We start from the raw sequence: 136,782 nt of genomic DNA, 5'->3' as shown, positions 1-136,782 counted from the left end.
TCGTCACTTTGCCTTGAGTTACTACCTATAAGAGCAAATTACAACATAATTAGTCGATAAAACACTTAGCAGTGAATAAACCCAAGGGGATAAAGACCATGAAAAATGTGATTCATATCAAGCTTCTCTCTAATTTTCACAAGAAAAATATGTACACAAACTTTCCACTTTTTTCCTTCCAAAATTTTCAAACATTTATTTGATGGCTCTTGAGTGCCAATTTGATATATTCATGAAAGGTAAAAAAAAAAGATAATGAGTTCAAAACTTCTAAGATATTAATTCTCTTTTTATGAAGCTTGTTGAAGCAAGATTAATGTTACTTATTACATGTTTTTTTCTTATCAATTTGATTTTGATTCTTATGATGTGTACTGCAAGTAGAGAAGAAATGTTTTCAGAAAAGACAATAATAAAGAATAAGTTGCAAAATAACTAAGTGATCAATTTTTGGATGATTGTTTGCCCACTTCATTGAGTAAGAAATTTTTCTATAAGTTTCCAATGACATAGTTGTCAATCATTTTGAAAAAAAAAAAAAACTCGTTGAAAAGTAAATGAGATGTTGTTACGTAGTTTCCCTTTGTATTTTGAAATGTACGACTTTAAATTTAACAATTATTAACATATAATTGTACCCATATATGAAGCCACCTATTATGATTCTCTTTCCATTATTCCAACGAATAAAAAACTTTGAGCACTTCATTCATCCAACTCAATTGAAGTTGTTGCTTTGCTAAGTTTTGGATGTGTGTATATTCTTCCATGTACACGCCTGATTCTTCCACAATTTTAAATCTACAAAATACCTTTAGTAGCTATTAAAATCGCAGCATCTTTATCGCTTCCTACCTTTAGGAATATTCAGAATTTTTTTAGAAAAAAGGTGAGAAAAATGATGAAGGGTCAAGCATTTGCAGATTTAATCATTATATGACCAATTCTTAAGGCTAGCTTTAAAGTTGAATAAATATGCGTCGATCTCTAAGTTTCTTGCAAAGATTAATCAAACAAAAAAAGAATTGCAGTAAATAAAGGTAAAATGATAATATATATATATATATAGGGGAGCGTTATTCTCCTTTTCACATCTTAAATCTTTTTTCCTTCTTAATATTACGCGTTAGATCTAAGGCATCAACGGATCAGATTGATTCTATAAAACTGGTTCCGTGTTGCATTATAGAAGGTGTTTGTATGCATTACAGGGTTATTATTGACATTTGACGGAAAAGTAACTGCCACATTTTGGTATCTGCGAATAATGCACCACATGGTCACGAGTAATGCATATAATTGACTATATAATGCACAATATGTGAACTGCAATGCATACGAATAAGATGTACCATGTTATGATGTTTGGACACACGTTTCTTGTTTCCCCTAAGGGTTTAATAAGCTTAGGGGCTAGGGTATAGTACGTAGACACGTATGTAATCTTCACATGGTAACGAGTAATGGATATAATTGACTATATAATGCACAATTTGTGAACTGCAATGCATACGAACAAGATGTGCTGTGTTATGATGTTTGACACACGTTTCTTGTTTCCCCTAAGGGTTTAATAAGCTTAGGGGCTAGGGTATAGTACGTACGCATTAATAACAAATTATAAAACGATACGAATAATTCACCAAATTGTCACGAGTAATGGATGTTATTAACTATATAATGCACAATATGTGAACTGCAATGCATACGAATAAGATGTACCATGTTATGATGTTTGACACACGTTTCTTGTTTCCCCTAAGGGTTTAATAAGCTTAGGGGCTAGGGTATAGTACGTAGACATTACTAACAAATTGTTGTTATTGGAATATACGTATGTGCATTATTTGGTTTAGGTAGTGCATTATGTAGCTGTTAATTGTCATTATCTCAGTATATTATGCATTATTAGAGGTATTGTGTATATGGGTTAATCAACGGATTGAAGATTACATACATGCATTTAGTAATGTCTACGTACTATACCCTAGCCCCTAAGCTTATTAAACCCTTAGGGGAAACAAGAAACGTGTGTCAAACATCATAACATGGTACATCTTATTCGTATGCATTGCAGTTCACATATTGTGCATTATATAGTTAATAACATCCATTACTCGTGACAATTTGGTGAATTATTCGTATCGTTTTATAATTTGTTATTAATGCGTACGTACTATACCCTAGCCCCTAAGCTTATTAAACCCTTAGGGGAAACAAGAAACGTGTGTCAAACATCATAACACATCACATCTTGTTCGTATGCATTGCAGTTCACAAATTGTGCATTATATAGTCAATTATATCTATTACTCGTTACCATGTGAAGATTACATACATGTCTACGTACTATACCCTAGCCCCTAAGCTTATTAAACCCTTAGGGGAAACAAGAAACGTGTGTCAAACATCATAACACAGCACATCTTGTTCGTATGCATTGCAGTTCACATATTGTGCATTATATAGCCAATTATATGCATTACTCGTGACCATGTGGTGCATTATTCGTAGCTGTTTCCAGTCATTATTAGATTACTATTGTACCCTCATAATGCACAAAATAGGACAAATAATGCAACACGGGATTAATTACTCAATGTTGATCTTGACCGTCCATTTCTCTAATCTAATGGCTGATATTAAGAAGGAAAAAGGAGGAAATATAGGAAAAGGAAATGAATACATCCCTATATATATATATATATATATATATATATATATATATATAGGGGAGCGTTATTCTCCTTTTCACATCTTAGATCCTTTTTCCTTCTTAATATTACGCGTTAGATCTAAGGCATCAACGGATCAGATTGATTCTATAAAACTGGTTCCGTGTTGCATTATAGAAGGTGGTTGTATGCATTACAGGGTTATTATTGACATTTGACGGAAAAGTAACTGCCACATTTTGGTATCTGCGAATAATGCATCACATGGTCACGAGTAATGCATATAATTGACTATATAATGCACAATATGTGAACTGCAATGCATACGAATAAGATGTACCATGTTATGATGTTTGGACACACGTTTCTTGTTTCCCCTAAGGGTTTAATAAGCTTAGGGGCTAGGGTATAGTACGTAGACACGTATGTAATCTTCACATGGTAACGAGTAATGGATATAATTGACTATATAATGCACAATTTGTGAACTGCAATGCATACGAACAAGATGTGCTGTGTTATGATGTCTGACACACGTTTCTTGTTTCCCCTAAGGGTTTAATAAGCTTAGAGGCTAGGGTATAGTACGTACGCATTAATAACAAATTATAAAACGATACGAATAATTCATCAAATTGTCACGAGTAATGGATGTTATTAACTATATAATGCACAATATGTGAACTGCAATGCATACGAATAAGATGTACCATGTTATGATGCTTGACACACGTTTCTTGTTTCCCCTAAGGGTTTAATAAGCTTAGGGGCTAGGGTATAGTACGTAGACATTACTAACAAATTGTTGTTATTGGAATATACGTATGTGCATTATTTGGTTTAGGTAGTGCATTATGTAGCTGTTAATTGTCATTATCTCAGTATATTATGCATTATTAGAGGTATTGTGTATATGGGTTAATCAACGGATTGAAGATTACATACGTGCATTTAGTAATGTCTACGTACTATACCCTAGCCCCTAAGCTTATTAAACCCTTACGGGAAACAAGAAACGTGTGTCAAACATCATAACATGGTACATCTTATTCGTATGCATTGCAGTTCACATATTGTGCATTATATAGTTAATAACATCCATTACTTGTGACAATTTGGTGAATTATTCGTATCGTTTTATAATTTGTTATTAATGCGTACGTACTATACCCTAGCCCCTAAGCTTTTTAAACCCTTAAGGGAAACAAGAAACGTGTGTCAAACATAATAACACAGCACATCTTGTTCGTATGCATTGCAGTTCACAAATTGTGCGTTATATAGTCAATTATATGCATTACTCGTTACCATGTGAAGATTACATACATGTCTACGTACTATACCCTAGCCCCTAAGCTTATTAAACCCTTAGGGGAAACAAGAAACGTGTGTCAAACATCATAACACAGCACATCTTGTTCGTATGCATTGCAGTTCATATATTGTGCATTATATAGGCAATTATATGCATTACTCGTGACCATGTGGTGCATTATTCGTAGCAGTTTTCAGCCATTATTAGATTACTATTGTACCCTCATAATGCACAAAATAGGACAAATAATGCAACACGGGCTTAATTACCCAATGTTGATCTGGACCGTCCATTTCTCTAATCTAATGGCTGATATTAAGAAGGAAAAAGGAGGAAATATAGGAAAAGGAAATGAATACATCCCTATATATATATATATATATATATATATATATATATATATATATATATATATATATATATATATATAGGGTTGTGATCAATTGAGATTTTTTAGCCTAATTGAGAATTGAGATGCATTATAAGCCACTCATTTTTATTAAATGAGTGGTCCAGAATTTGCCACATGGAAAATATTTTTACATTAATTAATTGTGAAAGGGCATATTTGTAATTTCATCATATATTTTATTTAATAAATATTTTTTTATTTTTTTTAAAAAAATTATTTTTTTTTCGATTTTTTATTTTTTTATTTATTTTATTTATTTATTTTTTTTTGTCAACTACATATACAATTCATGTCAACTACACACATGTAATGTCAACTACATATACAATTCATGTCAACTACACACATATAATGTCAACTACATATACAATTCATGTCAACTACACATATATAATGTCAATTATAAGCTGTTGACATTTGATGTGCAGAGCTATTGACATTTGATGTGCAGACTACACATCGTAGTTGACATAATGTCTCAGTAGTTGACATCGCGCGAAAATTTAAAAAAAATTTAAAAAAAATTAAAAAAAATTAAAAAAAATTAAAAAAATTAATTTTTTTTTAGTTGTTGACATTTTAATACGAGTTGTTGACATTTGATATTCTGGCTATTGAAATGAAATGACGATAATACCCCTTAGTTGACATAATCTACTTGCAGTTGACATTTCAAAATGAGTGGCTGAAAATGCATCTCAATTCTCAATTAAGCTAAAAAATCTCAACCTAACAAGACCATATATATATATATATATCCGCACGGAAACTTAATGAAAATGAGGACAATAATAGGTTAATAATCAACCAACTACCAAATTTGACAAGCAATAATGAGAATAATAATAAGTGCCAATGATGTACAGCACACGTTTCTTGTTGTTTTTGGATATTGCGAAGTCTTTTCCGCTTTAATTTTCGATAAATTTAGTGTCTCACTTTTTGTGCTAAAATTATCTTGCTTCTATATAAATTGATTATTTAATAGTATAAAATAATATACTTATACTTTCTTCATTGCATAGAAATATTACTACTTTTGAAATATATAATTTTTTAAAATATTATGATTTTTAATGTGTAATTAGTAAAATAATAGAGATTAATTAATAAAGTAAGAAAAATAAAAAAAAGAAGAACAGAAAAAATAGTGGAAGTAATATAAACGGATTATGAGGTTCAATTCCTTAAATAAAAATTTTAGTTTTTATTTGTAAGGGATGAACCAAAATAGAATTAAGTAGTTTAAATTTTTAAGGGATGGATGTAGTATTTGGTTATGACATATGTTTTTAATATATAATTGATAAAGTAAGAGAAAATAAGAAAACATAGTTGAAACTTATAGTAGATGGTGGGAATCATAAATGATAAAGTAAAAAAGAATGAGAAAAGATTTTCAAAAATTGACTATCAACGCCAGTTTAGATTTTTTTTAAATCAAAGACACCCAGTGTGGACGATATAAGGTTCCATAACATGTAAATAGAATCAAAATATAACGTTCCATAACATGATATTTGTATTTTTCAAACATTTACTATTTTTCAAAAATAATATAATTGGTATTTGAAAAAGCAAATTAAAAAGAAAAAAACATCTTTAAAAATTGAAAATGCAAGTTTCGTTCTTCTTCTTCTTTATCGTTTCATATTTCAAGAATCCTAAGTATCTGCAATAGCCCTACTTCGTCAACTATGGATCGATCGAACTACATCAGATGGTTTAGCGAGAGCGATAGCAGACGTGACCTCCGATTCCGGTACGATATTTATTATTGCAACAAATTGGCTTCACTCTGAATCATCAATAACCATGGAAAACCGATAAGGGGAAGCTATACTTTGTTTGTGAGAGAAAAGAGTGCCATTTTTTCAAGTGGTGCGAGCCAATCGACGAAGACAACGTCGTGACTTCATCGTTGTCACTGCCCGAGACTGAAGGGGATACTTTTGATTTTGTCATCAATCAAGGAGAATAATCAGGCCATAGAGAAATTAGGTAGTGTTGTGATGTATGGATTTTGTTTCTTTGTTATTTTAATGCTTGTTTATATATTTAAGTTGAAGTAATTAAATTTGAAATGGTGAACAATCTGAAATTCAACTGCTTTCGTTTATGTTTTCTTTGAAATGGTGAATTTGAGCTAAATCGCTGGTTGTATTTTGTCGGCGAGAACTAGGGTTTGATTTGGATGTCGTTTAAATTTTTTCCTGGTGTGCAGAGTAAGAGAGATAGACGACGATTCAGAATTAACGAGATGAGGGAAGTGAGACTAAAATTTTAGTTTTATACTCCTTACGTCCCAACTAAGTTCAGTCAAAACTTTTGGGCACGGAAATTAAGAAATTGCGTTGAAAAATATGATTGAGGAATAAAGTAGGAAAGATAAAGAGAGTCAAGTAGGTGATGAAATAAAGTAAGAGTGATTGAATGTTTTGTTTTTTTGTCAAAAAAGGAAACGACTCAACTTGGTTGGGACATCCCAAAAAGGAGTATGACTTAAGTTAGTTTGGACAGATGGAGTATTTGATTTTCCTGCACTAATTTATACTTCATCTGTTTCTTGATAATACACGAGTTTTAATACATAATGTTTAAAATAAGAGAATAAGTGGAAAAATATTGGACATAATGTTAGTGGGGTTATATTAATATTTAGTTGAACTGATTAAGAAAGTTCTTAATTTCAAAAAGAGTACATTGTAGCTTTTGAATTTAAATTATATTCTTACAAAAGGTGTGCAGGCATGGAGCACGCTTTAGAGCATCTGCAACGGTAGACGGACGGCGTCCGTCCGTCCGTGCCAGCGGCACGGAAGACCTCGTCTGCCGCTGCGCTCGCGCCGCTGGCACGGAGCTGCTCGATGCATCGAGCACGTCCGTGCCAGCGAGCAGGTGACGTGTCGTGATGTGATTGGGCAACGGCTATTTGAATTATTTTTTAAAAAATCGGTTTTTAATTAAAAAAATAGATTAAAAATAAAACAAATATTTTTCCACTTCCCAAAAAAAATATATCCGTTTTTTACCGTTTTCTACCCACTTTTTTTATTTTTTCCCCCAAAAATACACATTTTCATCTATAAATACCCCACTTTCACACCTAAAAATTCACACCACACTACACAATTCTCATCTACATTCTCTTATTTCTATTCTCATCTACATTCTCTCATCTCCATTCTCAATCTTTCTTCCACACATACAACATAACAATGTTCGCCGCCGCCTCGCTGCTGTTAGCGCTTGCAGATCGCCGCTGCTATCGTGCAGCTGCGTCGCTGCTCTCGCTGCACCTGCTGTGCCGCGTCGCACAAACTGCCCAGCCCACAGGCTTGGGCATCCGACGCAGCCTGCCCCTTGAAGCCTGACGGAGAACTCCGCGATTTGATTCAAATCGCGCACATCCATTACGAATTGTAAATCAAATCACATAATGAATGCATAATCACGTATAAGATAATCAAGTTTGAATCCATGTAATGATTACCCATTCATTGAATTTAAACCAACACATTATCGCACAAGAAATATACGCACGCGCAACTTTGTCTTCTTCCTATTTAGTGTTTTTCAAGTTCGATAAAAACAAAAACACAAACCAAACGAAGAAATTCATGCAATCACACAACATGAAATTAATCCACATAATCAGAGCCAAAAATTGGCTCTGATACCAATTGTTGGGGTTTGGTGCCCCTTGCACAGCGGAAGTCATGCAAAAACAAATAAATCAGATCTACTGATCTATTTGACCGATTATGGGATTAATTATATACATGTTAAACAATCAATTGCATACAAGAACGCACACAATTCATGTAAAAGGAATTAAAACCTAGTTCATGAATTTCCTACTGTTTAGAATTACCGATTTGATTCTCCAAAGAATCGACGATTGCTTGCGCCTTCTCCACATGAAGATCTTCGTACTCAACCACGAATCTTCTAATCTGTATCCCGAACTCAAAATCTGACCTTTGGGTGGGCAAAGGTTATCAGAATCGAAAATGGCTTGATTAGAAAGAAGACAGAATATCAGTTTTCTCAAAAACTGATTTTTCGTCCACTCCCAGAGGGGAGCACGAAAATTAATGTGTTAATTCCCACTTAATCTTCTTTCTAATCTCCTTTTATATAGAGTTATTATGGGCCAGATTAGGGATCCATGGAGGTTGGACTTGGGCCAAACCTGTTGGGCTTTTACTAATTAAATTGAGCCCCAATTTAATACAAGTCCAATAGAATATTATTATCATCCATTATAGTATAATAATATTGACTACCAGTCTACTATGTAGAAGAATTAGACTTATTTGCTTCTTATACATTTAAATGTTTGAGAAACATCTTATAAATGCATAAGCAAACACCAATGCGATAAAATTAATTCTTCTTGCCTTGGGTTAAAAGTGGATTGTAGAGTTTATTGTATACAAGCAATTCTATCCGTGCAACATGCTCGAAATATGCTTTTCAGTATACCAATCCTAACAATCTCCCACTTATACTCAAAATCATGCTTTTGAGTATACCCACTGCCAAAACTCTCCCACTTATACTCTAAGCAGGTCTCGGACCATGATACATCGAACTACCATACTTTTCACCTCATGTGTAAAACATGTTGCCATATAGGCATTTTGTGAAAAATTCTGTCAGGTTGTTCTCTGATGATATCTTGGAAACCATAACGTCTTGCTGCGCACTTAATCCTTAATTAATTTCATACTTCATCTCTATGTGATTGCTTAGCTTTATCAGATCGTGTTTCCCTCGAGTTAGACACTTCGCTAGAGTAATCATAACAAAATATAATACTCATAGGCATACTCGGATTCACGGTCAAAGCTATCAGGAAATTACTGAGATGAACAACTACCTTAGCAGTTTCCGAAGAAACTACACTTGTAATTTTCATGATAGAGTCTGTGATGTAATCACACTCCTTCATGACTCAGTTTTCAACTCCTAATTTTAACACATAGTCAGAGGATAACTCGATCATCAATCAATTATAAAATCGAGTCGATGTAACCTAAAGGACATAACATGGATGTCTGGTAAACTAGAGCATACCGTTTAGTCTTTTTCAAGCTCTATAGTATATTCTTTACCAATCCAATGTCCTTGGTCATGGTTAATATGATATCAAGCTTCTATGCCAAAAGCAAAGCTAATATCTAACTTAATACACATCATAGCATAATCGAGACTTCCAATTACAGAACTTGTCTCATTCCTCTTGATTTCATTCAGTGTCGTAAAACACTTACTAGAGACAAGATAATTCCATCTAGAAAAGTAAAATATTTTCTAGGAATTTTCAGTGCTAAAGTGTCTAAGTATTGTGTAGATATAGGATTCTTTAAGAAACATAACTTTCTTTTTCTAGCAATCTAATGACATAGATGCTTAGAATGTAACTAGATTATCTTAAATCCATCATCCTTAAACTGGGTAGACGACCAGTTTCCTACGCTAGATAACCCTCTTAGTTGTTTATCAACTTTTATAGATGTCATCATCGTAGAGTACCAAGAATACCAAATATAGTGCACTTTCAACTTTCTTGCCCTGTATTACATAACCATTAAGATGTTCCATGCAGATGATCTCCTCAAGACTTCTACTTAAAGAAAACTGTCTTGACAATCATAGTACATACATCCTAATTTATGTAGGCTACAATAGACAATATACAGATCGACTTAGGCAAAAATGGCAGGCGAGAATATAATTATCTCTAGGTATAACCCTTTGCCATTATTCTAGCCTTTTGAGATCCATGCTTACACTTGCAGGTCCACTAGCTCCCACTGACTGAAATAGTCTATGGGTAGTATCGCAAGTCTTGCAAACATTCTTGTCTATTTAAGATTGTTATTCAGAATCTATCATATTATCAAGAATGATTATCTGAATAAGTCATTGCGTCCTTGTAGTTACAGGGATTATGTTCAAGTTGATCTAAGACTGAGTTTTAAGACTCTTTTAGACCCATGAACTTATTATGTTCGCAAAGAACGCTCCCACTACGACACGACTCTTACAATCTTAGGTATAAACGTTGATTTTCTTAGTGCATAAATTTCTAATAGTATGACTTCTTGGTTAAGATGGAAAATAGATATTCTCATTATATTGAGAATTATCATGTTTGTTAGGCTTGTAGTTCTCCTCATAATCTTCATCAAAGAATCTAGTATTCGTGTAAACAAACACATATCTTGCCGTGAAGATTATAGAACCTGTACCTTTTCTATCATTTGGGACAACCTTAAAACATACCTCAGTACACAACTCCAATTACTTGGATACCTTTTCCAAAACATGTGTTGGAATAACTCCACACCTTGAGATGTGCTGGACTAAACTTGCCTCTAGTCCACAACTCGTGTATTGTAGAAGGTATTGATGTTATGGTAGTTTCTTTAAGGTATAACTCGTAGTTTCCAACGTATATCCCATCAATGATAAGGTGTTATTGAGTAAAACTGTTCACTTATCGAACTTGTCTTCAAGAGACTTCGATATCTTCTTATATGACTATCCCATTCTTTAGAAGAATGCTTGGAGTAGTCAACTAGGATTTAGCTCCCACTACTGATCTTAACTCATTGCTCGTCTCCTATGGTATAAACCATAAAGACTTGCTAGTCTTTCTATGTCGCACCTCTATAAGTATTCTGAATCTCTTGAACCACCAAAAGATTCTAACTTATTGTGCATCAACCAGACTTACCTGACTTTCAAGCTATTTAACAAGTAAGCTGTTAAAATCTCGATAGTCACTTGAGTTAGACAAAATCAGTTTGAACAATTACTAAGTACTTTCTTGGCCTTATGATTAAGTACCATAAATACTTTATCATTCATTGTTTAAGAAGTTGAACTGTGGTGTTATACTCAATCTTTTGCAATTATATTGTTTAGATACTATGATGTATAATTTGTTTTTCTATGGTACTATGATAGATATTCGATCCACATTTCTCAATAATGCAAGCATTATAAAATGAAATTGAACATCGTAGAATCATAAATGAGTTTATAAACTGAATATAAATTCATTCTAAACAAGATTGTACCAATAAAACAAAATCTCTAACATCAAAACAAAACAATAAAGTGAGCATAAATAAATAGCTCCCACTGCAACAACTGCCCAGCTGGATTTAGATCTCTCTTTAGAAGTTGCATTGTTATCTAAGTCATTGTCCTTTATATAAGAGGTCAATCCGACTTACAATGTATCTTCTCTTTGCCTTTTCACCAAATATTTCTTGCCTTTATAGCTTTCGTTGATGACAATTCAGCTCTTCCCTCTTTCCATTGCTAGTCTTCTGTTCGATTGAACTAAGACATAGGAAAGATGCAGCCTTAATGAATTCGTCAACTATCATGTTATCTTCCTCCAAAAGTAATAAAGTGAATACAATGTTGAAGGTTTCCAACTTTTCAGTAACAACCTTCTTGTACTCACTTCCTATTACATTTGGCGATGAACTGAGTGTAGAAACTATTTGAGTAACTGAATCAGAAGATTCATCAAAACTTTCTATCTCTTTTGGATGTTCCAATAGAATCTGGACAACGTCCTCATTGGATATTCCTTTATCATCGGTATAAACCAAGTCGTGTCTTACAACTTAAAAGAAAGTAGTTTGACCTTCTATCTCAAAGAACTTGTCAAGTACATGCATGAAATGCATTCTTGGATTTTCTTTATAGAATTTTGTCGAGGAAATGGAGGACATGAACTGGTGAGTACAAACTTTAAGTTTTAAGCAATGAGAATCTTATCCATTTAATATTTTCAGTCTACATAATTTTGGCATTCGAGTTTGATTTCTTTAAGGTTCACAGACATTATTAAGAATTTGGCTGAGAAGAAATAAAACTATTTATCACATACTATGCTTGATACATAATAGCAAACAACCACAAAACAATTTATGTATCTCACAACTGTGAAAACCAAAATAAGTACGCCTCTAGGGAGGTCATACAAATTAGGATTCCAACAATTTCCTAGTCACAATACCGACGAATAGTCCAGAGACCACTAAGGTGGCATGGCCGCCAAATATTGCCTAAGCTTTTACCATAAATATTTGTATCTAGGAATTTCGTTTCTGTTTTGATACTCCTTCTAGGGAAGGTCGTACGCCACTAACAAAATTTCATAGCTATCTTATAAATATGTTTTAAACATATGAACTTGCAATTTCACAAGATTATGGCTCCCACTAGGGTGGGTCGCGATAATATTAGAAACATGCTTCTAGTTTAAACAATTTACTATTAAGAAATCTAATATTATGAACTTGCTATTTCGTAGGATTATTGCTCCCACTAAGGTGGGTCGCGATAATATTAGAAACTGCTTCATAAATAGACCAATTTATGGAGACCATATACAACGCATTGTTATAATTATCGCTTAGTAATTTTAAACATGGTTTTTACATAATTATCACATAAGTAGATAAGACAGATAACCCACTTAAAATAGATTAACACCAAATAAACAGATAAATCTATTTAATTCATGGTGAGTAATCATTGGATAATTATTTAAATTATTTAATAAATCTAGGAAGATTTAATTAAATAATTAATTGCTTATCTTATCCAAAATAGGAATCTCGGATTTGATAAGATTTATCTGGATAATGACTATCCAAATTAATTTAGAATTTATCTAGATAGAGTGGAATCTATCTAAATCCTCTTATGATTATTCTAGATTTTACAGGGATAAAATCAAATCCTAAAATTCAAGATAAGACTAACCTTGGATTATCATTATCTAAATCATACTAGGATATTTTCAAGATAGAAACAAATCTATCCAAATCCATAAGTTAAAGATAAAATCCAATCACTCCAAGATTTAAGAAAATCTTAGATTATTTAGAATAAGAAACTAGAATATATCATATCTATTAGGATTTAATCTAGATAAAATTAATTTTATCAAAATCCAATTAGATAAGGATTATCTTGTATTATCTTTATCCAAATTTATCTAGGATATTTTCTAAATAGAAATAAATCTATTTATATCCATAAAATTAGGATAAACTAGAATTAATATTAATTAATTCAACTAGGATTTAACTAGATAGAACTAAATCTATCTTAAATCCAAAAATAATTACAATACAGGATTAACAATTATCTAAATATTCTAAGATATATTCTAGATAGATATATATCTATCAATATCTATAAGATAGAGATACATTTAATTATCTAAATCTACTAGGATATTTTCTAAATAGAACTAATTTTATAAATATCCACAAGATAAAGATAAACATGGATTTTATTCACATAGTATAGATATAAATCTATCAATATCTACAAGATACGGATAAACTTAATTAAAATTTATCTTAGTCTATCTAGGATTTATTCACATAGTATTAAATCTATATAAATCCATAAGACAAAATAAAATTAATTATTATCCAAATTTATCTAGGATTTATCTAGAGAGAATCAAATCTATCCAAATCCATAAAATAAGGATAAAATCCAAACATAATTAATTATTTATCTAGTCTATCTAGGATTCATTTTCATAAAATTAATTTATATAAATCCATAAGACAAAAGAAAATAAATTAATTGTTATTATTCAAGTTTATCTTTATCAGGATATCTATCCAAATCCATAAAATAAAGATAAATTCCAACTAATCCATAATTTAATTAAAATTAAATTTTAGATAATCCATTTAAGATATGTCAAATCTTATTCTAAATTATATCTTAAAATAAATTCAAAATTAATTCCTAGGGTTTGGGAACCCTAACTAATTTAGAACGCGAAGTCACGAGACGAGGCGATGCGACGTCGCGCGGGTTCCACTCGTGCGAGCGTTGCGCATAGGGAAATATACCCTAATTCAGCGCCGCTGCACTCCCACTGAGCCCGCAGCCACTGCTGCTCATCTCCGTCGCTATCGAGTCCGGGATCTGCCCACGAAGGGCTCCCACTCGATTCACGAACAGCTGTTGTTCTGCGTGACAACAGCTTCCTCCGATCCCGGGAACTGACCAAGAAGGGCTCCCACTCGAAAAACTGACGCCGCTGTTCTGCGTCGTTGCTATCGAAGCTGCTGTTGAGTCGTCGTCGCTGCTGCGACGTTGAATTCGCCGCCGCCTCGCTGCTGTTAGCGCTTGCAGATCGCCGCTGCTATCGTGCAGCTGCGTCGCTGCTCTCGCTGCACCTGCTGTGCCGCGTCGCACAAACTGCCCAGCCCACAGGCTTGGGCATCCGACGCAGCCTGCCCCTTGAAGCCTGACGGAGAACTCCGCGATTTGATTCAAATCGCGCACATCCATTACGAATTGTAAATCAAATCACATAATGAATGCATAATCACGTATAAGATAATCAAGTTTGAATCCATGTAATGATTACCCATTCATTGAATTTAAACCAACACATTATCGCACAAGAAATATACGCACGCGCAACTTTGTCTTCTTCCTATTTAGTGTTTTTCAAGTTCGATAAAAACAAAAACACAAACCAAACGAAGAAATTCATGCAATCACACAACATGAAATTAATCCACATAATCAGAGCCAAAAATTGGCTCTGATACCAATTGTTGGGGTTTGGTGCCCCTTGCACAGCGGAAGTCATGCAAAAACAAATAAATCAGATCTACTGATCTATTTGACCGATTATGGGATTAATTATATACATGTTAAACAATCAATTGCATACAAGAACGCACACAATTCATGTAAAAGGAATTAAAACCTAGTTCATGAATTTCCTACGGTTTAGAATTACCGATTTGATTCTCCAAAGAATCGACGATTGCTTGCGCCTTCTCCACATGAAGATCTTCGTACTCAACCACGAATCTTCTAATCTGTATCCCGAACTCAAAATCTGACCTTTGGGTGGGCAAAGGTTATCAGAATCGAAAATGGCTTGATTAGAAAGAAGACAGAATATCAGTTTTCTCAAAAACTGATTTTTCGTCCACTCCCAGAGGGGAGCACGAAAATTAATGTGTTAATTCCCACTTAATCTTCTTTCTAATCTCCTTTTATATAGAGTTATTATGGGCCAGATTAGGGATCCATGGAGGTTGGACTTGGGCCAAACCTGTTGGGCTTTTACTAATTAAATTGAGCCCCAATTTAATACAAGTCCAATAGAATATTATTATCATCCATTATAGTATAATAATATTGACTACCAGTCTACTATGTAGAAGAATTAGACTTATTTGCTTCTTATACATTTAAATGTTTGAGAAACATCTTATAAATGCATAAGCAAACACCAATGCGATAAAATTAATTCTTCTTGCCTTGGGTTAAAAGTGGATTGTAGAGTTTATTGTATACAAGCAATTCTATCCGTGCAACATGCTCGAAATATGCTTTTCAGTATACCAATCCTAACAATCTCCCACTTATACTCAAAATCATGCTTTTGAGTATACCCACTGCCAAAACTCTCCCACTTATACTCTAAGCAGGTCTCGGACCATGATACATCGAACTACCATACTTTTCACCTCATGTGTAAAACATGTTGCCATATAGGCATTTTGTGAAAAATTCTGTCAGGTTGTTCTCTGATGATATCTTGGAAACCATAACGTCTTGCTGCGCACTTAATCCTTAATTAATTTCATACTTCATCTCTATGTGATTGCTTAGCTTTATCAGATCGTGTTTCCCTCGAGTTAGACACTTCGCTAGAGTAATCATAACAAAATATAATACTCATAGGCATACTCGGATTCACGGTCAAAGCTATCAGGAAATTACTGAGATGAACAACTACCTTAGCAGTTTCCGAAGAAACTACACTTGTAATTTTCATGATAGAGTCTGTGATGTAATCACACTCCTTCATGACTCAGTTTTCAACTCCTAATTTTAACACATAGTCAGAGGATAACTCGATCATCAATCAATTATAAAATCGAGTCGATGTAACCTAAAGGACATAACATGGATGTCTGGTAAACTAGAGCATACCGTTTAGTCTTTTTCAAGCTCTATAGTATATTCTTTACCAATCCAATGTCCTTGGTCATGGTTAATATGATATCAAGCTTCTATGCCAAAAGCAAAGCTAATATCTAACTTAATACACATCATAGCATAATCGAGACTTCCAATTACAGAACTTGTCTCATTCCTCTTGATTTCATTCAGTGTCGTAAAACACTTACTAGAGACAAGATAATTCCATCTAGAAAAGTAAAATATTTTCTAGGAATTTTCAGTGCTAAAGTGTCTAAGTATTGTGTAGATATAGGATTCTTTAAGAAACATAACTTTCTTTTTCTAGCAATCTAATGACATAGATGCTTAGAATGTAACTAGATTATCTTAAATCCATCATCCTTAAACTGGGTAGACGACCAGTTTCCTACGCTAGATAACCCTCTTAGTTGTTTATCAACTTTTATAGATGTCATCATCGTAGAGTACCAAGAATACCAAATATAGTGCACTTTCAACTTTCTTGCCCTGTATTACATAACCATTAAGATGTTCCATGCAGATGATCTCCTCAAGACTTCTACTTAAAGAAAACTGTCTTGACAATCATAGTACATACATCCTAATTTATGTAGGCTACAATAGACAATATACAGATCGACTTAGGCAAAAATGGCAGGCGAGAATATAATTATCTCTAGGTATAACCCTTTGCCATTATTCTAGCCTTTTGAGATCCATGCTTACACTTGCAGGTCCACTAGCTCCCACTGACTGAAATAGTCTATGGGTAGTATCGCAAGTCTTGCAAACATTCTTGTCTATTTAAGATTGTTATTCAGAATCTATCATATTATCAAGAATGATTATCTGAATAAGTCATTGCGTCCTTGTAGTTACAGGGATTATGTTCAAGTTGATCTAAGACTGAGTTTTAAGACTCTTTTAGACCCATGAACTTATTATGTTCGCAAAGAACGCTCCCACTACGACACGACTCTTACAATCTTAGGTATAAACGTTGATTTTCTTAGTGCATAAATTTCTAATAGTATGACTTCTTGGTTAAGATGGAAAATAGATATTCTCATTATATTGAGAATTATCATGTTTGTTAGGCTTGTAGTTCTCCTCATAATCTTCATCAAAGAATCTAGTATTCGTGTAAACAAACACATATCTTGCCGTGAAGATTATAGAACCTGTACCTTTTCTATCATTTGGGACAACCTTAAAACATACCTCAGTACACAACTCCAATTACTTGGATACCTTTTCCAAAACATGTGTTGGAATAACTCCACACCTTGAGATGTGCTGGACTAAACTTGCCTCTAGTCCACAACTCGTGTATTGTAGAAGGTATTGATGTTATGGTAGTTTCTTTAAGGTATAACTCGTAGTTTCCAACGTATATCCCATCAATGATAAGGTGTTATTGAGTAAAACTGTTCACTTATCGAACTTGTCTTCAAGAGACTTCGATATCTTCTTATATGACTATCCCATTCTTTAGAAGAATGCTTGGAGTAGTCAACTAGGATTTAGCTCCCACTACTGATCTTAACTCATTGCTCGTCTCCTATGGTATAAACCATAAAGACTTGCTAGTCTTTCTATGTCGCACCTCTATAAGTATTCTGAATCTCTTGAACCACCAAAAGATTCTAACTTATTGTGCATCAACCAGACTTACCTGACTTTCAAGCTATTTAACAAGTAAGCTGTTAAAATCTCGATAGTCACTTGAGTTAGACAAAATCAGTTTGAACAATTACTAAGTACTTTCTTGGCCTTATGATTAAGTACCATAAATACTTTATCATTCATTGTTTAAGAAGTTGAACTGTGGTGTTATACTCAATCTTTTGCAATTATATTGTTTAGATACTATGATGTATAATTTGTTTTTCTATGGTACTATGATAGATATTCGATCCACATTTCTCAATAATGCAAGCATTATAAAATGAAATTGAACATCGTAGAATCATAAATGAGTTTATAAACTGAATATAAATTCATTCTAAACAAGATTGTACCAATAAAACAAAATCTCTAACATCAAAACAAAACAATAAAGTGAGCATAAATAAATAGCTCCCACTGCAACAACTGCCCAGCTGGATTTAGATCTCTCTTTAGAAGTTGCATTGTTATCTAAGTCATTGTCCTTTATATAAGAGGTCAATCCGACTTACAATGTATCTTCTCTTTGCCTTTTCACCAAATATTTCTTGCCTTTATAGCTTTCGTTGATGACAATTCAGCTCTTCCCTCTTTCCATTGCTAGTCTTCTGTTCGATTGAACTAAGACATAGGAAAGATGCAGCCTTAATGAATTCGTCAACTATCATGTTATCTTCCTCCAAAAGTAATAAAGTGAATACAATGTTGAAGGTTTCCAACTTTTCAGTAACAACCTTCTTGTACTCACTTCCTATTACATTTGGCGATGAACTGAGTGTAGAAACTATTTGAGTAACTGAATCAGAAGATTCATCAAAACTTTCTATCTCTTTTGGATGTTCCAATAGAATCTGGACAACGTCCTCATTGGATATTCCTTTATCATCGGTATAAACCAAGTCGTGTCTTACAACTTAAAAGAAAGTAGTTTGACCTTCTATCTCAAAGAACTTGTCAAGTACATGCATGAAATGCATTCTTGGATTTTCTTTATAGAATTTTGTCGAGGAAATGGAGGACATGAACTGGTGAGTACAAACTTTAAGTTTTAAGCAATGAGAATCTTATCCATTTAATATTTTCAGTCTACATAATTTTGGCATTCGAGTTTGATTTCTTTAAGGTTCACAGACATTATTAAGAATTTGGCTGAGAAGAAATAAAACTATTTATCACATACTATGCTTGATACATAATCGCAAACAACCACAAAACAATTTATGTATCTCACAACTGTGAAAACCAAAATAAGTACGCCTCTAGGGAGGTCATACAAATTAGGATTCCAACAATTTCCTAGTCACAATACCGACGAATAGTCCAGAGACCACTAAGGTGGCATGGCCGCCAAATATTGCCTAAGCTTTTACCATAAATATTTGTATCTAGGATTTCGTTTCTGTTTTGATACTCCTTCTAGGGAAGGTCGTACGCCACTAACAAAATTTCATAGCTATCTTATAAATATGTTTTAAACATATGAACTTGCAATTTCACAAGATTATGGCTCCCACTAGGGTGGGTCGCGATAATATTAGAAACATGCTTCTAGTTTAAACAATTTACTATTAAGAAATCTAATATTATGAACTTGCTATTTCGTAGGATTATTGCTCCCACTAAGGTGGGTCGCGATAATATTAGAAACTGCTTCATAAATAGACCAATTTATGGAGACCATATACAACGCATTGTTATAATTATCGCTTAGTAATTTTAAACATGGTTTTTACATAATTATCACATAAGTAGATAAGACAGATAACCCACTTAAAATAGATTAACACCAAATAAACAGATAAATCTATTTAATTCATGGTGAGTAATCATTGGATAATTATTTAAATTATTTAATAAATCTAGGAAGATTTAATTAAATAATTAATTGCTTATCTTATCCAAAATAGGAATCTCGGATTTGATAAGATTTATCTGGATAATGACTATCCAAATTAATTTAGAATTTATCTAGATAGAGTGGAATCTATCTAAATCCTCTTATGATTATTCTAGATTTTACAGGGATAAAATCAAATCCTAAAATTCAAGATAAGACTAACCTTGGATTATCATTATCTAAATCATACTAGGATATTTTCAAGATAGAAACAAATCTATCCAAATCCATAAGTTAAAGATAAAATCCAATCACTCCAAGATTTAAGAAAATCTTAGATTATTTAGAATAAGAAACTAGAATATATCATATCTATTAGGATTTAATCTAGATAAAATTAATTTTATCAAAATCCAATTAGATAAGGATTATCTTGTATTATCTTTATCCAAATTTATCTAGGATATTTTCTAAATAGAAATAAATCTATTTATATCCATAAAATTAGGATAAACTAGAATTAATATTAATTAATTCAACTAGGATTTAACTAGATAGAACTAAATCTATCTTAAATCCAAAAATAATTACAATACAGGATTAACAATTATCTAAATATTCTAAGATATATTCTAGATAGATATATATCTATCAATATCTATAAGATAGAGATACATTTAATTATCTAAATCTACTAGGATATTTTCTAAATAGAACTAATTTTATAAATATCCACAAGATAAAGATAAACATGGATTTTATTCACATAGTATAGATATAAATCTATCAATATCTACAAGATACGGATAAACTTAATTAAAATTTATCTTAGTCTATCTAGGATTTATTCACATAGTATTAAATCTATATAAATCCATAAGACAAAATAAAATTAATTATTATCCAAATTTATCTAGGATTTATCTAGAGAGAATCAAATCTATCCAAATCCATAAAATAAGGATAAAATCCAAACATAATTAATTATTTATCTAGTCTATCTAGGATTCATTTTCATAAAATTAATTTATATAAATCCATAAGACAAAAGAAAATAAATTAATTGTTATTATTCAAGTTTATCTTTATCAGGATATCTATCCAAATCCATAAAATAAAGATAAATTCCAACTAATCCATAATTTAATTAAAATTAAATTTTAGATAATCCATTTAAGATATGTCAAATCTTATTCTAAATTATATCTTAAAATAAATTCAAAATTAATTCCTAGGGTTTGGGAACCCTAACTAATTTAGAACGCGAAGTCACGAGACGAGGCGATGCGACGTCGCGCGGGTTCCACTCGTGCGAGCGTTGCGCATAGGGAAATATACCCTAATTCAGCGCCGCTGCACTCCCACTGAGCCCGCAGCCACTGCTGCTCATCTCCGTCGCTATCGAGTCCGGGATCTGCCCACGAAGGGCTCCCACTCGATTCACGAACAGCTGTTGTTCTGCGTGACAACAGCTTCCTCCGATCCCGGGAACTGACCAAGAAGGGCTCCCACTCGAAAAACTGACGCCGCTGTTCTGCGTCGTTGCTATCGAAGCTGCTGTTGAGTCGTCGTCGCTGCTGCGACGTTGAATTCGCCGCCGCCTCGCTGCTGTTAGCGCTTGCAGATCGCCGCTGCTATCGTGCAGCTGCGTCGCTGCTCTCGCTGCACCTGCTGTGCCGCGTCGCACAAACTGCCCAGCCCACAGGCTTGGGCATCCGACGCAGCCTGCCCCTTGAAGCCTGACGGAGAACTCCGCGATTTGATTCAAATCGCGCACATCCATTACGAATTGTAAATCAAATCACATAATGAATGCATAATCACGTATAAGATAATCAAGTTTGAATCCATGTAATGATTACCCATTCATTGAATTTAAACCAACACATTATCGCACAAGAAATATACGCACGCGCAACTTTGTCTTCTTCCTATTTAGTGTTTTTCAAGTTCGATAAAAACAAAAACACAAACCAAACGAAGAAATTCATGCAATCACACAACATGAAATTAATCCACATAATCAGAGCCAAAAATTGGCTCTGATACCAATTGTTGGGGTTTGGTGCCCCTTGCACAGCGGAAGTCATGCAAAAACAAATAAATCAGATCTACTGATCTATTTGACCGATTATGAGATTAATTATATACATGTTAAACAATCAATTGCATACAAGAACGCACACAATTCATGTAAAAGGAATTAAAACCTAGTTCATGAATTTCCTACGGTTTAGAATTACCGATTTGATTCTCCAAAGAATCGACGATTGCTTGCGCCTTCTCCACATGAAGATCTTCGTACTCAACCACGAATCTTCTAATCTGTATCCCGAACTCAAAATCTGACCTTTGGGTGGGCAAAGCTTATCAGAATCGAAAATGGCTTGATTAGAAAGAAGACAGAATATCAGTTTTCTCAAAAACTGATTTTTCGTCCACTCCCAGAGGGGAGCACGAAAATTAATGTGTTAATTCCCACTTAATCTTCTTTCTAATCTCCTTTTATATAGAGTTATTATGGGCCAGATTAGGGATCCATGGAGGTTGGACTTGGGCCAAACCTGTTGGGCTTTTACTAATTAAATTGAGCCCCAATTTAATACAAGTCCAATAGAATATTATTATCATCTATTATAGTATAATAATATTGACTGCCCGTCCAATCCCAAATAACGAGTAATCCGGGCTTTACCTCTTTAATTTATTATTTCCCGTGTTTAAGATATAAATATCCATTAATTAATTTAAGTCTGCTATTTGACTTTAACTAATTAATATCTTTTTCCAAGAGTTGTCTAGTTCAAAATCTTTATTTATTATTCTGGAATAAATTCCAACCGGCCGGGTTTCTGAATAATAAAACCTTTTTCGAACACCTCTTCAGGATATTATCAAACTGGACTCACCCAGCACACGATTCATTGCAATAACAATACTAGCACCTCTAGACATAGATCACCACTACCCAAGATATCAGGATTCTTGGATTGTGAAAAATCCGCACCATTTGATAAATCAAAGTAGTGCATAATCAATATCGTATGCTCAATATTATGTCAACAATGATTAAGAAATAACAATCACCGAAACCTCGTCTTTCAGTAAATAACAAGAAAGACTTATCTCAACTGTTAGATCCTTCAGTGTTATACCACACAAGTGTCGTTTATTTCCTAAGGTAAGGAAATATGCGGACTGACACTGCAACCTTTCACGATAGGTAGCCAAAGCCTATCTAGGTTGTGAAATTCTATTTCTCTTCTACAAAGGACCGACTGCGTCACCTTCTGTGAACGTCGTTCACGACCAGTCTACTATGTAGAAGAATTAGACTTATTTGCTTCTTATACATTTAAATGTTTGAGAAACATCTTATAAATGCATAAGCAAACACCAATGCGATAAAATTAATTCTTCTCGCCTTGGGTTAAAAGTGGATTGTAGAGTTTATTGTATACAAGCAATTCTATCCGTGCAACATGCTCGAAATATGCTTTTCAGTATACCAATCATAACAGGTATCCCTATCCAACGCCGGTTCCGAAGACGTGGTTAGCCAACTCGCCGGAGCTAACTTGGGTAGCCCCGACGCCGGCCCGAGCGGTTCCCAACGCCGACCGCAAGGAAGGAAGAAGGCTGCGGCCAACCGCCGTCGCGCCGCGACTCCATCCGGCGATGCTCCCGAACCCGCTCCCGTTCCCATGCCTTATGCGCCATCTCCACCCCCCACCAACTCGTTGTGGGGGGGTTTTGGCCCAACTCAATATGGCCGACAGGTCAACTATGACCCCCTTGCAACTTCGATCGCACAAGGCCATGATATTGGGCCTCCAAAAACAATTGTGGATAGTGCCGCCCGATGAATAGTCTTCCACAGGGATATTTTTAGCTTTAATTATGTAATTTTTAATTTTTAGTATTTTAATTATGTAATTTTTAATTTTTAGGATTTTAATTATGTAATTTTTAATTTTTAGGATTTTAATTATGTCTTTTTTATTTTATTTGTAATTTGTAATATTATTTCAGTTTTTTTAATGAATTTTAATATTATGGTTATGTTTTTATTTAAATTGAATAATAGAATGGTGGGACTCTTATGCTCGTCCTTGCGGAAGAGCACAACTGTGGGTGTTGTGCTCTTGCCTAAGAGCAGACAGAAATAGTGGCGCCGGGCAAGAGCACGGTTGTGGGTGCTGTTATATAAATTGTAATAGTTGTGATAGACTAATACTTAGTATTTAATTGTAATGACACGATTTAATAGTTGAGTTAGAGAATGACGAGACGAGTGTGAGAGGGAAAAGAAATGATTAAAATAGACTGAAATAACTTTTAGAGTTGAAAGACATCTTGAAAAAAAAAAGCTGGAAAACTAACAATAGAAACGTATAGGAAATAAAATTCTACAAAAATAACTATTTACCCTAATTTAGAGATTACTCCTGATAAACAAAAACTTAAAACGTATATAATTTATTTTGCTTTTTCCATCTTAAATAAAATACCAAAATTAAAAATTGCCAATAATTAATCTGCGAATATTCATCGTTACACCTAATCGCCCTACAAAAACAAATAATTTGGGAGGAGAGAGAGATTTGGGGGATGATTGTCGTTTAATTTATGCAAATTGTCGGTTAGAAATGAAGAAGGGAGACAGATAGTTTTGTGGGGTTCTGGAAATTCGGATTTAAACATTTAGGAACACATGTATGCATCTTTGATTATTGTTGTTGTGATTGTCCTCCCGGAAAATTTGGATTCTGGGCCGGTATTTTCATGGCCGGATTTGTAGGTTCTTTCTCTGAGAAATCTGGTTGAAGAATCTTGATGATGAGGGGAAACAGAGAAAGGGTCGTTTGATTTTGTCAAGCTGGGTTGTAAAGATCAATTTTTTATCCATTTTTCTTCAGCTCTGATTTCTCTTTGGCCATTAGGAGTTGACAAAGGCCCTTTCTGATACAGAAATCTGTCATTTTCAAGGTACTTTTAAACTCATTTATATAATTAGAAATAATGATCAAGTTGTAATTTTTAATTTTTGTGTATGATGGTGAGCTTCTTCTTTCTCCATTGGCTTTCAATCAGGGCTGTGGGAGATTTCTGACAGTTACAACAACAGATTGTTTATGGAGGCATGTGCAGGTATTGTTTGGTTCCCTCTTAGGTAGGAAACATAGGAATTATGTGTGAAAGAGTAGGTGAATTGGTGGTGTTGTTAGGAAATTTTCAATGGATTCTTGTGGTATTTAGTTTTGATTTGTTATTCAAGAATCTTGATTTGTTCTTGATTCTTGTTTGTAGGATTCTGTATATATGGTGACAATGCGTTTCTTGAGTCTGGTTGGGAATTCTTTTGGATGCTCTGCATCGGGGGAGCGGCTGGTCTCTGCAGCGAGAGATGGTGATCTTCAAGAAGCCAAGGCCTTGCTGGAATACAACCCTCGCCTTGCGAGGTATTCGACCTTCTGTGTTCGGAATTCCCCACTGCATTACTCTGCAGCACAGGGCCACCATGAGGTATCTCAAATCCCCCAATGTTTGTAGAAGAAATGTGCAGTTGACTTGAATTGATTGTTGTGGCTTGTTCCTTGATCAGATTGTTTCACTCTTGCTAGAGTCTGGTGTTGATATTAATCTGAGGAACTATAGGGGGCAGGTGACACTTTTGCTAGTTTTTCGTCGCTATTAGTGGACTCTATCTAGTGTGGGATGATGGTATCTTCAATTCTTGTTTATCTGTGGCAGACAGCGCTGATGCAGGCTTGTCAATACGGTCATTGGGAGGTCGTTCAGATTCTGATACTTTTTAAAGCCAATGTATGTCGAGTGTTATGATCGTACAATTTTCGTGATGTTAATGAGTTATTATGTGTAGGAATAGGATTTTGAGTTTGTAAATCATGTGTTGGCTTGTAGATTCACAGAGCGGATTACCTAAATGGAGGAACGGCTCTCCACTTAGCTGCTCTAAACGGGCATTCCCCGTGCATTCGTCTCCTCCTTGCTGATTACATTCCCAGCATTCCTAACTTCTGCAGCATTTTGAGGAAAAAGTCCAAAAATGAAGAATCTGTTTCAGAGTTCGATCAAGGGTACTACTACTCCATGAGAATATATGTATTTGCTGAAAATTCAAATGGTTATCGGATTTGAACTTTCGTTGTTTCTGTTAGTTCACTCCACGAAGTAATCAGCCAGCCTGCTGATGGAGGCATCACAGCCCTTCATATGGCTGCACTAAACGGACATGCTGACACTGTTCATCTACTTCTGGATATCGGGGCTTCAGCATCCAGCGCAACAGTGGAGGATGGAACTACAATCGACTTAATAGGTATGCTAGTGTTGCAAAAACTTATATTCTGTTTTATGATAATTCTCTTGTACTATGTTATGGTATTGATATTGATTTCGACACAACACAAAATGAATTCAGAAATGTCCTTTTTTGCCTTATCAGAAACCGAGATAATAGTTGGTCCCCATATTTTTGTCTAGATGTAATATGCTTTAGTTTTTATGTGAAAAATATTAACTTGCTTGTCCCTTGAGCCTGTAGCTCCATTGTTGGAACTTTCTTGACTTCGGATTTCACTCGAATTTGGGCCGCTACAAATTAGTGATGTGATTTGCTGTATATAAAGGAACTGGTGAAATCAAACCTTATTCAGAAATGCAACATTACTTCTCTAAAGTTTGTCTGAACACCGTGCTATGATTTGCACGATGAAAATTTGTGTGATCGCTAACGTAAAGGATATGTGCGGTTCTTTTTGACAGGTGCTGGAAGCACACCACTCCATTATGCTGCATGTGGTGGTAGTGCACAGTGTTGTCAGGTAGTTTATAAAGTTATTAAACAAGATATTAACGTCGTCTTAAATTTGCTTGATGTAACTAAGATATTTCGATCATTTTCAGCTCTTGATTGCCAAGGGTGCGAGTCTTACTGCAGAGAACATGAACGGGTATGCAGTGTCACAGTTTAGTTTCCGTTGAGTTGTGTTTAAATGTTTTCTTCACTGATACCATGCTAATTTTGGCAACTTTCCGGATCTTGACGTTGGCAAGAAACAAAAACACAATGTGGCTAATGAAATCCAGTTTTATAGTTAAAACAATTTCCATTTTCACGTTAGATGTGAATCTTGTCATCAATCTTCCTTCCACCAGCGTTGCTACGGCCGATAGGCTCGTCTGGATTTTCATAAGGGAAACAAGAACCTTTTCCATCAACACACTTCTGTTTTGAAGCTTTGGGATTTGATTCACCTATTTTTCACTTTTGTCTGTAGATGGACTCCGTTGATGGTTGCTCGTTCGTGGCATAGAGATTGGCTCGAGGAGATTCTAAGCCAACGACCAGGAGGGCGACTAAGGCTCTGTCCTTCGCCATATCTAAGCCTTCCTCTCATGAGCATTGTCGAAATCGCAAGGTGAGCAGAAACCACATCAAATAAGCAGCTTGCTACAAAAGTTGAACCAAATTAACTGCAATCTTTCGTCTCCTTCGTTTCAGAGAAAACGGATGGAGATGCAACGATTCACCATCAACATGTTTAGATCCATGTGTTGTTTGCTTAGAGAGAAAGTGCACCGTTGCAGCAGAAGGTAAAAAACTAGTCCGATTTCAGCATTAAAAATCGACGAAATTTACACTAAAACACACAAATTCGACTTTTATTATGCAGGTTGTTTCCATGAGTTCTGCACCCAATGTGCTCTCTACCTATGTTCCACAAACAGCGCATCAACGGTTTCTCAGGGGCCGCCCGGCTCAATCGCGTGCCCCTTATGCCGGCACGGGATAGTCTCCTTTGGCAAGCTGGCAGGGACGAGGCCAGCAACGAAAGAGATAGCAAGAAACAGTCTGTCCTTGTCTTTCTGCACTTGTTCCACCGAGCTCCCGGACACCAATTCTTTGGACACGCCGTTGTGCAAGCCCGATCTTCAGTGCCCTCGGCCCTCTCCGCTCGGATCTTCCTTCCGATCCCTCAGCCGCAAAAAGTTCCCCTCGATGAAACTCAGCCCCGGCCTCTGCATGGGAGCACCGGACACTAGCCCTTGTCTAGTTCCACGGACCACTGGCCGTAGCATGAGCGGCCAGTTGGTCCGCTGTTCGAGGTCGTCGAGCTTGCGACGTTCGACGTCTCAGAACGACGGAAGGAGGTGGCTGTGTTCCTTCAACCAATCCATGGGAGATGACTGATCATTTTTCATTGACCACTTTTCCAATTGTTTCTAAGCCGTACATATTTTCTTCAACGAATTATCTTGGTTGAAATTAATGTTATTGCATTATCGTTTTAAAAATATTGTTTTTGGTAACTATGAGTAATTTTCCATTGTTTGTTTGTAGAAATAAAGAACAAAATTATACATTTCAATGAAGCTCCATTTACCTTGAATTTTCTTATACTGATAACACATTTTTCATTATGAAAAACAGAAACAAAACATTACATAAGCTCAAGAGGAATAGATACAAATGAAAAACATGAAAGATTTGAAAGAAATAAAAGTACTATAAATCCTAAAAAATGAAAAGAAAATAAGATAAAAGTCTTGCAAGGTCAAGAAAAAGAAAATCTTTACAAAAAACTTACAATCAAAACGAAGAAAAGATGTATATTTACATGCATTTATTTCTTCATTCATTGTAATCACGTCTCCCTTCATTATAAAAGCTCAGTAAGGATAGCTCCAACAAGTTCAAACCATCGTAATCACGATGTTACCTCCATGGACATTCTCCGGAAAACATGCAGGTGGTTTTTCAGGTGAAGAGAAATGGTGATGTAACAAAAATGGAGTGGAAGAAGAAGATGAGAAAGAAAAGACAGCCATGAATAGACTGTTTGAAATGATGGGAATTTGGCACATTTGAGGGATGGAAGAAGCAGGTTTATATAGAATTCTAACTACCAATATTTTGAAATTGAGAATTTTGGAAGCACCCTAATGTGTGTGTGTGTGTGAATATTGGTATGAACATGTCAGTGTGAGTAATGTGACTGAACAAACAGCTCCTTATTGCATCTGTCTCTCAAACTATGTCAGGAAAATATCTTTTACCTTCTAACCACGTTATGTAGAGAGAGATGAATGAGAGAGGTCTGATTATGGTGCAATTAATATTGAGGAATACACATCAGTTACCTGCCTTAGGATTAGTGGATGGCGGTTACAGAACCCTGGCAGTCTTTATTATTAATAATTCTCTAGTTTATTAGTCTTAATTATCATTTTGTCTTAATTATTGTTCCATTATATATAGTGTCCTAAGGTTAGAAGGAGGGGGAAGATTAAGAGTATTGTACGGCTTTGCCGAGGCTTCCTAGAAGGGAAGAGGGCCTTCTTTATAAGGAGTTATCTTTATAATTATTGTATTTTGCATTTCACTTTCCAAAGAGTTCAATATAAATTTCCATTTGCTTCTTTTCTCTAACAATCACAGACTATATTTAGGAATTAAACATGGTATATTAAATGGGTTGCATTTTGTTTACTGAGTAGTTCCTTTCTTGATGTGAAACTATACATTAATTCTCACTGCTTTTTTTTTTTGGTTTTTTGAGTCAAAACTTGCAAATATTTCTCTCCCTCTTCGGCCAATGTAGTTCACCGCAGTTATTAGGTTTTGCTGGTGGTCAATTGACATCCTATCTCACCTACTAGTTGAGACGTTTCTTTTTGGTAGAAGTTTACGAAAAAAAATATTTATTGTATTAAACACTTAAATGAAGGGAGAGAAAAGTAAGAAAGAGGAAAAGTAACGAAAATAAGGTAGAATAGTGAATAAAGTAGAGATGATAAAGTAATAAAGAGAATGAAATAGGAAAAGGAAAGTAAGCAAGTTATTACTACAATATAGGGAAATGACTCAACTAAGAAAATACTTCCCAAAATAGAAAAATGACTCAACTATGTTGGAACGGATGAAGTATTTTATTTCCTATCTAAACTAATACTACTAACTATGTGTCATGTTACTCGTGTTTTCTTATTTCGGCTCGTTCCCAACTATTTCTACTTTTTTTAAGTAAGAATTAAGATATTTAATTAAGATGTTATAATTAATTAAGTATTTCTCTATTAAGTGATATCTTATTACACTTAAAATACTAATTTAATTACACTAATTACTCAATCTCAAATTTATGATCTAAAATAAAAGTACGAATCAATGAAATGACTATTTTAGATACATAGTCAAGTCATGATATACTAACTAAATACTTAGGCCACCCGCAAAGCGTTACGCGGGTGGCTCGTGTCCCGTCCCTCCGTGACGAGACTGGTGCGGGACGCGTTGCAGCTTCTCGTCCCATCACCATTCCGCCGGAACCCCCGCCACGCCGAGACAGCCCGCGAGCTGTCTCGCCACACGCTTGCGCGACGTGGCGCGCTCCTGGGCGATGCGTGATGCCCACTCGCCGGCCCGCGAGTGGGTTTCGTCATGCTGACGCAATAAATTAATTTTTTTTAAAAAAATCGAACAAAAAAAATTTAAAATTCGAAAACGGTAATATTACCGTTTTCGACCGTTTTCCTTTTTATTCTTTTTATTTATTTTTATTTTTTTACTCTATAAATACTCATATTTCATCCTCATTTCACACACATCTACTCCTCTCAAATCATCTCTCTTTCCACTCCAATTTTCATCTCAAATCATCTCTTTTATTCTTCCCCCAAATTTAATCGATCTAATGGATCCATATGAGCAAATGCGTCGAATAATGGAAGAATCACTTGAAGAAGATCGAAGTCGGGAGGCGGAGGAAGCCGCACCGCCCCAAAGACGCTCCTGGACTTACATCCATCGTAACCGGGAGGAAGCCGCCGCAAGGTTAGTCCGCGACTACTTCTGCGATAACCCGGTGTGAGGAGTTACCTACTTTCGTCGTCGTTTCCGCATGCAGCGACCCCTATTTCTCCACATCGCAAATACATTGGCAGCCCGGGAAGAGTTCTTCCAAGAAAGGTTCGACTCTGTCGGCCGTCCCAGCCACACGACGCTGCAGAAATGTACTGCAGCAATCCGCCAGCTTGCGACTGGACAAACGACGGATGTGTTCGACGAATACCTCCACATTGGAGAAGCACTTGGAGAATGTGCTTGATCCAATTCTGCAAAGGCGTCCGGGCAGCCTTCACCGATGAATTTCTCCGAAAGCCAAACACGACAGATTGCCAGTTCCTGCTCCGCCTTCACGAAGAAGTGCACGGATTCCCCGGGATGCTTGGCAGCATCGATTGCATGCACTGGCAATGGAAGAATTGCCTGGTAGCGTGGAGAGGGTCATACACGAGCGGCCACAAAGGCACCCACCCCACCGTTATACTCGAGGTCGTCGCCGACTACCGGCTATGGATCTGGCATGCGTACTTCGGGGTCCCCGGCTCGAACAACGACATAAACATGCTCCACCAATCCGACCTCTTCGCCGAAGTTTTGGATGGTAAAGCGCTGGCCATCAACTTCACCGCTAACAACCAGAGCTATAAAATGGGGTACTATCTTGCCGGCGGCATCTACCCGAAGTGGCCAACCTTCGTGAAGACGTGCACCAGGCATGTGAACGCAAAGCATGCTCTTTTTGCGCAGAAGCAGGAGGCTGCTCGGAAGGATGTGGAGCGGGCGTTCGGGGTTCTCCAAGCGCGCTTCAACATTATCAAAGCCCCGGCTCGTATGTGGTTCATGGAGAGCCTGGTCTTCATCATGACCCACCTGACCTCCCCTTCTGTTATTAAAAGAGTGTAGTAAAAACACAAAATAGATGCTGATATTACTAATTAACTAGAAAATAAAAATGGTTTTCCCAAAAGTAGAAGTAGGGTTTTGTGCATCATGCATGGGAAAGCAATTATTCCAGCTGCTCTAAACTGCAGGTTATTGCTCTACTTTTTATTAATTTCATATCTATACTTCTCCGACTTGTATCAAATTTTAAGACTTTGCATTCAATATACCACCTTTATCACCTGCGGTGCACCAAGTGATAGGAATTGAGTAGTCATTCTTGTTAGACTAGACTACTTAAACGGTTCCTGAACTATGTGTTTTGCACGCAAACGATCCCTAAATTTTTAAAATATCATGAGTAGTCCCTGAACTAAGGGGTAATCACATGTATGGTACTTTTTCACTATTTATCACAATTTTACCCAAAAAATGTCCCCCAAGGCATGAAAGACATTTTTAGACATTCATATCTAGGTACGGAATATGATATTTTCTCTATATTTCTAGTATTAGAGTATGATACTTTCTTATTGTTTAAATACCTAAAATGATATTTTTCACTTATATTTTCAATCACTTTATGTTAAATCATCTTTCTTTCTCTTTCTCTTAAACAATTACTCTCCCGTCCCACTTTACGAGTCCTGGTCACTTTTGCGCACTCATTTTATAAAAATGATAATAAATAGGAGTAGTTAAAGTGGAGAAATAATAAAGTAAAAAAGAGAATACTATTGAGAAGATGATTATAAATAGTTAAAGTGGAGAAATGGTAAAGTAAGGGAGACTCAACATTATTCTCTCTCTTACTTTACCATTTCTCCACTTTAATTATTTATTATCATTTTTATAAAACGAGGGCGTAAAGTGATGGGACTCCTAAAGTGAGACAGAGGGAGTATAAAGTAAAAAATAAAAATAAAAAATACTATGGAGTTTTAAATATATTAATTATAAAATTAAAATTATAAATTCAATTGTCAAAATAATTTGTAACTAAATTTAAAATTTAATTTTGATTGTGATTTGATTATGTCTTAATATTAAAAATTATTTTTTTTAATTAGTCTTAAGTTTTTAATTAATTCAAAAACTTTGATTAATCCAAAATTTGTAATTTTTAATATTAAAAAAATAATTGAATCACAATTAAAATTAAATTTAGCTACAATTTATTTTAAAATTTTATTTATAAATTTTATTTTTATAATTAATTTATTTATGAATGTCATAGTATTTTATATTTTAATTTTTTACTTTCTAAAAATTTTAGAGAAAGAGAGAGAGTGATTGCAAAAATCAAATAAAAAATATTATTTTAGGTACTCAAACTATAAAAAAATATCATATTCAATATTTAAAAGAGAGATAGAGAAAATATCATATCCAGTATCTAGACATGAAAGTTCAAAAATTTCCTTCATGTCTTATAAATGTACTATAAATGTGATTACACCTTAGTTTATAAACTACCCATGATATTTTTAAAATTTATGTATCGTTTACATGCGAAACGTATAGTTCAGAGATCATTTACGTAGTTCAATCTTCTTGTTACCCCGGGATGAAATGAAAAGAAAACAAAAGTTAGAATAACAATTTGAGCTAGTGAATTGTTCAACTAGTGATAGATTACTAGTTCAATTTTGTAATATTATTAGACCTCAATCATATTAAAAATTATTCAATTAAATCACTTGATGAAACATACTATTCTTTCATACAGTATATTATTAATATCATAATTTATGTAAATTGGTCTTGATTCTTTGGAAGAGTACCTAAATTTTGTTTTGATTTTCTTTTGTAGTGCTTGCATGTTCTTTTGGATTTCATTTTAACCGTAGTTATTAAGTGGATTTTATTTTTTCACAGTCTAATTTGGCTGTTTCATTAAAGCTTTTCATATTTTCAGTTTTTTTATTTGTTATACTCCTTGCATATACTCTTTATGTTCTATAGAAATAGGCTAGCTAATATTTCATTTTTATCATGTCACATAAAAATAGTTTATAGTCATAAATTATGATAAATTATTTCTAGCTTCTTTTTTACTTTATCATTTATGACTCTTCTATTCACTACACATTTTAATTATTTTTTTCATTTCCTCTTACTTTACTAGTTATTGATTAACTTATGTCAATTCTAAACTAATTCTTAACACTCTTTAGTTATGTTGCTTTTATGAGAGAATTAAATTAAATCTTAAAAGGGTAGTGATATATAGACGTGATAAGGCCATCCGCAACGCGTCACGCGGGTGGCCCGTAATCCGTCACGCCGGGACGAGACGGCGGCGTGACGCGTTGCAGCGCCCCGTCTCGTCCCCAACCCGCCGAGCGTTCTGTCCCGCCGAGACAGATGGCGAGACTTCTCGCCACGCGCCAGCGCGACGTGGCGCGCTCCGGTGCCATGCGTGACGCCCACTCACCGGCCCGCGAGTGGGCATCGTCACGCTGACGCAATAAATCATTTTTTTTAAAAAATTCGAATTAAAAAAAAAATTTAAATGAAAAACGGTAATATTACCGTTAATATTACCGTTTTTTCTTTTTTATTTTTTTACTCTATAAATACTCCTAATTCATCCTCATTTCACACACAAATACACATCTATTCTTCCCAAATCATCTCCATTTCCTCTTCAATTTTCATCTAACCTCTCATCACAAAATGTCCGGCGACGGAAACTCTGGCGGTGGCGGCTCCGGCGGGTTCGACATCAACGCGTTCGGCGACTGGGGGCATGTACAATGTCCTGGGTGGTGGTTCCGGTTCGTCGACGCCGGGCACCCAGGGCTTGTCGACGCCGGGGGGTACCAACCACTCCATTTTGATGTGGATGCATACGCCCGTCCCTCCGCCCCGAGGTATTCGCAGGGATTATCCCAGATTCGGGTGGATTATTCCGTTGAACCCACTCCGGAAGAAGGCCGAGGCGGTGGAAGCTCCAGGACGGAGGCGGAGGCGGACGAGGAGGAGGAGGATCTAGGCCGGCATCCGTACAGCCCCAAAGAAACGCTGGCGGTGTACAACGCCTGGATCAGCGTCTCGTACGATCCCATCGTAGGGAATCAACAATCCCGGAAGTGCTTCTGGGAAAAGGTCACCGAGGCCTACCACGAGATTAAGCCGAAGGGGTCCCGCCGCCGCACATATAAGATACTCAGCGCTCACTTTGACCGAGTCGATAGAGAGGTCAAAAAATTCTGTGCCATCTACAAGAGTGAGGCGGCTCATTACCAAAGCGGAGCGACGGGAGCCAGAGATGCCCACCGGTTCCGGTTCCGGTTCCGGCGGTTAACCGGCGAACCGGAACCAGCGGTTCCGGTTCAGAACCGGAATCGTGGCAATTTTCCCGAACCGGAACCGTCACAATTTCGGTCGCGGTCCGGTTCAGGTTGAAGATATTTCGAACCGGAACCGTCGGTTCGGGTGCGTATATCAAGGCATTAGGGATGGGGCTGACGGTGGCAGCTTTTCAGCTGCAAAATCGGCCGGTTCCGGTGGTTTTTGGGAGGTTAACTGCCGGTTCAGTGGCTTCCAGTGGCTTCCTGTGGCGGCATGAGAAACGAGGAGACATGGCGCAGCTTTTGCAGACGGTTTGTTGACCGAACCAGCGGTTTTTTCCCGGAAACCGGTGGTTCCGGCGGTTTTCCGAAAATTCAATTTTTTTTAATTTCAGATTTCAAATTCGAATTCTTCCATTCCCCTCCCCCATTTTTATCAATAAATACACCCCTCTATCCTCATTTACATTCACCCCACTCTTGTGTTAATAAGAGTTTCTCTCTTCAATCTCCCAATTCTCTCTCTTTGTCTCCAATTTCTCATTTGTGCTATTGTGCTTCCATTTAATTACTCAAGTGCTACTCTTATTATTACGCATTGTTATACACTTATACTTGTTCCCGTAATTCTATAAGTTGTCTTTCTTTCTCAATTGCTAAAACAAAAAAAAATATATATTATTCCATATTTCTACATTTCTACATAGCAATATGTCTTCATCCCGAGAAGGTCGTGTTGATAAGGGAAAGGGAAAGTCCAAGAGGCCATCTCGGCGATCCATTATTGATGAAATTTCTCAAATGAACATGGATGCGTGGCAGGTTAATATTTATTATCTACTAATTTAATTAATTTTGAACTACATTACATTATTGTTCATAATTTTATTTGAAATTTACAATACAAATATTATTTTGTAGACTCGAGAAGAGCAAGATGTGGCACATGCTATTGCTCTCTCTCGCTCTCAATCCCAAGGCGATGCTTATGTTGGTACCGGTAGTGGTGCTCCCGGTCGCGGTGCCTATTCTCAACAAATTCCAACCCCTGTGAATGTTGATGAAGACGACGATGATGATGATGATGATGATGACGACGAGGAGGAGGTAGAAGAGGTTCAAGAAATGCCACCCCTACCACCACCAAGGAGTCGCCATGGTCGTAGTCGTGGTCGTGGACACCCTCCTCAACCTCCTAGACCACCTGAAAGGGCTTTATCCTCAAACATCATGGTGAAACATTTCAAGAAGGTACAAGATGGTAACGATCCTGACACTTATAATGTGTATTGCAACTATTGCGAAAACGTATACATATTCCAAAGGGGTGGAGGATACGGTACATTTACCCGCCACATGGAGAAAGCGCATCCGGTCGAGTTTGGTATCACTCCAACCCAAACTCAACTCAACTTTCAACATGGAGTCGGGACCGGTAGTGGGACGGGTTTATCCCAAACATCAGGTATGTGTAGCAATACTCTTTTGTAATATGATCACAAAAATGCTCTTAATATGATGTCTAGATTTGCCGTTATGAAACATTTTCCATTCAATGCTTTTGATAACGATGCTTTTGAGCCGAGTATGCGGCAAGTTTATAATGCCGCTGCAAGAAAATTGAGTCCAACTTCAATGACTCGAGCCGTTGTTCGACAATGCATGGAAAAGAAGGCGCAATTAGGTACGTTTATTATTAACTTAGGGCATAAAGTTTCTATTTGCTCTGATGTGTGGACTGATTGTTTTTGCAAAAATTCGTATATGGGCATCACTGTGCATTTCGTTGATCACAGTTGGACTTTAAACAAACTTTTGATTGCATTTCGGGAATTTCCCGCACCACACACTGCACAAGCAATTGCTCAATTGATCATTCAAGTTTTGAATGAATTTCAATTGATTAATAAAATTTTTTCCATTGGTTTTGACAATGCTAGCGCTAACGCTGCTAGCATAGATGAACTAATCAGTGCATGTTCTCCTGTTATTGATGGCAAATATTTTCATGTGTGATGTATTGCCCATATTTTGAATTTGTGTGTTCAAGATGCGATCGATTTGTGGCAAAAGTATATTGATCCTATTAGAACTGCTGTGAAGTTAATTCATAACAAAGCTCCTATTGGTAGAGCTTGGAAGAGATATTGTCATAGTAAGCAATGCAGGTACACCAACTTTCGTTTGGATGTTTCAACTTGTTGGAACTCGACATATGATATGTTGGAGTCGACTTTGAACCACATTGAGTATTTATGTGATTTTTTTAGAAGTTGTCCTCATGTTCCTTCTGATTTGATTTTGATACCCGCTTGTTGGGACCACAACATGAATTTGTTTCGATTATTCCGCGCTTTTAAAAATGCCACCGTTGAGTTATCCGGTGTTTATTATCCTACTTCTGTGCGCGTTTTGGAGCATTGCATGTATGTGGCAATTGGTTTTAAAACATGTGTGAAAAATACTCAATTCATTGAGTTGAGGGAAATTTTGTTTTATATGGTTGAAAAGTGGTTAAAATATTTTGCCCATATTCCAAATGTGTTTTTGATTGCAAAATGCTTGGATCCAAAGTGGAAGTTGCATGGTGTTTATAAAATTTTAGACATGTAATATGGTTGTTTGCACGATTTGGATTTTTCTCGACTCCGCAAAATGGGCTTGACAAGAGGAGAATGCTTCGAACTAAGTATTCCGGATGTTGATGAAATCAAACTAAGGTTAGATAGTGCACTTCGTGCTCTCTATGCGAAATATGAAATGCGCTATAACACCGCTCACCAGGTACGTGCTCCTCCTAGTCTTCCACATTTGATTTTGGTGGCGGGGAGTTTAGCAATGTCATGATTGATCTAGACGTAGTATCACAATTGCAAGATCTATACGGTACTACAACCAATAGGACTAGACCGACTAGTGAGATAGATATATATTTGGAATCGCGCTGTATTTTTCAAGATGCAGGTCCTCCTACTCAACAAATTGACGTCCTTAATTGGCGGGGAACACATGACAAAGAGTTTCTGATACTATCCATCATGGCTAAGGAGATTTTCACCGTTCCCACTTCCACCGTCGCCGTTGAGCAAGCTTCTAGTGTCGGCGGTTGTGTCCTAGACGACAAAAGGAGCAATCTCTCCGCCAAGAACATGGAAGCCACTATGCTACTTGATGATTGGGCAAAGGCGGACATGAGAGCACAAGAGCCGAATTTCGACTTCCGTGTAGAGAGTGATGGTGAAGAATTTTCCTCCGATGGCGATGACGAGGTCAGAAGCGAAAGCACTCAACAATAGCAATGACGGGGGGGCGGTGAACGGCGAGCACGGCCGACCAAATAGGCAAGCAAGGTAAGAGAACTACGTGGGCTTTGATTCCTCAATAAAATTGTGGATACGTAGGCAACTCAACTTAAATTTGAAAAGTTTAACTTTGAAAGTTTAAGTTGAGCTCAAGCCCTTTTCAATTTCCCCCCCCCCATTTCATGGTTTTTTTTATTTAAGTTCCGAGTCCGACGACACTTGTAAATTATATTACATTGTTGTATGTTGTATACTTGTAGTTGTAGTTGTAGATGTATATGTATTGTAAATTGTAATGTATCGTTGTCCGTTACAACTCAAACTCAATAAAATTGATATCATTTTCTCCTTATTCGTCGTATTTCTATTTGAATTATACATTGTCTTGTTCCAATTTGTTGTATAAATCCAAATTTCAATTAAAAAAAAATAATCGAACCGCGAAACTGCCGGTTCCGAACCGGAACCGCCTAAACCACCGGAAAAACCGGCGGTTCCGAATCGGAACCGGAACCGGCGGTTTTCGAACCGGAACCGGAACCAGAACCGTGAAATAGCTTCACGGTCCGGTTCTGGTTCCACCTTCGACCAAACCGGAACCGGTGGTTCCGAACCGTGGGCAACACTAACGGGAGCCGACATTCTGAGGTCGGCTTTGCAAGTCTACTTCGACGACACCGCCAAATAATTCAAATATGTGGATGCTTGGGAGGTCGTCAAAGACGAGGAAAGGTGGGCCGACGGTGTCCGGTCCAGTTCGGGCTCGACCTCGAAGCGCACGAAGCACACGACAGGTGGCCAATACTCGTCTAGTGAGGACGGTTCGGGCAGCGCCGCACAAGAGTTTGCCTCGCAGGAGGTTGAGGGCACGGCAGACGATGCCGGGGGGTCCTCCCGTGGGCGCCGTCGGTCGCAAGGGAGAAATGCGGCGAAGGCGGCTAGAGGGAGGAGGGGCCGAACCGAATCAAGCCAGGAGGGCTCGGGCTCGGGGACACCCTCGAACTCTCTAATGTTCATGTACATGACCGCCACAATGGCAGACACTTCCCGCATAACCCCTCTCCAATACCAAGCTTATCTTGCCGGAGTTGAGTTTATGGCAAGACAACTTGGTATTCCGCCTCCAGGTGGCTTCAGTGCACCTCCATCGCCTTCGGGGGATGATTCGCCGGCGGAGTAATTTTTTTTATTTTCTATAAAATTGTATTTTAAATTATGCAATTTTTATTTTTTAGGATTTTAATTATTTGTTTTTTAATTTTTTAATTTTAAGTTGTATTTTTATTTTATGTTGTAATTTTATTTTATTTAATGCATTGTGTTTTTATTAATTGAATTTGGTTGGAAATAAAAATAAAATACGAAATTGAATGAATAGTCATTTAAGAGACGGTTAAGGGACGAATAAGAGATGGAGGGTTGCAGGTTCCGTTCCTTAGTTAAGAGATGGAGTAAAAAAATACAGTGGAACCCATGAATAGTAATTTAAGGGACGGTTAAGGGACGGATAAGAGACAGCGTTGCGGATGGTCTAACATTGCCATTCCTATGTCATTTTATTTTATATTTTCTTATTATTTATAAAGTTTGTACTCCTAGTATTTATATGTTGACGTTCTTACCATTTATCCATTATGATTATATTTTTGAAAAACAAATCTGATTATTAATACCATATTCATCTCTAGAAATGTACATTCTGCATGTATTAATCATTTTCATTTCCTTCAACATATAATTCTTTCATTTTCATCTCTACCTGTTTCCTAATCCCAAACCAACAATTTTGGGATTCGCTTTTCTCATCTTCTGCTTCCATATTGTTTGGTTTTGAAAAATTATCCATTTTTCATTTCATACTACATTTGTAGATTCTTTGCCTGGTAAAAACTAAAATCGAATAAAAATAAAACAAAAAGGAATAAAAATTGAATGAAATCTATAAATTACAAAGTCCGAGTATAATAATTTAACACACATTTAAATAGAAACTCTTTCAATATATTTGAGTTATCCAAAAATAAAAATTTGAAAGAAATTGAGTTGTTTTTGTTGATCCAAAATCAAATTGAATACCAGAATTGAATTGAGTGGTGGAGACGAGAGAGATGTTGATCTACCACACTCCTACCCCTCCTCCTCCACACGGTGGCGCCGCCTCCCTCCGTCGCCCGTCGCTCGCTCTTCACTGCCACCTCTCCGACCACCAAACAACACCTCAATTGGCAACTCCCCTCACCCTCATCGACAAATCGTCGCTGTCTGTTTCAGCGGCGTGCTCGGAAGCCGAGCTCCTGGCCGCCGCTCGCCTCCGCGTCCGCACCTTCTACGACTTCAACGAGCAAACTTTCCGCATCGAAGTGAGTCTTATGCTGTAACTGCCGCTATTTCCCCCAATTTTAAGTCAACGCCTGTTCTCGATTTTGATCGAATTATCCTAATTCAAAATTCTATTTGGATGATTTTACCTCAAATTATGCCTTTGTTTGTTAGTTATTGGCTTATTTGTTTGATTTTACAGTCAATTGAATGAAGCCTGATGTTGTTTCTTACTACTTGTCAAGTTCTGTTAGGATCGTACAAGGTACTTGGTTGAACGTGAGTATGAAGCACTATGTGAACGTGTAGCCGGAAAGAGAAAGGGATTTAGGAAAGTTTCCTGCATAAATGCTACATTGCCCATCTCATGGATGATGAATGTCTCCAAAGACTTGTGTGCTGCTTGTAAAGTAAGCACTCTCTTTTCTTACCCCATCTACATCTACTTAATTTGATCATAAATTCTAGATTGGTTGAATTTACTTCCTCATAGTAACATCCCCTGGTTGATTATTAGCTAGTTTCTCTCAGTTCAAATATCATCATGTTATCGATTTTTAGTTATTCTTCGTTCAGCAATCCCTTGATTCACATGTTATTCTAATTTGTTAAAGTTATATCTAAATTTACCTGTTGTCTCTTTCATTCATTGCAGTTTTCACAAAATGGAGAAGACAGAGTTGTTGTTGGGACACTGGATCTAAATCAGTGTGTTGGCCTTCCTGATGAAATAGTAGGAATGAAGCCTCAGGTATTTTTATCCATGCACATTTCCTTAGTAGTATTTTCTTCTGTTGGCTAGTGGTCATTGGGAAATTAAAATATTATTACTTGGCTGAATTAAATATTTTAATCCAGTTGATCATCTGAAAGTTCTTACTTAACTTGATTTTCCACTTCACCAGGCGATTGGATCTGATTTTGCGAGGGCGTATATTAGCAACGTATGCGTAGCTGAAGAGTTGCATCGGAATGGTTTGGGCTATGAACTGATTGCAGAGTCTAAGAGGGTTGCGGAACACTGGGGTAAGCGCTTCGTAAATATATTGTTACATGTCTTTGTGTGTTCTGGTGGTGCTGCCTAAACAATTTATCAAGTTGATGCATCATAGGCATTATTTCTACCCAATAGACTATTCAATGCATCATCTCAGATTGTAAATTTCTGCATTTCCTACTGCTGAGTAGTTTTTTTTCGCTATTTGTTAACTCAAAAATTTGTCCCGTTTCAAAATCGTAGAATGTTAAAATTTTGATCCTCTGGTAACAGCTTTGCTATCTTCTCTGTATACACTGCTATTGTTTTGAGAATGCATCATTGTAGTAATTATGTGCTGTGAATGACCTAAGTTTTTTGATGAATCTTGAATTTACAGGAATAAGCGACTTATACGTTCATGTGGCTGTGAATAATGAGGCAGCTAAAAATCTCTACTTGAAAAGTGGCTTCACCGTAGAGAGTGATGAACCAGCGTGGCAAGCTAGGTTCTTCGATCGCCCCCGAAGGCTTCTTTTGTGGACAGGTCTTCCTATTACATACCAATTGTAATACATGAAAGCATTATCCAGTGCAAATTTCTCTGTATTCAATGGTTTTTCTTGCTGACTCTTTTTCGTGTAAAGTTTCTCTGGATCATATCATCTGTATACAACCTTTGCGTTCTTACATTCTATCTACTATTTGCAGTATCAAATCGAGCTTATGAATTCTTATTCTAACATTTTCGATGGAGTAGGAAAGAGAACGACAAATAGTAAACCTTTTGCTAGATGCACTCATCGAAGCAAAAAACAGTTAATTTGCAATTATATGGAGAACATAATTTAAATCACAGAAAAAATGTTTTAAATAGAAGGATTATATTCATAAATGATTGAATCACCGATATTCAAACATATACAGACACATAAATATTAAATAACAATGCCTTAAAGAGGACTTTCTTGACACAGAAGATATATTCCAGAAATTGTAGAGTTGAAGGTCAACTCTTGTAGAATTGCAGCTCATACTTGGTAAATGAAGTTGAAAGCATCAGCATGTGATTTATAGTCATAGACCATGTTCTGTAGCGCTCATAATCACTCATCATATCCAGCTTCACCATCCCCTTGTTCGTGGATAACACGACCAGGTAGCCGGTTTCAGTATCCCTACCTTCTGATTCTTTATACAGCTCTGCATGCCAGTCTAGGACACTACCTATATTGCAAAATTTTGTTAATCATCATTAGACTCTTTGTTACTTGTACATTAGTTTGAGGGGACTATGAGTTGTAGGAAAGTGAGATGTGAAAGGACTTACTTTCTTTTTGTCTAGTAAAAGCGTTTAGCATGTTGAGCTTCTTCATCCTGAGAACAACCTGTTTGATCAAAGAATGAAATTTTGATGAACACTTGAACGCGATGAAGTCGATAGTTTTTCAGTTTGAATTGTAAGCTATTAGCATAAGTAGTATGAGTACCTTTCCTTCATTATTTAAGATCACTGCCACTGATCTCAGCAAATACCTTCCTGCTTCTACGTTGAAAATTAGAGATAGATTGAGATTTAATTTTATGCTGTTATCTTCATCTGTTTAAAGATAAAGATCATAACTCATACCATCTGCCATCTCAATATTGAGGTCTGCACCTTTGGCCAGAATTTCTCTGCATTTCTCGAAGTTGAAATCAGCTTCATTACCATCCTCGAGTGGTAGCACAGGTGAACTCCCGCTTAATCTGTTCTTGCACGGTGATCTGGCTTTGAGAGTGTCAGCTCCTTTTATTGCTGGCATATTTGAACAAGTGAGAAGATGCTATGACTAACAATGTTATGCATAGAAATTGTTTTCCCAATATCAAAGTAATAGGTCATACACGTTCCAGCAGCGGCCGTTAGTGTGACCATCTCACTGGCCGTTGTGCCGCTGATTGCTGAGCCTATCACACTGCTCAGCTGCTCCCTCTTGGCTCCCATCGCCTCAGCCACCTTCGCACACTGTGCAGCAACCAAGGCTGCTGCAGAAGCCACAGCACGAGACTCGTCTCTCTCACCATGTTTTGAGTTCTCTGCTGCTAATGCAGCCAGTGCAGCTGCAACGCCTGCTACTGATATCGCTGCGTGGACCTCCGCCTTGTGTAATCTCTGCTCCTCTTTCCGCCTCTGCTTCATCTCTTTCAGCCATTTCTTGATCGGGACTTGTTTAAATGGTGCGAGCTTCCATGACACCTGCATTCATAGTTACATGTTGAAGATCTATACCTGAAACACACACACACACACACACACACACTTTGCCACTTACCCATTTCCTTTTGAAGTAACTGCTATAATTAACTTCTGGGTGCATAGCTTGTTGCATCCATATCCATGACTGAAAATAGATATCAGTATGCTACACAAATCTTGACAATAACGAACCATAACTTTTATCTTCTCTTTACCTTAACGTCGTTGGATTTCCATGGAGGCAGGAAATTGTCTCCATCATCTAACTTTGTACTGTTGTTGGCCTTCTGCATATATATTCTGTCACATAAACATGCATGATTTGTAATTAACAGAATAAGCTAAAGCTCCGTAGCCAACTTACTACAGAGGGAGGCTTCGCTTCGCTGTCTGGTATCTTTATTGAGCTGTCGTGAAGAACGAGTGATTGGTCCTGTGTCTGAGGCTGCAGAGTTTGAACTGCGAAGTCACACCAAGCGTGGGAGAGGAAATCCATCGTCTCCGGATGAGCTAGAGAGAGTGTTGGATTGCAGTCTGAATCCATTTTTGCTAAGGCCATGGAGTTTAGAAGAGGATATCAAATTGTAAGATTTGCTTTTCTTTACTCTTGTGGCTTAATATACATCAAATGGTCCATAACCATCTATAAAGTTGTTAATTTGGAGCTGTATTGTGAACCCAAAACTATATATAAAAAATAGAGTGAATGTAGGGCCTACCACATCATTAGAACTTGTTGAATTGTGTTATTTTACATTAAATAAGCATTCGATGCATATATCAGTTGACAAACAAATGTAACTGTCATAAATGAAAATATAATTCATCTCTCCCTTTTACTATGGTGACACTGTCATCTTTCTCCTCTCTTCTTCACCATATTCCTTCTCCTCTTTCTCAACTACTCTCTTCTGCTTTTTTCGATACTTATGTTTTAAGATCATCTTCAACCACTTACATTAAATTTAAACTCATTTTAATATAAATATCATATTAAACAGTGATTTACTCCATCCATTTACCTGAACTCAAACTTAAAAAAATATTCTTTATCCACTATCTTTTTCTACTCACAAAATTTGAAAAAGTAATTTGGATTTATTTTAATGTAAACTAAAGACATGTACTCCCTCCGTCCTAAGATAAACGAATCATATTCCTTTTTGGGATGTCCCAACATAAGTGAGTCATTTTTTTTAGCAAAAAGTCTTCTCTCTTACTTTATTCTCCACCTACTTTATTCCCTCTCCACTCTATTTTTCTCTCTCTCATATCTTACTCTCTCTACTTTAACTCTTCAATTCCTTAAATCTCGTACTCAAAACAAACGCCTCGCGTATCTTGGGACGGATGGAGTATGTTTTACTCAAAAATCCAAAAATGAAATCGGTTTTGGAGTACCATTGAAGCTAGTTATTTATCCATTTTTGGTTTTAGCTTACCATTTGAGATGAGTTGTATTGGATCCTTATTTGGAGAAGAGGAATATTTGTTCTCTATTGAATATTGATATATGGCCAATTACAAGGTTAAATAGAATTACAAGATGAGATATACAAGGAAAGGAATCAATGTAATTCAATGCTAATTGATTCTCGATTTTATTTCCTTTCCAAAACCATATGCTTCCACTTTTCCAAAGATTTATTAGTAGGACATGCCAAATCATACCGCCACTTTAGTATACCTCAACTGGGAATTTCAATCTTCTCAAGTTGAGTGATACGAACACATACGTAATTTGCTCAAAACATCGGTAAACTCCTCAAGTTCAACGCCTTAGTTAGAATATCTCCCAACTAATTTTTTAAAACAAAAAAAATGGAAGATGCACAATCTCAGCTTCAAGTTTTTCTTCATGTTAAGCTGAATAATAAGAGAGCTTTATTATCACAAACATGGGTGGAACCAAAGTGAAAGGAGCCCTCAATGAAATATTTATTATTATTATTTTTTTAATGTTTAGTATAAGTTATAATGTAAAAGCCTCTACAAATCATCTAAATTACTCAACAATATATCGATGATTATTTCTGCATCCGCTCTTGATCACAAATTAGTTGACATGTATTCAAAGGTGTGAAGCAATCTCGGACAATAGCTTATTGAAATCTAGCGAATCCGAAGAGTGTTTTGGTATTGTTCCATAGATTGAAAAATACATTTATCTCTAACAGACTGTGTTCGGGACTATATCTTTCAGTCATTCTCTTGTTATGTTCCATGTTCCACTGCAAAAAAAAACTTAATATTTTTTAAGAACACAAAAATAGAGACCCAATTACTAGCAATGAAATTTTTAAAAATAACAATTTAGGATTTATCTCTTGTACATTAATATCAAGACTAAACCAATAAGAAAATTAGGTTATTCTTATCTCAAAGGGCCACCCACCTCTTTGTGTTGTCTCGTCAAGACTTTTAACTAGAAGTACTTGGTTAAGAATTTAAGTGATTAGCTAGATGCTGCTACAGTTGGAAAAAGATTTTAAAATTATCAACTTTGGATTAGTATAGTTTGGACTTTTTGTTGATGGGAGTTAAGAGGACCCCATCAGGCATATATAAGCATGTTTATGTAGATAATCAGATTTTGTTGGAGAAAAGCTCTCAATTTTCTATGGGATAAAACACACATGCTTGCAACTCATGAACCATATATAAAAACTAATTAACATGACTCTTACTGAAAAAGATAAACAGATGTTTTTAAATCTCTTTGGGCCCTTCAATTTGGTTTCTTTAAATGCATACCAGAAGCTCTAGCTAAGCATCGCCAATTTTTGAGACGCAACATCATAAGTGCTTGAAGGAATAGCAAGAGCTGTCTTGGGCCATGTCTCGAAGCCAAGAAAATGCTACGCTATAAAATACAAAATGGCAAATTGCCATAAAAATCATGAAGTTTTGTCAAATTCTGGTCAATCTCGCAATTTTATAAAATAGCCAATCATGTCATAATTTAACATTTTACTCAATTGTCTATTAGACATAGATTTTGAGGAAAATTATGTATGATTTGGAAGCTAAAATAGTTTAGCATAATCTTATTATGCTCCTAAAATAGTTTATACTAAAATCAATGGCTTTTGTTAGAAATATATACTCATTTTGTCCCATTAGAAATGAAATGTTTTCCTTTTAGGGTTGTCCTATTAAAAATGAAACATTTCTGAAAATGTAAACAACATTCTCTCTACTCTTTCCTCACTCTTACTTTATTCTCTCTTCATTAACTCACAAAACAACACTATATAAAATCTCGTGCCGAAAACCAAATGTTTCATATTTAATGGGACAGAGGGAGTATAAATTTATAAAAAAAATCATGGATTTCGGCTTCCACGGCATATAAAATTTCCTTCAAATACAAATAAATGGGACAATTGACAAAATATGAAAGTTATGATAGGAGTAATTTATTATTGGGATATTGACACTTAGTATCATGAAACTTTTCGAAAGTTTATTTTTTTTACACGAACTTAAACTTTGCATATAATATCACTAACTTTTACATTTTTTTCACCGGCGACAAAATCCGACTACATTAAAATAAGATACATAATCATATCTGCATTTTAGAGACTTTGTAATCACATAACTATAATTTTTCAATGATAACCATATCCGACGTCTCGTGATGGTAAGCGAATATATAGTACGATTTTGTTGCCGGTGATAAAAATGCAACAACTATATAAGTTCGTGATATTATAAGTCAAATTTAAAGTTCGTATAAAAAAACAAACTTTTGGAAAGTTTCGTGATATTAGGTGTCAATACCTTTAATTATTCTTAAAAGTTGACGTATTAATCAAAATTTGACCAAAATTCGTAATACTGAATACAATTTGGGAATAAGCTTGTGTATGTGTAGTATTTAGCTGGAAAGGAGGTGTTATCTATATTGGAATCACATACGTGGTATCTAGAAGCTGTAGATGTGTATAACTGAATTAGATTATAATATCTCAAAAGCAATGCTATGCTATGTATATATAGATGATTATCTCCTTGATAAATAAATCAAATCAAGATTAGCTTTTAGATTGAAATGATGTTGGAAGAATGATCAAACCACTTTTCCTCACTAGGCTTTGTTATCGTTTCAAGTTGTCGATCGACAAGGGCAGGTACAAATTAGCTTTTGGGATTATTGATTTGAGGTCTCACAAAATATTTGAAATAGTCATCTAGATCATGTGGTAAGACAGCATTAAGTTGTGCTTGCCTAAGTTTTTTTTTGATTGTTTGCTAAAATAATGAAGTGAGGCACCTGTTTGTAACACCTATATAGCCTCACGGACAGAATGAAAATCAGAAATAGTGTACATAATAATAATAATAATAATAGTAATAATAATAATAATAATAATAATAATACTAACAATAATAATAGTAATAATATAATATAATATAATTATAATAATAATATACGTGGAGGTTGAAAAACAAACATCATAGAGTGATTAAGGTATTCCAAATAGTTGCATGTGCAATGAATAGAGATGCAACATTAAAAGGAATTAGCACTAAGCATTGATGCTTTATTGCTAAAAAAGAAACTAAAATGTGCTTTAGTAAGAGGATAAATCATGGTGATAATCATTTGATTTTGGCAATTGCTATCATTACACTGAAGTTTCCAAGCAACTCCACCTTCTTTTAAACATCTTTCCAAGAGTGCAATATTCTAAGTATGTGAATTTGTAATTACATATACTAACAAAATGATATGAAGAATATTATTTCAAGGACTAGTCCATAATATTTACATGGTCCAATTCGAATTATCCCTAGATAGTACAGAATTTAAGAATTATGTCCAATCTTTATTGAATTGTGAATTAAGCCCCGCCTATGTTAATTATTAGGATTGTTACTCGCACTCTTAAAAAACAGATTATAATTTTACTATTTTGGGTCGTCATTTGAAATTAGATCAAATCTAAATATATAAAGTTTTCAACAATTAATAATCCTACACATCATTTATAATATGGATCTCGCAATTCACTAATACTCTTTCTGCAACATTTTCTCCTATCTCTCTCTCATTTTATAATTGCACATTAAAACACTTGCATTTACAAATCTATCTATTTTTTGAAGATGGAGGAAGTATTTTGTATCATATGTATAGTGCCCGTTCGGTTGGCCATACTAAATCCCAAAATTAGATTCATCTCATGTTCGGTTGGGGATACTATATCTTTGACTTAATCCTGGATTAAGTCTAGGATGAATAGTCATAGGATTAGTCATCTGGACCTCCCCCCACTGACTAAATTAATCGGCATGCACAATTACTTAACTTTCCATATTTACCCTTACTAATTCAGCAAATTATTACCGATATCCTCCATTTTACAAGACTGATTGAGTTTGAGAAGAGAGAGAATCTGATTTGGGAAGAGGGAGAGAGGAAAAAGACGATCAGATTTGGGAAGAGGGAGAGAGGAAAAAAGGCGATCGAAATCGTGCGAAGGTAAATTCAAATTATGTGATTAACGATTTCAACAAGGATTTCTAAATTCTACTCCGTAATTTTTTATATATAATTATTTGGGTAACTGTTTTGTAGAAATTAGGGTTTTAGTTGACTGGTATGTGAAGTATTGATATAATTGTGATGATTCCATGAATCAACAACTTATTTCAAATATAAGTGCATTACTGATATACTTCAAGCTCACATTCTTTACTTGACCATGATGTTTCAAATATGTGTATGGTGTGGACTTGACAGTAGTCACATATGGACCAACACAAGAAAGTATTTGGACTCTTGTTTTTGCACCATTTAATAGGGCAAAATTCATTCATCTTCATGATATTGCTTGCTTATTATTTATATGGAGAAGAAGCTTTTGTACTTAGTCAAGAAAAAACTCAAATTAGGTATAGCTTAATAAAGCGAATGTTTGCCCAAAAGATATTTTTGCACAACCTAATTGAAACTAGTGATGTTGTATGCATCAATATGCTTCGTATGGACCGTCGTTGTTTTAGTAGATTGTGTAAGTTACTTCAAACTCATGGTGGACTTCGTTCTTCCAAATATGTTTCCATTCAAGAACAAGTAGCTATATTTCTAAATGTTATAGCTCATCATACTAAGATTAGAGTAATAGGTTTTCATTACATGAGGTCATACGACACGATAAGTAAATACATTAAAAATGTCTTGTGGGCTGTCATGATTGTGCATCGGTATATGTTAGTCACACCCCAAGCAGTTGAGGAAGGTTCAACAGATAGTACATGGAAATATTTTCAGGTAAGACTATCGAGCCTTTTGTAGATAGAATTAAGTTTTTCTTCTAGGATGTTTTAAAAGATTAATTGGTATTCCTTTTCTAGGGTTGCCTAGGTGCACTTGATGGCACATACATCCACTTACAAGTCCCGACAGTAGATAAGCCTAGATATCGCTCAAGAAAGGGTCATATTGCAACAAATGTATTGGCCGTATGTGATAGAAATGAGTGGTTTGTGTACGTTTTAACTGGATGGGAAGGGTCTGCAGCTGATGGGCGTGTGTTGAAAGATGCAATTAGCAGAGAATGGTTTAAAAGTCCCAATTGGTAAGTAGGTTAGACTAGAAAATAATTATATGTCCTATACATAGTACAAGTTTAGAAAGTAATTTCAGTCATTATTGGCTTTATGTAGGTTCCTATTATTTGTGTGATGCTGGTTACACAAATTGTGAAGGATTTCTAGCCCCGTATCGTGGATTTAGATACCATATTCGAGAATGGGAGGCTGGTCAAAGAGTAGCTCAAAATTATAAAGAGTATTTCAACATGAAACATGCCAAGGCGAGGAACGTTATTGAGCGCGTGTTTGGACAACTAAAAAGCCGATGGGCCATTTTACGTAGTAATTCATATTATCCAGTTGAGACCCACAACATGATAATCATGGCTTGTACATACTTGCATAATTTTATCAAGGATAACATGGAGTATGATCCTGTTTTGGGTGATGAGGAATACATCGTTCAGCTTGAGCAAATAATGGCAGCTAATGATGGTGAACATGAAGAATATATTGAAGTTGTTGAATCATCACAAGCTTGGAGTGCTTTTAGGGAACAACTCGCTCAACAAATGTGGCTAGAACGCTAGAATTATGTGTTAAATTTTGTTGATAGTTTGTACTATTTCTTTTTTTAATCAATGTCAAATGGAACTGAGAGTTTTCATATGCCTTGATGAATGAAGATAGTGAGTTGGTCTGTTTTTATTGTGTGTTTTGGGAATGAATTAGATTGTGTGTTGTGATATGTAGTATATATTAATAAGCAACTGTATTTACATAAAAGTTATGCTAAGAAGCACTCTCTGGTATGTATATTAACTTGTATCCAGATTATTCAAGAAGTTGGTCAAAGAGCAAAAGTACCTCAGATTGATTCTTCTGGTTTGGAATTGAATTATTATTATTATTGTACTTTGTAACAGTTGTAATAACTTGGTTGTCTTGATACAAGCAGGAGTTATGAGTTCCTCACATAACAACAACTTTCCAAGACCCCCTGATCTTCCAATGGTGCCCTCTCATGCCCCGAATAAGGAAAGAAGAATTTGGACGATTGATGAAGAATCTGCCCTAATTGCAATTATGAAAAAATTAGTTGCAAAAGGTTACCGCCAGGATCATGCATTCCGATCAGGTTATCTTGAAATGATTGAGAAAGAGTTGAAAGTTTGGTTTCCTGGAACTGATTTGAATTTTACTAATGCGAATTCTAAGTTGACGGTATGGAAAAGACAATACTCTCTTGTGGTGAACATGATCAACACTAGTGGATTTGGTTGGAATGACTCTAGTAACATGATTACAGTTGAGGATGACGTATGGAAGCAATATGTCAAGGTAAAATTTAACATAATGCATTAATATATTTCTTTGGCTTTCAAGGATGTTAACTATGAATTTCCTATATCCTATTGAACAGACACATCCACAAGTTAAAACATTTCGATACAAGTCATACCAGTATTTCCAAGACTGGATTGAGATTTTTGGAAAGGATCGCGCATCTGGAAGAAGTTAACAGAGCACAATAGACCTTGAAAAAGTGGCAAGGAAACAACAGGCCTCAAATGATTTTGCTAAAGTGGCAAGCCAACAGCCATATCTACCTGACTCCGATATGAATGAGTTCTCTACCGGCCTCAATGTACACACTCAAGATGACTCTTTCTCCAATACTAATGAAAACGTCGACCATGAGTTCTCCTACAGCTCTGTACCTCTAGAGGAGGAGGCCTCGGATACTCGTTTTCCAGGTGAAAGCAACTCAGTCAATTCCACCAAAAGGGATGGTGATAAGAAAACTCAATCCAAAAGAAAGCGCAAGCAGCAAGAATCTGCAACCTCCAAGGACTCGGTTATTGTTGATCTCATGGATAAGTTCTTCAAACAACAAAATGAATCCATTGGTATCTTCGTCGACAAACTTGATAAACAGAGTGAACAATCGACGAGCAGCAAATTTGAAGTTGTTGACAAGACAAAGCTTATTCTTGAAGCTTTGAGAAAAATTGCTACACTTCCTAAGAAGACTCGGCTGAGCTTTGCATACAAAATTACAATTGATGCACGGGTCACAGATTTATTCCCCAATCTCTCTGAAGGCGAACGTATTACATTCGTGAATATGATGATGGCGAAGAAGGTATTGCCATAGAACTTACCAAACTTTTATACCACGCATATCACCAAACATTGGGGTGTTATTTTTGATGACATGTTAACAGCTATGGTTTACTGCTTTTAAACAATCTATGTAGGTAGTATTAGTTGGTGATGTTGGCTGTTTTTGATGAACATATATATGCAGCTAGATATGACTTGATGATATAGGCAACTTTTGATATTTCATATGCTCATATACTTTGTAATTTGATTGAATTTCTTTGTGGTAAACTTCAATTTTTGTTTGTTGTTTTGGGTAATAATGTGTTTGAATTTGTTAGAGATAGTTTACAGGAAGAGGGAGAGAGGGAGGGAAGGACTGGAAAAAAAAGTTGTCAATTGTCTTTCTTCGATTTCATTTTTATTTGTAACTTTTTCCATTTTCCATTTTGTGTTATTTAAAATTGGTGTTTTTATTTAATTTTGTCAATAGTCTGTGCAATGTAGTTATTGATTTGTAATTTTTATTTAATTTTGTCAATAGGTGGAATGTGATCATCCAACCTATTTCCTATAATATTTGTGAATCGGTATGGTCATAATTTTCTTATAATATTTTATAAAAACATGTATTTTTATCATATATTAATATATTATGCAATATGCCTAATTTTTAAAAAATGACAGTTATAATAAGAGTTCTATTATTGAAGTGCAAGAATAATTATGGATTTGATACAAGCATAGAAATTTGTATTTGAAGTTTTGAAAATTTAATATCGAAACATAAAAATAATAACGTCCTTGCCATTTCATTACTTGAAAATGGAATTTAACATATTTTTGCTTATTTGGAGCAAATTCATACAGGAACGTAAAATATTAGACTCAATAAGTGGGAGAAGTATTAGAAGGGTATCATAGTAAATATACATTATCTTGGCACTATATAATATTTCAAACCAAACATGCTTTAAGGAGGATTAAAATTGACATTCCAACCAAACATCTTTATTTAGTCTAAGATTGAGTCATGGTTTATCCTGGATTATATCTTGGTACTATTTAGTCTTGCAAACCGAACACCACCATAATGTATTGATCTATATTATTCAATCACGTAGGTATATGGCTATATATATTACGTCCAGACACCAACTTGGAGACTTTCGATACAAAAATTGGTTTGACTACAATTAGATAACTCTGTTGGCTAAAGCTTTAATGCAAATGTTTGAATTCAGCAGTGTCGTGATTCATGTTGGGCTAGATTGTTTGTGATTGTCGAAAGCTACGGACTAATTCTAGTGGGCTCTTGGTCCTGTCCACTTATTTTTATAGCAATGTTAAAGTTCGAGATTACTTGTATAGTACTATATTTTAAACTTTTCATCTCTTTTTACCAATTCATGACAAGGAATATTTTGTTACATTGTACTTTGTTTATTCATTTATGACGTGTTTTATAACATTTAAAATCTAAAAATAAACAAGTTTAAGTCTTTTGCATTGTAGACCGAGTAGTTTGACATGATGATCACAATATATATGCGACTCAATCGGTGGTCTTACTTGTCGATGATGAATTGCAGGGTCAGCCCAAATGCTTTCTTACCTAAAAAGACTAACAACAGTGTTGTGGTCTCTCACTAACAAATGAAGTAAATCTTTTTGCTATGTACCGAAAGAAAATGTATCAGAAAATAATTACTCTTTCTGTTCCACATTAGTGGAGTTATATTTTTATTTTAGTATGTTCTATAATAGTAGAGTCATTTTCATTTTTAGTAAAAGTCAACACATTTCTTCTCACTTACATTACTCTCTCGTGCTTTATATTCTCTTCATCTCTCTAGCTGCCTTTTTCATTTGCTCCTTTATTTTTCATTTACTTAACTCACTTAACACAATTTTTCTTATATCACGGACAGAATAGAAACGTCTCCATTACCGCGAAACGAAGGAAGCTAGTATTTCTTAAGTATAGCAGTTGCAACCTATATGACAGTTGACATTACAAGGAATCTAATTACAGAGGTCTTTCTATTATTGTTCTAGTCCACTAATTGAATTCCATTTTAATGAATGAGATTAGATTTATTCAGAATGGAGGAGTGACGCAAAAGAGTTATGCGTCGTTATTAATGAAACGCACAACCCTTATGCGTCTTTCGTTAATGACGCACAAGGGTTATGTGTCGTTCAAAGACGCATAATGGTTATGCGTCTTACCCTAATGACGCATAACCCTTATGCGTCTTTCAGTCAGCTTTTAACACACAGCGGGCAGAAGCAGCGCACAGAATATAATTTCATTTCCTCTCTCGGGTCCGGCGATTTCCGGTGTTATCTCCATAAGATCCGGTAATTTGTTCATCAATTTAGCTACATTCATCATTATTCATGTTTATTTTGCTTTCATTTGTTAGTTTTACCCAATTTATAAAATTAGGGCTTGTAGGAAAAATGTCCATAATTGTTGTTGTTTTAAATGTTTTTTATGCAGAAATAATGCAAGTATTTGTGAGTTTGTATTGGGGTGGTAGAGTAGTTCAACTACCACATATGGGTATTGGTTATGAATCACCTCGTGCGAGGAGCTCCATCATATTAAATTCATGTGTTTCCTATTCTGAATTGGTAGCAATGATCTGTGATGCGATGAGAATAGATATGAACCAACACACAATTGAATTATTATGGAGACAATGTATAGTCTTTGCTTCCGGTATGAGTTATACATGTTCTGTGATTTGCAATGATGAAAGTGTGATGTTTATGTTCAACAATGCTCAAAATTCAAGTGGGTGTATTGAATTATTTGTTGAGTATTCACCTATGAGGAGTTCAGAAATCCCACCAGTTGTTGATTATGGTATTGGATCATCTGCGAGGGTTGAACAAATGAGCTTTGATTGTGGTATTGGATCATCTGCGAGGGTGGAGCATATGAGCTTTGATCGTAGTATGAATGAGCAGAGAGATGTTGTAGATGTTGATGATGTTGGTGTTGGATTGAATGATGAGGTAGATGTTGCAGATGATCTTGGTGAGCCAAGGCCACTATCTGAGACAGAGCCAGACCCCGATCTCAGTGATGGTGATGGTGCTGATGATGTTGATGGTAGTTCTGATGATGAGATAGTAGCATGTAAACCTGTTATGCAAGGTGAACAATCACATCCGGAGTACAATCCTAGGGGTTTAGATTCTTTCGTGAATTACCAAGTCGTCCGTCTGGAGTATCTGATCGTGTTGGTGGTAATGAACACAGCCTTTTGTATTGGGATGAGAATGAGCCGCATCGGATTGTGTTGGGAACAAAATTTGATTCCAAGCTGCATGTGAAGACTGCTATAACTATGTGGAGTTTGTGGAATGAAAAACAGTTTAAGGCCGTCGAGAGCAAATTAAGAAGGTGGCATGCCGTATGCAAATTTCCAGCAGGAACGACAGTAACAGGGGCAGGCATCATCAGCACCACCGACGCTGAAAAGGCGAGGGAATGTAAGTGGGAGGTTTCTGTTACACAAAGGTCGCATGACGATATGTGGGAAGTTAGGAAGTGGAAGGATCGACATACTTGTGTAGGCCATCGTGCTAACAGAGATCATGCTAACTTTTCATCGGCAATGATTGCTCTGTTGATTCGACATCATGTGCGACAATGTGCCGATTTCAAGGTCTTCTCAATAATAGTTGATGTTCAAGACAGATTTGGTGTGTTAATCAGTTATAAGAAGGCATGGTATGCAAAGAGAAAGGCTATAGAGTTTGTATACGGTGGATGTGAGGAATCATTTAGGCAGTTGCCAAGCTACATGTTTGAACTCCAGTCACAGAATCTGGGCACAATTGTTGAGTGGAAGCACAACGAGCTGTTGAGTAAGAGGCGTACAATGGTGTTCAACTATGTTTTCTGGGCATTTGGGCCTGCAATACATGCGTTCCAGAAGGCCGCACCGGTGTTAACAGTGGACGGGACTCACCTCCGAGGAAGATTTAAAGGTAAGTTGCTTGTTGCTTGTGGTTTTGATGCTAACAAGACATGCTTGCCTATTGCATATGCTGTGGTGGATGAAGAAACCAACGACAGTTGGTCGTGGTTTTTGGATCATGTCAGAACTCATGTGGTGAAATACGAGAGGGAGGTGTGCATTATATCAGATAGGCAAAAAGGAATCTTGAATGCAATGGAGTCTGAAATCATGACAAGGGTACCGCAGATACACCACAAATTTTGTTTGCTCCATGTGAGGGCAAATGTGTTGAAGAAGCACAAGGGTCCCAATGTGAAGGCCATTATATGGAAGTTGTGGGTCAGTACTTAGGAACATAAATTTGGCAGAAGTGGTCGGTCACTATATGATGTCAACAGTGGTGCGGTTCGAATGCTCAATAGGATTACAAAAGAATGTTGGTCACTGTGCTACGATGGTGGACTTAGGTGGGGGGTGGCCACAACAAACATGTCGGAGTGCTACAACTACGTGTTGAGGGGTGTGAGAGAGTTTCCTATTAGAGCGTTGGTTGATTTGACATTTTGGAGGATGGTACAATGGTAGGTGCAGAAGAAGACAACAATAAAACACACCGAATGTGAGTTAACCCCATGGGCGAGGGACAGACTTGCTAAGAATGACTCAAAGGGGCGAAAACATTACATTACTGTCATTGACCGGGATACAGGGAAGTACCATGTCCAAACTCGAGGAAGAATAGAAAAAGGAGTGTCAAAGGGAAACAATGTTCAAATAGTCAAGTATTTGGATTCGAGTTGCAGTTGTGGTAAGTGGCAAATGTGGAGAATTCCTTGTTCGCATGCTTGTGCGGTTGCTAGAGACAGAGGTCATGTTATGATTGACCTCCTAGATGAGAGCTAATACCTAGGTACATGGAGATCACAGTACTATGGTCAAATTTCATTTGATGCACCAAGACACGAAGATTATTGGGTTGAACCTTCATGGAAATTGCGCATCACCCCTCAGCAGTTGATTCCTAGAACGCGTGGCCGAGTTTAGAAGAAGGAGGATACTTAATCAAATAGATGTCTGCGAGGAAGATGAACCGAGAGCTTCCCGCCGTTGCAGAAATTGCGGGATTGAGGGGCATGACCAAAGAAATTGCTCAGCCGGTGCTGTTCAGTAAATTCGTGGTATATATTTGCGATTGATTTGTGAATTGGAGATCTGTTATGTTTTGTATTGAAATTTATGTTGAATTGCAGGAACTGCTGATAAGAGAGGGCATGGCGTCGAGGATGAATGTTGTTGATATTTGTGTTTGAGGCTTATTTGATTGATCTTATTTGATAGTTACTATGTTTATGTATCAACATTTGTGAGATGTTGTCGACAGTTATTATGATGTTTATTATGATTTTTATTGACTTTTGTAGACGGGTGTTATGTCTGATGAATATTGTTTCACCTTAAATATGTGACCAAAACATGTGTCAATATAAACAAAAACCAACATATGCCCAAAACTTGTTTCACCCATCAACAATGTTCAAATATCAACATATGACCAAAACCTTAGTCAATATAAACAAATACCAACATTTCTCCAAAACCTATTTCCCCGAAGGCGTGAACTTTGTTGGAGCTTTCCCTTTGTTCTTCCTTGTTGAAAATCCCCTTAGTACACTGTGCATAGCCTTCCCAATCTTACTTGATGAACTCTTCACAGTTGGTCGTGAGGATCCCTCGGTCGGTGGTCGAAATATAACTTCATCATCTTCTTCCCCGCCCTCGTCTTCCCCGCCCCCTTCTTCCCTGCCCTCTTCTTCCTGACCCTCTTCTACCCCCATGGGATCCACAAATTGATAATTCTGAAAGTATGGATCACGTCCAGGTAGAGCTGCATCCCAATCAGACCCACCGCCAAAGAATGAATCAGATGATGCTCGTGTTCCCCGTTGCGAGGGCTCGTGGCTTGCACCACTCAATTGAGACCATCCTGAGGGATTGTACTCCGGATTCAAGGGCTCATGTACCGCATACTCAGGTTGCGGCGGCGGCTGCTGCGACAACCTATGCTGTCGTGTAATCCCGTGCCCACCCGTCCGGACACCCGGCAGTCCATGACGAAGAAAAGTTGGTGGGCGTGGAGGAATGACCACATTTCGCCGTTGCAAAGTTGGATACTCCATCACATTAGTATGGTTTATCGTACGAAGGGTCTTAGCAGCCATTTCCCGAATCTGCCGTAACCGAGGGTCTGTGTCATGTTCAGAGGTCAAATGCCATATCCCCTGAAGGGTCTCAACCTATATAACACAAATACAAAATCATTACAATCAATCTATACAAACTTCAAACTAAATACATTTTTATATACAAAAAACATAACATACCATTTTCTTCATATAACAGGCTGACTCGTTCATCCCAACAGTTGACTGTGTCACAGGTTGAACTAGGTACGACACTGTGATCCTATTGTACCACGCCATATAGCTCGGATTAATGCGACCATCCATGGTCGCCGTGGCATGGTCAAAAGTTGATTGGAACCTGTCGTGTCTCAAGTCTCATTCATCAATTAAGAACTTATGTACCTTAGCCCAATCAGCGCCCTTCCTCCCACGGCGGTGACTTTTACTCAAATGTCCTGCATTATGTAGCATCCTATCACAGTACTGAGGAATACGCTGGTAGCGGTTAGATTATCGGCAAACACGTCCAGCCTCGTGTGCCTCGACAAATGACCAGCACACCAAATAAGTATCGCACAAGAAGGATGCAGTCGAATCAATGCAGTAATCAGGCAGGATACAATCTCCATACGGTGTCCACAGAAACTACAAAAACATAATATAAATAAATCACAATTAATTTCATACAATAGTAAATTCATTAACTAAGACAACAAAAATAAATTTCACCTGGCCGGGACGAATCAGTGATAATTGATCACGATAATGAGCTACTGAATGTCGGGAGCATTCCCAATTTCAGTAACTCCGTGCCACCTAAACATAAAATTAATGTCAAAAGTTACCAAAATAATACATAATTAAGTGAGTTAATGTAAAAAAAACATTACTTGGCTCCACACGGGGTATACGGCGTGTGCATAGGCGATATCAAGAAGGCTGGCCTCAATGTAGGCATTCTTTCCCACGCCCACAGCTGCAAAAAAACCATAGGTCCACCCACATCTCTTTTCTGTCTACCTACAGAAGCCTCGCACAGATAATGATACAGAAATGCTAAAGTAGCACTACCCCAACTGATATTAGCCATTTCTTCCGGATCGTCAAAGGCATTTAACCACATAAAGGGGACCTTGCACCCTGTGGTGTCCGGTATAATAAGCCCCCCTAATAAGATCAGAGCATGTATACGTGGTCTTTGGATGTATGCATACTCATGCAGCCCATCACCAAAGGTATCGTCGCTTGGTGGATTAGAGATGTCATCAACAAACCACCCTGCTTCGTTTCTGTTTCTGCGTCTGGTATCCATCCCAACAAATCTCGACACTTGCTGGGCCAATCTTCATATCCAATAGGGTAGTCACGGCCAGTGAAAACACGACCGTCTGCTCTCAAACCCCACAGGCTTTGCACATCCTGTAAGGTTACGGTAACTTCTCCAACTGGTAGGTGGAAACAATGTGTCTTAGGCCTCCAGCGCTCGATCAAGGCAGTTATAAGCTCATTGTCCATCCTCATCGGCCTCCCACATTCAACCACGCCTCTGAACCCCCATACATCAAGCCAATACATCACATTTTCATGTATTGGCACTGCCCAAACCTTACTCTCCGTCCTACGAACTCTCAACACATTTGTTGTGCCATTTGCCAACAATGAGGCTGAAATGTGTTCGTTTTGATGAAATAGTAATGATGGATCCTCAGGTCCATAACATAACTGTTGTTCGGAACTTGCAGATGCCATCTACTTCAAAACATTCACCCAAGATTCAATTTTTATCATAAAAACTCAACAATCTAACTAAATTGCAACTTCAATTGACAAGGGCAAGCTATATTCCAATTTGGAGACATAATCAAGATTCAAATTAGGCAACAAAAGGGACGCAATTACAAAAACTTAATCAACTGCTTCTACCGATTTAATTATTTGCATATGAAATACACAAATTACGGAAAATCGACCAACAAATCCATCAATTTCATCATAAACCCTAATTTTGCTAAATTATATGCATATGAAATACACAAATTACGGAAAATCGACCAAAAATTCTATCAATTTCATCATAACCCCTAATTTCATCATAATCCCTAATTATAGGCAACAAAACAACAAAAATTGACCAAAAATCCATCAATTTCATCATAAACCCTAATTTTGCTAAATTACGGAAAACATGCACAAATCAAGCAATAAATGATGTATGTAGCCAAATTGAAGAACAATTACCGGAATATGGTTGCAAAATGGTGGAAATTCGGCGGAAATTGCTGGGATTCGTCGGAAATTGCTAGGGTTTCGTCACTTGGTTCGCTTCGCTGCTTCTGCTCTGTTTGTTTCTGAGATGCTTCTGCCTGTTTTTAAAACGCGATGGAAGACGCATAAGCGTTATGCGTCGCTAGTGAAAGACGCATAAGCGTTATGCGTCGCTAGTGAAAGACGCATAAGTGTTCTGCGTCGCTAGGGAAAGACACACAATGCTTATGCGTCACTAAATAAAGACGCATAATTCTTATGCATCTCTCTATTAACGACGCATAACTGTTATGCGTCACTCCCTGAGTCGAAATTCAACTAAAGAGCTTCATTAAAATGAAATTCCATTAACATGCATTACCAAAAATAGAATTTTTCCTTTAATTACATCCTAATTGCATTGCAACATATTTCATTATATACAATATGTGGGAATATTACAACATTTGCACAATCGCAAATTCGAAAACGCACATACATATTTTTTTTCTATATGTTGGAATATGATAATTGTCATTTTCACAATGGCAAATTCGAAAACGCACATACATATTTTTTTTTTCCTTATTATATGGAGCAATTGAACTAAGATATCATAGTATAACACTATAAAAAAACAAAAACAAAAACAAAAACAAAAAAATCATAGTATAACACTATTAATTGAAAAACATTATATAAGATCGATATAGATGGATACAAATTACAAATTTATTCATCCAAACATATGCAAATTTCTTACGGCAGCCCAAATGCATTTTTGGTCATTTGATATCTATATCCCACAGACACTTGCATGTACTTCAAATCAAATGCAGTAAAATTCAAAACAATTTTTTTGAAATGTTGTAACATTTCATGAAATGAAATAAAACCCCTACCCATAAATATCAAAATTTAATGAATATTGTTATTGGCATGAATACTCTTTCATGGCTTCGTCTATACATACAAACACACTCACACACAATATTTACATCCAAAAATAAAAATGATAAAAACTAAGAGATGTAGACATACAGAACGTTGGGGTTCAGCACGAGTTTTAATGCATAAACAGATAAATGATCAGGCGATGGAAGCAAGACGTCGCATGACATCCACCTGAGCTCGTAGCAAGACAATATAATCGAGCGTTTCTTGAAGCAGCAAAACCCCATCCATTTCTTCTCCGCCCGGTACAAGCTTCCGAAGCACCGTCTTAAAATTCTCCGGCTGCATGCGGTGATCAGCCTAGTGCTTTTCAATTTATGACCTAAAATTTGCTCGACGACATGCTTGTTGGTCGGGTTTTTGGAAACGACGTCGCACAGCAGCGCCCGGCGCCAGCGGGTGGCGGCGTTTCTGGTTGCGGCGATGGCCACATCTGCTGATAATTTGATGGTGTCTTTTCTCTCTATAATGGTTGAATCATTTCTTCCTATTTGGAGCCCCTTTCTCCATTTTTCCAGGAATTCGCTTTTCAGTGATGATCTGTCAATTAAAACTTTATGGTTATGAATAATTAAGAAGAATTAATTTACTATATTATGATATGAGAAATTAAATGAGAGACCCTGCATGAAGACATGACCTATAAAATTAACCAAAATTAAAAATTAAAATCAAAATTAAAAAGGAAAATCATCCTTCTTTGTCCCACGCCTGACTTAGTAATGATACTGTCTCATCTACATATTCTTGGATATTACGCTCTCTGATAAGGTCATTTAAGGTGATGAGTGACCTATTTCTACATGGTATAAGAGCATACTCAGGTCGATGCGGACCTCTTTGTTTGTGTGTGAAAGTACGATGTGCCACACGTACAAGGGAGTGTAGGAATAACTTCATTCTTGTCCCATATCAACTTGGTGAGAATCTGTCTCATCTATATATTTTTGAATAATCCTCCACCCAAATAAAATCTTTTATCAGGATGAGTGACTTATATCTATAGTCAGCTACATATCAAAATTAGTGCTATTATCTAGTATAAATAGGTACATAACTTGCTTTCATCGTGTGAACTGTATAGAAGCAGAGATCCAGGCATGAGTTCAGATAGAAAAAATGTGGAAAAAAACTAGTTGAAATATTTGTTGGGATCCAACGAATAACTTCAACAAAAGGTAAGTTGGGAAAGAGGGGCAAGAGAGGAGAAAAGAAAGTAGTAATAAAGCCAATTTATGAGGAGAAAGAAGGGGATTGTGGTGGGCCAATGAGAGAAAGACAGCACATGCGGGCACATGTCAAAACCCTAATTTAAGATAAGTTGACGTTACGGCGTTGGATGCTTCATTTTTATTTTTTACAAACTTCAAACTAATATCAACGATGACAAATAATGTTAACACAACATCAATTAGTTGACCATATTACGTTATTTATAATATGTTGACGTTAAATCTTGAAATCTAACGATTCAGATCATAATTTGGAATTTGTATAATATATAGAGTTTGCATTTGATTACGTCCCAGCATATATAATACATGATGAGTGTTATATTGCTAACTCAATACTTAATTGCTAACTACAATTAAATAATAGCTCTTAGATATTCAAATCAAGGCCTAGATCATGAGCCATGAAATGTCAATACAATCAACAAAAAACGTCAATAAGAATATTAAAGTCAGTTTTTTTTTTAAATTGACTCATATATGAAGGAGGAAATTACAAATAAACTCATATACTATGCATATATAATACATGATGAGTGTTATATTGCTAACTCAATACTTAATTGCTAACTACAATTAAATAATAGCTCTTAGATATTCAAATCAAGGCCTAGATCATGAGCTCCGAAATGTCAATACGATCAACAAAAAACGTCAATAAGAATATTAAAGTTAGTTTTTTTTTAAAATTAACTCCTATATGAAGGAGGAAATTACAAATAAACTCATATACTATAGAAATGAGGAAATTGCATCTGATGTCAAGGAAATTACAAATAAACTCATATATACTATAGAAAGGAGGAAATTGCATCTGATGTCAAGGAAATTACAAATAAACTCATATATACTATAGAAAGGAGAAAATTGCATCTGATGTCAAGATGGCTCGAACTCGGCACCTCATACAATAATGTCTAAGCTCATTGCCGCTGGGACAAAGGCTTTGGACAGAATATTAAAGTCAGTTTACAATAAATTAGTTGTAACTAACTTTTGAAGAATATCACATAACTTTAAATTATTTTTTCGCACAAACATATATCAATTAAAGATAATTTCATAAGGATTCTATCGAGATCTCACTTGGATATGTCCCGATGTCAAAATTTGAATTTTTTTTTGAAAATTTTCAATTTTTTTGTACAGTAACAAATGTCAACATAGTATATAAAATATGTCAATATAATACATGTAGAATGTCATTCTTAAAGCATTGTGTTGACATAAGCAATGTGTTGACATTCTCAAAGCATTGTGTTGACATTCTCAAAGCATTGTGTTGATATTTTCAAAACACTTTATTCACATTTTCATCCAAAACCCTAATTTAGTAGTTTTTTTTTATCTATTCCGATTTAATTAATAAAAACGAAAATTACACATGGCAAATTTTAGACTACTAGATTTCTAAAATCCTATAATCTTAAATTAGTTGTAGTTAGCAACTTGAGAGTGAGTTAACAATTGATCAGTTCCCTATAATACATACCATTATATTTTCATGACTTTTTTATGCAATCTTAACCTCACATTTGTAACCTTCCATGTGACAATACAACATCCACGTATATTAATTCTACAAAAATAAGATGCGTTCAATTAAGGCGTTGCCGATTTATATATTTTTTAACTTCTTAAATTATATTGATAAACGTAGCGATCATTTATGCCACAAGAACGTGGGTTTACAGCAAAATAAAATAATTTGATCACACAATTAGTTTAATATGTTTGAGTTAGACATCTATCTTATCTCTAAATGAGTCAATAATTTTATCCTAGTCTTGAATATTAGAATGGAATTAATACCTTTTAATTTCTTTAGATGACGAGATAATAAGCCAATAATGTTCTCTTGTACGGAATAGTAGCACTTAATTGAAAGACACGAATAGTTATAATTAAGCAAGACTTGAGCCACATGCTCAACCTAGTTATTATTTGCCAACAAATATGAATGTTGACCCTTCGAATTCGCTGTATATTTCAGCATTTATAAACTTAAGTAAGATAAAATAACTCGCTTCAATGATATACTCCCTCCGTTCCACTCTAAGTGGACCATTTCTATTTCGGCACGAGATTTTATATAATGTTGTTTTGTGAATGGAAACACAAAAGTAAGAGAGTGGGAAAAATAGAGAAGTGATGTTTCTGTTTTTAGAAATGTGTCATTTAGTATGAGAAATCTCAAAAATCAAAATAGTTCACTTAAAATGGGATGAAGGAAGTATGATAAGTGTGGTGTTAGTTCAAATAAATTGTTGGTAGATTTTGTTTGAGTGTTGAAAATGTACATCAAATGATTTTGGGTTGTCCCACCATAAGTGTTAATTTTTTTTAGCAATAAGCAACAATTTTATCTTTCTTACTTATTTTTTCTTTATCTCTCCGATCCGACCTTTTCTTCTCTCATACTTTATTGTCTCCACTTAACTCAATAAATATAATTTTATTAAATATTGTGCCCAAAAGAAACTTCTCACACTATATGATGGGAGTATAAGAGAGTGGTTTCAATTTAACGCGCCCCTATATTTATAATCTTATCTTAAACTCGTTCCGTCTCAAGGTAGTTGAGTCATATTTCTTTTTTATTTTTCCCAAGATAGTTGAATCATTTCATTTTTTGGTAAAAACGTTATTCCCTCTCGTACTTTACTCTCTCTTCATTTCTCTTACTTTATTCCCCTCTTACTGTCCTCTCTTTACTTTAACTTTTAACAAATAAATTTTTTAAATCTCGTGCCTAAAAGAAATGTTCCACCTACCTTGGGACCGAGGGAGTACACAAAAAAATTGTTGTGGAGAACCGCACGAATGCATTTAAGACAGATGAATTTTGGATGAGTGATGCATTCGAGTTCCTGGAGGCCTAGGTACTGATCTAAAGCATTCAATATATAACCTCATTGATCTTGTAATTTAAAAGATTGTGAGTATTGACAATTTAGAAAATATAAATAAATGAATCGATCACACTGCTCATCGATTAGGCTATTCCATCCAAGTATTGACAGGACAGAAATGAGTATACACCATGAATTCTAACATAAATCGGAAAGACCCAATGGGAACAACCACATGTTTGGCCTACTTAAGATAAAGACCATTGATGGAAGAGCATATAAAAATAACACTCTCTCCGTACCTTAAAAATAGATCATATTTGCCATTTTGGGATGTTCCTTAAAAATAGACCAGTTCTATTTAACGAACTTTTCTCTCTCTAACGAGGCATGTCACATTCATCACTAACAATACTTCAATCACTTTTTTTTCCATCTCTTTTAATTTACCAATTGTACATTAAAATCTGTGCTGATTCAAATGTTATCTATTTTTTATTATGGACGGAGTCTTACTTTACCAATTGTACATTAGAATATGTACTGATTCAAATATTATCTATTTTTTGGTGGACAGATTGAGTGTTAAAAGATGCATGAAATTGACGTAGCCCTCAAGAATCTATGAAGAAGCCATGCACGTGTGCCTCATTAATTCTTGAGGCCCTCTAGTTTGAGATAGCAATACCCTTTCACTATCTATCCATCAGCGATAGCTATCATTTCTTCACCACTACCTACTAGAGATGCCCACCGGTTCCGGTTCCGGCGGTTAACCGCCGAACCGGAATCGGCGGTTCCGGTTCCGAACCGGAACCGTGACAATTTTCCCGAACCGGAACCGTCGCAATTCGGGTCGCGGTCCGGTTCAGGTTCAAGATATTCCGAACCGGAACCGTCACCGAACCGGCGGTTCGGGACGGTTCGGAACCGGCGGTTAACCAGCGGAACCACCGGTTCGGGCGCGTATATCAAGGCATCGGGATGGGGCCGACGGCGGCAGCTTTTCAGCTGCAAAACCGGCCGGTTTCGGCGGTTTTTTGGCGGTTAACCGGCGGTTAACCGTGAAAACCGGCGGTTTTGCCCGGAAACCGGCGGTTCCGGCGGTTTTCCGCCAAAACCGCCGGTTTTCCGAAAATTCAAATTTTTTTTTTTCAAATTCGAATTCTTCCATAAGAGTTTCTCTCTTCAATCTCTCAATTCCCTCTCTTTGTCTCCAATTTCTCATTTGTGCTATTGTGCTTCCATTTAATTACGCAAGTGCTACTCTTATTACGCATTGTTATACACTTATACTTGTTCCCATAGTTCTATAAGTTGTCTTTCTTTCTCAATTGCTAAAATAAAAAAATATATATTATTCCATATTTCTACATTTCTACATAGCAATATGTCTTCATCCGGAGAACTACGTGGGCTTTGATTCCTCAATAAAATTGTGGATACGTAGGCAACTCAACTTAAATTTGAAAAGTTTAACTTTGAAAGTTTAAGTTGAGCTCAAGCCCTTTTCAATTTTTTCCTCCCCATTTCATGTTTTTTTTTTTATTTACGTTCCCGAGTCCGACGACACTTGTAAATTATATTACATTGTTGTATGTTGTATACTTGTAGTTGTAGATGTATATGTATTGTAAATTGTAATGTATCGTTGTCCGTTACAACTCAAACTCAATAAAATTGATATCATTTTCTCCTTATTCGTCGTATTTCTATTTGAATTATACATTGTCTTGTACTCTTGTTCCAAATTGTTGTATAAATCCAAATTTCAAATTAAAAAAAAAAAAAAAAAATTCAAACCGCGAAACCGCCGGTTCCGAACCGGAACCGCCTAAACCGCCGGAAAAACCGGCGGTTCCAAACCGGAACCGGAACCGCGCCGGTTTTTGAACCGGAACCGGAACCGGAACCGTGAAATAGCCTCTCGGTCCGGTTCCGGTTCCGCCTTCGACCAAACCGGAACCGGCGGTTCCGAACCGGAACCGTCCGGTTCCGAACCGTGGGCAACACTACTACCTACAATCATGTCAAAAACCACATCAAGTTGCGCCACATATTTACATATACAGCTATACAGAATATGTATGTAATGACATATCATGAGTATATGCATGCATGTGCGTGCAATATTTATATTGCGTTACACTTCTAATCCTATGCCTTGGGACTTGGCAAGCTGATGAGCCTTGACCCGTCCGGGACAGTGCTGGTCTACGGGCCGAACCCGTCGGAGGGTGGCTGGTCTACGAGCCTGACCAAGGCTAGTTCACGAGACCGAATCCGGCTGGAGGGAGGCTAGTTCACGAGCCACGAGGGTTGGGAAGGGCTAGTTAGCTTGCCAAATGTATCACGAACTCCGATGTATGTGTGTGTAAAAAAAACTTCTTGGAATAAGTTGATTTAGTAATTTAGTTGTCCGAAATTAAGAAAACCGAAATCTTCCTTTTAATTGGTCACTAATATCACCAATATTAGCCAAATTTTTAAATTTTCCACCGACTTGAACCTTGAATGTAAAACTCATAAAATTTCTTAGTTGTTTAATACCCCTCTGTTCCATCTCAAGTGATTGACTGTTTTTCGGCTCGTGTTAAGGGAAAATAAATAATTAAAGTTGAGAGAAAAATAAAGAAGTAAGAGAATAATGTGAATACGACTCTCTTCTATATTATTCTCTCTTACTTTACTTTTTCTTCATTTTAACTATGCATTATCATCTTCACAAAACAACGGCAATAAAAAAATTCAATTACTTGAACTAGGACGGATGGAGTAGTATATTTCCTAGTATACGTCAATTATGGATATATCGGTTCTTAAGTGACATCACGACATTCTAATTTGTTCTAACTACATTAGGTTGCATGTATATTTTAATCATATAAACATTATAGATAAAATTTTATTTATATAAATATTATATATATGAATTTAAAGTATAGTGATTTGATCAATTTTCTTGTTATAACAATGCCGGATCCAGGCGGGATTGAGTGGGGTTGGCCGACCCCGCAGCCGGTCGGTGAGTGCAGTTGGGAAGGTCCATACGGCCAGTCGACCCACGCTGCTCTGCCTCCCGACCCCACGTACGGAACTTCATCTCCACATAAATCATAGAATATTAGAGGGGAAATGAGAGAAATATGGAAAAAACATTATTGTTGATCAACTTTGAAAATAAGAAAAGTGTACAGTTGCAAAATCCTAGAAAGAGAACTTCGGGAAAAGAGAGGCCGTCGTTGTGTTTTAAAGCCATCATCAAACCTATCTTATCCATCTTTTCCTTTTAATCCCATACCAGTTATAGATTCAAGAGACAAAGAGACAACAACCCTATTCTATCTCTTCATCAAAATTCAACAAATTTAAAGGTTCCACCTCTTAATATTATTTTAAAGGTTCCACCATTTTATTTTATTTTTTTTTTTCCAACAAATTTAATTTAAGTTTAGATTAAATATTATTTTAAAATTATAAAAATAGATACTCCCTCCGTCCCAGATAGTTTGTCTCACTTTGACCGGATACGAGTTTTAAAAAATGTAATGCAAAGTGAGTTGAAAAAGTTAGTGGAATGTGGGTCCTACTTTTATATATTAGTTTTATAATAAAATATGAATAGGAATGAGTTAGTGGAATATGAGGTCCACTACCAAAAATGGTAAAAAGTGAAATGGGACAAACTATGTGGAACAGACCGAAATGGAAAAATGAGACAAACTATCTGGGACGGAGAGAGTATTTTGTTGAAAAAATCGAAATTACATAATTTAAACCCTAAAGTCATAATTTATTTTAATTGATAAAACTAAAATCGAAGGATTTATGAAAAATCGGCTAATGGTTGCCAAAATTTGTCCAAAATATGTTCGATTAGATCTTTCTGGAGTTGGGTGTGAATGACGGAATCGCGCGTCATTGCCTGGAGCGGTAATCGGTCATTTATTTATTCTTGTACACCCCGACGTGTCAGACTGCTTTCAGTGGAGTGCCCGGGGGTTTCATTGTCGAACCAATCTTCAGCAGCCAGACCTCTGTCTTCAACTATCATGTTGTGCATGACAATACACGCATATATGATGTCAGTGAGGTTTTTCACAAACCAAGAACATCTCGATGCTTTGATAATTGCGAACCATGCTTGTGAAACCTAGAACACTCTTTCAACATCTTTCCGAGCAGCCTTTTGCTAAAAATAACCCGTTTGGGGTCGTGCGGCATGTTGAGCGTCTTTACGATCGTCAGACACCTCGGATAGATACTATCGACGAGATAATACCAATGTTGTATTGTGAATTGTTGGCCGTGAAGACTATCGACGATGTTTTACCGTCTAAAACTTGATTGAAGATGGGGGATTAGCTATGGACATTGATTTCATTGTTTGGTCCGCGGACCCGGAAAACTGATGTCAAATCCATAAGCAATAGTTGTCGACTGCCTCTAACACAACCGTTGAAGACGGAGGATTAGCGGAAATGGAGAAATTTAATTAATTTTTTTATTTTTCCGAATTGGAAAAAATTAAAACAAATATTTTACGGAGTCAACTTGTAGGCCAGCGAGTGGGCGTCACCGCTCATTACCAGCGGGCCAAGTATGGGGGGCGCGTGTGGCGCGTTGCCTACTTCTACTAGATATCGACTAAAAGAACTTTTGTAACTAGAGGACTACCGATCGGTCTACACGTGTAGGGGGCGTGTGACGCGCTCCCTATATCTAAGTTCACGGCACGGCTCGTTTTGAATGTCAATCATGCAAATTATGTTCTTAAATTGAATATTTTACACTTCATTCGTCCGTTAAAAGTATGAACTATTTTCTTTTTTACTCCGTCACTATGAACGTTCTCATTTTGGAATTCTAAGTACACTAATAATAATGGACCTCACTCTTCACTAACACTACGTCCACTGTCTTTTCTCTACATCTCTCTTACTTTACTTATTATACATTAAAATCCGTGCGCATTCAAATATTCATACTTTTCATGGAAGGAGGGAGTACATTTTTGTATTTTGACGTGTTTGTTGAGAAACGAAAAAGACATAGAAAAATGTACAAAATAGTCAACACTAAAATCCTGACCCAACGAGGGATCAGCGGTCCACCGACATCAAATAGCGGCCTCTAAAGTGCATCACCGGGCGCGGTAGAAGATTCAGCGGTCCCTGAGCTATCCATGAAGAATCATGAAAGAACTCAGCTGGTCGCTGAGATGGAGTCAGTGGTACGTTGAATGTATGGAGATGCGCAACAGCCTTAGTTCGAACCGATCTTCCCGACATTTTTGAAGTCCAATCAATGTTTAATGCAAACCTTCTGTTTTTTCTACTTTGAAATATCCTCACGTAAGTTTCTTGCAAGTCTTAATTGGAGTTATGTAGATAAAGTTATGATCATTCTATTAACGTTGCGTTGTGTAGTCAAAGCTAAGGGAACTTTAGGCTAAATTTAAGGAAGGAAATAAAATATTACCTTGTGAAGCTAAATCTATTCTATTTATGGCAGGCCTCGAAATTTACCATGTCCAAACATTTTCCAAGCTCATATATACTTCATAACCTAATTCATTATTTATCAATTTAGGAGCTTCAAAAGTTGGGAAGCCTTCAAGGCTCCTACCTCTCTTCTCTAATCCTAATTCATCCATCTTTTTCTCTAACCCTAAGATTTCATTTATTTTGTTCAATCTCGTGAGGGGGAATCGACAGAGGATTTATATATGATATGCTCGGATTTTGCACTATTTTAAGGATATTATTTGATCCATTTTGAGTGTCGAAGTTGCATTACATGTTTGTTTATTGCATATTTTATATATTTTGGTATTGACGTGTTTTGTGAGAAATGTGTAAAATAGAGTCTTAAGAGATACTCCATTTGTTCCGTAGTAATAGAGTTATTTTTCCATTTTGGGCATTCCATGGTAGTAGAGTCATTTCCTTTTTTGGTAAAACTAACACATTTCTTACTCTTACTTTTTCCTCTCTCTTACTTTAATCCCACTACTTTTTCCTCACTTCTACTTTATTATCTTTTTATTTAATACATTACAAATTTTTTTCTTAATCTCAGTGCATGAAATAAATGTCTTCACTACTGTGGAACGGAGGGGGTATAAAATAGTCAAAGTCAGAAGTCTGGAGGAAAGAGCCATCCAACGGCCTACTGGGCCTCACCTAGCGGTCGCCGGAGCTCATCGATCGGCGAAGAAGCAACGGTTCACCTCAGAATTTGGGTTTGGAAGAAGAACACGACCAGCGACCCGTTCGAAGTTGTCCTGAGAGATCACAGACTTGGTAGCGGTCCGCTAGAACCTGTCTAGCAACCCGTTGGAGTTGGGCAGCACATTATTTAACTTATTTTTCTCTCCAAGACTTACCTTGTTGGGATAGAAGATATACCAAATTGAGGAGCACGACTTGAAGGCTATATATACCCCCTAAACCTTCATCAAAGTAACCTTTGGCTGCATTCTATACTAGAGAGATAAATTGAGAGTTTATGTCCATTGTTGTACATCTTTCCACCATACTTGGAGTTTGAAGCTTGGATTCTAGAGAAGACTAGAGAATACAAGATTCTTACATTGGATTTTATCTTCTTTATGTTTTATTTTGTGATAACCCAAACCACCGTATTTCCAAATAGTGATATATGTCTAATATTAGATTGTCAATCTATGATAGCATTCCCTGAGTACGACAACCGTGTGCTTACCCTTAGTTATACTATTCCTACTTTGTTATACTTGCAAGTAGTTGTAGTGAGCAAAATAGTGCATCTAGTTTTTGGCAACGTTGTCAGGGAATACTTACCCTTAGACAAATAGTCAAATAGACAGACAATACTTAATTTTAAAATAAAGAAATTTTTGCCATAAATTGAAAAATAAAAAAGATTAAATAAATTTACCCTAGATTTGCCCTACGGGCCTATGGCCCTATATTAAATAAAAATATTTATCACAGATACATAATTAATCTGGTTTAATCGGGTATTAGTCGGGTACCCTAATACGGGTTTCGGGTACCCTAAACCCGAAAAATTCTAACATTTTTTATCCAAACCCGTACCCGAACCCATAATTTCAGGTTTCGGGTACCCGACACCTGTCGGGTATTGGGTCGGGGTCGGGTATACGCGAAACCCGCGGATTAAATTTGCAGACCTATTACTTCCTTTGTTCCTGAAAAATATAAACTATTTCTTTCGTCTCTAGAAAGTATGGACTTTCTAATTTTAAAATAGCTAAACAACACATTACCCCTACATATCATTTTATTTACAACTTAAACTATTACACTACACTCAGTGGCGGACGCATGATTTTGCGGTTGGGGGTCCAATATATTGGTAACAATTGTAGTCTTGTAGGGTATTTTTTATGTCATCGTAGCCAAAAGTTGCAACAAAGAAGGAACAATTGTTAGTATTTTTTTGTGAGTTTTCATTATATTTTTTTCTATTCGTATTTGCTTCTTTTTTTCTGTTGAGGTTGTGGTGGTCATCATTCACTAAATTTTGTTAATTAGCAATGGTAACAGTAAGTAACGCAATCTAATTTTCAACATTTACATGTAACTGATTCTGATAAACTAAATTGAAAACAGAATGGAATTTGATGGGACCATGAGAATTAAGTTCTTATTTTGCATTATGTACATTTATCAGAAAATCATTATCAGAAACATGTATGTTCTAGCATTGCGCATTATTATAGTAGTACATTATTGGAAATAATCATATGTGCATTAGATTTTATTCTCAAATTTATAAATATTATAGTAGATAAGCCTACATTTAAATTAGTCCTGTACACATATATTTAAAGTGTTTTCACTTTACAAAATATTCTAATTTCCTAACTAATCCTTCAATAATAATAATATCCAAGAATTATATGAAACTCAACTGTATGTATAATACATTTAAAAACTATTGTTGGCAATTGGAACATAAAAATGAATATAATAATATCTCACATCGGTGTACACAAAGAGCTTAATCCACTATATAAGTTTCATGGGCCTCTCCTCCTATCACCAATTAGTTTTAGGATGGAACCCATGGATTTCTATCATGGTATCAGCGGATCGCCGACTGTGGGTCATATTTAACTGACCCAGCAGTATATCTGAGCTGAAACCGAAAAAATGACTGACCCAGCAGTATAACTGGGCTGAAAATTTGGACCAGTGGTCCAACCGATCGAAAAAAAGATTGGGCCGATTGTCCAATCGATCATAAAAAAGTCCAACCCCTCCAAGATTCACCTTGAAGGGTTTGAGAGATGGTGTTGGCAATTGGAACATAAAAATGAATATAATAATATCCCACACTGGTGTACACAAAGAGCTTTCCTAAAACCAATTGGTGATAGGAGGAGTGGCCCATGTGATTTATATACTAGTTTCAGTTTTCTTTTAAAACCGATGAGGGACATTTATATGTTATTTTTCTAGTTTCAATTGCCAACACCCTCCCTCAGACCCTTCAAGGCGAACTTGGAGGGGTTGGACCTTTTTTTTGATCGATTGGACAACTGACCCAATTTTTTTTCCGATCGGTTGGACCACTGGCCCAAATTTTAAGCCCAAATATACTGTTGGGTCAGTCATTTTTTCGGTTTTAGCCCAGATATACTGCTGGGTCAGTTAAATTTGACCCACAGTCGGCGACCCGCTCTGATACCATGATAGAAATCCATGGGTTTCATCCTAAAACCAATTGGTGATAGGAGGAGTGACCCATGGAATTTATATGCTCGTTTCAGTTTTCTTTTAACACCGATGTGGGACAGTTATATGTTATTTTTCTAGTTTCAATTCCAACAACTATAAATCTCATCATCCAATTACGATATAATTCTATATTAATATACTTACTTTTGAAGGAAATACAACATATTGCACAGGTGTGGTACTAGTTACTAATAATGATGAACTCGCAAACTAGAAAAGATAGAAAGTACTCCCTCCATCTCTTTAAAATAGAACACATTTGCCATTTTTGGATGTCCTAAGAGCATCTGCAGCGGTGCGTCCGTCCGTCCGTGCCAGCGGCGCGGCACCGCCTGCTCACTGTTGCACTCTTGCCGCTGGCGCGGCGCAGCTCGATGCATCGAGCACGTCCGTGCCAGCGAGCAGCACACGTGTCAGCGCCTGATTGGCCAACGGCAATACCGTTGGAATTTCCTTTTTTTAAAAAAAAATTGGATTTTAATTAAAAAATCCGATTAAAAATAAAAATAATAATTTCCCACTTCCCAAAAAATTATATCCATTTTCTCCCCACTTTTAATTTATTTTTTAATTTTTTCCCCAAAAATTCACATTTTCATCTATAAATACCCTCACTTCCACATAAAAAATTTCACACTACACTACACAATTCTCATCTAAATTCTCTCATTTCCATTCTTACAATTCTCAATCTTTCTTTCACTCTTACAACAAAAAAATGTCCGGCTCCGGCGATCACCCCTCCGGCTCCCGCGGTTGGAACCACGAATGGTTCGGCTCGCAACCATTTCCTAGTCCGGAAATGGAATTTTCGGCCCCTCCTCAAACCCAAAGTTCGCAAGCTCCGGGTGGCTATCGGCCTTACCCGGTGGACGACCAAGATGCCCCCGATGGGCAATACGGGTGGGCACCCGAACCACCCGTACCTAGAGCGGGAGGGAGCGGCAGCTCTCAAACTCCTCATCTTCCTACTAGTGGTGTCCGCACCCCGTACACTCCGGGGGAGATGGATCAATTATTCAAAGCGTTTTTGTCTATCTCCGAAGTTCCGGAGATTGGCACGAACCAATCCGGGGACCATTTTTGTTGGCGCATCTGTCGCCGGTACAATCAAAACCGGCCGTCTGAAACAATCGAGCGCAACGAGAGTATGGTGCGCAATGCCATATACAGAGCCAACGAAGAAATCCAAAAGTTTCAGGGGTATTACCTCCAGGAAGAGCGGTCGGCGGGGAGCGGCAGAAGCGAGGTCGACATCATCAGTGCCGCGTTGGCGACCTACCAATCCCAACACTACAAACCGTTCAAGTACCTCAATGTTTGGCAGGAGGTGCGTGTGCATCCGAAGTATATGGGAGGTGTATCATTCTCCTCTACCTCCTCCAGCAAACGGTCGAGGTCGGTATCCCAATCCGACGCCGGCTCCAATGAGGTGTCCACCCAGCTCGCCGGAGGTAACTTGGGTAGCCCCGACGCCGGTCCGAGTAGTTTCCAATACCGGTCGCAAGGAAGGAAGAAGTCGACGGCCAACCGCCGTCGCACCGCGACTCCATCCTCCCCCGCTCCCGCTCTCGCTCCCTTTGTGCCACCTCAACCCCCCAGCCCAACTCAATTTGGCCGATAGGTAAACTATGACCCCCGAGAAACTTCGATCGCATGTGGCAATGATACAAGATCTCCAAAGAACATTGGGAGTAGAGCTGGATGAATAGTCTTCCACGGGGGTATTTTTAGCCTTTAATTATGTAATTTTTATTTTTTAGGAGTTTAATTTTTAATTTTTATATAATTTGTAATAGTATTCCGGGTAATTTTAATGCATTTTAATATCGTTAGCAAGAGCACGGATGTGGATGCTCTAAGAATAAATCAATTTTATGTGAGGGAATTTTTTCTCTCTAATGAGGTGGATCTCATTCTTAGGAATGTCAGTGTAGCCCGCAACCTGTGGGCTGACCCGAATAGCCCGCCAAATTTATAGGGTTAGGGCCGGAAATTTCTAGCCCGATAAAATTAAAACCCGATTAGTCCGCACCCGATTAACCCGTAACCTGTTAGGGCCAGACCCGAAAACCCGATGAGCTGGCCCGAAAATTTGATAAAATTCTATTATTCTATTTTTTTACTCCTAATTCGACACTTCATTAATTAATTTTATAATATAAATATCTACAAAAAATAACTTTAAATTTTATATTAAATACACAAATTATATATTAAATTTTTACTAATACAATAATTGATAAATAAATTAAAAACTTCAATTTCACTTAAAAAATATTTAAATTTCTAAAATATGCATTCAAATTTCATGAAATATCTCAAATATTAGTATTTAATCATGTTTATAATTGAGTTTAAGCATATATCTCAAATGATCATAACTAAATATTTCACATTTTATGAATATAACTAATTTTCGTCATTATTTATTGGATTGAACGCTTGTTAATCTTATCGGTTGCAACCCGATGGGCTAGACCGAAACCCGAGCTTTTAAGGTTAGAGTTGAACTTTTACAACCCGAAAGAAATCACAATCCGATTGACCCCCAACCCGAGTAGGGCCGGCCCGATTGACATCCACTAAAAAGTGATTGGAATATTGTTATGGAGAATGACTCATTCTCCGCTAACAATATTCCAATCACTTTTTTCTTCTATTTCTCTTTCTCTCTTACTTTACCAATTGTGCATTAAAATTCGTGTTGATTCAATTTTTTTCTATTTTTTAGTCATTCTCCACTAACAATATTTCAATCACTTTTTTCTTCTATTTCTGTTTCTCTCTTACTTTACCAATTGTGCATTAAAATTCGTGTTCATTCAAATTTTGTCTATTTTTTAGTACCATTCATCTTTCCAGAGAAGATATACTTACAAAAGAAGTACTGCTCCAATCATCTTATCGTAATTACTGAAGTTGAGACGTATTTAAAAAATAATATAAATATTAATGAGTTATATAAGAAAAAATAAAATATAAGAGAAAATAAAACAAAAGACGTTCAGACAAAAATAGAATAAAAATAGAATAGAGAATTAAATGAGTGTATTTCTGTTAAAGAGTAACTCAATGAAAATAGAGTGACAAGAACAAAATAGTTAAAGAGTAACTCAGTGAAAATAGAATGACAAGAACAGAATAGGTCTCAACGAATGAGTGTATAGTACTCTATCCATCCCATGTTAGACCTTATAGTTTCGTTTTTTAAGTTATCTAATAAAAGATGTTAGAATAGGTCTCAACGAATGAGTGTATAGTACTCTATCCATCCCATATTAGACCTTATAATTTCTTTTTTTTAAGTTATCTAACAAAAGATGTTAGAATAGGACTCAACGAATGAGTGTATAGTACTCTATCCTTCCCATATTAGACCTTATACTTTCGTTTTTTAAGTTATCTAACAAAAGATGTTAGGACTCAATGAATGAGTGTATAGTACTCTATCCATCCCATATTAGACCTTATACTTCTATTTTTTAAGTTATCTAACAAAAAATGTCATATTTTCTTTTTTAAAATTATTTCTCTCACTGAGTATAAAAATATACTATTACTACTACTTACTATTTTTTCTCTTCACTTAACACACAAAATGATACTCCCTTCGTCCCGCTTTAGCAGTCTCAATCTATATTATTCTCTCTTTTAATTTATCATATCTACTTTAACTATTTATTATTATTTTTACAAAATGAGTGCTCAAAAGTAATTGAGATAAAGCGAGAGGGAGTAATACTTTTTACTAATCTCACGCCATCACCCATGTGACATTTAACTCAAAAGAGGTGGAGTATCACTTTTTTTCTTATAAAGTGCATCATCGAAATAAAGCTACACTGGACCCCTAGTGCGCTCCCAGACTGACCAAAAATTCATTTAATACATTTTCATGCCAGAGTTGGATCGGGCCATTTATTGATTAACAACCTAACTCCATATCCTCATTTAAACCCAGCATTTATGTGTGGTAGATAAATAAAAAAGAAGCTAGTTGAAATCTCAAGAGAGGAGATAAAATAATGCAAATTATTTATATCATTTGTATTTTCTTTGTTGCAAGTAAAGATGGAGCAAAAATTTAGTGGTCAAGGCATACCACATGGCAATGTGATATGGTATGTCCCACTAATAATACTTTGACAAATGGATTTATAGAAGTCCAACTAAATACTTTCATCCTTTTCTAAAAATGGACATTATTATAAAATTTGGAAAGTCCAAAAATTAATACCACCTATATAATGAATACATGTATAACACACTTATATATTTTGTTACCAAATTAGTTGTCAATAAGAATGCGACGAGTATTTAATATAACAAAATTAAGGTCATTTGCCACCTTTATGTTTAATAGTATAATTATTCATATATGTGCAATGGTAAAATAATATAAAAATGAAACTATATAATTATTCCTAATTTCGCATAGTTAATGTAATGCCACTGAATTTTATTTATAATTTAATTTATAGTTACATTTTTTATTTGTGATTTTTCGCACAGTTAGTGTAATGCTAACTTAAATTTGTTGTTTACTTTATTTCTTGTTTTATATGTATGCAAAAAATTACAAATGATTACCATAACCTTAAACTAAATCATAAATAAAATTTGTTAGCATTATATTAAACGTATGTAACTATGATTGATTATATAGTTTCATTTTTATACTTATTTTACCATTGTTAAAGACTATATGAATAATTATATTAAATATATAAGTAGCTAATAATAAGAAAATGACATAAAAGTTAATTTTATTATATTAAATTATCATTGACATACCATAAAAAACTCTAAAAATCAAAATATAATAAGTTAATTACTACATATATTTTGTTTATTAAATTATTCTTAGAATTAGAAATATAAAAGGACGAAATAAATTTTGCTAGTTCATAGTGCAAGTATTTTGGTCAAATATAAATGCATTCATTATATTAAATATAAGTACTCTTAATTTTTGGATAGTTTTCGAATTTTATAATAATGTCCATTTTTAGAAAAAGATGAAAGTATTTAGTTAGACTTCTATAAATCCATTTGTCAAAGTATTATTAGTGGGACATACCACATCACATTGCCATGTGGTATGCCTTGACAACTAAATTTTTGCTCAGTAAAGAGGTAAGATGGTTCGCTAGAAGTCTTGTAAAGACCATGATATTTGTTGAAGTATGTTTTGAAGGGTTTTATTATAGTAATTGAAGTAGCATCTACTTGTAATAAGCTAATTAGTTGAGACATGCCAAACCAAAGTAGAGTAAATCTATTACATGGTAGCATTATGGGTGGACAAAGTGAGCTATGTATGAGCCACCATTCTCAGTTTGCTCGGCTTTCTGTGACAACTCTTCTCCTGCAATCACCATCAAAGTTTCCATAATCATCCTATTACTAGATCCACACGCCTTATGTTTGTAATAAACCAACCAAGTGCAGCTAGCCTAGAGGTTATGATAGAAGCAAAAGAAAACCACCACATAAACACACACACAAAAGATGAAACCAGAGCTAGAGTGGAAATTCAACCTTCGCGATGTACATGCTTAACTCTTTCCGATTGCAAAAGGCTATGATCAACAACAATCCATCTTCGCCTTAGGACATCTCTAGGGCTCGTTACTATGCCTTTAGTACCTGCATTTTCTTGGCAAATGAAAGAAAAATAAATATAAATATAATAATATAGCAGAGTACAAATAGAGAACTGAAACCACAATATAAGTCTAATAAGCTACTCCTCCCATGGGGAGACCCAAAGTGAAAGGGAGAGGGGCTTAAGCCCTCAATGAAATCATTTGTTTTACTTTTCTCTATTAAACTTTTTTGAAATTTAGTCAAGTTTAGTGTAAGTTATAATGCAAAAGCCCCTGCAAATTATCTAAATTACTCAGAAATACACATCAAGCTGCATCAAGACAAAATTTAGAAATCTCAGCCCATATCGATAATTATATTTGCGTCTACCCTGACTCCTATCATCAATTGTTTTAACCATATGGATGTCTGTGGTGGTACTGAACTACGAATTTCTATCATGGTATTACGGTATTAAGAGTGTATCAGCGTGTTATCGACGGTAGGCCAAATTTAACTGATCCAGCAATAAATCGACTTAAACCATAAGTATTTCTATCACGTTTCCTCCAATTAAATCAAACAGGGGAAATGTATGTTGTACCTGAAGAAGGAATTGTTGTACCCTGGTCAACAACTAAGGGGGCATACATGTATGCATCACATTTCAGATAATCCTCCACCAATTTCTCGTCCATGGAGACTTCATCTGCTTACACAAATTGGATGAAACAATTTTGCAGAAGATATGAATTGGTTAGAGATGAATGTACCTGGAGAAACAGGGGAAGGCGAGGGAGTGGATTGAGGGCTGATCAACGGCGCAAACATGTAATCGTCCGATTTCATATAATTGAAGATCATCTTCAACGCCGATTTGAGTTTCCTCCTTTTGCTGATTCGTTTTGCTGGCTTCTTCTTCCAGCGATTAACGAGTTTCTTCGCCATTTTTCTGTAGCAGCTAAGTGACGAAGAGAGGTTGAGGGAGAGAGGAGAGACTATAGGTTTTGAGTTTTTGTGCGGTGATTGACACGCAAATGGCGAAACGTGTACTTTTTCAATGGCGGTGCGGTGTGAGACTGAATCGAGAAATCACTCATTCCAATCCTCACAGCAGCGACGCCGTTTTGGCATCTTTTACTTTTCTGAATCATGAAATTCACAAAATTACCGTTTTCTTAACCGTGCACTGAACCCCGATTCATTCTGTTCAATAGAGTTTGCGGATTAAGATTGAAAGTCTCTCAAATCCGACTTATCTTGTTCGATCAGATTTGTAAATTAAGATCGAAAGCCTTTCAAATTAGACTGATCTTGCTTGATCGGGTTTCCAGATTAAGGCCGAAATTGAAAGTCTCCCAAATCCGACTAATCCCGAGTCTCCTAAATTCGACTAATCTAGCTCGACTGAGTTTGCGGATTGAAGCCGAAACCGAGAATCTCCCAAATGTGACCGGGTTTGTCAATTAAGGCCGAAACAAATCTGACTAATCTTGAAAGTCTCCCAAATCCGACTAATCCTGAGTCTCCCAAATTCGACTTATCTTGCTCGACTGAGTTTGCGGATTAAGGCCGAAACTGAAAATCTTCCAAATCTGAGTGGGTTTGCTGTTAAGGGTCGAAACAAATCCGACTCCCAAATTCGACTAATCTTGCTCGACTGAGTTTGAGGATTAAGGCCTAAACCAACCAAATCTGATCGGGTTTGCGGATAAAGGCCGAAACAAATCCGACTAATCTTGTTCGACCAGTTTTGCGGATTAAAGCCAAATGTCTCCTAGCAGTTGCGGGATTTGAATCCGTGACCTCAAGGTCACCACAGCTCCACGCAGCCGACTGTGCTACGATTTGAAGTCAACTAATAGAGTAGGAATTATATTTATAGAGTATACTATATTATATGTACATTTTCAAATTCACTGAGGAGGGATGGTATGAAGTTTGAACCCCAAAATGTATATGTAGGATAGAATTAGTGGAACAACATAATCTTAATACAATCAATGAAAGGAGTTGTTATAAAAGAAAGAAAGCAATGATGATGTTCATGTGAAAGAAAGCAAGAAGAAGATGTTGCCTCATAGTATACATTATTTGGTGCTCTAGAATCTAATTAATCCTTGTGTTTGGTGTCTGAGATGAGCTTAAAACCATGCTTGATGGCAGCCTCCCACACCAAGTCAATCCTGTCAACATCTATTGCTCCAACCTCATTGTGCTTCCATCCTTCAAGTGAGTGAACCACTCCACCAGCATGGCAAGCATGCACAATCCCTCTATCCATTGAGTACTGCACACAACACAAAAAACACATGTTATCCCTTTTCCATTTCATAAAATGTTGAAATTGAGACCAATTACCTCACACGATCCGAGCCCTTGAACGTCCTCCGGTAGCCTCATGGCTGCGAGATTCCCGTATGTGCAGTCCCTTCTATATGGCTTTGTGGCCGGAACGACAAACTGGTGGAAGTGCGTCCCGGGAGGGGCGAATCTTTGCTCCGAATGTGTGATCCATTTCCCTACTATCCATGTTTTGCAGTTTTGTGCAGCTTGATACTTGGTTACTTGCACAAGGTACTTTTGGCAATCGGCCGACGCCTCTTTCTGGATCTTTCGGAATCTCTCTGTCGATAGTGTTAGCATCTGTAGATGATGATGTGTTAGTACACAAGTAGATGTACATGTCAAACAGAAGACATGCGTATGTCAACTACATTCAGTTGGCATACAAATATCTTCGTGTTGACATCTATAACGTAGGTTGTTGACATAGTCGCCAGTTATCATTAACTAATCATATCCCAATAGATGTAATATGCATCTTTAAACTTACAAGAACTCTAACTCCCTTTCTGCAGAGGTAAAGAGCAATAGCTCTTCCCAATTTTGAAGTTGCCCCGGTTAAGAACACCTCGGTTACATCGTGAGGGAGTTCCCGAAGAATCACAGCTGCTGTCAGAGTGTTCCCGTGCACCACGCGCACCTTGAGGTTCGGATGTTTCTTCACGAAGATCGCTCCGCCTCCGTTGAGGGCCTCATTCTGCACTTAAAAGTTTAATCAATATTAGAATGTGGATGTGTCTGTGACTTGAGTGAAAGGAAAAGAGAGAGAGGAGAGTGACCTTATTCAAAGCAGCAAGGCTAATGACTTTAACTCCCAATCTGTCAGCTCTAAGAATAGCCTCTTCAATCTTCCTATTGATGCCTTTTGCTGCAAATGGCAAGAAATACTGCACAATGCACACAACACCACCCATTAGCCATGTCTACAATTTCATGTTTAGTACACCAAACTTGCACCACATTGTCCTTACTTGAAATCCGAACCGGGGAACGACCCACGTCTGGTGCAGCCGGTTCCTTAGGTAGTAGAAAGAGACCAAGAATGTCTTTGATTTAGCCCACATGACTAGCATCACCGCGAAAGAGATGGGCCACAACGGGATCAAGTAGAGTCTCGTGTGGAAGGGCAACGAGGCCATTGATCTGACCAGAAACGGTGCGTGCATAGCAGACGACATATCGACTATGTGTGCCAGGAATACAAAATCCGGAACCCTCCCATTCACACCTGCATTGTGTCAAGAGTTAAATGATCATGTACCATTCATTCGAAATCGAAAAAAGCTCGGATCTTTATAAGGGACCTGAGTTTAAACTGTTTTTCCTCTGCTCTTCCCATGATTTTTTGTTCAATGTGTTGCCTAATGCATCAAAAAGAGGCATGAAAAGGCAATAGTTTGAGTCCTTCTCAACATGATGGAGGTTGTGGTACCTGCACATATCAGTAAAAAGATTCAACCTTTGATGGAATTGAACAATAAAAAGTAGTTGGAGTTGGAGCCCCTAATAAATTAGCAGAAAATATCAGATCTTTTAAACCAAATCATATCCTAGCCAGAAGAGGCTCATCAAGAATCTCAAAGTAAAGATTGGAGACACGAAAAAATCGATTACGTTGGAGTGTAGAGTAGATATTTGAGGAAGGGTGCTGCATCAAATATCTGATGAGGAATGAACTCCACATTGGAATGTCCAAAACATCTCAAGCAATCAAACACCAAAACATACGCGTAGATCAAGCTTATCGATCCATGGCCTATCGCGAAAGTACCAATAATTGGCACCGCAACTACAACAGCCAGCAATAGATGCTCCAAAAACGTGGCATTCCCAGCTGCAATAGTAAAAGCCAAATCAGTATTACTATAGATCTTTTTCAAGTAAACTACTTTATGCATTGAATTATACCGGTAAGGGGCTGTGGCACGGGCGATGAGTGGTGGAGCGAATGGTAGCGTGTGAAGAGAAATTCTCCGTGAAAGCATCGGTGCACGGTATAGAAAAGAGGCTCCGAGACTGCTACATGAAGGACTAATGCAGCAGTGAGCCCATTTTTGCTCCAAACAGATGGTGTTTCAAAGGTTGGGAAAATGTACAACACTAGAGCAGCAATGATAGCTTGAAGTATAACAAAATTATCCCTGATTTAACCAAAAAACATAGAAATTTAACAACTCTATCAATAAACAAGAATAGTTAAGGAAGTGTGTTTGAATTACCAGTTCCATTCTTTGTCAATCTGGTTAAAATCAACTCCTTGCTTGTTAATCTGTCGGTTGCGCGTGAGAAACAGCATGCTGCTGTAAGAACTCCATAGCTGGTGTACAAAGAGTCTTAACATACATATGATGAAGATGTGAAGACACCAATTGATTTGATCCATGGCTTCTTCTTGGTATCTTTTATACATTGCTTTCCCCAGGAAAAGGCCATAAACAGCAAGCTGCAAGTAGGAAACACATAAGATTTGGAAGAAAAGTTTGATTATAACTAGAAAAATGTTGATGTTTTTGTGTCAAAGTACCTTGTAGTTGCCCAAGAATTCCCAAGGCCAAGCAGACAATGGTGCAGCCATGCTAAAACCTTTGTGTTTTCCAATTTGAGCACCAAATATAATGGAAACAATGAGATTGGAGAAGAGGAGGAAATGTTGTTTTGTGTCACTATGGAATTAGATTAGGATGGAATATATATACATATAATGCTTGAAATAGTGCAGCTTGGCTCTGTTTCTTGGAAGTGTTGTTTGTGACACATTTATTGCTACAGCAATAGGCCTAATTTGCTACCCTCTTTATGGAGTAATTTGTGATCAACTTGGTTCATCCACTATATTTAGACTTTATATTGTATTGTAATTTGTCTTTTTTTTTGTTTTAGTATGTGAAATTGATGTGTATGGAATGGAATTGTGTTACTATTATTGTGCTAATAGCATGACTAATTATTGCTTGGGGAGGAAACTAATTATTAACTGAGTTATGGTGGATTGTTGTGTTACTTTTCCTAATTAATTTGACAATTGATTGTTGATATACAGCTGTCAAAATCGAAGCATGTGTTTAGCACTTAAATCACCGCTAAATAATTTGAATGAAAACATAAATACCCCAAAGGTGTGGACCAATTGCATTGACTGGAAACACAAATGGTACGAAATTGAGGAAGTAATGAAAAATTGTTAAATTAGTTAATAATAATATAGGTTAATTAGAAGTGTTATGAACTTTGAAATATGTGGACTAGTATATTTGTCTCTAAATAATACTACTAGTCTATTTTAGTGATTTTGATTTATCAACAAAAAGATGTCTATTTTTCATTTATATATACTACGCCATGGCAACATATATACTATATAACTTCCAACATATCAGCATATTTATCATTTTCACTACATGATCTATCATTTTCTTCAATATTATATGTACTATTAATCATTACTAATACTTTTCCTCAATTCATAATACACTTAACCATTTTTATTAAGGCTTATTCCTACAAACAGTATCCCCAACTTTGATCAAGCACTGCTCTTAGCTTGTATTCACAATAATTTACAACACATAAATACTTATTAGATAAAATAAAAAAAATATAAAATAAGTGATTATGTGAATTTTTTTAAAGTAAATTATTTATGTTTGTTGGACTTGTTTAACGCATTTTAACATAGTTCAATAAGTCGAATAGATGGATACATGTATATCAGTTGTCATGAAAAGAAAAATAAAAAAGATGAATACAAAATTTAAAAATAGATACAAAATGGAACAAAATATAAATGCATAAGAAAAGGAAAATAGTCAAAACGGATTTTGTTCGGTAATAGAATAGAGAGGAGAGAAAAAATAATAAACAATTTGGCAAAGTAGTATCTTTTGTCAAAACTAAATAAAGGTAAGTGTGTTAAAAATATACGTATCAGAATTAGCAAAAAAAAAAATAATAATTGGCAATGCAAAATAAAGCAAGGTGTGTCAAAATGGGTTTTGTTCCGTAATAGAGATGATAGACAAAATAATAAATTAATAACACGAGTTTGTCGGGAATCTATATTTAGAAAGTTCAGCGCATACAATGAGAAAAATTGTAATTATAAATATAAGAATTTGACAAAGTAGTATCTTTGGCAAAATAAAATTAAAGTGTGTTGCAAGAATAAATAATTTAGCAAAGTACTATTATCTTTTGGAAAAATAAAATTAATGCTAGGGTTTTGTTCCGTAATAGATAGGAGAGACGGAATATTAAATTAATAGTATTAATGAAGATGATTTTGTGGGGAATCTATATTTTGTAAGTTTAGCGAGCAAAGTTATAATTATGAATATGAGAATTTAGCAGAGTAGTATCTTTTGGAAAAACAAAATTAAGGTAAGTGTTTTATTGAATAATAGCGCCACATTAGAATTTGAATTAAACACTACTTAATGCTAAAAACTTGTGCGATAGGCATGAATGGATGATTTTTAATTTTATTTGTTAAATGAATATAAATTTAAAACCGAAGGATTTGAAGCTGACATATTTGGGTTGGAACATTAATCAATTAACTATTAGATGAATATGATTATCGTATTTGATTTGGATTAAAATAGTGACAGACAGTTGACAGTGAGAATCGCGATGGTTCGGAGACATTTTTGCCAACCCATGTAGGCATACACCTCAAATCAATGACCATTTGGGAATTGGGAGCTGGCAACAGACTTGTCAATCTTATGAGGGTAATATTGGAAATTTTTTATTAAATGCTACATATATATGGATGGCACTCTTTAATTCTATTATGTGACTTTATTCCTTATTATATGATTTCCTATAGTGTAATATAATAACCAGGGATAATAGAATACTAGATTGAGTACATAAATAGGTTTGATGAATTATCTTCTTGAATCGATCCAGACAAACTTAATCATTTTTTATAATTTCTAAAGCGGTTTATATTTGGTGAGTTATTTTTTTTATGCGGATCAATCGCGGCCCAATATCTGACTTGCATATATGGCTTTTTATCCTACATGTCACAACTCAATCGGTATTGCTTTATGTGGGACTTTTTATCCTATTTGTCATGAATTTTAAAAGCGATTTAAAAGACCACAAACATTCCATGATTGTGTGTGTGGACAAGTATGTATACCTCGAACGAAGACATTATATATAATCTAAATACATGTAATATCAAGTAAATATAAATGGTAAAAAGTATTAAATATATGTAAATGTCCCCATCAAAGGGAGGCCAGCCATGATATTTGCAAGTTGAGAGATGGAAAGTGTTAGTTGGGGTTTTAATGCATTTATTTCTGCCAACAATACAGACCCTCTAAATTTAATCGAAGTACAAAAACTAGACAATTTAATCGCCCATGCCCAACTCCATATTTATGGCCTCTGCTACATCACACTGAAACATTGAGCCCTCCTAAATACTTGTTATCTCATCTACGGTTGAAAATAACTCTTTTAAATAGTAAAAACAAAATAGTACTCACCAATTAATCAAAGAGATATTATTTCATAACTACTGATAGTATAAATTAAAGCGAGAATAGCCTTAAAAATTATGAACTTTGCCCAAAATTTGGTATTTTCCATTAACTTTAAAAGTTTTGAGAAATACTATGAACTTTGATATATGTGCGGATTTCCCATGAAATTTAAATGACATGACTCGTCAAATGTTCTATACATAATCTCCGTAAATAGGACAAAATGCAACGTTTGAAATAATAAAACGTTATCAACTGAATCCTAACTAAAATCATATCCATATTTCCCAAAAATCAATGAACTTTATAGAAAATTTATTTCATGGGAAATCTACACTTCTATCAAAGTTCAGGGTATTTTCCTATAACTTTTAAAGTTCGTGGGAAATACCAAATTTTAGAAAAAATTCATAATTTTTAAAGCTATTCTCCCAAAATTAAAAGATGGCAGTTATCTAAATATGTATAAATTGCATGCAATTTTAATAAAGTTACCCTATAATTGACTATATATATATAACTGTATTGATAGGTAGACCAAGTTTTTTTTATGAGATTAATAAGGCTATTCATCTTCATACTTATTTGAACTCCTAATCTATTGGTCTACAAGTTGTACTCATACCAATAATCTAATTCACGAATTATTTTTTGGCAAGTTCACGTTCTTGAAGCTGACTGATATAATGTTTGTCTTTACTCTAAAAGGAAGAGATGAATTAATCAAGATTTTGCTCTTTATAATTTTGTCTTGAAGCTATCAAGTTTGCTCTCAACGCCACATTCCTTTTTCTTCATCTTTAATTTTTGCTAGTACAATTTGTTGGGTTCAACCACTCATTTCACACCAGCTTTTCAACACAAGTATTCCTCAAGATAGGGAGAAGAAAAGTTGAATACGGACTTTGAATTAGTTGACAAATTAAATACTACTATCAATTAATAAAGTGTGAAACACAAAATTATGCTTGTTTCAGAGATTAATGTCACTGTCTAGCTAATTAAAGATACTCAACGAAACAAATAATTCCTCTAGTTTTAATCAAATCTCGTCATGCATGCTACCAAATGAAAAATATTAAACAATCACAATTACTTTTTTAACCTTATTAATTACTCTCTCCGTCTCATATTACTCGTACTTTTTATTTTAGATTGTTAATTTAGAATTGATTTTTAGTGTTATTAAATTAGTATTTTAAGTGTAATAAGATCACTTAATAATGGAATAATTAATTAACTCTAATATATTAATTAAATACCCTAATTCTTATTTAAAACATAAATATTATAAGTAGTTTGAGACGAGACGAAGTAGAAAAATGTGAGTAACATAGGACAGAAGGAGTACGTGTATACCACTAAATATTGATAAAATATATATTAAATAATAATAAAAATATTAAATAATAATAAAATATATTAAATAATGATAAAATAGAAAAATGTTGTAAATACTCTCAATTTTTTACATGAAAAAAGTATTAGGAAACAAAAGGTTAAATAAGGCACTTATTTAAAAATAGAAGAAATAGTTACAATCGTACGTGTTAGCAAGAAAGTAAATCAAGCCTAAAGGAAGATAATATTCACAGAGATAGAAGATTACTTTCCTTAGATACATGTTCTATTATTGTGTAAATATTCATCCTTTTTGTATATCTATGATTCTCCCTATTAAAAGATGTGTATCATTGTAATTTAAACATAACAATGGAAATATTCCTTTTGTTCTATAATAGGGGAGTCATTTTGTCATTTTTGTTTGAGTTATTTTCCTTTTTAGTAAAAGTTAACACATTTCTTCTCATTCGTTTTACTCTCTCTTCATCTCTCTATATTTATCATTTTCTACTTTATTAAGGTTATTAGGGCGAGTCACCTAATTACTAGGACAACTTTGAGTACTAGCATTTAGTTTGTCAATTTTAGCTAATAATTCCAAACAGGTTAATTAGACTCCTATAATGCCTCTACTCTTAGGTTTACCATATTTTTGTATATTGACTATATTGTCATTAATCATAATCTAACACATGGATCCTCCCTCGATTTTCCCACATGCCATTAAATCATACATAGGTTATGTCACTCAACTAGAAGCATTACCGAACAGGATTGAACGAAGTAAAATATACATCTTGGATATCAAAATAGGAATTAAATAGTCATAATGAGTTACTATCAAATCCCTAGAATTTCAACCAATTAGTTATCCATTAACGAGGTAACAAAATCCAAATCAAAGTATGAAAACATTAATAACAACAAAAAAGAAAACCCAAAGGATGAATCTCAAATTCTTCAGTCTTGGTCCAATCTTTTAAGTGCGGACGGTGGATGAATACTGGTGGAATGAAAACGTGAATATCTTGGAGAGTGAATTCCCAATTCAAAGTCTAGTCCCCCTCAACTGGAGTTAAACTTTGGGCTGTTTTCCTTAGCATGGTAACAATTTTGGCAAAAGTAAGTCTTGGAGCGAATTAGGGCAAATTGCATCTGCCGCACAAACTCAACGGGTCACTGATTCATCTAAGCGGGCCACTGACTTGCTTCTGGACTCTCGGCATTGAACTCAGCAAATAGCTGTTTTCATCTCGGCGGACCGTTGGTCGGGATGTCGGCTCAGGCTTGATTCCGCAACGGACCACTGGACTTCATCGATCGCTGGTGCACTGGGTGGACGCTGACTTGGTCTGAATCCTTCGATCTTCAATTTCGATCTTAGTGTGCTCCTTTATAAGTCTATTTTGCACCTTTCTCATAGAACACGTTAAAATACTAAATTGTACAAATATTACATTAAGAACATATTTTGCGCGGAATATAGTTAAAACGAACCAAATTTATGCCTTAAAGCATGTAAAATCCGTGTTTATCAACTTTCCCAAACTTAATTATTTATTTATTCTCAAACTAAATAAGAAAGACAAATATTAATGACTGGATTTCCTTCCTCGTTGCCTCAGAGACATGAATAAATGAATTGAACATACCAAAATACAAATCATATCAAGCAATGTTATTATTGCATTTTTATTACTAGCTCGTTAATCACCTTGGAATCATATACTCACAAATGTGTTGAAGTGTGTTTATCACTCACTCTCCAAGTGTATATGACAAAGTATATATAATCTCTTAAATTATCCATCGTGCAAAGTTAGTAATAAACTAATCTCTTAAATTATCCATCGTGCAAAGTTAGTAATAAACTTGTTCTAAATCTAATCCCTTATCTTATTGTGATTTACCATCAAAATTCAAAAGGTCTTTATTATTTGTTGTAATGTAGGCTCATGTTTTGCTGGGAAGTGTCTTAATTATACAATAAATAATTAATATATTTTTAACTGCGTATAACTATATTAAACAACTTCAAAAGGTTTCCGAGCATATGTGAGATCGACAACCTATTCACTAAAGATTTAAATCAGAGAGTGAATAATGGAAATAAATTTATCGAGAACTATGTGCTCGGAAACAAGACATCATGAATTTAATTCGATTTAATTTAACCGCTTAATTTTCAATTAATATTTTGGCGGAATCGCTAAATAGATGTAAATCACATCGCCTCTTCGCCTCCACCCATCTCTAAGGTTTAATTTCTAATTAATTTGATTCTGTATTCTCGAAAGTGTGAGAGATTACCGATTTGTTCAATTATTATTTTGATTGGTAATGGATTGCTGATTTTTTTTTATTTGAATTATTCACTGATGATTGACGAATATGCAATTATTTCTTTGAATTTATAGTTATGGAATTGATTGTAGCGCTTATGAAAGGTATAAATCACGTGCATGTGTTATTCTAGGTTATTGTAATGATTTTGCTAGGTATAGAATTGAATGTTATACTTATGATACTAATAATTTGAACTATATATATTATAAATGCATAGTAAATTAATTCTCGAACATGCAACTAGATTCACTCAATTTTTAATTCATATAAGGTCTTATTGAATAGTGAAATCTTTAATTTCAGAATCGGTACGAAATTGTTTACAAGCTTAAAATTTGTCTGTGCGTAAATTGAAGTACATGAAAAATGCTCTAATCTAGTAGTATGATGTGGTACGTTGTATATATCTTTCAACCCACTTTGCATTTTTTGAGATTCTTTTTAGAGATGAAAATATACTTGCTAAGCTTTGTAAGATTGGGATACAAAATATCTAAAATCCGTTGAACGAGTGCACGTTAGTACAATGCACATTGATGAATTTGGTAGGCCAAGATAAGAATTATATATACTTATGCATTTGCATACTATAATTTGAATTTCTATTAAATGAAAAATTAAATGGTTTGTCTTGTCATATTCCTGAGATATATTGTATTCAGAAATGAAAAGGCCAAAATTTAGGGCTTTTAAATTTGAGTTTGATTAAATAGGTTATGCATATATACACTTGACATTAGGATTGTATGTGAATGAATTTTGCACCAAAAAGTCCAATTTTAAAGTTAGAATGACAAGTGAAATAAAAAACATGAAATCTGTTTAGCATGTTGTGGAGAGTGCATGTCCTGAATCCTTGGTGTGAAACGAATCCACCAATATTGAAACGCGAAAGCAAGAACTATAGCTTCGAAATAAAATGACAACGCATATACGTGGTTCGGCCAAAATCAGCCTACATCCACAGGAGAACTCGAGTGTTTTATATTGATTATGGAACAAGAGATACAAGAAGCAATTACACAGAATCCATCCACAAGAAAACCCTTTTCTCATACGTAGACTTCTTAAGAAAGCTCGATCTAAGAATCTACTAACCGAGAACCAAGCAATCACAACGAGAACTGAACTTGCTTGTTAATGATCACAGAGATCTCCTTCAATCCTTGAACGATGATTGAACTCCTTCAGCTCGCTCTCCACTCGATGTATCACTTTATCTTCTTTCTTGAATATTTGATGAATTTGTTATTCCTTCAAAACAGAAACTGGATTATGCTTTATACTCTGCATCCAACAGAATGTAGGATCAAGTAATTCGGTGCACGCGGCTCCTTATGCATGCTATTGTGCACCCTCAATCTTTAACCACTTTAACCACCTTTTCATTTTGGTTAAGCACGTGATATTTAAGTTGTGAGTCGCATAATCCCAACAAATCTCCACCTCGAATCCAACATCAATATCACACTGTCCTAATTCTCCATCCTGACCTCCCTTCATCTTCTCAATACACTGACCAACTCCAAACAATGCACAAATTTGGATGCTGGTATCACCTTTGTCAAAGCATCAGCCGGGTTATCTTCTGTGGCTATCTTCTTAACCTCAATCACCCCCTTCTTTACCTAATCTCGAACGAAATGTAGTCGCACATCTATGTGCTTACTCCTATCATAGAAAGTTTGGTGCTTTGATAAACATATAGCACTACTGCTGTCATAGTGTATGGAGACTCTTCTCTGTTTCAGTCCTAGATCCTCAAGTATTCCCTTGAGCCAAAAACTTTCCTTTACTGCATCAGTTAAAGCAATGTATTCTGCTTCTGTAGTCGACAAAGCCACCACCGATTGTAGGTTCGACTTCCATGTTACAGCAGCTCCAAACATAGTAAAAATGTACCCGGTTTGTGATTTTCTGTTATCTCGATTGGTAGCAAAGTTTGAGTCACAATATCCCTCTAAACCATCTCGAGAATATCCATCACCTCCTTTATACATGATCCCATAATCTGCAGTTCCTCCAAGATACCTCAATAACCATTTTAGAGCTTGCCAATGCACTCTACCCGGATTGCTCATATACCTGCTAGTTAAACTCACGTCATGAGCTACATCAGGTCTTGTGCATATCATGAGATACATGACACTTCCTATAATATTTGAATAAGGAATATTCTTCATCTGATCCTCTTCTTCCTTACTCTTAGAACACTGAGCAGTTGATAACTGGAACTGTTGTCCCATTGGAGTGGAGACAACTCTGGACTCTTTCATCTGGAACTTTTTGAGCAACTTCTCAATATAATGCTGCTGGCTCAACCACAGCATTCTTCTTTTCCCGTCTCTAATGATATCTATTTCCAAAATCCTCTTTGCCTCTCCAAGATCTTTCATCTCAAACCTGCATTGAAGATCACTCTTGACTTTCAGAATCTCATTTATATCCGAACCTGTCACTAGCATATCATCCACATATAGAAGTAAGAATGCCACTGGTTGTCCCTCTCTTTTCTTTATATATACGCAACTATCATATTGTGAGCTCTCAAAACCAATATTCTTCATATGTTGGTCGAATTGCATATTCCATTGCCTACTTGATTGTTTCAAACCATATAGACTTCTCTTTAACAAGCACACCTTGTCTTCATTCCCAGCCTGCACAAAACCTTCAGGCTGCTCCATGAATATGCTTTCTTCCAATTCACCATGTAGAAAAGCCGTTTTAACATCCATTTGATGTAGTTCCCAATCATGATGAGCCACTAATGCCAATAGAAGTCTGATGGAACTGTGCTTCACTACGGGGGAAAATATCTCATTAAAATCAATGCCTTCCCTCTGATTATATCCCTTAGCCACTAGCCTCGCCTTATATCTAGTTCTATTTCCCTCTGATGCTTCAATCTTTCTTTTGTAAATCCACTTACAACCAATTATCTTCTGCATCAATTTTCTTGAAACCAGAATCCAGGTCTTGTTTTTCAATAAGGAATCAATTTCCTCTTGCATAGCCTTCATCCATCTATCCTTCTCTTTCCCCTTTATAGCCTCCTGATAGCTACTGGGCTCAGTTGCTTCAATCTCCTCAGCAACACAGAATGCATAGTACACCAAACTAGAGTTGCTATATCTGGCAGGTGGTCTGATCTGATCCCTTCTTTTTCTGTCCCTTGCCAACTGATAATGTGTTAAGTCTTCCTCATTCTGATTATCATGATCATCATCATGGTTGCTCTCATTGATCTCTTGAACTTCTGATTCAGAATCCGAGGAACTTGGATCATTGAAAGACTGATTCTGATCAGTCATCTGTTGCAGCTCCACCTGCACTGGTGTACCACCCTTATCTGACATCCTTGCTCTTTCCAGATCTTTATATGGCATTTCCTGTTCCTTGAAGACTACATCCCTACTCACCACAATTTTCTGGTTGCCTGGCTCCATACTCCATAATCTATAACCTTTGACACCCTTTTGATAGCCAAGCATAACACACTTTAGTGCTCTTGGCTGTAACTTGCCTTGCTTGATGTGTGAGTATGCTCTACATCCAAATGGTCTGAGCATGCTGTAGTCACCATGTTTCCCATACCACCTGTAATCTGGTGTTTGATGATTAATCGAAGAAGCTGGGCATTTGTTGATCAACACAGCAGCTGTAGCAGCTGCCTCACCCCAAAATCTAGTTGGCATAGCAGAAGAAATGAGCATACATCTCACTCTTTCAAGGATGGTTCTGTTGACTCTCTCTGCAACCCCATTCTGTTAGGGATTGTGGGGAACCGTCCTATGTCTTTTAATCCCCTTAAGCTTACAAAACTCATCAAATTCATGTGACAGAAACTCTAGGCCGTTATCAGTCCTTAGGCATTTCAGATTTGTTTCTTTCTCCACCTCAACCTCATTACACCAATCCCTGAACTTATTAAAAGCATCAGATTTTTCCTTCATGACAAAGAGCCACAACTTTCTTGAGTAGTCATCAGTGATAGTAAAAAAATATCTACCTCCACCAATTGATATGACTTGAGAAGGCCCCCATATGTCACTATGGGCATATTCCAACGCTGAGGTTGAAGTGTGTTTGCCAGCAGGATAGACCATCTTTTTGCTCTTTGCAAGGATGCACACTTCACAGTCATTGCTGTTCATTTTTTATTCTGCTTTAATCACTCCATCCTTTATCAAACGATTCACACCATCTTTTGATACATGACCAAGCCTCAGATGCCAACTATCTGCCTCCAGCTGCCTTGTGATGTTTGTTTCATTTTTAATTACAACTGCTTCCAGATAATACAAGCTGTGGATCCGCTTTGCTTCCATGACTATCTGAGAATTTTTCAAAACCTTCATGATACCATCTGATGATGTGAAAGAGCAGCCTTTTCTCTCCAAAGCTCCCAAAGAAATCAAGTTTCTCTTGATTTCTGGTATGAACCTTACTTCTGATAACATTTTGAGTGATCCATCTTTCATCCTGAGCCTTAATTCCTCTGATGGAGCACTTGCAATCATTGCCAAGAAACACTGATCCAGATGCTTTCTTGATATTGTCAAACCACTCAAGCTTAGGACACATATGGAAACTGCATCTACTGTCCATGATCCATGACTCAGATATATCCACTTCCGTAATGTTGAGGATTTGTGCAATTTCTGCCTCTTGTGCTATGTCAGCATTCCCAGCATTTGCAATCTCTTCTTCTTTCATTTTCTTGAGTGCATAACAATTCTTTTTAATGTGGCCAGTCTTCTTACAGTAATAACAAGATCTTGTTTCTTTCACATCCATCTTGTCAAACTTGCCCTTTTTCTGCCACTTCTTCTTGTCTGCAGATTTCACATTGAGAGCCTCACCTGCTTGATCAAGAGGTTGGCAGCAGATGCTCTCTGAAACTCCTTTGTCTTGAGAGCTGTTAAGACTTCTTCAAATGTTAGTGAAGTGTTCCTCCCATAGAGAAGGGCATCCTTTAGTTGATCAAAATTCTTAGGCAAGGCATTCAAAAGGATTATTGCTTTGTCTTTATCCTTAATTTCACCATCCACACACTCAAGATCATCAACTGCCTTCACGAATTCATCCATCTGCTCTGTGAATCCCTTAGACTCCACAAACTTGAGTGAATACAATTTCTGCTTCAAGAACAACCGGTTTGCTAGAGACTTTGTCATGTAGATTGACTCCAGCTTGTTCCATACGGCCGATGGTGTCTTCTCCTTGCATACCTCTCGCAGCACTCTGTCACCGAGGCTGAGCATTAAAGCGCTATGCGCTCTATCCATAGCATCGACCTTCTTGATCACCTCTTTATCCTCAAGATTAGCCGTTTTATCAGGTTCTTCATACTTCATGGCTTCCCATAAACCCTGTTGAACCAACATAGCTTTCATCTTTACTTTCCATAATCCAAAATCATTCTTACCCGTGAATTTCTCGAACTCAAAACGATTTCCTGCCATTGTATTCGTCGCGCCTTCAACGATTCCCACAGACGGCGCCAATTTGTGAAACGAATCCACCAATATTGAAACGCGAAAGCAAGAAATATAGCTTCGAAATAAAATGACAACGCATATACGTGGTTCGGCCAAAATCAGCCTACATCCACGGGAGAACTGGAGTGTTTTATATTGATTATGGAACAAGATATACAAGAAGCAATTACACAGAATCCATCCACAAGAAAACCCTTTTCTCATACGTAGACTTCTTAAGAAAGCTCGATCTAAGAATCTACTAACCGAGAACCAAGCAATCACAACGAGAACTGAACTTGCTGGTTAATGATCACAGAGATCTCCTTCAATCCTTGAACGATGATTGAACTCCTTCAGCTCGCTCTCCACTCGATGATCGCTCTATCTTCTTTCTTGAATATTTGATGAATTTGTTATTCCTTCAAAACAGAAACCGGATTATGCTTTATACTCTGCATCCAACAGAATGTAGGATCAAGTAATTCGGTGCACGCGACTCCTTATGCATGCTATTGTGCACCCCCAATCTTTAACCACTTTAACCACCTTTTCATTTTGGTTAAGCACGTGATATTTAAGTTGTGAGTCGCATAATCCCAACACTTGGCGCCTTTCTAGTTACATATAACAGACATTATTGTTAAATTGTGGAGTATGTAAATACTTCATACAATAATTCTACTACCTTGTGACCGTTTCCTTGCGGTCTGTTTGTTTCTTTTTATACTATGGTTTTAGTGACAGACCTATAAACATAACTGGCTAATGAATAGGTCGGTTCATCGACAACTCATGGCTGACCAACCTCATGTGCTGCCATGGAACAAATGTGGTATCACCCACGGTTACCATTTTAGATGTTGAGACCAGTGCTACCAACGCAATGTTAGGACCGATATATTGAAAAACATGTTTCGATCATGTTGCACGATCATAATTGCTTTTATACAATAAACTCTACAATCTACTTTTACCTAAGGTGAGAAGAAATATTTTTATCGCATTGTGTGTGGTTATCCATTCATAAAATATTTTTTAAACATTTAAATGTATAAGAAGAAAAGAAGTCTAATCTTATGCATTGTTGACTAGTCATGAACGACATTCACAAAAGGTGACACAATCGGTTCTTTGCAGAAGTGATATGCTTGGATTTTGCACTGCTTTAAGGCCATTATTTGGTCCGTTTTTTAGTGTCAAAGTTGTTTTACATGTCCATTATTTGTATATTTATCTATTTTGGTATTTTGACGTGTTTTGTGATAAATGTGCAAAATAAAGCCTAAAAAGATAACTAAAAGTCGAAGTTGGAAATCTGGAACATTATAGGAGTCGCAGTCCGCTGCAACACAACCACCGACCGCTGGCCCACAATGACCGCTCAACAAGTAGCGGTCCTCTTCAGAAAAGTTGAGGTTAAAAGAGGAACACGCCCGGCGACCGCTGGGTCGTGTGCAGCGACCGCTCCCGGAGATCCAGAAGCTACGGGATGATTGCCAGCGACCGTTGTTCAAGAGACAGAAGCTGCGGATCACTCGCCAGCAACCGCTGTACAAAGTGCAGGGGCCCGCTGGGAAAACGCGGTGCACATAATTGGCTTACTTTCTCTCCAAGATTTATCATACTGTGCTGCAGAGTTGCCATAATTATGGGACACGAAAATATGGCTATAAATACCTCTCAAGCTTCATCAAAGAGATATTATTTTTCTCCATAATTCCAGAGAATAATATTTGAGAGTTTTACATTGTTCATCAAGTTCAAGGGTTTTGAAGAAGGATTCAGGAGAAGATCAAGGATATAAGGATTCAACATTTGGGTTTTATTACTTTAGTTGTTACGTTTTCTTTGTTTTCCCTAAAAACAATTATGTTAATCTCCAAAATTATCCCAAGACTTGTTCTTGTAAAAGCAACACTATTAAAATTACAAACTAAAAACACTACAACAATAACATAAAAACACATTACACCGAAACTTAAATAAATACTCCCTCTGTCCCAAGGAAGATGACCCCTCTTGAGACGGCACATGATTTTATGCATACTAATTTTAAAGTGTTTAAAAAATGAGAGATAAAGTTGTTGGGTGTTTAAAAATAAGAGAGATGAATAAACTAAGAAAGATAAAATGTTGTTGATGTTTAAAAGTATGAGAGATACAAAAAGTAAGAGAGAGAAAAGATTGTTGGGTGTTTAAAAGTATGAGAGATGCAAAAAGTATGAGAGAGAAAAGATAGTTGGGTATTTCAAATATTTCCTAAACAAGAAAGGGGTCATGTTGGTTGGGACTAGAGGTGCCCACGGTTCGTAAACCGGCTGTTCCGGTTCGGAACCGCGGGTTCCGGTTTTGAGAAAGGAGGAACCGGAACCGAAGCGTGAGGCTATTTCACGGTTCTGGTTCCGATTCAAAAACCGGCGGTTCCAGTTCCAAACCGCCGGTTTTTGGACGGTTCTCACGGTTCCGTCGGTTTTGGCGGTTTTTTCGGGTTTTTTTTCTCCTTTATGTAATTTGAAATTTTGAAATTATACAATAAATTGGAACAAGACAATGGATAATTTAAATTGAAATAAGACGAATAAGGTGAAAATCATATCAATTTTATTGAATTTGAGTTGTAACGGACAAGAATGGGGAGATTGAAGAGAGAAACTATTGTTAACACAAGAATGGGGTGAATGTAAGTGAGGATAGAAGGAGGTATTTATAGATAAAAATGGGGGGGAAAATGGATCAATTTGAATTCAAAATCAGAATTAAAAAAATTTGAAAATCCACCGGAACCGTTGGTTTTGGTCAACAAACTGCCGGTTAACCGCCTGACGACCTGCATGAAACATCCCATCGGCTCTGCAACGTGTTAGCCTTGTGTTCCGCACCGGAATCGGAAAACCGCCGATTCACGGTTAACCGCCGGTTCCGGTCAAAAACCTCCTGAAAAGCTGCCGACGGTTTGATGCCTCGGATACCTCACCGGAACCGTGAAACCGTCGGTCAACCGGTGGTTCGGAACCGTCCGGAACCGGCGGTTCGGTGACTGTTTCGGTTCATAAAATCTTGAACCGGAACCGGCCCACCGTTCCAAATACGACAGTTCCGGTTAAAGATTATTGTCACAGTTCCGGTTCGGAACCAAAATCGACGGTTCCGATTCGGCGGTTAACCGCCGAAACCGAAAACCGTGGGCACCTCTAGTTGGGACGAACGAAAAAGGAAAGTGGGTCATATTTGGTGGGACGTAGGGAGTATTACACTAAAAAGGATAGGTGTTCCCTCCCATAAAAAGATAGAACAAAATAGAATGGACGAGGCGGATCGAAATGAAAGAAAGTGGGGAATGAACAAATGATCTCTTGAAGACCGAAGGACCTCCACAAAAAAGATGATAGCAACCCTTGGCAACTTTAATCCAAGTAACCATTAATATCGACTCACTCGCTAGCTACACGCCACTAGGGTATACTTTCGTTCAAGCTTCGCCACCAGAGGTTTACTCTTTCCAGCTCCGCCCCTAGGGTATACTCTCACTCAAGCTCCGCCACTAGCTACATGGCGCTAGTTGTGAATTTACCAAGTGGTTAACCCCGGGCTAACCACAAAGTAACCATAGCCCGGCCATGGATTTTTCTAAATATTCATCTCATCCAACATGGGGAGGGACTCTCACAAAGGAGACCCTATTTTTTTCTAAACTAAATTTAATCTAATTTATTACAAATGATACCAAAGACCCTATTTATAGATTTGGGAGATTAGGAGATGAAAGGTAACTCAAACTAGGGTTAGAATATGAAAAGACACTTGAAATAATTCAAAATCCCGCCTTTTGAATTCTTCCCGGACACAGAACACCCGGCCGGGTGTTTTCATGCATAAAAACACCCGCCCGCGTGAAATTTCTGGAGCCTCATTTGCTTGACAACGTGACTTTAGTAAAATGACCATAACTTCCTCATCTAAGCTCCGATTGAGTCGTGCAAGATACTCACGCGAAGCTCTTTCGACGATGAAGATAAAGTTAGTCTTTGAATAGCATTTGGACATCATATGTATAAGCGAATCGTTGCACAAATCTGACCACAGTTGTGGCTTGGCTTATTGTCAACTCTACACCTCACTTTCCTTGATTTAGCGCTACCCGGATTTGTATCACTATGTCTTTAGCTTATTAAATCATCTGTAACTAAATTCAAAACTTTGTCTTTAGATTATTAAATCATCTGTAACTAAATTCATAGAATTCTAGGGATGTGTTAGTAACGACTTTGGTTATACAATTCCTATTTATTTACGACTTTGGTTATACAATTCCTATTTATTTAATATCCATTTTGTTCATTACTTCGCTTCTATTCTAAGTGTTGGATTATTGATTCATGTTTTAGTGACACATTCTATGATGATCTATTTACTTGCTACATAATCGTGAGAGGAGGTTGGCAAGTTAGAAGAGCTTAGTTGACACTACAATTAGCTTCCCTTAAAACGAAACTGTTATTTGAGAGTGAGGACGTCTTGAGGGTCTTAGGAGCTTTTAGGAGTTACAAATCTAGGATTGACGCCCCTAGTACATGTAATCTACGTTTGTGCCGCATGGACAATATTTATGTGACTCGTTCTGGTGAAGAATGAACTGTGCTAGTATGTTGTAGTTGGAATTTGTATAACCATAATTGTGAAAGCACATCCCTGAAATTCCCTTATCCGATCTGTTTTTACCTCTGTGATTTATCTACAATAGTTGTTTACTTTAGCTTTTATAAGTTTTTATTTTAAAAAATCCAAAATCTTTTGTTTCTCCAAATAGTAGAAGAAGCTTAGTAGAAGGTAGACAATTTGTGTCTGTTTTCCCTGTGTTCGATATCCGGTACTTACCTTTAGCTATACTATATATACTCTGTATACTTGCAGGTTTATTTAGTACTAATAAAAAGTGCATCAAGAAGAGAAATAGTATTTCACAACCTAGATAGTCTTTGGCTACCTATCGCGAAAGGTTGCAGTGTCTATCCGTATGTTTCCTTACCTTAGGAAATAGAAGACACTAGTATGGTATAACACTGATCTTACAGTTCGGATAAGTTTTCCTTGGCTATTTGCTAAACGACGAGGTCTCGGTGATCGTTACGCCCTCCGTCTCACTCAAGATGTCTATCTTTCTTTTTTAGTTTGTCTCATTCAAGATGTCCATTTTCCATATTTGGAAATAAATCCATCTGTCCCCTCTCTTTTTGTTAAAATATTCAACTACATTTTTCCTCTCTACTTACTCCATCTAACAAAACTTCCTAAAATCCCGTGCCACTCAAGAATGTGGACATCTTAAGTGGGACGGAGGGAGTATTTCTTAATCATTATTGACATAACATAGAGTATACGATTTTGGTTATGCACTACTTTGATTTATCAAATGGTGTGGATTTTTCGTAATCCAAGAATCCTTATATTTTGATTGGTGGTGATCAATGTCTAGCGATGCTACTGTTGTTATTGCAATAAGTCGTGTGCTGGGAGAGTCTAGTTTGATAATATCCTCAAGAGGTATTAAAAAAACTTTATTATTCAGAACCCCGATAGGTTGGAATTTATTCCAGAATATTAAATAAAAATGTCGAACTCTACAACTCTTGGAAAAATATATTAATTAATTAAAGTCAAATAGCATAATCAAATTAATTAATTAATATTTATATCTTAAACCCGAGAAACAATAAATTAAAGAGGCAAAGCCCGAATTATTCATGATTTGTGATTGGACGGACAGTCAATATTAATTTATTATAGTGGCTGATAATAATTTTTTGTTGGACTTGTATGAAATTGAGGCTCAATTGAATTAGTAAAAGCCCAAAAAGATTGTCCCAAGTCCAACCTCTATGGTTCCCTATTCTAGCTCATTATAACTCTATATAAAAGGAAATTAGAAAGAAGATTTAGACCTAATTTTATCACAAAGATTTTGTGCCGCCATCTCCCACGTTGGCGAAATTCAATTCTACAAAGAATTGTAGTTCAATCTTCTTTCTAGTTAAGTCTTTTAAGTCTAACATGCTTTGCCCACCCAAAGGTCATTATATGAGTTCAGGAAACCGATTAGAAGACTGGTGGTTGAGTATGAAGATCCTCACGTGGAGAAGGCGCAAGTAAACTTTGATTATTTGGAGGACCAAATCGGTAATTTTTGAACTGTATGAAATTCATGTTTTAGGATTTAATTCCTTAAGCATGATCTATGTGTGTTCATGTATGCAATTAACTGTTTAGCCTATAAATCAATTAATCTCACAATCGGTTAAATAAATCTTATAACCCAAACATACAATACCAAGAGGTGTACCCAACCCACCCTGCAGAGGAAGAAGCCCCCCGTTAAAGAAGTCCTTATCTTTATAAATGTACTCGAAGACAGTATAACATGACAAAGTGAGAATGAGACAGCCAAGTGTGAATGAAGCTCTCGCTACCACCATGAATCGGAGAATGAATGAGCTCCATATCATGATCCAACTGGGCAACTATTGGAATCTTGAATTTAAGATGTCCGGTCAACGAAGTTTGACCAATAATAAATGTGACGAGACATTTAATTTTTGGAAATTAAATGATATAGCATCGATCTACGTTCCGCGTAGATGACCGTAGTATATTCACTTTCTCAAATCCGATTCCCGATGAGTGAGAAAAATTAGATTAAAGTTGGTCACATTGTAGCTTTTGATAAAGCTATGAGATTAAAGCTTAGGGAGTAATTAACTAGTGTTAATTATCCCACATAGGAGATGAGACACATCTTTTAATGTGTATTTATTAAGTGACTTTACTACACTTAATAATTATAGTGGACTAAGATGGGTTGAAGAAGCCCACACGCGAGCAGACGCGCGCCGAGCCGAGCCGTGCCCACGCCCGTGCCCGCACCCGCACCCGTGCTCATGCTTATGTTCTTGGACTTGGACTTGGACTTGGATCTTGGACCTTGGTCTTTGGGTGGCCTTTGGGCTTGTCCCTGGACCCAAGCTTAATGTTTTGGACCAACGCTTGGTCAACCTGCATATGTAGACGATTGAACAACTTGGCATCGTTGCGACTTGATCGACAACTTGATCAACTCGGCATGCAGCGGCTTTATCAGCTGGGTTGACAGCAACTTGATCAAGCCACGTAGTGAAGTCCACACGCGACGGATGAACTGGGCGTGTACAGCGTCCAGGTTCAACGTCGACCACTCCTGCTTTCAAATTCGTTACAGTTGGCGGTTACAGCCACGCCATGATGAGCCATGATGACTACCATCAAGGCTGAGATAATCCCTGCAGTGGACTAGGCCTATAAATAGGCTAGTCATTCCTTGCATCAAAGTAATCAGAATATACACACGAGCATCATACTCTCTCTACATAGTCTTTCTTCTCAAAGCTCTGCCCTCTCCTCTTCCAGTTCGCCGGAGCTCTGTTGATAGCGGTGCTGCTTCACCAGAGACGTTGTCGTTTTATCTTTGGGGACGACACGCCAAACCGAGAGCACTACCGGGGCGTATCTCGTCTTGCGGAAAGAGGACTTTCCTCGACTCGGCTAAGATTAATTTCCATTTTACAGTTTCGTTGTATTTTTTCAGTTTCTGTTCTTCCTTCTTGGGTTATATTACGCTCGGTTTTTGTTTATCTCTTATAATTCCAGTTTCCACCAACAACAAGAAGCAATACAATGCTCACTCGGATACCTATACATCTCAAAGGCATGAATGAGGACCTTGTGTTAGAGAAGGTATGAGAATGTAATTTTATATTTAGGACCAATGAAGTGCGATGTTAAGCCCGCACATTTCTAGAAAAAATAGGATTTGAATTATGTAATTTTTAAAATTTAGAATTTAATTATGTAATTTTTTATATTTTTAAGTTTTTAATTATCTTATTTTTATTTTGAAGTGCACCTTGAAGCCCCTGCACCTTAGGAAAAAATAGGTTTTGAATTACGTAATTTTTAATTGTTAGAATTTCTATAAATGATTTAAGGAATGCAATTGTACATCCCTTAGCATACGAGCAAAGTTAGAATCAAAGAAAAAATAATAATGTGTATTTATAAAATTAGACAATGAAATACATCTTAATTAGTAAATTATTTACACTAAAATTAACATATTGATAAATTATAGATTCAGAGTGATTACGAAATAAAGATGTTATTATTATTATTATTATTATTTTATAATATAAATATTAATAAATTACTCTAAAATTTTAATTAGCCAGTGCGAATGAATATAAGTGAGTGTAGTGATTACGAAATAAAGATGTTATTATTATTATTATTATTTTATAATATAAAGATTAATAAATTACTCTAAAGTTTTAATTAGCCAGTGCGAATGAATATAAGTGAGTGTGACATATAAAATATTGGATCTGCTATAATTAACATTACACAGGATATCTACTTTATTGTTCCCCACGTGGTGGGTCATCTTTAATTTCATTGTAAGTTGTAACCATGTAACATATCTCACCAAAATACCAACTAATTAGGTCTAGTTAGTTTTGTAGTTGTGTAAATGGTTGCATATATTAAATTATCGGTGTTGTTGTCTAAAACAATCTCAGTTAATTTAATCAAACTTTAATTTAGCATTTCATTTTATTTTCTTGTATTAATTCCAATATGGAGTACAAGATATTTTCTTTGTGGTATTTTCATTTTCAATAAATTATTTGTACTTCTACTTTATTATCAAATGAATAAAATATATGTATATCGTTTTACAAATAACAGCATAGTCATTATAAAGGACAGTGCTACACGATGAATATTGATCCAAATAACATTTAATTTAACTCCTATATTATTTGGCTTCATCCTTCATGTTATTGTTATATAGAACTTCTAAGTTCTAATAGAGTGAATATCAATTCCGAATGTGTATATAAAGTTTCTACTCCGGGAAACTATCTAAGATAAAAAATAGAAAGTTTCTATAACATATAACTATGTAAGATAAATCAAGTAATTGTATGTAATGCTCTGAATATGATGAAAGTTTTGAAGAAACAAGTATATGTGTCTGAGGGTGTGTGATGGAGAAAATGTTATACTCCTCTGTCTCACCTTAGTTAAGATATTTTTTCGGTCCCGAGATTAAAGTGTAAAGAGAATAAAGTAAGAGACAAAGAAAGAATAAGTAGAAATACAGTTTATGCCAAAAACAAAAACGACACAACTAAACTGAGACGGCCCAAAAGAATACGACTCAACTAGTGCGGGAGGGAGTATTTTTTTTCACTCGTTTTATGGAATATTTTTTAACATGTATTATCCCGCTGACCTTAATAGAATGTTTTTAGCATAAATTATCTAATCTGAAATTGTTACAAACTATTACATGAGCTTCAACGAATAGGAAGAGGCAAGGATAAAGCTTAAACTTATGAAATAATATGCATAGCATTTTTGTATGTTGTGATGTGTGTTGTGGATTTTAAAGTTTAATTAATATTCATTTTATGCCCTTAAAACTAGTTTAAATCCCCTAATATCACTTCGACCGCAAGCAAACGCCGACGAAGTAGTACAAGAGGTATTGTTCCCACGAGGAAAATACATAACTGCTAAAACTATGTAAAACTAACTAGAAAGCAAATAAATTTAATTGATTTTGGATTTTGAAAACTACAAAATACAAATACCACGACAAAATGAAAGACACTAGGAAAACACAAATGAGGGGGAAGATTGTTCTTACCTCGTTTCGGGATATTTTTTAACAAGGATCCTATTTCCTAATCATATTTTATTACTTTTGGGATAGTGTCGTTTTAACTCATATGTAGCTAATCACCGATCATGGATTAGAACGCCTAGGGTCATCTGATCACGTTCCCTAAGTTTATTTAGTGCTAATAAAAAATGCATCACGTGCCACCTGCCGCCGCCGGAGAAGTAGTTTTCATCTATCCAATTCCAAACCCAAAATATGTAATTTCAAAAAAAATTTATGAAGCTTTATTATCAACAAAATATTTTTAATAATTGTAGTTTTACAATTGAATAATAAAACAGTGGGACCCATGAATAGTAAAAAGTATAATGTTGGGAAAACCATGATTGTGAGAGTTGAGACTTAGTTAAAGGTAGGGTCCAACCCATGAATAGTGAAGAGCATGCTAATCCATATATGGAGTATATTTTTTTCAATGTTCACGTTATATTTTTTGAAATACTATGAAATATAGCTCAGGTGAATTTTGGCTTGTCATATATCCTTTGGGCATAAAATATTTTTGTTAGACACAAAAAATTTTTTGAAAAGATTAGGTACTTTATTTTTTTAGATAGAAACTGAAATTTTCGCATTTATATGAAATTTTACTTCTCTTAAAACACTTTATCTTAAACACTTATACGTAATTTTACTTCTCCTAATAAAGATAACTAAACAAACCAGTAATACTATAAACAGATCTAGCATGGTCCAAGAGAAAGCCCAATAGTTTTTTAGGTCATGGATACTGGACTTTTATATCTATGAATTATGATGATGATTGAATATACTTGTTTCTAAAAGTTTATTAGAACTAAATATTTAGATTTTTACCCCATTCCCTTGATCATCGTCAAGCCAAATATTAATCATACAAATCATCTTTAAATCTATAACTACTCCCAATAAAATCTCGTGATAGACGCCAAAATGATCATATGCAACTAAAATTTATTTATGTAAAATTTTTTAATAGAGTAACATTTCTAGGGGCCAACCCAATAATATGTCAATAAGCGTGGAGTTTCAAACCATCCTACATCGAAAAATTTGAAAAATATCCAAACAATATGCATCGATGAACCCTCGCAATAAAAGAAATGCATCTCTTCACAAAACTAGATTTATATAGAATGAAATGTGCACAATATGTAAGGAGTAATAGAATAATACAAGTCTAACAAGGAAACCAAAAGAAAAAAAAGAAAGAAAAAATGCACTACACTGCACACCTAATAAAACCAAGAATACAAAGCCAGCCAGATGATATGTTTGTTAATACAAAGCCAGATGATATGTTTGTTTGTTTCTAGTTTTTAAGATATCATTTATAAGAATAGTATTCCCTGTTGTTCCTGAAGGCGCAGCATCCCACCGTGTAGACAATCACCAGAAACACCAGGAACACTATGTTGATCACTGCCACCCTCTTCCAATCACTCTTTATGTTATCCAGCAGCCCCGCCTTGCACGAGTTGCACTCGTAGCACAGCTTATTCGCATCGTTACTCCATCTCCCGCAGTCTGGATTCCCTGATGCCGGGGTCGTGCCCGCTGTCCAATTTGTCGGGCTGATGTACTGGAAGTTACAGTCGTTCGACGGCTTGCAGCATCCCGACTGAAAATCAAGATCAAGTTTTCAATCCCAATCCACAAACTTTCAATGGTTCACTTTAATTTCTGCGCTAGATAAATTTTTCCTTTTTCTTGTAAAGGATTTCATCTTTCTAATATGAATTGTATTATTGAATGAAAAGGAAAAAAGTTGATTAATGGTGAATTTAAACAGTAAAGTTAAAACTTTTCAAAAATTCCGCTATCATTAATGATGAGGCTATGATTTCACAAAAATTCACCTATGATAAGTGACTAATTACTATTGATTTACACACAAAACGAATCGGATTTGGAAAAATATCAGCATAACGCAAACCAGATCTAGAATTATGAGAGAAGAATCATCATCAACAATTAATTGGAAAAGCAAATGCGAAATCCCCAAAATTAAACGATGCACACCAAGTGTATGACGACATGACCGACTCAACGAGTAGAGTTAGATGTACAATACCTGAAGCGAAGAGAGATGCTCCTTGTAGAAATCCGCAGCAGGAGTTGAGCTATCGGTGAGCAGCTTCTGGCAAATTTTGCTATCCTCCAAACAGCTCCGGATCTTCCCCCAATTGCCGTTGACTCGATCCTGCAGCCAATTGGAGTAATCGCCGAGGCGATACTCCTTGTATCCTTTATCGGAGAGGGCTTCGCCGGCGCCTTTGTTGGTGACGACGAAGGCGAAGATCGTGAAGCAGAAGAGCAGGAGGATGAGGAGGAACATCACCAGCAGGTACACCCACAGCAGCCACGTCACGCGGCAGCACGACCCCACCAGCCCGGCGATCGAAACGAGCAGTACGAAAACCCCGAGCACGATCACCGGCTTGTCGAGGAAGCGCTCACACTCGGTGTCCGCCTGCTTGGAGAGCCATATCCCGCCGCCGATTATCGGAATCGAGAGCAGCAGCGTCACCAGGTTCAGAATTCCCACCAGATTGTTGCTCACGCGCATTTTGTTTGGAGGTGAGAGTGATGAAAATTTGGGAATTTTTATAGGGAAAGAGTTTAGAAGGAATTGGAAACTGGCATTTGAGAGGTGACGTGTACGGCTTTTGAGAGATCGTTTACTTGTATTCTCTCTCAGCGCAACGCCAAATATTAATTTGTTTTATTTTAGCAAAATTGTTGTTGAATGTCGTTGTTTTTCTTTTACGTTATCTACTCAACTTTTCATTTATGTTTTAAATTGGAAAGTGTGATTAGGGATACTTTCTATTTTTCTTCAATATAACATAATATTGTTAAATTTTATCTCCCTCGTCACTTTTTCTATTGGCTATGTATATTTTTTTATTTGATGTAATTTTTTGTGTTGTGTATTTGTTATACTACTCAACTTATATTTATATCTAGGGACGAAAGACACTCGTCCCCCATCGGAGATTGTGGGAGGTATATCATTGATGAAGTGTGCCAAATTGACTTCTCGTTTCGGTGCCTTTACATCCTCAATTATACTTGATTGGCCCAAATCGAAAGATGTCGCCAAATCTCTTCACAAGGGAGGCACAAGTGTGTTATTGTTGTTTCCGTGTAAGTGTTCTAATTGCCTTGATTGGCCTTATTGTCGCCCATTGCTTGAGATTTATTTGAACACTGGATTTGCGAGTTCTATAAATCACAAATTTTAGTCAAAATTTGGTATTTCTAATGAACTTGGTTTGTAAAAATCATGAACTTAGGCTTTGTAACCTACTAAATTAGTTTTTCCCAACTCATTTGACATTCACTACAACAAATAAAGTCATGATATTTTTTTTTACCAAATTTTAAGTTCATAAAAATACCAAATTAGACTTATTTTATGGACCAATAGTAAGTAAATCTCATGCGTAAATATTTGCTACACATACTAATTAATAATTTGGCAAGTAAGGAGTATTAATTAGATGAATAATTATGATCACTTGAAAACTGAAATCTCCTTGAGTGAGAAATGATTACACACATTTGGTAATTTGCACCAAATCAAAATTTGGTTGGAAAAACCATGAATCAGTCACTCATGGTAAATTTGTCATGAGTTAGGAAAAAACTAATGTCATAAAAAATTTACTATAAAGTCTAAGCTCAAGATTTTATATCCCTTTATTTTTTGTCCAAACTCTTCTTAAAGTGGGTAATCTAGTTCAATCTAACGTTGCTAATGAAGTTTATAGCTTTTGTGGGTCTACAAATATCGAACCAGCTAGATAATGATGTACTCTATCTCACCATATTCTAAAACAAAAAAACGAAATGAGCAAAAATGAAGATTGAGATTTGAATGAGATGTAAGGATTGTAGAATATTCATTTTGTTGTCTTTTTCTATAATTTTCCTTAACACTTGTACAAGGAAATTCTTAGGGTGGAAGAAAGTTGTCACACGTGGCCTTTAATTTGTTTGTAGTCTTAGACCATCAGCAGTGGGACGCCCTAAGGCGCGCCACGTCAGCATTTTTATCCTCCTCCTTCTCCACCTGCAGTGGGCGCCCTAAGGCGCGCCCTATGGCGCGCCACATCATCAATTCTGTAATATTTACAAAATACATACGAATTAAAAAAACTAAAATACATTTAAAATACAAATTTTAAAAACTTCATTCATTTAATAAAAATTAATACATTACAATGCGAAATAATAAAAAACGCAAACTCAGCGACGGCGGTTACGAGCCCACACTTCTTCAATCATGTCGCTCATAAGCTGCGCATGCTCCTGTTGGTTGCGCATTGAGGCCGTCATGGCCTCTTCAACGGCTGCATCTAATGCTTCGTCAATCGAACGACCAGAATCAGACGAACTAGAACTATTGGTGTCTTCGCCGGGATTCATTTTCGTTGGATGTTGAGAGAGAATATGTTGAGATATAGTCGATATGTTCGTATGCACAACTGAATGAGAAACGAGATTTATATAAAAAAACGAAACCGCGTGCCATCGTCCGCGGCCTTCACAATGGGGCGGACGATGTCGCGGACGATGGCCATCGTCCGCGGTTTAAGTCGCGCCCGAAGCATAGGCCGCGACTATCACACACCCACAGTGGGGGCGGACGATGAATGGCGCGGACGATGCGTGCCATCGTCCGCAAGGTCTTAGGAATTTGACCTTTGAACAAGTCTCCCGCGTTACGTATTCCACTAATATAATACTCTTTTATTACTATCATTGCTATATTTCATTTCACATTTTGCACATGAAGTTGGCTCGAATATACTCACATGTAGAATTACGACAAACCACATTTGTAGTTTATGAATATTTTAATACTAAACTTCGCCATTCGGATTTTGATAATGATAATGGGAATGCCGATTAATTCAGATTTTCATGGAGACAAAAGATTGAGCCCGTGGCTTTCAATACTTTCATATACATACATAAAAATTGTTGGATGAAGACGTAAAACGTATGTTCCCAAAGAGTTTTGGAAAAAATTATGTTACGGACTTAATTTATAATTCTAGGCATTCGCATACGAAAGTCACTCGGAGAAATATGCCAAACACTACGAGATCTTCTATGAATACCAATTTTATCCATTAAAAATTTCATAAAAAAGTACACTTCACTTTTTGTTTGATCGATTTTTACATTCACGGTTCAGCTAGAGTTCTATTTTAGCGACAGTATTCTGTCGAGAGATAAATTTATGGTGAAAACCATAGTGAGAATGATGATGGAAGTGTATCCATTTTTGTGAATCAATATTTATTCGGATTGGACTTGCACAAAGGTGTGTTGCTTTTGAGCTTATAAAAAAAATACTCTTTCTGTAGAATCCGTTCAATCATTTTTCACTGTAGCTAATAAGTGAAGAAGTGTATGTTAGACTTTAATATCAAGTTATGTTACTGTGATTAACAATCGGTGTTATATTTTCTCAAAATTCTTTGATTTTGACTGATGAGTACATATATTATATATATTACGTGGGAATATTGAAGGTCAATTCTTGTGTATATTAAAAAGTGGGAAAAAGAAGACGTAAAATTCTGCAATTTTTTGAGGACAAAGAACAACAGTGTAGGAAGAAAATAAAGTGGCATTATAATTTTTAGTTTTTAGGATTTTAATATTTTTTTTATATAATTACTAGTTTAAGATGAGCTTGGCTTAATCTAAGTAAATTTTTATTAGCCATTATTTAAACATGAATAAATAGGATTTGCAAACAAATTCCAAATTATTTCCAAGCATATTAAGCTTGAATAAACTAAAACTAGACCATTAAATTAATAAAATTACCGATGAAATATAATTAGTTAATCAAAAAGGGGGTTGGTTTAATTAATTCTGGCTAATGAATAATAAATTAATTGACTTCAAGTTTGGCTAATCTATTTTTTAGTTTACGTTTATATTATTGTGATGTGTTTTATTGATATTAATTTTTTTAAATTGTTAGCTTTTTATTTAATATATATATAATCAACCTTCATTATAATATGCGTCTCACTGATAAAAAATGCCATAAAATTACTGACATTTGTTCAAGATCTTACTGCAGTTGATGATATCTACTTCTAAGCATTAGACAGATCACTAACCTCTTCAAAAACAATATTACTCACCGGAGGAGAACTGAAAGGGGGAGCGCCAACTACTGGTGAGGAAGTATAAAACCCTCCCCAAGCAGCGCCAACGGGGCCGACTGGAAACCCAACATTGTGATATGGATAAATCATCTCCGCTGGACCTCTATTAACTATATGAGGATGAGCTATACCGACACTGTCATACGGATTGATCACCTCTGGTAGAGCTCCATTAACTATATAAGGATGAGCTATACCGAAACTGTTTGAGTAACTACCATTACCGTGGTAGGGAAGTGGATATCTACCATCCAAGTTCATATACGAACTGCTATATGAAGAGAAATGATTACCGCTAGCCCTCGTCTCAGCATTCAACACCGCAGCACGCAAAATATCCACTTCTTCCGCTACCCCAATCAGGTCTCTCTCCAAAATCTTCAGTTGTTCCACTTTCTCCACGTTTGTGCATTTTCCATACTCAAAAGTCTTGCTACATGTTCCACAATAAAGAATAAGAAATCATTTACAATTAATATTAAGAACAAGATGTATCACAAAACGAAACAGGAACATAAGGTCAAGAGCAAGAAGATACAATTACTATTTCAAGTTTCAGAAATCTAGCGATTCTAAAATTCAACCTACTACTCTATGCAGATACATAAGAAGATATACTAATAAGACACTGCAGAAACTATAGAACATTCTTTCCTATAAAAATTAATTTATTTAGAAAAAAAAAAGGGTAATCAATCCACTTGCCGCAATTTTGTGAGGCTAGATATACTATTCTATTTTGTGTAGGAAAGAGTTCCTGAAATGGTAAAACAACCCACTTGCCACCATTTAGAAGTATAAACGAAATCCAGAATATAAGTTGATAATGAAAAGACACCATAGAAGAATACAATCATTAGAATGCAAGATAAAATAGAGGTCTATGGACATGATTATGAGGTCATAAGAGAAAATAATAAACATGATGAAGTCATCATTTCTCTCACCGTAACCTCTGATATTCTCGCCTCAGGCTAGCAAGTTCCAAACGCATATCCGGATTTTTTTCAATATTTTCGCATGTGATATCCAATTCCTTGGTGGCCTGCTCAAGTTTTACAGACAACTCTAGCTTAGCTGACATCAATCTCCGAGCTTCAGCATTGTCTACTTGAAGTTCTCTCTTCATTGTGTCCCAAACTCCGGTATCAGCATCCGTTTTTGCAATCTTGTCCAACAAAATGCGAATTTGAATATCACCTTCATTCTGTGTGCTTCTCATATTTTCTCTTATTTTTTCTGCTTCCACTTTTGCATCAGCAAGTTCTTTCCTCAAGGCCATATAACTAGCTGCCAGCTTACGATTGTCTGTAGTAAGTTGCTCTATTTCCACTGCCTGGGTGGCCAATTTGCGATCTAGTAGTTCAGGAACAAGTGGTTCTGTTGAAAGATAGTGTGTGGGAGGTAATTGATCACGACGCATCATCCTTTCACGCTCATTATATGCTGAAGGTATGTTTCTTCTTGAATCCATAACTAAGACAATTTCCAATCACAAGGGTCAGATTAGAACAACAATTTTTGCTAATCCTTTGGAAACTGCAAAAAAGGTACACAATCTACACGAATTCGTCAACTAGAGAAAAAAAGTTAGCTACATCTCTTCGATCACGAGATAGATAGTAAACATAATTCATAAATGATAGTGCAGCTGTAGCTAGTTTTCCATTTGTAGCAAGAGTTTCTACTAGTATATCGCATCTTATTCCAGAAAATCCATGAAGATATAAATTATATATCAAAATTTCAACATGCTAACATTCACAAGCGCCTTCATAGCTGAGAAGGAACAAGGATATACAAAAGAAAGTGCCTCCGTTCAGCCAAAGCTCATAAAAATAAAAATGAACAGAAATAGAAAATTTGTTGCAGGAAGTAACATCATACATTATTCTCAAAGCAGAATGCACTTTGCGAGCTACATCAACCTAATTTGAAGCAATCTCATCAGAATCATATAACGAGATTAGCACTAATCAAGCTATGTATAAAAATCCCCAAATTAACTATGATCCAAATTGATTTACACCGTCTGAAAAGAAACCGAACAATTGACATCCCACAGAAGAGAATCTTGGTAATCTTACCTTTCCTGAATGACGTCCAGAACCGCCGGAAAGTTGGAGGGGATGGATCAGAGAGGAATGGAAACGGAAACGGGTGATTGTGAGCCCTCTGTTGCTGTGACAAAGGAAACGAGCAAATCGTAAAAAGCCCTAACCTCTAATATTGGGGGTAATTAAACCATACTTTAAAAAAAATATTTTACGAATTTTTTATTTATTTAATCCGTAAACAATGGTGGTGTTCGGTTTGCTAGATAAAATAGTACCAAGATACAATCTAGGATTGAGTCTTGAGATTATTTTAGTCATATGGGTTAGCTATGACTAATTATCCCGTGATTATCCATCTAGGATGGAATTGTGGGATTAAATCTCATGAACCAAACACACTACATATTTAATCTGGGATACAATCTTGCAAACCGAACACCTCCAATAAGTATTAAATATTAATGATCTAAACCTGTATTTTATTCCATCAAAATCACGTTTTATTCCATCAAAATCACGTTTTCTTTGTTAAACTAGAATCATAAATAGATTATGCCTTGTACTACTCTTTCCGTCCTATTCAAGACTTTTCCTTTTTAATTTGTCTCATTCAATATGTCCACTATTTATGTTTAGAATTAAATCTATTTTTCGTTAAAATATTCGACTTCATTTTTTCTCTCTACTTATAATATCAAACAACTTTTCTTAAAATCTCGTATCACTTAAAAATGCAGATAGCGTGAGTGGCATGGAAGGGAGTAATATGCAAAAACTTTTATAGTACTCCTATATTTTTTAAAAGAATAATATGCACTGCCGTATGAAAAACTAAATTAATAAGCAAACCAATCAACTCACATACACTAATACGAACAAAAAGAATATCCATGAATCAGCAAGGGAGTCAGGGAGATGCGGAAAGAAAAGGTTACATTAAGGGCGTGTTTGGTTTGTCTGATATGTGAAGTTAGGAGTTTTAATCTGGGCATGTCCAGTGTTTGGTCTCCAATTTAGCGTTTCGGACAAGCCCAAGGAACGTGCGCCGGCCCAGTTTAAAAATGCTGCAGAACGGCGTTAATGTATCTTGTGAATTGATACCGATATGTAACGCTCCGCCTCCAGCATTTATTCTTTGCTAATGGAATTACTTATTTGCCCCCCAACGTGGACTCTCAAATTTTGAACTTCATTATCCTATTTTCAAGTTTTCTGAAATCATCTCTCTACAGCTTTTCCGAAATCAACTTCCTCAACCTCAACGGGATCAAAAAGTTCGACAACCTCGCTCCTGTCGTCGAGATCCAGTTTCCCACGAGGTATTCCCAAGTGTATCACATCTCTACATATGTTTTGCCGAATTACACCAATTCTGTGTGTTCTTGGCTAGGGTTTGTTGATTTCGTGAGTGCCCAAAAATAGAATACGGATGTGGCTCACCGTCGATCTATTCAATTTTGTATAAAATTTCTTCAAGATTTTCCCTTCGTTGTTTGCACAAAACATTCACTACAAATTTTAAAAAACGACATTTATGTAGATTGAATGAAGTGTTCTTATTAAGTCATAAAAAAAGTTGATTCAATTCAGTTTCTGTTTTCAATATTCTGATCCGCGTTATGTAAGTTATATAAATAGATCCTGTTGATTCATCAGGTTAAAGTGAGTTGGTTGAATTTTCAAACTATACATTGCAAATCGGGTTTGATTATGCAATATCAAGCTCTTATTTTGTTCTCCTGGTCTTTGCGTATTGAAAACCTTTTGTTTCTAGTCCACATAGATGCTTGTAGGTCAGTTCATGCAAGAGTCAATGGCGAGTTTGTTAGACGACATACTACGAAACTACTTCGTAGCGAGAATTTGTATATTGTACCACATTTTCAGCTGATTAGCCCAATCAAAGAAGAGGAAATGGTCTCAGACCGTTCGTCCATACAACATACATAATAGAGTCCATCCCAGGAGAGTCATATGGAGCGACTAGTAGGTACAACCGATACTGATTGCCTGGTGAACCTAAGGACCGTAATGCATTCAGAAAACTATGTAGGATGTATAGAGAGTTAGGTTTCCTGCGAGACAAACACTCTGTATACATTGAAGAACAAGTTGCAATCTTCTTGGGAGTTTTGGCACATCATAAGAAAAACAGGATAGTTCAATTTTCAGCGATCTGGACATACAGTTTCCGGATATGTGCACAAAGTTCTGAAGGCTATAATACAGATGCAGTCACGATTCATTGCGAAGACGGAGCCCATTAAGGATGATTGCGTTGACTATAGGTGGAAATGGTTCAAGGTACGCCACCAAGGTCTTTATAATAGGACCAAGCGACACATTATATAAGCATAATTGATTAATTTTTGTGCAGGGTTGTCAAGGTGCCTTAGATGGTACATACATCAATGTGTTGGTCCTAACTGCAGATAAACCGCTCTACCAGACACGCAAGGGGCAAATTTCAACAAACACCCATGCGATCGATACATGCGTTTCACGTATATGTTGCCTGGTTGGGAGGGTTCTGCTGGTGATGTCTGTGTTCTACGCGACACTGTCACTCACCCACACGGGCTGGTGCCCGTTGGTATGAATGTCCTTATTTTGTTTTAAAATACAAATTTTGATATTACTTACCACATATATACAAGTTAAACTTAACTACTCCATCGAGCACAATAGGTAATTACTACCTATGTGATAACGGGTACGCAAACAACACCGAATTTCTTACACCATACAGAGTAGTACATTACCACTTGAATGAGATTGCCGACGATGTGGGTGTGCGCTTCTCATGGTCGGAGTTGTAGCAGAGGTTCCAATCTTTCGAGCAACGGTTCATCGTTTTCAAAGAGGTGGTGGATACTGATGGAGTTTCCGGAACGTCCATTTTAACACGATGGCAGCTGCTTCACCGGTGTGGAATACAGTTCTTAAGGTATGTAAGGCACAATATTTTTTTCATAAGGTGCATTGTTTCAAATTTTTTTGCAATTATGCTTCAGAAAAATAGTTTGGCTGTGTGCTACAATAATGGGGAGCCAAAGTTCAACCTGCTATCAATGTTGTTCGGCCACCCTGAGATGAAGACCGAGACGAAGACAGAAGTGATACTCATATCAGACTCCACCAAATCACTTCAGGATGGCGGCGGGAGACTCGACACACGGGTAAAGGCAATGAAAGCAATGTCCGGCGAGGGGACTGACTCTGTCTGTTCACCAGATGGGGACCTCATACGCAGGCTGGAAAATGCATATCCTCTGAGGCCGAGTAAACCATGCGGTGACCACAAAGATTCGCTGCATGCTAGCTCTTGCGGGTCGTCCACCCCGGCTACTTGGTGGCAGCACTACGCCCAGTAGGACACTTTCCAAGTTATGAAAAGTAAGCTACTGATATGCTTTTGGGTGACTAAACCTGTATGCATTAGTTTTATTTTAATGGTTCCGAAACTAGTTTGAATGGTCTACATATATCATTATTATTTCGACTACCTCATGAGAGCTTCAATGTTCAAGGAAGTTGTTCGTTATGGCATGATCGGGTATCTTATTTTTATTAATGGATCTTTTCTATCTACCAATCCAGTTTAACCCTTCGATTTATATATATATATATATATATATATAACCCCAATTTCCGTAATAACCCTATAACTAAATCTGGACCACACATTTTTAAAATCACGTGGTCTAGATTCAAAAGTATCATTTTATCAACTCAGAGTATCATTCTATCTGGCAAAACTATCATTTTATGCAATAAACCTATCATTTTATCAGTCAGTCAAAAGTATCATTTTATCAACTCAGAGTATCATTCTATCCGGCAAAACTATCATTCTATGCAATAAACCTATCATTTTATCATTTTATCAGTCAGTCAAAAGTATCATTTTATCAACTCAGAGTATCATTCTATCCGGCAAAACTATCATTCTATGCAACAAACCTAACATATATCATTTTAAGTATTATTTGGCGAAATTCAGAAATTAAATGAGGGAAATTACATATTTACCCCCGCACTTTTATACATACCTACAAATCAGTAAAAGTATCATTTTATCAAGCAAAACACATCACTCTTATTCGTATTTTACTTCACTCTTGTTCACAAAACACTAGTTCCTTATTCAGTGAAGTAAATAGATACAACACAACAGTGAATTAAATAGTAAACAAGATATTAATGTACAATAAGTACTTGCTACTGAATTTAAATGAAGTTTTCTACAATAGTTCATGAACGCTTGAAGTTTACAATCATTTTTTCCACATCTGTATTATTTGTTTTCCCATATTCTTCATAATGCTTTGATGCTAGTGACAAGTTATTCAATGACTCATGGTTTTTTTCCGACAATAATAAAGCGCTGCAATACTTTGCTCTTAGTCTTTGGAGTATACCCTTACTTCTTGCAGTTCATCCACAATTCCAATCTTGTTCACGCTCACCATAATAACATTCCAAATGTCGCATCAAAAAAACTCCACAATCTTCTACATTTGATGTTGTTCTCCAAGGCATTTTGAGCCTTACTATGCTCGCATCCTTTATTGATTTGATTTGGTTGTGATACCCCATTTTTGTCAAAAAATGACAAAAAAAAATAATATCTGCAATATATCATTATGAATATCAAATGTAGTTCACTATAAAGAGTGCTATACTTCACTGTAATCACAAAAATACTTCACTATATATCATGTATACTTACCACATTTTCAGGTATGCCACCATATTTGATTAATATGTCCTCATCGTCAGCATTCTTCGAATTGTCAATCACTACTATACTTTTAGTACTAAATCTGAAGCATATGGTATAGTAATGTTCTGCAGCACATATTGGAAAGAACACCTACATAGATAATAATAATAATTTCAGAACAAAAACAATTAGTAATATAACAAAGAATCAATTGTGTTCAGTATTTACCAAATCTACATCGTCCCATTTGAAATACAGAATTTGTTCAACCTCAGTTTGTACATTGTCACAGAATCTATCAATCAGAGTCATGAGGTCGACCCCATAAGGCCGGTCAACAATTGTATACAGCTGAAAGATGAGACAAGTCAAATCTGGATGGAAATAATTGAAAATGATAGGTTCTGGGAATAAAATGATAGTTTCAGTGGGTAAAATGATAAACTTACTAGTTGCACTTGATATAATTATAGTTGCACTTGATAAAATGATGGTTTCAGGGGATAAAATGATAGTTTCAGTGGATAAAATGATACTTTGACTTTATATAATGACATAAATCGTTTAACACACTGAAATCTTTTGTGTATTAGGAGAGAAACTTCCTGATGCTGCTGCTGATGAAGATGATAGACAAGCATATATATAGTCATGCTTTATAATGAACATATACCATGCAATTTATTTTTCAAAATTTATATTATTCTTACGCATGGGTATGTTGTGAAAAAGAGGCGCCTTGATGAAGATAAAGCCCTGTATCCTTCCATATTATTCAAATAAGAAGCTCATGCATTGATCACACCCACTTCTATTAGAGTACGTGGCAATAGTGAACAGAATTCTCTTTTTGTTATCGTGATGACATTATCATCATACACTTTGGCGTCCCTGTTCAAATATGTGTGTGTGTTAGCACATCTTTTGTATATTTTTCTTCTAAATCACAACTATAATATAAATCTTACTCATTTGATTCATATGTTGTCATAATCCACAAAAAGATTTGTGACTCCTTCAAGGTAAACTTTGTTTTGGCCTGGACCATCCTCTCCAATTGTTCAATCCTAGCAATTGCCTGTCGGGCAAGAATGATATGAAAACTTCACTATATAAGACATATAGTTCACTTCATGTTTGTTAAAAGTGTTGGTGAATGGATGAGATATATCATTGCTTAACACTTACCTTTTCTGGATTGTAAACTACTATTTCGGTTGAAGGATTATAATCATTTGTCTCCTGCAAATAGTGAAATGTGATATAACATAAGAATAAAAACTCAAAAAAGTAAATAAATTGTTTCCAAATCTTCAACTTACTGGTTTCTTTCCCAAGTTAATATCAGGCAAAATTGATGTGCCTTCATTCACTAATTTGCATTTTTCATCATGGGCTTCCATTATTTTTTCCATAAGCTGAATCCATTCTGGATCATCTTCTTGATCCTCTTCCATAGCTTGTGTCATGTTTTCAATTGTCTTAGACACAGCTTGCTCCCCTTGATCAACCTCAACACCAACCATCTTTAGTGCATTTATAGCTGCAACTTTGAAGCAATTGGTGTTATTGGTATTTCCTGGAGCATCCTTTATATACCTCATCATTTTACTAATAGCATCTGCAGCCTCCCAAGTTGAACTTTTAATTTCATCAGACGAAGGTACTTCCATAACACTCTTTCCTTTATTCTGTTTCGTTCTGGAAAGCATTTCTTCTTCATCGTTGGTTTGTGAGCTCCCACGCTTTGAGGCTGGAAGACATACAAAAAAGTGGTCAAATTCATGAATACACACTTAATATAGCTCAAAATTATTCACTGAGATACTAAATAATGATAAACTTCTTCGAATAAACCGCTGATTTAGAATCTAAAAACCGCTGAGTTAGGATATGGAACAAGGTATGTATTGATGATACAAAACCAAGTATGAAGTAAATTCATCATACTGTCATATGTAACTCTAAATCTACACTAAAAAACTATAGAATATAAAAAAAAGGAGAATCGCAGGCAAAATGATAAAATCGAGCAAAAACAAAAGTAAAATACGTAAAAAACTTTATCCAACCTTTCTTCGATGATGCTTGAGGGTTTTCCGACGTCATATTACAAAATTTGGATGGATTTACCTTCGAAACTGAAGAAACTACGGTTTGAATGCGATCGGAGAGTTTGGCAGCGAATTGGAGGGTTTGAGTGTCAGAGAAATTAAATTTAGCGTCTAGTTCACGTTTTCTATCGACGCGCCAATTTGAAAACGAAATGACAATTTTGCCCTTACAAAACTATCATTTTATGCAGTAAATCTAACATTTATAAACAAAAAGTATCATTTTATCAACTCAAAGTATCATTCTATCAATCAGAAATATCATTTTATCGGCTGCAAGTATCATTTTGTCATTTTATAGGTTAGAAATATGATTTTATCTACTGCGAGTAACATTTATCATTTTATCAACTCAGACTATCATTCTATCCGGCAAAACTATAATTTTATATTGTAAACCTAACATTTATAAGCCAAAAGTATCATCTTAACTACCAATCATTGGCTTCAAAGCATCATTACTAACAGGAATGTACATAACTATCAGTAAAAGTATCATTTTATCAACTTAGAGTATCATTCTATCCGTCAAAACTATCATTTTATGTTGTAAACCTAACATTTATAAGCCAAAAGTATCATTTTATCAACTTAAAGTATCATTCTATCCGGCAAAACTATCATTTTTATGTCATTTTATCAGCTTATATGCCATTTCTTCAGCTTATATATCTTTATATAAGGTTGCTGTCATTTTATCAGCTTATATTATCATTTTATCAGGTTAAAGTGTCATTTTATGACCAATGTATCATTTTATAAACAAAAGTATCATTTTATCAACTCAAAGTATCATTCTATCAGTCAGAAATATCATTTTATCGGCTGCAAGTATAATTTTGTAAATTTTATAGGTTAGAAATATCATTTTATCTGTTGCGCGTAACATTTATCATTTTATCAACTCAGAGTATCATTCTATCCGGCAAAATTATCATTTTATACATTAAACCTATCATTTATACACCAAAAATATCTATCATTTTATTGGCTGAAAGTATCATTTTATCGGCTGAAAGTATCATTTTATATCAAATGGCTTCAATCTGTCTTCTCATTGACTCTACCACAATTTCTTGAATCATGACGACCCATCTCATGACATTTACCACACCGTCGTAGAGGCTTATTTGTTTTCCTTATTGCACTCTCCCTCTTTGATACTTTGTCACTAGCTGATCCTTTGGTTCTAACAACATCTGGAGGATGTACATCAATTACATCAGGTACTGCCATTCCATAAAATTCCGCAACCATCTTTTTCTTTTCAATGACTGAAGGTATTGCACAATTTCCAAATATATGCTCTTCCAAATCATCAAGACCTGCACATAACAAAGACAGATGATCCATACTTCCCTCAGACTTTTGGACTAATTGATAAAAGTTGGAGAACAACTTTTTCTTAACTTCCTGATTTTCATCCAAATCTGCAAGGTAAAAGATAACATTATTACAATAAATACTATCATTTCTCTGACTGAAAAAATAGAGTTTTTACAATAAGGTTAAAAATGGAGCACACGTTCAAATGGTTGTATCTCCTCAGATGGTAGACCATGTGCTGCCTTTAGTAAAGAGCTCTTCAACCACCTTCGACCAAAATATTTCTCAGGAATGAGATTAGCAGACTTATTCTTCAACAAACAAAATATATGACAGCATAACAAACCAATTCTGGAAAACTTCTTACAACTACACTCGAATGTGTCTTGCTTACAATCATACTTAACATTCCATGTTCTACCATATTGGTCCTTGACCTTATGCATCTTGATGTTATCCTCAACAGTTATCGAAACAATCTCACATACCATACTTATTTCCTGTTGTACATGTTTGAAAATATTATCAGTGTAAATTGTAGATGCATGCTTCTCAATAGGCAATTGGGTTGACAAATCAGGAATAGTTGAGTAATCCAAGTAGTTCAATCTTGAATTGGCATTCCTTTGATCTCCAACAGCACAGTTAAAGAAATTCATGAACTGTACAAGATTTGCACGAGGCTTTGTGTAGTTTTTAAAAAAGCTATTCTCTGATTCATACATCGATGTAGTCCTAAGAAGAGACCCCATGGGAAAATCTCAAAAATAAGCAGGAACCCAGAATTCTCTATCTTCAAACATCGATCCAAACCAGTGGACGTCTTCTAATCCATACCATTCCATAATATCATTCCATATTATATCAAACTCATCAAGCTCTAACAAATCAGACAAAACACATGCATTAAACTCTTTTTTGAAATCTTCACTACCAAGCAAGGATTTGGGCAACTTATCTGACACCTTAACCATAATATGCCACATGCATCATCAGTGCCTTGTTTGTAAAAGTACTTGTTGAACAGCAAGTTTCATCCCCCAATCTTGATCAGTGATAATCATTTTGGGTGCAACCCCCATACATCGAACAAAACAGCCAAACAACCAAGAATATGAGTCTCTGCCTTCACTTGATAACAATCCAGCTCCAAATGTAACTGCTCTGGAATGGTTATCTTTTCCAGTGAATGGAGCAAAAATCATGCAATACCTTCAAAACATAACATAAAACTGAGTTATATTTTCATGCATACAGAAAAGTATCAGTTTATCAGCTATGACTATCATTTTATCAGCAAAAAGTATCATTGTATCCACTGAAATATAATTGTATCAGCAAAAAGTATCATTGTATCAGCAAAATGTATCAGCAAAAAGTATCATTTTAGGTCTTTTAGCAACAAAAGTAATATACCTATTAGTGTTGTATGTTGAATCAAATGAAATTATATCTCCAAACATATGATAATTTCGTCTTGAAATAGCATCAGCCCAGAAGAGTTTAGTTAACTTTCCATGAGATCCTACCTCAATTTCATAATAGAAGGCATCAGATAATTCCTTTTGAGAACGCATATAATCAAAAATCATTTGAGCATCTGAACCATCAATATTGGACATAATATCACGATAACCATTTCTAATATCAATAATATCACATCCAACATTTTCAGGTCCACCCATTATCTCCTTCAAAAGTTTGAATGTTTGAGTGAGACCAATATTACACCTGCCACAATCCTCCATAAAACTTCGATGGATAGGATCCAGACTGCGATTGGCCGTCATAAAATGCCTATGCTCATCCGAAACCATTAAGTGATTATGATACTCAACAAACTGATAAACCTCATACCCGCTGCTAATACCATCTGAAAAATATCTCAAGTTGAGCATAGCAAGACATTCACACCTAAACGACCGACACCTACGCCTCTTAACAGAAACTTCAGTTGATTTGGATGCATGACCAGGTATAAAACTCTTAGAGCCTTGTCTGCTGCAAGCCAAATACTACCACTTAATAATACCATGAACTAATTTGTTGCCCAATTTACGAATGCCAAAACCAACTGAACGTGCATAGTGTTCATAGAAACCAGATGCTTCTACTAATGTATTGAATTTCATACCAATCATTGGCTTCAAAGCATCATCACAAACAGGAATGTACAAACCTACAAATCAGTAAAAGTATCATTTTATCAACTCAGAGTATTATTTTATCAGGAAAATCTATCATCAGAAACTATCATTTTATCATTTTTATGTCATTTTGTCAGTTTTATGTCATTTTGTCACGTTAAAGTATCATTTTATCAGCTTATATGCAATTTCTTCAACTAAACTATCATTTTTATAAGCTAACTGTCATTTTATCCGCTTAGATTATCATTTTATCAGGTAAAAGTATCATTTTATTAAAAAAAATGTCATTTTATACACCAAAAATACCTATCATTCTATCGGCTGAAAGTATCATTCTACCCGACAAAACTATCATTCTATCGGCTGAAAGTATCATTCTATCCGGCAAAACTATCATTTTATCAGTTTTATGTCATTTTATCACGTTAAAGTATCATTTTATCAGCTTATATGCAATTTCTTCAGCTAAACTATCATTTTTATAAGCTAACTGTCATTTTATCCGCTTAGATTATCATTTTATCAGGTAAAAGTATCATTTTATTAAACAAAAGTGTCATTTTATACACCAAAAATACCTATCATTCTATCGGCTCAAAGTATCATTCTACCCGACAAAACTATCATTCTATCGGCTGAAAAGTATCATTCTATCCGGGAAAACTATCATTTTATCAGTTTTATGTCATTTTGTCACGTTAAAGTATCATTTTATCAGCTTATATGCAATTTCTCCAGCTAAACTATCATTTTATAAGCTTACTGTCATTTTATCCACTTAGATTATCATTTTATCAGGTAAAAGTATCATTTTATTAAAAAAAATGTCATTTCATACACCAAAAATACCTATCATTCTATTGGGTGGAAGTATCATTCTACCCGGCAAAACTATCATTCTATCGGCTGAAAGTATCATTCTATCCGGCAAAACTATCATTTTATCAGTTTTATGTCATTTTGTCACGTTAAAGTATCATTTTATCAGCTTATATGCAATTTCTTCAGCTAAACTATCATTTTTATAAGCTTACTGTCATTTTATCCGCTTAGATTATCATTTTATCAGTTAAAAGTATCATTTTATTAAAAAAAATGTCATTTTATACACAAAAAACTATCAACTCAGAATATCATTGTATCCGGAAAAACTATCATTTTATGATCCAAACCTAAAATTTATAAGCCAAAACTATCATCTTAACACAAAAACGGCAATACATAATTTAATTAAATAAGAATTTCAGTACATCAGAAACATAAACCAATCGACAGCTAATATTCATCAAAAATCAAATTCAATACAGAAATCAAAACAATCAATAAAATAAAATATGAACACAATCAATAAGCTAAATAATAGATAATGATTGTTACCTTCGTTATTTGCTACGTTCTCCATCGAAGTAAATTCTGACAGCTATTGAACAGATAATCAATGAAAATCTGGAGATTATGGAATAATGAACCAAATCGGAGGGAAATCTGGAGTCTATTGAAATAATCGGAAGGAAATCTCTATGGAAATAATCGGAAGGAAATCTCTATGGAAATAATCGAAAGGAAATCTGGAGTCTATGGAAATCTGGAGATCTGAAACAAATCGCGGAGAATAGGAAAGAATCGAACTGAGAAAGAGAGAAAGAATGGAGCGAAATTCAGAAATTTAAATGAGCGAAATGACATATTTACCCCCGCGCCTTTTTTTATGAAGTAAATCTAAATTTAAATCTCAACCACAAGATTAGAAAATGTGTGGTTCAGATTTGGTTATAGGGTTATTGCAATATTTAGGGGTTATCATATGATCACGACTCTCTCTCTAATATATATATATACATCTTCTTGGAAAACCTTTTACTAATTGTAATCAAATAGAAAATAAGAAAAAAAAAGTAACAACACCAAGGGATACTACATAATAACACCGCTCCAATCCACATAAATTAACCTAAATGTGTATACAAGGCTGCCATAATAAAACTACATCGGAATCATCCAAGTTTAGTCATCACAGAATCCACGAAAGAAGTCTTAATAAAAACATAAACGACCTACATAAATCAAGCCATAGATATTACAATTTGCTTGACAAAAGAAGCCAATACATGGCTATTAGGGATTGGGCATGATAAGAAGATCATTTTTGACCGAAACTCTCAAGAGCGTGAAGGACATAATCCTCGCAATATTCTTGCAGTATCCCTAGGAAGAAGTCCACATGGCGCAGAATAAGCTCCCCAGCATCGAACTTCTATGCTTTGTTCAAAGCATGGAGCTGGCCGAGCATCTCGTACACCTATTTCCTGGCCTTGATCAAATCAAACTCATAGCCTATGCGGAGACTCAGAGACTGGATTCTGTCGTTGGTATCCTCATACAGTTTTGTAAGCAAATGAACGAGACCATCAATGTTGGTATTCGTCTTCCCGCTAGTGGAACTTCCTCCTGAAGTCTTCCGCTTCTTCCCACTACCATAACTCCCACCCTCAGACAGAGATGTGTTGTCTTCAACTAGCTCTTCAGTTCCATAACCAACACCTGATGCAGACATGTCCTCCAGATTTGCAGATGGTTGCTCTCCAGCAACTCCATTTCCGCCAAGATCAAATTCCATTTCGGCATCTCGAAACAGCCCCTCCATTCGCACGGTCTTTTCCAAAAATCACTTGACAATGGGGCCAATAAGGCTAAGCTTTGGTCCTCATGAAGCGGGCATTAGGTTCGGCCGGTCGGCAACAAACAAGTGAGAAAAACCGAGGCTACATTTTCACGAATATAACAATCTTCAGGTGTGAAAAATCAAACAAAGTATGATAAGTAAATCCATGTTATCTTTGAGACGATGCAGGGTGTCGCTTTAATCTCAGAATTCAGGCAATGTTGTTTCACAACCTCCTCTACTTACCAAGGCATCCAACACGAAAATTGTTGTCAGATTTCCAGCCTTGTGTAGCGAGATCCTTCAGTGTGACAACAAGTATCTTCTCCTCCAGGTCACACCAGCTACACCTGGTTCTGTCAGTCGTAGGCCTCCGAGAGCATGCATTTACTACAAAAGAGGAAAGACCTTCATATCTTCATTAATATATGAAGAACGAAATAGAGATAAAACCAGTTGCATAAAAACCAAGTTACATGCTCTACCGAATATATAATCATATTTTTGTGTATACAAACAATTTGTAAAAGGAAGAGCATGAAATACGGTGTAACAAAACAAGTAAAACAATGTAAGCGACCAATTATCAACAACCCCTAATAAATGATTACTCGGCTTTCGTACCTTGAGTTTCAGATGTTCCAAATTCAGCTCGTTTCCCACCCATTTCACTGAAAATAAACAAAAATTAATTCAGATATTTACGAATAGTCTATTCAATAAGTCAGTCTTTCTAAGAACAAGGTAATTTAAATGCAAGAAAAAACCGAGCTATGGAATGAATAGAGGCCGACGAGACTTACACCCAACAGCGATGGATGATTTTCGCAGAACTTGCTCAGAGACGAAGTAGCGGCGCATAAAGTGAGAAGAAGTTTGGGCGCATAAAATACAACCGAGCTATGGAATGAATAGAGGCCGACGAGACTTACACCCAACAGCGATGGATGATTTTCGCAGAACTTGCTCAGAGACGAAGTAGCGGCGCATAAAGTGAGAAGAAGTTTGGGCGCATAAAATACAACAGCAATCTTTGATTGCTTGCGCCTTCTCCACGTGATAATCTTCAATACTAGACCACGGATCTTCTGACTAGTTCCCGAACTGTATCTCGATATCAGGGTGGGCTGATTTCTTCAAAATACTAGGACTCGAATAAAGAAGACAGAACTTTCTCACGGAGGAGAGGTGAAAAACCCACGGGGGAGAAAAATTGAGAAAAAAACGTCACGTACTCCTATTTATATTAAGTTATATATTGGTGTTGGGGTTTGGTGCCCCTTGCACAGCGGAAGACTTGTACAAAATAAATAAATCAGATAAGGATCTATTTAACCGATTATGCGATTAATCAATTCACATGTTAAACATATAATTGCATGCTAGAACGCAAATAATTCATGCTTAAAGAAAGTAAATCCTAGAACATGAATTCTACGGTTTAGAGTTACCGATTTGATTCTCCAAAGAATCGACGATTGCTTGCGCCTTCTCCACGTGATGATCTTCAATACTAGTCCACGGATCTTCTGACTAGTTCCCGAACTGTATCTCGATATCAGGGTGGCTGATCTTATCAAAATACTAGGACTTGAATAAAGAAGACATAACTTTCTCACGGAGGAGAGCTGAAAAAAATGGTCTCCTTCCGTAATTAGAGAGGGACGAAATTTCTGTAGAGAAATTAATGACAATTTTGTCTCCTTTATTCTCCTATTTAAATTAAGTTATATATTGGGCCTAGTCATGGATCTATGGAAGGTTTTGGATATGACCTCCCCCAATTAGCTTTTTACTAATTAAATTGAACCCACAATTTAATACAAGCTTACATTGGAATATTACGAGCAGCCACTGTAGAAGTAATATTGCACTGCCCATCCAAATTCGAAATTATAAGTAATCCTGGCTTCGGTTTTGTTTGTTGTTTATTTCCTGCGCTTAAGATAGAAATGTCCATTAATTAATTAGTATCTGCTATAGACTTAATTAATTAACTACTTTTAATTCCAAGAGTGGACACTTATTTATTATTCATGGAATAATTAAATTCCAACTGGCCAGTTTTTGAATAATAAAACCTTGTTCGAGCTCCTCTTGAGGATATTATCAAACCAGACTCACCAGACGCGCGATTCAACATAATAACAATCCTAGCACCGCTAGATATTAATTACCACTACCCAATATAGCAGGATTATTGTGTTGCGAAAACCCCGCACCATTTGATAAGTCAAAGTAATGCATAATCAATAACGTATGCTCAATGCTAACGTTTGTTGATTAAGAAATAGTTGTTTATCAAGACCTAGTCTTCCAGTAGATATCATGAAGACATGTCTTGCTGTTAGATCCATTCAGTGCTATACCACACCAATGTCATCTTATTTCAAAAGGGCTTAGAAATATCAGACTGACATTGCAACCTTTCACGATAGGTAGCCAAAGCCTACCTGGGTTGTGAAATTCTTGTTTTTCTTTGTTCAGAACTGACCGTGTTACCTTAAAGCGGACGACGCTCACAACCGGTCTACTAAAACAAAGACTTATACTTTGTTTGCTTCTTATACATTTAAGTGTTTGTAAAACATCTTATAAATGCACAAGCAAACACAATGTAATAATAATAGTGATTCTATTCATTCGAAACTGCTCGAATAATACTGAATCATGTTTAAAGTGGATTGTAGAGTTTTTCGTCTACAAGCAAGATTCTATTCGTGCTCGAAACATGCTTTTCAGTATACCAAACCTAACAATCTCCCACTTATGCTCAAAACATGCTTTTGAGTATACCCACTGCCCAAAAACTCTCCCACTTATACTCAAAGCAAGTCTTGGTGCTAGATATATCGAACCACCATTTATTTCACATCATGTTTGAAACATTTTGCCACAAAGGCATTTTCTGTGAAAAGATCTGCTTGGTAGTTCTCTGATCATATGTTTGCCACCATAATGTCTTTGCTGCGTACCTGATCTTTAATTAATTTCATCTCTCTATGTGATTGCTTAGCTTATAATCAGGTGTGTCCCTTGAGTTAGCCTTCACTAGAATAAGTAAAAATAATACTCATAGGCATACTCAAACTTACGATTAAAGCTATTAGGAAGATACTCCTAAGGTAAACACATATTATGAGGATGACTTACTCGATCACTGATAGGTCATAAAACTTAGTCAGTGTAACCTCAAGGACATTACATGAATGACTGGTAAACTAGAATATAGTCTTTCTCAATTAGTATGGTATATTCTTTTGCCATGGTTAATATGATATACACTTGCTATGCAAAAACATAACTAATATCAAGCTTAGTACAATTAAGCATATATGAGACATCTATCTCCAAAACTAGTCTCATTATTATTGATCTCACTAAGTGTCAAACGATACTTGACTACAGATAAGACAATTTCATCTTGAATGGTAAAAACATTTTCATGGAATTTCTAATGCTAAAATGTTCCAAACAATGTATAGATATAAGATTCCTAAGAGAATCTCAACATTCTTTCTAGTGATCTTAAAAGACTTATATGCTTAGAATGTAATTGATTTTTCTCAAATCATTTATCTTAAACTAGGTAGACTACCAGTTTCCTTCGCTAGATGTTAATCTTAGTTGGTTGCAACTTTGTAGATTTCATCATCGTAGTGTACCAATGATATCATATTTAATGCACTTTCAACTTCCTTGTGCTTACAGCACTGTTAAAGGCACAAGTCAAATTCCAACATTTGACAATTTTGATAAAACACATATACTCTGATTTTGATGCTTGCCTAAGACAAAAAGGTCTTCTTAAACTTCCAATCATGTGTTTCTGGCCCTTTATTACATACCCATTAGGATGTTCTATGTAGAAGATCTCCTCAAGACTTCTATCTATAGAAGGTTGTCTTGACAATCATAATACATACATTCTAATTTATGTAAATTCTAATAGACAATAGGATCGAATATATCATGGCACAACGAAAGTGAGAAAAATGTGCTCTTTGGGTATAACCCATTGTCATTGTCTAGCCCTTTTGAGATCCACGTTTACATTTGCAAGTTTACTAGCTCCCACTGACTGACACAAACTATAGGTAGTATTGCAAGTTTTGCAAAATATGTTGTCTATATTAGATTGTAGTTTGGAACCTATCACTTTTCAAGGATAAATATCCGAATGAACCAATCCTACATTGTAGTTAAAGGGATCATGCTCCAGTTAATCTAAGACTGAGTCTTACGACACTCTCAGACCCATGAACTTGTTATGTTCCTTAGGAACACTCCCACTACGATATGGTTCTTATAATCTAAGGAACTTAAGTTGACCTTATAACTGCATAAGTTTCTAATGGTATGACTTCTTGGTAAGTGGAAAAATGATATCTCTCTTTATCTTGAGAGTTCAAGCTGTTAGGCTTTTAGTTCCTCTCTTGATCTTCATACAAGATTACTATCTTTGAAGATTACTAAACTTATAATCTTTTATCATTTGGGGTAAACTTAAAACATACCTCAGTACTCAACTCCAATTACTTGGACACCTTTCCAACACATGCTGGAACAATATTACACCTTGAGAGGTGCTAGACTAGAGTCGCTCTAGTTCACAACTCATGTTTTGTAGAAGATACTGATGTTGGTAGTTTCTTTAAGGTATTGCTTGTTATTTCTAACGCTTATCCCATCAATTATAAGATTTTAATGAATACAACTCATCACTTAATCAAACTTGTCTTAGAAAGACTTCGATTCCTTCTTATCCCATTTTTAAGAAGAATGCTTGGATTCGTCAATGGAGATTAGACTCCCACTACTGATCATAATCCTTCGCTCGTTTCCTTATGGTGTAAACCATTGAGGCTCGCTAGTCTTTCTATGTTGCATTTCTACAAGTCTAAATCTCTTGAAAATTCAAATGATTCTAACTTACAGTGCATCAAACAGACATTCTCAACTTTCAAGCTATTTAACAAAATGTTAAAATCTTGATAGTTTAGATCAGTTTGAATAATTACTAAGTATTTTCTTGGCCTTAAGGTTGAGAACCATAAATACTTTATTATTAATTGTTTTAAGAAGTTGATGTGTTGTTTAATACTCAATCTTGTTGCACTTATATTGTTTTAATACTATGATGTCTTAAGCATCAATTATAAAACAATAAATGAGCATTAATATCTCCCACTGCAACAAATGCCTAACTGGATCTAGATCTCTTACTTAGAAGTTGCATTGTCATGTAAGTCATTGTATTTCTTAAAAGAGGTCAATTCAACTTATAAAGCATCTTCACTTTGCTTTTAAACAAACATTTATGACAATTCAGGCTCCCTGATTTCCATATCCAGTCTTTTGTTCAACTGAACTAGGACTTAGGAAAACTGCAGCCTTTATGAATTGGTCATCTATCATGTTATTTTCCTCTAATAGTAATATAACGACTATTATTCTGAAGGTTTTCTACTTTTCAGTTAAACCTTCTTGTAGTCATTTCTTATTACTTTAGGCGATGACTTGAGTCAGAAAACTATTTGAGTGATCAAAAGATTCCTCAAAACATTCTGTTACTACAAGATATTCCAATCGAATCATCTTGACAAATTCTATTGATATCCATCTTCCATCGTCATTAACCAAGACTTGTCTCACTATTTGAAGGAAAATAGCTTGACCTTATTCCTTAAAGAAGTTGTCAAGTACATGCATAATGCTTTCTCGAACATTCTTCGAGGAATTATGTCGAGGAAATTGAGGACATGAATCATAGAGTATAAACTCTAAGTTTTCAGCAATGAGAATCTTATCCATTTACATTTCCAGTCTACATAATTTTGGCTTTCGAATTTATTTTCTTTAAGGATCGCAGACAAAATATTGAATGACATAGTGAAGATTTGGCAAATAAACTTTTTATCACATACTTATGCTCAATACATAATCGCAAATAACCACAAAACAATTATGTATCTGCAACTGTAAAATCGAAAACAGGTACCCTCCATAAGAGGTCAATACTCATTTACAACTTTAACATTTTTACTGGTCACAACACCGACGAATAGTCCAGAGACCACATAATGGCATGGCCGCCTAATGTTGCCTAAGTACGACCACCAGATTTAGCATTACAGAATTTTATTTCTACAACACACTCTCATAACAATGTTCATGTGTTGCTAACAAAATTAAGTTATTTCATAAATTCTGTTTGAACTTCTGAAACATGTAGTTCCTTAGGATTATTGTCCACACATAATGGGTGGCGATAATATTAGGAACCACATCTTAGTTCATATTATTTATTATTTGAGAAGTCCTCCCTCATGAACTTACTGTTTCGTAGGATTATTGTCCCCACATAATGGGTGACGATAATATTAGAAACTAGCTTCACAAAATTTGGCAGACCAATCGATGGAGACCATATACAACGCATTGTTGTAATTATAGCTTAGATATTTTATATGGTTTTTGCATAATTATCACACAAGCAGATAAGACAGATAATCCACTTTAAATAGATAAACATCAAATAAACAGATAATTCCATTTAATGCATGACATTTAAACACACTAGACAATTATCTAAATTATTTAATTAAGTACTAGGTAGATTCAATTAAATAATTAAGTTTTATCTAGGATAATAATTATTCAAATTCATTTAGGATTTTTCAAGATAGAGTTAACTATCTAAATCCATTTAGGATTATTCTAGATTTTATTTTGATAAAATCAAATCCTACAATTCAAGATAACGTTGATCTAGGATTATCATTATTTAAATCGTACTAGGATATTACTGGATAGAAACAATTCCATCATAATCCATAAGATAAAAATAAAATTATATCAACCAAGATTTATACAAATCTTAAATCTATTTAGAATAGACATCTAGATATTTATCAACTATTACTTAGGATTTCTTAGTCAAATAAATTTATCTAAATCCTATTAGATAAGGATTTGGTTATATATTCATTAATATCCTATTCTATCTAGGATATACATCCATAAGATAGGATAGACTTGGATTAATCTTTATTTTAATTCATCTAGGATTTATCTTAATAGAATTAAATCTATTCAAATCCATAGGATAAAAATAAATTAATATTAATATTAATCCTAATCCATCTACGATTTATCTTCGAGTAAATCCATATAAATCCATAAAATTAGCTAATATTATATTATCACTATTCAAACCCACCTAGAACTCATATATGAATAAATCCATATAAATTCATAGGATAAGAATAAATTATTATTATCATTATCTAAATCCAACTAGGGTTCATCTAGGAATAAATCCATATAAATCCATAGGATATAGATGAAAATTAGATTGTCATTTTCCAAATTTAACTAGGATTCATCGAGGGATAAAATCCATATAAATCCATAAAATAAGGAAAGAATCTAATTAATCCATGATTTAATTCATAATTCAATCTTATACAATATATAAAATCCAAAAAATATATTCAAATATTAATTCTAAATTAATCTTGAATTATTTCCAAAATTAAATCCAAGGATTTGAAAACCCTAATCAAATTTGAAAAGCGAAGTCACGGGACGAGGCGTTGCGAGGCCGCGTGCTCTCGCCTCCGTCAATCATAGAGTTCGAGAACTGCCCATGAAAGGCTCCCTCGATTCACGAGCCGTTTTTGTTCTGCGTCGTGTAAACTGCCCAGCTCGAGAGCTTGGGCTGCCGACACAGCTTGGCCAGCATGCTCGTCATCCCATGGCTGCTGTTCGACTCCTCCGACGCTGCTGCGTCGATGTCGCAGCTCCGGGGCTTCACTGCGGGATGTCGTCGCTGCTATTGCAGCGTCGTCGCACCGTCGCTGGCCGTTCGCCGAAGTCATCGAACAGCCGCTGATCGTCTCGATGGCAGATCGCTGCTGCTATCGGTGCAGCTGCGTCGCGGCTTGATCGCCGCCATCGCGGTATGCGCCCACGAGTTCACATTCTTTGTACATGCGATATGGTTATTCAAACGAAAATTAACAGCACAAACCAAACGAAGAACCATGTGCGTTCAGCCAATTCACATAACATGAAATTAATCCACATAATCAGAACAAAAAATTGGCTATGATACCAATTGTTGGGGTTTGATGCCCCTTGCACAGCGGAAGACTTGTACAAAACAAATAAATCAGATAAGGATCTATTTGATCTGTTATGCGATTAATCAACTCACATGTTAAACATATAATTGCATGCTAGAACGCTAATAATTCATCCTTAAAGAAAGTAAATCCTAGAACATGAATTCTATGGTTTAGAGTTACCAATTTGATTATCCAAAGAATCGACGATTGCTTGCGCCTTCTCCACGTGATGATCTTCAATACTAGACCACGGATCTTTTGACTGGTTCCTAAACTGTATCTCGATATCAGAGTGGCTGATGTTATCAAAATACTAGGACTCGAATAAAGAAGACAGAACTTTCTCACGGAGGAGAGCTGAAAAAATAATCGTCTCCTTCCGTA

General features: G+C 35.8%; 8 protein-coding genes across 10 annotated transcripts; 3 read left to right on the top strand and 5 right to left on the bottom strand.

Moving 5' to 3' along the window:
• Nucleotides 1-24,475: 24,475 nt before the first annotated feature.
• Nucleotides 24,476-28,345, top strand: LOC121801241 (probable E3 ubiquitin-protein ligase XBOS32). Its single transcript, XM_042200691.1, has 12 exons — nt 24,476-24,917; nt 25,023-25,079; nt 25,239-25,454; nt 25,534-25,593; nt 25,683-25,754; nt 25,854-26,029; nt 26,111-26,271; nt 26,718-26,776; nt 26,859-26,905; nt 27,233-27,373; nt 27,457-27,548; nt 27,629-28,345. Exons 3-12 carry the CDS (start codon nt 25,251-25,253, stop codon nt 28,144-28,146), a joined length of 1,530 nt encoding a protein of 509 aa, XP_042056625.1. The 5' UTR covers nt 24,476-24,917; nt 25,023-25,079; nt 25,239-25,250; the 3' UTR covers nt 28,147-28,345.
• Nucleotides 28,346-40,257: 11,912 nt separating this feature from the next.
• Nucleotides 40,258-42,294, top strand: LOC121800418. Its single transcript, XM_042199991.1, has 5 exons — nt 40,258-40,641; nt 40,855-41,010; nt 41,256-41,351; nt 41,506-41,626; nt 41,977-42,294. The coding sequence occupies exons 1-5, from the start codon at nt 40,390-40,392 to the stop codon at nt 42,147-42,149; spliced, it is 798 nt and encodes a 265-aa protein (XP_042055925.1). The 5' UTR covers nt 40,258-40,389; the 3' UTR covers nt 42,150-42,294.
• A 149-nt stretch (nt 42,295-42,443) lies between these two features.
• On the bottom strand, nt 42,444-44,374 carry LOC121800417 (VAN3-binding protein). Of its 2 annotated transcripts, none has more exons than XM_042199989.1 (8): nt 44,180-44,374; nt 44,031-44,102; nt 43,892-43,960; nt 43,464-43,815; nt 43,207-43,374; nt 43,067-43,122; nt 42,907-42,964; nt 42,444-42,803 (listed from the first exon to the last, which is right to left on the bottom strand). In XM_042199989.1, exons 1-8 carry the CDS (start codon nt 44,372-44,374, stop codon nt 42,586-42,588), a joined length of 1,188 nt encoding a protein of 395 aa, XP_042055923.1. In that variant the 3' UTR covers nt 42,444-42,585. The 2 variants fall into 2 exon arrangements, with proteins under 2 accessions (XP_042055923.1, XP_042055924.1); XM_042199990.1 differs by having other exon boundaries at nt 43,067-43,116.
• Nucleotides 44,375-79,840: 35,466 nt separating this feature from the next.
• LOC121799240 lies at nt 79,841-81,387 on the bottom strand. Of its 2 annotated transcripts, none has more exons than XM_042198564.1 (4): nt 81,028-81,387; nt 80,859-80,963; nt 80,207-80,323; nt 79,841-80,033 (listed from the first exon to the last, which is right to left on the bottom strand). In XM_042198564.1, the coding sequence occupies exons 1-4, from the start codon at nt 81,200-81,202 to the stop codon at nt 79,960-79,962; spliced, it is 471 nt and encodes a 156-aa protein (XP_042054498.1). In that variant the 5' UTR covers nt 81,203-81,387; the 3' UTR covers nt 79,841-79,959. The 2 variants fall into 2 exon arrangements, with proteins under 2 accessions (XP_042054498.1, XP_042054499.1); XM_042198565.1 differs by having other exon boundaries at nt 80,207-80,314.
• Nucleotides 81,388-82,189: 802 nt separating this feature from the next.
• Nucleotides 82,190-85,335, bottom strand: LOC121801268 (very-long-chain aldehyde decarbonylase CER3-like). The gene is made up of 10 exons (XM_042200720.1): nt 85,125-85,335; nt 84,820-85,043; nt 84,509-84,741; nt 84,215-84,434; nt 83,905-84,032; nt 83,572-83,828; nt 83,380-83,487; nt 83,091-83,297; nt 82,616-82,900; nt 82,190-82,544 (listed from the first exon to the last, which is right to left on the bottom strand). The coding sequence occupies exons 1-10, from the start codon at nt 85,173-85,175 to the stop codon at nt 82,368-82,370; spliced, it is 1,890 nt and encodes a 629-aa protein (XP_042056654.1). The 5' UTR covers nt 85,176-85,335; the 3' UTR covers nt 82,190-82,367.
• A 22,808-nt stretch (nt 85,336-108,143) lies between these two features.
• On the bottom strand, nt 108,144-109,736 carry LOC121801397 (tetraspanin-8-like). The gene is made up of 2 exons (XM_042200880.1): nt 109,106-109,736; nt 108,144-108,652 (listed from the first exon to the last, which is right to left on the bottom strand). Exons 1-2 carry the CDS (start codon nt 109,598-109,600, stop codon nt 108,359-108,361), a joined length of 789 nt encoding a protein of 262 aa, XP_042056814.1. The 5' UTR covers nt 109,601-109,736; the 3' UTR covers nt 108,144-108,358.
• Nucleotides 109,737-113,070: 3,334 nt separating this feature from the next.
• Nucleotides 113,071-115,467, bottom strand: LOC121797642 (protein FLX-like 4). Its single transcript, XM_042196278.1, has 3 exons — nt 115,319-115,467; nt 114,179-114,707; nt 113,071-113,664 (listed from the first exon to the last, which is right to left on the bottom strand). Exons 2-3 carry the CDS (start codon nt 114,703-114,705, stop codon nt 113,160-113,162), a joined length of 1,032 nt encoding a protein of 343 aa, XP_042052212.1. The 5' UTR covers nt 114,706-114,707; nt 115,319-115,467; the 3' UTR covers nt 113,071-113,159.
• A 984-nt stretch (nt 115,468-116,451) lies between these two features.
• Nucleotides 116,452-118,837, top strand: LOC121799400. Its single transcript, XM_042198765.1, has 3 exons — nt 116,452-117,592; nt 117,666-118,235; nt 118,303-118,837. The coding sequence occupies exons 2-3, from the start codon at nt 118,197-118,199 to the stop codon at nt 118,660-118,662; spliced, it is 399 nt and encodes a 132-aa protein (XP_042054699.1). The 5' UTR covers nt 116,452-117,592; nt 117,666-118,196; the 3' UTR covers nt 118,663-118,837.
• The last annotated feature ends 17,945 nt before the right edge of the window (nt 118,838-136,782 follow it).

Source organism: Salvia splendens, chromosome 4, assembly GCF_004379255.2.
Source record: "Salvia splendens isolate huo1 chromosome 4, SspV2, whole genome shotgun sequence".
Taxonomy (NCBI): domain Eukaryota; kingdom Viridiplantae; phylum Streptophyta; class Magnoliopsida; order Lamiales; family Lamiaceae; genus Salvia; species Salvia splendens.
This window is presented reverse-complemented; position numbering and strand designations above follow the sequence as displayed.

Bases quoted from the DNA above. Each gene is read 5' to 3' on its own strand.
- LOC121801268 (XM_042200720.1), bottom strand. From the start codon at position 85,175: ATGGCTGCACCATTGTCTGCTTGGCCTTGGGAATTCTTGGGCAACTAC. The intron at 84,033-84,214 runs GTAATCGATTTT...TGATATGTGCAG, and splicing joins TATCTACTCTACACTCCAAC to GTACCACAACCTCCATCATG. The intron at 83,829-83,904 runs GTCCCTTATAAA...GACACAATGCAG, and splicing joins GAAAAACAGTTTAAACTCAG to GTGTGAATGGGAGGGTTCCG.
- LOC121799400 (XM_042198765.1), top strand. From the start codon at position 118,197: ATGGCAGCTGCTTCACCGGTGTGGAATACAGTTCTTAAG. The intron at 118,236-118,302 runs GTATGTAAGGCA...ATTATGCTTCAG, and splicing joins TGTGGAATACAGTTCTTAAG to AAAAATAGTTTGGCTGTGTG.
- LOC121801241 (XM_042200691.1), top strand. From the start codon at position 25,251: ATGGTGACAATGCGTTTCTTGAGTCTGGTTGGGAATTCTTTTGGATGC. The intron at 25,455-25,533 runs GTATCTCAAATC...TTCCTTGATCAG, and splicing joins CAGCACAGGGCCACCATGAG to ATTGTTTCACTCTTGCTAGA. The intron at 25,594-25,682 runs GTGACACTTTTG...TATCTGTGGCAG, and splicing joins TGAGGAACTATAGGGGGCAG to ACAGCGCTGATGCAGGCTTG.
- LOC121801397 (XM_042200880.1), bottom strand. From the start codon at position 109,600: ATGCGCGTGAGCAACAATCTGGTGGGAATTCTGAACCTGGTGACGCTG. The intron at 108,653-109,105 runs GTATTGTACATC...CTTGATTTTCAG, and splicing joins AGCATCTCTCTTCGCTTCAG to TCGGGATGCTGCAAGCCGTC.
- LOC121799240 (XM_042198564.1), bottom strand. From the start codon at position 81,202: ATGGCGAAGAAACTCGTTAATCGCTGGAAGAAGAAGCCAGCAAAACGA. The intron at 80,324-80,858 runs GTACAACATACA...TCATTTGCCAAG, and splicing joins TACAACAATTCCTTCTTCAG to AAAATGCAGGTACTAAAGGC. The intron at 80,034-80,206 runs GTTGAATTTCCA...TGGTGATTGCAG, and splicing joins TAAGCATGTACATCGCGAAG to GAGAAGAGTTGTCACAGAAA.
- LOC121800418 (XM_042199991.1), top strand. From the start codon at position 40,390: ATGTTGATCTACCACACTCCTACCCCTCCTCCTCCACACGGTGGCGCC. The intron at 41,011-41,255 runs GTAAGCACTCTC...CATTCATTGCAG, and splicing joins ACTTGTGTGCTGCTTGTAAA to TTTTCACAAAATGGAGAAGA. The intron at 41,627-41,976 runs GTAAGCGCTTCG...TTGAATTTACAG, and splicing joins GAGGGTTGCGGAACACTGGG to GAATAAGCGACTTATACGTT.
- LOC121800417 (XM_042199989.1), bottom strand. From the start codon at position 44,374: ATGGCCTTAGCAAAAATGGATTCAGACTGCAATCCAACACTCTCTCTA. The intron at 44,103-44,179 runs GTAAGTTGGCTA...ATATATATGCAG, and splicing joins AAGCGAAGCCTCCCTCTGTA to AAGGCCAACAACAGTACAAA. The intron at 43,816-43,891 runs GTAAGTGGCAAA...CTATGAATGCAG, and splicing joins GTTACTTCAAAAGGAAATGG to GTGTCATGGAAGCTCGCACC.
- LOC121797642 (XM_042196278.1), bottom strand. From the start codon at position 114,705: ATGGATTCAAGAAGAAACATACCTTCAGCATATAATGAGCGTGAAAGG. The intron at 113,665-114,178 runs GTGAGAGAAATG...TGGAACATGTAG, and splicing joins CGAGAATATCAGAGGTTACG to CAAGACTTTTGAGTATGGAA.